This window comes from Pagrus pagrus (assembly GCF_965226575.1).
Source record: "Pagrus pagrus genome assembly, chromosome: 21".
NCBI classification, from domain to species: domain Eukaryota; kingdom Metazoa; phylum Chordata; class Actinopteri; order Spariformes; family Sparidae; genus Pagrus; species Pagrus pagrus.
In genome coordinates, this window is record NC_140208.1 from 17,997,115 (window position 1) to 18,112,209 (window position 115,095).

The 115,095-nt window shown below is 40.6% G+C and overlaps 6 protein-coding genes across 7 annotated transcripts; 1 reads left to right on the forward strand and 5 right to left on the reverse strand.

Annotated features, from left to right (window-relative positions):
- Positions 1-286: 286 nt before the first annotated feature.
- On the reverse strand, positions 287-12,773 carry cbx7b (chromobox homolog 7b). The gene is made up of 6 exons (XM_084341710.1): positions 12,468-12,773; positions 9,888-9,931; positions 9,345-9,410; positions 7,899-7,965; positions 7,314-7,674; positions 287-5,975 (listed from the first exon to the last, which is right to left on the reverse strand). Exons 1-6 carry the CDS (start codon positions 12,534-12,536, stop codon positions 5,773-5,775), a joined length of 810 nt encoding a protein of 269 aa, XP_084197836.1. The 5' UTR covers positions 12,537-12,773; the 3' UTR covers positions 287-5,772.
- Positions 12,774-14,518: 1,745 nt separating this feature from the next.
- josd1 (Josephin domain containing 1) lies at positions 14,519-24,564 on the reverse strand. The gene is made up of 5 exons (XM_084342335.1): positions 24,398-24,564; positions 22,914-23,846; positions 22,689-22,817; positions 19,863-20,057; positions 14,519-17,189 (listed from the first exon to the last, which is right to left on the reverse strand). The coding sequence occupies exons 2-5, from the start codon at positions 23,282-23,284 to the stop codon at positions 17,090-17,092; spliced, it is 795 nt and encodes a 264-aa protein (XP_084198461.1). The 5' UTR covers positions 23,285-23,846; positions 24,398-24,564; the 3' UTR covers positions 14,519-17,089.
- Positions 24,565-27,286: 2,722 nt separating this feature from the next.
- On the reverse strand, positions 27,287-32,424 carry LOC311250374 (uncharacterized protein). The gene is made up of 8 exons (XM_084342015.1): positions 32,336-32,424; positions 31,970-32,105; positions 31,380-31,457; positions 29,874-29,924; positions 29,643-29,693; positions 29,483-29,533; positions 29,204-29,233; positions 27,287-28,569 (listed from the first exon to the last, which is right to left on the reverse strand). Exons 2-8 carry the CDS (start codon positions 32,013-32,015, stop codon positions 27,851-27,853), a joined length of 1,026 nt encoding a protein of 341 aa, XP_084198141.1. The 5' UTR covers positions 32,016-32,105; positions 32,336-32,424; the 3' UTR covers positions 27,287-27,850.
- Positions 32,425-32,684: 260 nt separating this feature from the next.
- Positions 32,685-39,065, reverse strand: xrcc6 (X-ray repair complementing defective repair in Chinese hamster cells 6). Its single transcript, XM_084341563.1, has 13 exons — positions 38,907-39,065; positions 38,444-38,533; positions 38,014-38,129; positions 37,106-37,247; positions 36,557-36,808; positions 36,143-36,329; positions 35,764-35,950; positions 35,293-35,461; positions 34,908-35,069; positions 34,645-34,774; positions 33,825-33,925; positions 33,578-33,694; positions 32,685-33,381 (listed from the first exon to the last, which is right to left on the reverse strand). The coding sequence occupies exons 2-13, from the start codon at positions 38,514-38,516 to the stop codon at positions 33,182-33,184; spliced, it is 1,836 nt and encodes a 611-aa protein (XP_084197689.1). The 5' UTR covers positions 38,517-38,533; positions 38,907-39,065; the 3' UTR covers positions 32,685-33,181.
- A 1,995-nt stretch (positions 39,066-41,060) lies between these two features.
- On the forward strand, positions 41,061-43,866 carry desi1b (desumoylating isopeptidase 1b). 2 transcript variants are annotated; one of them, XM_084341547.1, is made up of 6 exons: positions 41,061-41,481; positions 41,601-41,622; positions 41,753-41,822; positions 41,982-42,091; positions 42,493-42,615; positions 43,459-43,866. In XM_084341547.1, exons 1-6 carry the CDS (start codon positions 41,394-41,396, stop codon positions 43,538-43,540), a joined length of 495 nt encoding a protein of 164 aa, XP_084197673.1. In that variant the 5' UTR covers positions 41,061-41,393; the 3' UTR covers positions 43,541-43,866. The 2 variants fall into 2 exon arrangements, with proteins under 2 accessions (XP_084197673.1, XP_084197674.1); XM_084341548.1 differs by lacking the exon at positions 43,459-43,866 and adding an exon at positions 42,751-42,810.
- A 7,444-nt stretch (positions 43,867-51,310) lies between these two features.
- shisa8b (shisa family member 8b) lies at positions 51,311-86,870 on the reverse strand. Its single transcript, XM_084341606.1, has 5 exons — positions 86,756-86,870; positions 85,492-86,177; positions 70,675-70,799; positions 59,510-59,623; positions 51,311-53,116 (listed from the first exon to the last, which is right to left on the reverse strand). The coding sequence occupies exons 2-5, from the start codon at positions 86,133-86,135 to the stop codon at positions 52,548-52,550; spliced, it is 1,452 nt and encodes a 483-aa protein (XP_084197732.1). The 5' UTR covers positions 86,136-86,177; positions 86,756-86,870; the 3' UTR covers positions 51,311-52,547.
- Between the last annotated feature and the right edge of the window lie 28,225 nt (positions 86,871-115,095).

Consider the following 115,095-nt stretch of genomic DNA (forward strand, 5'->3'; position numbering starts at 1 on the left):
ACACTGGGCGATTCCTGCTCAGGCCCGTGAGAGCTGACCAATCAGAGTAGACGGGGCTTTTTGGGAGGGAGGTCTGACAGAGACGGGCACTAAAAAGGACTGTTCAGACAGAGGGTGAATAGAGGTGCTGAAGCAATATACAGTCAGAGAAAAATGATGTGGTTTTTGAACATTAAAGCATTTTCTGGTAGACACCCAAAATAAAAGTATGAGCCTGAAAATGAGCATAATATGGGACCTTTAAGGTGAGAAGTGCAGAACAAGAACAACAACGGAACAAATTGGATTAAAATGATATTAAACATGAGCAACATTTATTTTAATGTTACCATAGAAATATTCTATACACAATGACACTTCATAGACCGGAGCGGGTAATGTGCAGGTTAACATCACAATAAAGTGCAAGGTTCTTCGCTCAGTGGTGGACGAAAGCAGCACAAGCAACCACATTAGGCGACATCGAATCCAGGTGCTTGTTTTGTCATGTCAGTACATTTAAATATGGCATCAGCTCAGAGGTTATCACAAACTGTATAAAAAACTATTCTGTTCAGTCATCTGCGTGACAAATACACAGGTGTCTTTAAACAATAAATATACATTCAGGTAAATGTAGAAAAATAACGACTTAAAAAATACATGTTTCTCCCTCCATCTTCCTCCCCTTTAAAGTCTGCTCACATTTCAAGTCTTCGTAACATCAGCGGAGGAATCGTGCAGTCAGACACACAGAAGCCAAATAAGCTGAGACAGTATTTGTGTTTACTGTGTGTGTGTGTGTGTGTATGTATGTGTGGGTGTGTGTGTAAAGGATAAAGAGAGGCATTAGCCGTACGGATGAAAATGATGCGACATCAGGCACTTCCATTCCCTGCAGCTTCACGTCACACAGAGACTGTTTTCGGATCACGAGATGCTTACCCATCATCCTCAGTGCGGGACAAACAACTTGAGGACCGACGGGACGCCACTGTGGGAGATTCCACAGACGTGACACATCACATTCAGCTTCTGTGTCCACTGGGCAGGAAGCCAGCAGGGTTAGACAGATATTCTGGATATACTGGGTTCAGGGTTGAGCTTTTATGTTGTAGATCAGTGACTTTTCAGTTTTATCCCTGAACACAGTTACATGAAACAAGTCTGTAAAACTGTTGGGAAACATTTTACTTTAAGTTTATGTGTTCTCAAAATGTGACATGAGTAAAATGATTTTCATATTATTTTTATAATAATTTATATTTCTAATCATCTGATTGATGGAAGTCGTATTAGTTAGTTTTAGCCCATTAACTACAGATTGCATATACTGTATAAACCACTGCCGACCACTTTTTTAAACCATACTGAAGGTTTTTTGATCGACTTCCTACCTTCCAGGCAACAGCAGTTTATTTCTCATGTAGCTTCCACAGTTGTCATGAAGCTGTAGTTTTAGAAATTCCTATTTTTTCAGACTTATCGGGTATTTATTTTAATATCTATATCTATTTAGATTTTTGTTTGCAAAATTACTGAATTCTATTTTATTTTCATTTTATACAGCGTCACAGCCATTCACTTCATCTTTATGCCATAATGACAGGATTAACACTGAGATATTCTCTTCTTGTTGGTGTATTCAAGTGTCTTTAAGAAGTTCACATCCGAGACATAGAGCAGTGGTTCCTGATTTTTTCTGATTGTTACCCACCCCTTAGTGGATAGGCTCACATTTTGTCTAAACTGTCTCATAACAGCAGTCAGGCGCACCTGCGAACACTGAGAGTTTAGCTTGCTGTCGTCATTCCATCCATTCGTGCCGGTCATTAATAATCAGATCCAACGATAGTCGCCTTTTTGTGAATGTTTTCAAGATTTCATCTGAAGCTAGTCTGTGAAGTCTTTTTGTCTGTATCCTTTCAAACACTGTCTGTGGAAACACAAAGAGGGCACAGACTGCTAACGCTTCAGATAAACTTTGAAATGTATTTTTGGGCGATTTTGTCCAACCAGCACTAAAATTGCTTCAGAAAGGGAAGTCTTCATGGTCGGTTTGTACAGGAGGAATTACAGGATTACTGCAAGCAAAAACAGTTTCAATATTCGTATGTGCACCTTACTATTGCTTCAAGACAGACTTGAAAAAATGTGATCCTACCCTTTAATTTAAGGGAATATCTAGTTTAAACCCCTTGGCATAGGTCGCATTTCTTTAAATTACGATAATGAAAGGTTGAAACTACGGTATTTCACAAAATAAAAGCCTAAAACTCTAACCCCAAATGTTATGTATTAGAATCTTGATTTTTCTAACTTCCTACCTGGACAATCATCTAGGGACCTACTACATTCAACCCATATAGGGATGCTGACCACCCTCTGACTGAGGCAAAACTTCTAAATTCACACGATCCTCCGTTTGGTTTCAGTTTTAGTTCAGTTTTTAGCATTATTATGTTACTATTACACAGCCTAATAAATAAATAAAGCCGACACACATCGTTAAATCTAATAAATACGGAAGCCCTGAGAGAAAAGTGAGAAAAATATTCTGATAATGAAGGATCATTTTTCTGTCTGCTTGTTTTTGTAATTTTCATTTCGGCCACAAGAGGCTGCAGTGCACCACTAACCCATGTTGTAAATAGGACTAAGAGCATTAATTTTTTTTCTTCTAGGTGAGTTTTAATTTCTCCATGCACTTGTTACCAAGCTGTATAACATTCCTGTCTTGTGTTTAGAGTGCATGAAGGAATTCAAACTCACTGTGAAAAATGATTCCAAAAACTTTTCTTCCACCTGTTTTTATAGATGAGAAATTGTTTTTTTTAAAAAGGGCTTCCATATATAGGTTATAAGAGGGCACGTTGATTTTCCTGCATTTGTGAAAGGTAACTGGAAGGTATGAAATCAATTAAACTGTTTGGTGTTTTTTATAAAATAGATGTAAACTATTTGATTTACCCTGTTGGTCAAACTCTACAAAGAGGCTCCTGATGGACACACAAACCCTCATGATGTTCAGTAAATACAGTGTAATTCCATGATACATTCTGTCATCAAGTCTCATCTAGTTTTTCCAATATTTTGGTACAATACTCAGTCAGTCATCACTTGTATGGTGTATTGTTATGTTTTGGGATGAAGAGCGGGGCGGACGGAGAAACCTACACTGTGCGTGTTTGCATCGCTATAACTGTACTGGAGGAGAAAGGCATGCAGGCGGATCAAATCAGCTCTCGGAGAAGTTTGAAACGCATACAAGACTAAGCCATGTGTTGTACAGAAGTAACAGTCTATGTGTTCACAGGATACAGGTACATCACTGCATGTTAGTATGGGACTGACAGCAATACCCACCTCACTGTAGTAAGGAGTATGTACAATAGGTATGAGTCCAGTATTGACAGTTAGTTTAGTGTGGAAGAGACAGAAACAGCAGCCATGTTTACATGCACAGAGAACTTGTCTTCTACCTCTGATTTACATTGTATGATATCAGGTCACTAAATGTAAATGTCATAAGTCTGCTACTATGCTACTTTATACTGTTGTACCACTATGTTCATGATGACTGTCATAACTATTTACTTTGCAAATGCAAACTAGAGCTGAACGACCAGTCAATAAATCAATCAAAAGAAAACTGGTTGCCAATTAGAGTTGTAGCGATATACTGTTTTCAAGGTATACTGTGGTATTTGCCTTCCAACAGTATTGCATTATACTGTAGTAGTGTTATCAAAAAGATAATTCAAGTTTATATCAAGTTTCATGTCTGTCAGGATAAAATATGTTTAGGAATAATAATGAAGTGTTTCTTCAACCGAAAAACCTTCTGTTTTAATTCTGTTAAAGGTGCAATATGTACGAATTTAAGTTTAAAACACTTAAAAAAATAACTGAAATTATCAACAGAATATGAAAAATCAAGAGTTTTGACATTATGCTACAAGACTGTACTGTGTCGCAGAGATATCTACTGAATTTAGCATGCTAACCAGTTAGCCACAGCCTGTCCATTCTCATAACCCCACTTTGAGCCCCAAGTCAAGACCACTAGTTGCACGGCTAACTGAGCTAACTAGCTGCAGTTAGCAGTTACTTTGGTGATATGCTGCCCCGTTTGTTTGGACTACAAATCTACGAAGGTGGCCAATTCTTAGATATTGCATCTTTAAGGGTCAACATAACTGCTAATAATAATAATTTTGTAATACTGTATATCATAAAACTGATATTTTCTGAGACCGTAAGAATCCCATACTGTACCATTGCAACCCAACTGCCAACTATTTTCATACTTCTTTAATCGTTTAAGTTATTCAGCAAAAATGTCAAACATTTGCTGATTACAACTTCATAAATGTAGGGTTTGTCTGCTTTTCCTTGTCATGCATCCAACTATAAAGCAAGGAATCTGTCTGTCTGTAGGTCTGTTTGTTATTCAAATGTCTTGAGAACCATTAATCCAATCTACTTCACACTTGGCGGGTGTATTGCTCGGAACCAAGGAGGTGCATTGTCGAGTTTGAAATAGTTTGGATAAGAAATTACAAAGATATCATTAAAAGAAAACTTGTGTTGGATTTAGACCTCTTCAATATGGCGGTTGGGAGTACCTGCTTAAATACTGGCACTGCATTTGTTTACTAGCAGAATCTGACCTCTCGCTAGCCGTTCATCTGACCAAACTTCACACTTGGTGGGTGTATTGCTAAAGAACCAAGGAGGTGCAGCATCAAGTGTGAAGTTGTTTCGAACCACAACCCATTTAATAAACTTTGAATAAACAAGCAAGCTAATCAGTTTGCAGTGCAGCGGGAATGTTTGACATAAACACCTCGGGAAGAACGAGCGCGTGCAGGACTAAAAAAACAGGCAGAGGCAGTAAAACTCACAAAATAGGTTATAACCAGAGCCATGTAGAGAGAGGGTTACTGTTATCTCTCTGTCAACGGTGCTGGTCATCCCTAACGAGGTGTCAGCTAATGTGAGTTTTAACGTTAATGTCTTGATAACCCTACATCAGGTTTGAGGGTGAAGTAGTTTGAATGAGTGGTTCATGAAAAAACTACAAGTAGAGACACCAGAGACAATACAGTCTGCTCATTCTGAAGAGGCATGTTTTGAATGAGCACAGGTCTAGTGATAGTAAATGAAGAGTCTTGGGGTTTTGGACTGTATGTGGTCGGACCAAAGACACAATTTTAAGACCTCATTTCGGTCTCATTCAAACTTTTTGACATTAAATACACTAAACGATTAACCCGTTAATCGTGAAAATAACTGGCAGATTTAGCGATAATGAAAATACTCTTTGGTTGCAGCCCTAATGCAAACTCATTATGTTAAATAAAAGAGTGAACAATTATCGTGCATGAGGCCCATTCTGTTACTGCTTTAAAGGTCCCCTGTGGAGTTTTTGACCACTAGTAGTGCGACGGAACACAGTTATTTGATGTTTTTATGAGTAGGTCTCCAGTTTGTTAACTCTGGTTTCAACCAGTTATAGCTTTTTAATAACCCTTCGATTCAAGTCAACTCAGTCCCCCTGTACCGAATGTGAACAGCTCAACCTAAATATACCATTGACTGGAGTTCAGCTTTTCTCCAGGTGACTCTGTGCATGTAAACGTCCCACTGACTAGGTCGGAAGTAGCTGATGAGAGGAAGAGCAGAGCGAGAGGTAACAGAGAGGGACCATTCACACACCGCGATGACACCATTACCTTTAAACTCCCTCTTGCAGCACCCTCCCCACCAACCTACTCAGACTTATTTATTTCAGACCCCCCGGCGCCAGTCTCTGAAGAAGCCTCTGGCCACTCTCGACTCTCGGAAAGTCACCGTGAGGGCGTTGAGGGTGACATCTGTGATGGTCACCTCCCCTGGAACGATGACGGGTCTCCAGGCCTCATCGTCTGGCTTCTCTGACGCCGTGACCTCGTCTGGTGTGATAGCGGAGCTCCACTCCTCTGTTCTCTGTCCTGAGTGAGACAGGAAAATGGAGAGAGAAAGTTGGAGGGGGGAAAAAGGTAGAGTTGCATTGCATTAAGCATATCACGTGTACTGTTATTGAGTTAACCTCTCTGGACTGGCCTGAATAGATTATCTCTGCTCTGATAGATGTTATAAACTGACAAAGGCAGATAGGAGGCAGGAACAGACAGCTCGGAGTGGTTCTGAGGTGACAGAAGTGCCACAGTCTGCACTCCACATCATCATTTTTTACAGGGAATGTCTCAACTTTAAATCATTCGGAGTGCAAATCCTTTCTTTTATTTGACTTTTGGTCACATCTGGTTTTGTAAAGATCAAGAGATCAGTTTTGGTCATTTACATTTTCAAATTCTTGTTTAAAAAGTTTCAGACATTTTTCAACACCACCTTGACTTTATTACCTGGTGGCTTTTTGCAGGTTAGCGTTTCAATTAAAGCTGCTGTTAGCATTATTTTCTTATCAAAGTAAGTGTAAAATAGCTCTGTATTCCAACAGAAATCACTGTAATAGAGTATTTGATAATAACCCGTGTCTCTCCTCCCCCTGCTCATGCCGTAAAAGACAAAAGGAACTTTCTGGTACCCCTGCACTCTTTATGCAGTCAGGACATAGGACTCCATTAGAGAGGTCCCGTCTGCTCTGGGAACAGGCAGAGAGCAGGATCCTTCTGTCTGGAACAGGGATTCTACCAATTCCAGCATTCCCAGTGATGGCATATACCACCAAACAGGCCAAACGTCAATAAACAGAAAAGACAAAGGCAAAGAGAGCTGCCGGGAAAAAAAGAGAGGAGTTGTGCAAGTGTGGTGACATAGAGAGGAGGGAGGGGGTTGCTAACTGCAAAATAGTTGAGAAAACTGCTGTGTTTTTAAGCACTAAGAAGTGTAAACCTATTCTAGTAGTAACAAAAATTAACAAGAAAATAAAATTATTATTCTGAAAATGAGCATAATATGTCTCCTTTAAATTACTCATTCATCAAAGATTTTTCCTGCTATGCTGTCAAACGTTGAAGCAAAAGGATGTCACATTTTATTATAGACTGTAACTGTAAGTAGATCTTTGTAGAGACTCTACATTAACTGTTGATCTTCATTTATATACGCAAGAGTCTTTAAATACAGAGTCTCTAATGAGTCTATATTTTGAACTCTACATGATTTGCTCTTTAATCAGCTCTAGATGGAGGAAGTTTTTATGTTTTTGGTTGCATGCCCAGTGAATAAAAAGACTGTGTGTGTCTACTAGAAGGTTCAAAAAGAGTCAAGTAAACTGGGTCGTGATGCTGATTAGAGTCTACTGGCTGACTGACTGACACACTTACCATTGAAAATGCCTCCGCTCTTCTCTGTTGTCTCCTTTACAGGCTCCTCTTTCTCTTCCTCCTCCCTGTCCTCCTCATATTCTACATTGTCCTCCTCCTGCTCCTCCTCTTCCTCCTCTCCCCGGCCCTCCCAGTCCTCTTGTGTAGGACTTGGAGGGTTTGAGTCAAGGCACTTGAACTGTGACCTCCTGGGTTTGCTTTCTTGATGTGCCAGTTGCGGTTGTGGGTCCTGCCTGCAGGCACTGTACGGCTGATCCTCGTCCTCGGAGACCAGAGAGCGTGTCAAGGAGAGACGCAGGCGAGACGGAGGCTTCTCTGGAGCCTTGTGAGCGCTGCGTAGGTCCATGGTGTAGACAGTATTCTGAATAAAGATCAAAGAGAGAACACTCGACAAGTAAAACTTGAATTATGTGAAAAATCAATCATTTGACTGACAATCAAACTATGGTTTAGAGCACCGTCACTGCACAGGGGCAAACGAAAATAGTTGTATTAGCAAAACAAAATATAATGTATTAGTTCTACTTATGTATAAGTAGATTAGACAAAACTGTCACTCTTTTTAAATTGAACACAAAACTTTACCTGCAGAAGAAGTCTTTTGGATTTGGATCCTTTTCTCCTGTGACCCAGAGCTCTGTCTCTCTGCTCTCTGAAAAGCCAAGCACACAAGTTAAAAAGAGGCGGATGGCAAAATGTCATCTATACACATGTTCTCTGACCATTTTAGGAGCTGTTATTAGGCTCTGTTTGAATTTTTTTTTTTTGTGTCCACTGGATTACAATTTGACACTGGAAAAACGTATCAACAAACATCTGTCCTCTAAAGGTAACATAGGGAGTGTTTGACCACTAGTAGTACTATGGAGCAGCGTTTCACTACTGGGGCCGTTTTGTTTGTTCTCACCCATATCAACACAAGGATACGCATTTCTGACAATGGTTTTACATTATTACACTGATCCGCAGGAGGAGGTAACAAGACAAAAAACACCAGCAGGGCTGCAAAGAAGAAAACTGATAGCAAGAAAACAAGTAAACAAGAAGGCATTGGGTTTCAAAACCCTCATTGTTTACATCGAAAAAGTGGCTTTGCAAATGTTTTATTATCAATCTTTGTCCTCACAGGACAAATTTGGAAAGCCAAGTGGCATCAGTCATAAAAAACCAAGAAGAAAACAAATAAAGAAGAAAAAACAAAAAGAGATAGAGGAAGAACACACACAGAGCGCCCTATGAAGACTCTGCCAAGCCAAAACTGTCCAGTATGGAAAAAAAGGAAAGAGGTTTTGTGAGTAACACTGAACGTAAATGGAAGCTTTGTTTACAAAAAACTTCACAGGGTACCTTTAAAGAAAATCATACTTGAGTGCATGCCTTCTTTCAAATTAATGGTATTGTTTAATACTCCAGAAAAAACATCTAGTGCCACTAGGCATCAGTCCACCAGAGTATCATTGTCACAACACTTGTGAATGTCTGACTTTGACACAATACTACAATACTAGGACAATATTGATATTCGATACCATTGAGCTATGACAGGGACAAAATAACATAACAATGATGGCAGAAAATTAGTATTGAGACAGTTTCTAAAACTCAAAATCAACACATATTGAAAAATCTACATTTGTGACAATACTACAATACACTAGTACACAATCTGTTTATATTGCATTAACACATTAGAAGTGTACTGTATCCAAACCTCCATTCTAATTATGGCCCTATGTGTGTCTGACCACCTTTGGAATAATTTGGGACGCAACATCCTCCTTACAACTGCAGTGCCTTTAAATATGGCTATGGTGAGTTTTGGGATGTCTAGTTACAATCCAACACACATGCTACTGCCAGCTGCTGAGGTCTTGGATCTGGGCCTTGGGTCTGCTGCTCTTTATGATTAATATAATATAAGACGAAAAGTGTTTTATTCTGCACATTCCTGCTCCACTATGTGTCAAACTCTCTGGGCTTTCCTGGATCCAGGCAAAGGCTTTTCATCAGGCAGGTTGAGTGGGGTCTTACTTCTCTTCATAGGCCTGCACCAAGCGTTGGTCCAGAATGTGTTCCTCGGGTTCCCATGTGCTGTACCTGCAAGACGTACAAAAATACACTGCATGTCACTACCTTCAACTGGGGAATTAAATCAGTCTATTACTACATTGTAGTTTAAAATTTTCAATTTTAAAAAGGATTTTAATTGAAAACAGTTACGATGTGTTGCCTCAGAGTGGATAGTACCTTCTACACACTCAACCAATCATTTACTTTTTAATCACAAAATGTGACAAGACAGGGTGGCGTTTCTGTTGCTGATAAGACCATTAAACTGATAAAAACAACTATTTGGTCAAATATTTTCACAGTTCTTTAAATCAACAGAGTTTAGACACATAATCATGAAGTCATGAAAAACATTTTCCGTACATTTCGGAAATTATTTTGTCAGATGACTTTTCACATTAGCTCATCCAACAGCATTACGTGTTGTATGTCAATGTGAGCATGATGTACATTCACCAGCGATATATAATCCAGCCACCCTTCTGAGTGATTTTACATACTTACTTTGGAGGCCAACCTTTCCACTTCAACAGATACTCCACATTCCCCTGTGGAGACATAAAGTTTCACAGCAGCATCAGCCGAGAGGTCAATATCATAAATTATATCTACTGTAGCTTTTCACTGCCTTTCTACTACTACCTTAACCCGTGTGTGGTGCATCTTTGTCCCATTCACATCTATAAAATGTTTTCTTGCCTGACAACAATGATTGCTTCCTTTAGGTAATATTGACCTCCGTCTTCTTACCTATTTAATCTCTACATTCCCTTATACTCGTGCTGTTCATTTGGAGTTTATGTGTAGGAGGATGTTGCCATGCCATCAGGAAATATCTATAATTAACAGATAATATAAAATGAGCAGTATGTCTTCCATATACAAGCCAAGCCTCTCAGAGTTAGTCATCCTCGGTGACATCATCCCATAATAACTTCCAAGCCCTCAAACGTATTCTCAGAGGGTGAAGTCACCACTTTTCCCGACTTCATTTGACTCACCCAGTTCCCAACACACAGTAAAAAACAAACAAAAATGCACCTACTGTATATTGGGTGAGACTTGGGGCCTCAATTAACAGAATTACATTGCATACCAGCATCTCTCTACACTTTTTACTGCATATTTTGCCATATTGTTGTTGCATACGCCTTGTGAATGCACTTAGCAAATGCAGAATGTCAGTGTTATGCACTTTATGTGTATATTCTGTAAATTAGTGCTGTAATTATCTTTCGCTTAATCAACTGCTTGATTGTCAGCGACTCTGATGATCAATTAAACATTTAACTCATTTATCAAACAAAATGTTTAACATTTGCTATAGATGGAGTTTTAAAAGGTTTTTCTTTTTCTTCATTAGCCACGTTTCTATCCAACTGCATTGCACATTTAGAATGTCTGGAAAATCAGCAACTGAATGAATGCTTCCTTCCATCCATAACTGTCGTACGATTAAAACATCGATATAAGCAGTAGGTGGCGCCAATTCTCCAGTCGGAAAGCGATAACACCAATGCAGAAAAATAGGGCGCAACAAGATGACGGGATTACGAGAAAATCAAGAGAAATATTACATTTCAAATTAGGCCCTGAACTGATGGTGAGACAATTAATTTGAAGAAGTCTAATTGTGATGGGCATTTTAGACTGAACTGCAAATTGATAAAACAAAAAATGGTCAACAGATTAATCAATAATCAGATTATTGATTTATATTGATATTTTATCATCCTCATATGAGATCGCTCTTTATAATTTGTTAAAGTATCAATAGTAATCTCTACGATATTGTTGCAATATTGGTATTGAGGTATTTCAGGAGATTTCAAAATATAGTGATGCACAATATATATCGGACTGATACATTAATGCCCGATAATGGGAATTTTACATCAACTATTTATATGTAACAATGCAATTATAGCTGATAACTAGAGCTGATAATAGGAAGCCAAATTGCCTTCATTGACTTAAAGCTGCTGTAAGTGTTATTTTAGCTAACTTCCTTTACAATTTGCAGTTAGCGGTTCCCTCCCTCCTCTCGACACCAATACATGAACATGATAATGACCAGACAAAGCAGCAAACAGGAGGATCCTGCTCTCTACAAGTTCACAAGCAGACATCTCTTTGTAGAGTTCTCTGTCCTGATTGGATAAAGTGGGCAGGGATACCAAAACATTTCTTTTTTTTTTGACGAATTAGTGAAGGCAGGAGAGACATCCGTTACTGCCCAAACACTCTGAAATATAGAGCTATTAATACTTTTTTTCAATAAAAGTATATCACTTACAGCAGCTTTAACAAGCACAGCATCTACACACTCTGATACAGGAGGTGGCAGTAAGCAACTTTGTAAAGTTGGTTTGTGATCAACGGTATCAGCCATGAGAAGCAGGTAATTGAAAAAAAACCATATCATGCATTCCTACATTTTCAATTAGGGCAGAGCTGTCTCAAACTACTTGGAAAACTCGATGTTCAAGTGCTAATTGGGATTAAATGCTAATATGTGCTCCCTTTGTATCTGTTTTATAACTCAATATACTTCAGAATTTGAGGGACTTTTTATCATAAAGAGTTCAATCAATGTTGAATAGTTCAGAGAGATGCCTGTCATGACACGAGTAACCCTGGTGGGGGAACCAGTAGTAAACACAGGAGTATCAGGGGGGCTGCTGCGCCATGGGGGGGAACCACAATTTCTAGCTGCGCACCTCTTTTGTCAACACCGTATGGTAACTTACACCCAAATCCAATTAGCAAGCAAACAGGCCCAAAATGAACATCACCCCGTGTCCTCCTCCAGCCTATTTAACCAAACACCTGACATGCTAAGCTGCGTTGTAATGACAACACTCTCCACGCTACATTAAAGGGACATCCTCCTCTAACCCGCCCCCTTTTACACAGCCTGCAATTAGATAACCAGATTAGCCGCGCAATTCTGCTCATTTAATCTCTCAAGCTTTCATTAGCATCTAAAGTAGCATCCCCTTCATCCTAAAAAATGTGTCCCCTCCACATGTCCCGCGGCTAAACTGGCTGACTGACACGCTGAGGGAAACGTGCAGCGGTTACCTTTCTAACTCTTTTCTTGACGATTGATTCAACAGCGAACACTTGCTCCCCGATCGCTGACAGCTCCATCTCTGTGCACGCGGCCGTCGCTCGGCTTTTTAACTGTCAAAGTAACGTCTTTCGTTCCCAAACTGAGCTATCGTGAACTGCTGATGACAGCGGTGCTTCGGCTCCTTCCCGCTTCTCCCTCAGCCGCCTTGTTTCCCTGACATGTTAAGGTCCCATTAATCGGGAGCGACTTCCTCGTAGTGGATCTTTCCGAGCGTCCAGTGACTTTACAAAATCTGCGACACATCTGCACACCGCTTCGCGCGCGCCCGTCTGCCGGAGCGCGCCCACTTAAAATGAGTCCGCGCGCGCCATCAGCTGCCTCATCATCCTCATCATTCAACCAGTGTATGGACCCACAGCATCCACAACATCAACCACACGAGTAAAACTACAATGTTAACACTCTGTTAGTGGCACTCTTTTGGTTTTTACTGAACTACTTTTAGTTCAGTAAAACTATGTAGTTTTGGAAGATCTTCATTGAATTAATGTTATGCCTAAACAAACAAACTCTCTCTGTTTTCATTACTGAATAAACAAACTTCTCCAAAATTGTCCTCCTTAAAGGACAACCCAATTTGATCCTGTTTTACTTTGTTCATATGTGGCGGACCCTGCCACCTTTCTGGCTTCAAACAGTGTTCTGGGGACCTTTTTTCCTTTGAGATCAGCTTGTTATTCATTTATGGAAAATATATATACTAATATTGTAATTATTAAAATTCAGAGTTTGAATTTCTTACTACACACTGCCCCTTTAAGTAGGAGTGGGAGACGATACAATTTTTATGTAGGTAACTTGTATCTGTGTTACCTGTTATATAAATACCAAGGGCCACTCTAAACTCATTGGAATTTATTTGAAACAATCTAATATCCATTAAACAATTAATTCCAGTTAAAGTTGCAAAAATGGCTTAAACAGGTTTAGCATTTGAGTCTGACTTTTAGCTGATAAGGCAGTATGAAAAGTTAAGACTGCTTATGATTTGAACTGATTTTGTGAGAATTGAACCTGGCTCTCCAGATTAAGAAGCAAAAGATTTAACCATTGGACTATGCCACAAAATAGATAATAAACTTAGATTATTAAGTCAGTTTTGCAGAGAGGTATCATCACAGACAGCTGAGTTTCCTGGTTCTTTCTGGTTTCTGATTGGTGCAATTTGACATGCTACAATTGCCCCGGTCTCCCCCATCAAAGGTAAAAATACTCACTGTGCAGAATGGCACCAGTGACTGCTATGTTAATAATTATTATCATTATTAGACTGGTAATACTGTTGCATGTGTGAAAAAACACAACTCTAGTTGTTGGTAGAGGAGGCCTTAGCTACTTTAGCACATACAGTTTGTTGTTAAATCCAGTAGTTCCCAAACTAGAGTAGAAAGTATAGCACAAAATGAAAATGCAAATACCTCAAAACTGTACTGAGGTACAGTACCAGAGTAAATGTACTTAAAGAGTAATGCCACCAATTTTACACATGAAGTGTGTTTACAGGTCTTGGGGAGTACTACAGCAAAAGTGAAAAAGTAGTATAAAGCCTTTTGAGGCTTCAGAGAAAGCTGTGTGTAATCTGATGAATTGCCTCCAGTGATGTCACTCTGGCTTAGTTGCATTGTGGGTAATGTCCCAGATATCTCTGGTTCTGCTATATCAGTTTTGATCATTTCTTTTTAAACTGTCCATAATGAGTTATAGGTATGCAATGCTAGAACAGTGGACTGTTTTTCAAACTCCTGTACCTACATTACCCGCAATGCAACTGAGTGACATCACTGGAGGCATTTTTTAGATTACATGCAGCTTTATATGACTTTTTCACATATGCAGTAGTACTCCCCAAGACCCGTAAACACACTTTAAGGTGTGAAATTTGTGGAGTTACCCTTTAATTACTGTCCACTACTAACCAAAACATCCACAACAAAGCGAAGAAGAGGGACAATGACTTTTTCCAAGCAAATAATGACCCATTTAAAACACCCACACTGTGTCTTATACATAAAGTGCCATTATAAGCATTTTATTTCTATGCAAAATAATACAAAAACAAAAAAAATACAGTGACAATCAGTTTAAGGGCTGAAAGATTGTCATGGCAAAAAATCAAATGTTGAATACAACTGTGAGATGCTAGCCACGATGTGATTGGGAATCTCAGCAAATGAATGACAAGCTCTCTGATGTTTGATTCAGGTTCACTTAGATATGACATTAAAGGTCTACGGACTGGGCTGGAATCAAAGAGTATCATCCCAAAATAAGACATGCACCATTGGAAAAACATATGATCTTGTCTTTATAAAATCATACTATTTCAAACAACTGTAAATAAAGCATAAAGCCCTTGGCTGCAATAGTGAAAACATCACATTGGATGAGCTTCAGCCGTTTCTCCTCTAGATTTTTACGATAAATTGGTGCTTTGGAATAAATCTCCTGAAATGGCGTCAAACTGCACAGCCCCTCTTAATCTTTTAGAGCAACAAATATTTTCTTATGTAAACAAGTTAAGGCCAATATTGTCATTAACAGACAATACACGTATAGTATAACAGTTTCGCTTAAGCAAATAGATTTGAAAGCTACAAACTCTCTCATAAGGCTCATTTCACAATAATCAACCAAAACACACATCTGACTAGACGTGTGCTCACTAGTCCTCAACTTTCTCTTTTCTTTTTCTACATTATTCTCTACCCAGGCACACTGCACTCCATCTGACAACTTCCCACGAAACCCCTCCTCAGACTGAAACATCGCACATTAGAGACCACTGCTGACTGTTTATGACGTGGTGGGACAAACTGTGACATCCTCTCAGAGCTGTTTGGCAAGTTTGACAAGAGATGTTGAAGAAGAAGAAGAAGAAGAAGAACCCTGCATCAGCTGAGCTCCTTTGCTACAGAGGGCTGCTGCGGGGGTGACCCTGTGGACCAGAGTGGAGCCAAAGGGGGAAAAAATATAACAATGAATCAAAATTACCGTCCCTTATTTTTTCATCTGTCTGTGTGGTGTCATTTGACCACTGTGCAAGAAATGATTGTGGCTCTAATTAAGCAAGAGTGGCTTCTATTGACAAATAAAAAAAACATTTCTCTCTTATATTGATTATTACGACAATCCAGACTCGAAGATCACTTACTCGCTTGTTCTGGAGCTTTTGACTTCAGCTGCTTAGGGCTGCAACTCAAGGTTATCTTCATAATCTCTTACTCATTTGGTCAGCAAAATTGTAAAAAATGCATCACATTTCAACAAAGCCCAAGTTCATAAATTTAAATTGCTTGATTTTAGTCTGATTATCAGTCCAAAACCCAAAGATATTCAGTTTACTATCATTAATGAATGTGGTTTAAACATTTAAAAGATTACCAAAAATGCAACCAATTCATTTTCTTTGTTTTGCTGATAAGGAATGAGTGATGCGGTCAAAAGCTCCTGAACGAGTTTGTGAGTAGAATGTGAGTTGATATGCTTTTTTTCCCCACAGTCAAAGGTTAACTGCCATGCTGTTATACTTTGCACAAAGTATGGCCAATTTCTGTAATTTTATATTTAGGGAAAGCTTGATTTTATCGATCATTTAAATGTGTTTTCTCACAGCCTAGTTTGATAAACATTAAACCATGATACAGTTAAATTCTACTGAAAGATGATCATCGTTCGAACTGCATTATTTCCTTGATTACAACAACTCTTCATTACAATTGGATGTGAATAATTAAAACAAAATGCAGGAATGAAGCTTTTACTTCTTCCTTGAAAGGAAACTGAGGCAAACCTCCACTAGAGGGAGTGCTTGCCCGGGTGTTGCATTGCTGTGTTGCATATAAAACTGTTGTGTCAGCACAGCCTCTGTACAGTATAGGCTCAGACTGTGCCAGGAGTGTTTGGGAGGTGGATGAAATACAAATTTGGCAACGTGATAAATCACTGATTTTGACATGTGATATGAAAAAAAGGACAGGGAGGAGCAGCAGGAGGAGTTAGATCGAGTGACACTGAGGCAAAGGAAGGGCACGCTTTGGTGAAAGTGAAGGACGGAGGATACGGACAAAGAGAGATTCACGACATGAAGGGAGGGACAGAAACACGGAGACACATCATCGAACATCATGACTGAAGCAGGGGAGGATCACTGAGGGAGACAGGCAGATAAACACAGCATTTTTCATTAAGCCTGATCTCCCATGACTTTGGAAACTTGAACAGTAAAAAGAAAAAAACAATAAACAGATCAAAACTGACATTGAAAAATAGTCAATATATATAAAAACACAGGAATAGCAGAAACAGAAGAGTAACTTTCTATAAGTCTTAACTGTGTTGTGAGTAAAGGACTGTGATTCTTTGATTCTCCCTGTAAGTGTTTGCCTCCTTCATCGCTTTGCGTCTTAATTGAGTCCAGCAATGTTTGTGTAAACAAAACCCAAAAAAGGGAAAAAATACATCTGCAAGTGTGCATCCATGTGATTGGCTGTGCACAAGTCTACGTCCTCTCCTCTTCATTCTGTGATTGGCCCGTTGGCCCTGGTGGAGCTACGGTCGGCTGCTTGAACCCTTAGCCATCAGAACGCCATGTTTGGTGTGCCTCCACTTCCTCTGAGACGACCAATAGGAGTTCACAGTTCTTCCCTCGCAGCTGCTGGCGTAGAAACTTCCTGTGATGAGGTGGCAACCACAGTTATAATGATGAAATGCAAGATGACCAACTTTTTTTTGTCAATTTATATAAAAAAGGCAAACCCGACAATATAAAGGGTAGAACTAATTAAAGCTGCTAATTCAATATCTGGGCATTGAGTGGCAGCAAAGACAAATTAACACAGTATGAGTTTCTAAAGTTGTTATGGTCAACATGTTTACACACCCAGCAGTAGTGGTCACGTTGGCTACCTAATAAATGTAACACTAATATTTAGTCTCCTTTTTGCTCCTGTTTTGGTCTCCACCAACTCCAGATGGGAATATCTTGCTCATTAGCTGTTTAATACACCACTATGTTCACAAGCTAGTTGCTAACTTTGTCTGAATGGCAGGCAGTTTGTATGTAATAGGTTTATAAAAGCTTTACGCCAGAGCCACATTGCCTGTGTAAGCAGCACATGATGTCGGGGGACATGACTCTGATGAGTCACCCCTAATATACCACTGTAAACACAACTAAGTAATGTCAACAAATGAAATAGAACTTTTTCAAGTCTCAAAAGTTTGTGACTCCCACCCTGTGCCTCACAATGGTTGGATCCACTTACCCCCACCGACTGTCCACTGCCCACTGCCCACTCTCAGAATCTGACAGTCAGACAGACAGTTTCTTTACAACTACCACTCATTGCAATTAATCATGTTTACAGTTGTCACCAATCTTCATTTTTGCTGCGTTAAAATACAAGACATACTAGCTGAAATTTGCTAGCTAGCTACAGTAACATCAACTAGTGTTTGCAAGCTGTTTGGATTTGAGCCAGTCAAAGAGGCCAGCAGTGAAACATGATGTTCCTTATCCGACAGGCTGACAAAGTGTTTGTTAGCAGAGTTACAGCACTACATTCAGTGTCCTCCTTCTCTCAAATCTCATGTAACTGTCCCCTCCAAAGTTGACATCAGATTTTCGCCCCTGGTCAACAAAGACACTGTCGCTGCTGCAAAGTGCTGCTACCAGCCACATCCTTCTGCATGGGGTTTACCTTTGATAATGAACTATAATGATAATGACTAATTTTCCTGCTGCTGGAAAAAAGGTACACAAGAGTGGAATTTGAAGGCAAGAAGTCCAAAACAATGAGCTAAAAAAATGCACTCCACTGAGGTGAGCTGTCCAGTCTGGTGATAATTCTCTGTGGGTTTGTCACTATGAGCGAACCGCTTTCACACTATACATAGTCATTTGATATACTGTTTTTATACAAAATATTTTTTTATATAAACAATTATTGCAGCTTTAAAAGGCATAGTTTGACATTTAAGGAAATTCACTCATTCCTTTTGTTGCCAAAAGTTAGATAAGAGAACTGATACCTCTTTCATATCTGTAAACTAAATATGAAGTTACTGCCAGCAGCTGATTAGCTTAGCTTGGCATGTTTTTATATGAAATGTGTATTTCCTCAAATCAGGGCTATTTCTGATTCTGGATTTTCAGAGTTGACTCAGAGCTGGCACTTCAGACAAATGCATTGACTCAGGGGGGGTCCCCCTTTGGCATATGTATTTGTCATGTGTATGTGATTAATTCATTCATATAGATACTTTTATGTTCATGTTTATAAAGAATAAACATTATTACTGATGTATTTTCTGAAATGATGAGATGTAAACCATGAACATGATATCAACTGTTATAACGTATAATGTGATCTGGTCTGTTTGTCTATTTTAGTCACTGTTTATCTGTTTTTATGTTGTTGTTACATGTATTTGGAGAGCCCAAGACAAATTTCCACACACAATAAAGAGTTATTCTATTCTATTCTTTATACCTTACTAACAAATATGAAAAATGCATGATTCACTCCCCTGCTGACTTACTGTCAGTTGAACACACCTCACACCCATCCCACACTCAACTCTCCTGTTTAACTTGTAGGGCCCACGCTTTAATACCTTTGTTCATCATCCGTGATGTGAAAATATCAGATTTCCACAGTCATAGAAGTCACCCCTCTCTACTTCCATCACTGTTAAGTTTTCTGGTGAGGTCTTTTTAAGACCTCATTCTGCCATTCTGTTGCTTCTGCGTCACTCTGTGTACAATGCGGCAGCTAATAAAAAGAAGCGCAGTGATGCAACTGACTAAATGCGAGTTGACTCTGGGCCTTATCAACTGATGACACCTACTCAAAATGTTGAACTATTCCTTAAAATCAACAACGCTGTAAAGGCATTCACCAAGATTTTAGGAAAATTTAACTGTTAGAAATGACAACTATAAAATAACAAATGTGCTGCAGTTTTACTCTACTGCACATCCAACACTTCCTACTGCTGCTTCACAGTAAAAGCCTTGAATTCGTTCACAGCTGAGAGGCATTTTTACAGCTGCAGAAAGTGTTGATTAAGTCAGACAGCTTAGTACCCAACTGAATATCAAGTTTCATAGCAATTTGGCCAATACTATCGTTATAAATAAATCTTACCCTGGTCCAATCTGGACAGACCAATACAATAGATAATAGATCACCATTACCACCCTGCCGCTGAAAAGGGAAAAACGTGGTGTATTTCCACACTGATGAATCCACAATTATTCTAAATCCCATAACAATGGTTAACATAATATTCTGATCATTGCTGTCACAGCAAGAAGACGCGCTTAAACACATCACTCTCACCTGAGCTCATCCGGGTTGCCGATGGGTTGCGGGCTACGCAGCTTGGAGTCCAAGTTGTAATAGACCCCTCCCACCTCTCTGACTCCTATCCAGTGCTGGCGTTTGAGCGGCAGACGGAGAGGCCCCCAGCGCAGGTTGGATGGCACGTTCAGAATGAAGCCGGTCACGTTGGACAGCTCGATGCTGCCTACATCCCTGGAGGAGGGAAGACAACATTTGTGGTTTGTAAACTTGTATTTTGTGTTGGAGCACAGACACAGAGGTTCAGCAGCGAGATAAGGTGTCAGAAAATAATATGGAGGAATGGACGACAAAGCACCTGTATCAACTTGCAATTTACTATAGTTATAAATGGAGTCTACTGGCATTTGTCATGCATCGTGTTTTAATTGACTATACAAATGCTTTTGCAGTTTTTTTTATCCCACTATATACAAATTGTATAATCCCTTACCGTTGACCATTTTCTCTAGCACACTATACGTTTAAAAGGGAATAGTGGTATTTTTTAAACTGAGATTGTTATTCTGTGTCTAACAACATTAGAGACATGATTCCATAGACTTGTTTTTTAAGTGTAAGATCTATTTTGTAACCAGAAGCAAGTGGTGTTGTTCAAGAAGACCAGCAGATTGTCAAAATCAGTTTAATAGTCAGTATATTCTTGCTGGCAGTCCCTAGGTAGACTCCAAACTCCTCTGCAACGTTTGACTCATGTTTCCACTGTTGTCTTCCTGCAACAACTTACTTATCGCAGCATTTCAAAGCAAGACTTCTCCTTAAGCGAGACTTGTGTTTCTGGTTACTAAAGATGGTATTAATAAAAAAATAAATAAAAATAAGCCTATCAACAGAGTAATCATATCCGTAAGGTTACAGACACTTAGAATAATAACCTCACCATATAGGTGGCAAAAATCAAGCCCTCTTAGTGGACCTAACTATGACAGTCCAAGTTTTCCCAAAGGATTACATTGCAGCCATTGAAGCTGGTTCGCAGCTGCCAGCTAAGGCGATCTACTGGACCGATTCCAAGACTTTTGGTAAGTGTGAATAATTTACACACCAAAACATGTAAATATAGGGCCCGGGTTAAAAATACTGGAATTCCCCTTTAAGATTATTTAAATACACTACTGCCAGCCTTTCAATTCCATATTATATGACAATGAACTGAATTGAAACCTGAAATCTTGAAACCAAGATAGTTATCATAAAGGGGAAAGAATCACAGAGTCAGCAGCAATAGGAGCATGGTAGCAAGAGGAACAATTCTGTGACGTACAATATATCAAAAAGCCCTCGACAATACATCATCGCATTAATACAGCTGGAAAATAAAACATACTAAAGTGGGTAAATGATTTTCAAAAAGAAGGAGCTGTCTACACTATACGTATGTACTGAATTATAAGGTGCCCTCTAAGACTAAGATGAAACTGTCTGTACAAAAACAAAAAACAAGGAGCTAAAACAAAGAAAATTGCTAAGTGTCATGTGTCTTTTTTTATTATTTAAGTGTTTATTTAGTAGTTTTTTCAGTTATATCACCTTTGTATTGTTTTCTTTGGTCTGTTTTCCATGAAGTTAACATGTAAAGCTATATGGGGGGATACGGCGATATTGATTTACTAGATGATGAAATGTATTAATTATATGGTACAACATGTACTAAACCTCATAGAGATGAAGGTTCTCAGTCATCCAGGTCACAGTAATTCACACAACTTTGACCAAAAACGTCTGATACTATTGCACAAAACTGGATTTTTATTTGTAAAGGAAGGTTTAAAGATGTAATATGTAACATTTCTGTATTAAAATGTCTGAAAACAACTAAACTTTTGTTATATGTTTTGTTGAGTTGTGTCATAACGTTATCCCAAATGTTTACACCAATGTTCAATGGAGAATGTGACTAAATGTTATGTGACTAAATGTAACGTGACTAAAACTTTACCCCGTCCATGAACATTTCTGCCTGGGGGGTGTTCAACACTGAAGGCAACAATTCCCATGATCCCACGCTACTTCCTACTTTTGTTTTGATCGAGAGTCCCCTCAAGCAGCAGAAATTGCATACTGTGCATTTAAGCGGTAATTGTAATTGTATTTTAAAAACATGACCCTCCTAAATATTTACAATGACAAAAATGTAAGAGCTGTAATCACATGCTGTAGGTTGAACAACCACTGCTGTGTCAATCAGCAACAGAGAGCACTATTGTTGTTTTTGTCACTAAATCAGGGGTCAGCTTTGATTTAGTTCCTGTTCTGGTCAAGACAGAGAAACAGGAATATGGCTTTTCTGATAACATTAACGTTTCACTGATAAAGCAAGTCTGTCGCAGCTTGTGGTCCTCAACAGTCATGCAAGCCTGTTAATTAGAAAAACAGGAATGCTGATAAACTGTCTCGTAGACTTTGTTAACCTATGGAAGTGCTGACTAGTCAAAGAGATCATTCAAGGCGCTGCTGATTATGCGGCTGAGGTGCAGATGAGGACACAGGGAGCCTCTTCACAACATCTCCCTCATGTTTACATTCTATGATTGAAGTGGATTCTGCTATACTGCAGATGTAACAGCTGACAATGGTTGTTTGATTTTTTTGCTGTCATCACGTGTATTCACAGAAAATAAACATCTGTTTGATCCTCGTATTGATCATTTAGGGAAACAGCAACGACAGAATATTAAGATATTCAGCAGCTGTTACGTAATAATTGATCTAAACTAGGGTGAAAAGACGTCTAAAAATAAATCAAAACATTACTGTGCAAAAATAACAAGAGAAATTAAAGTTTGCAGCATCAGCCTTACATACCTTCTTTTATCCCACCAAACTGCCTCAAACCCTCGGGTCTGCAAGGCTGCCATAATGACATTAACATCATAGTTCCCATTTCCCAGCATGCTCTTCTTGTGAGGTGTCACCAGAGTGCTGGGAGAAAGCCTGCAACAAGTTGTGGAGAGACATGAACGGATTATCCACAACATTTCATACACACAAGGTAATTATTGACTTAGATTGATACACCAGCTTCCCCACCTCTGGTATATCTCCTGCAGGGTGTCCCTACTGAAGGCCGTCCCGTCCTGGAAGACGTTATTGAGCGCGTGCAGGGCGCACAGCTCCCTCCGCTGCTTCTCATGATAAATGGCCGGAGGTGTCAGAGAGGCTTGGGGAGGCAATGGGGGGGTGAGGGAGGAAGAGGAGGATGAGAGATCCTGCTGCTGCTGCTGCTGCTGAGAGTCCGTGGGATCCCTGGACCTCCTCTCCTCCACTCCCACCGCCACAACCTCCCCTCCTCCACCGCCACCTTTCTGCTTGCTGACCTTCCAGCGCATGCAGCCCAGCTCTTGCAGGCCGCCTCGCCCCTTCCCCTTCCACTCACCGGCTGGATACGGAGCGCTCCCCATCCCTTCAACACCACCTCCACCGCTGCCGCCGCCGGCACCGCCTCCTCCGGCTCCACCACTACCTCCACAACTACTTCCTTCAGGATGCTACATCGGCATCATGACAACCACTGCCATGGCAACCTCTCAGAGAAGAGAGGAGGCTTGTGGCTCTGGATGCGCGGTCGGGGGAGAGGAGGGGGTTGCAAGGTGAATAAGACCTGTGGCTGTTTAACAAAGCAGCACCTGCTCGCTCTAAAGGAGAGATGTGACGAAAGGTCAGCAGGAGGGCGGGGGTGAAAAAAACGCAACTCAAAATCTTAACAAAGATACTCCAGATGCTCCCAAATGAAAGATCACTCCTCCAACAACACCAGAGCGGTGTCATCAATCAAACTGCCACTGCTGTCTTTGCATTTCCACTTCCTCCATCGTCTGTGAGCGCGTTGACAGCTCTTTCCATCCAGTCACCGAGCCTATAGCTTTGCAGTTCTTTCCATCACCAGGCTGCTGACCATGAAGCGTCACTTCCACTGGAACACACACGAGAGGGGATTTGATGCCGAGCAGTGACTGAAAACACCTAAAAGAAAGAAAGTCTCATTTAAAATTAACAAACATGGTCCCAAATTCCCATCACAAGTTAGCAGAGTCCAAAATGACCTCTAACAACTGCATTTTTTTTTTTTATCTGAACAGCAGGAAGACACCTTAAACAACACTTTATAACAATGCTAATGCTGTTGTTGGTAATGATAGATAGCCGAGATCATATTATAAGCTGCTCCAACCTCCTCTTGGTCAGCAGACTCTAAAATGAGCAGAAGGTAAACATTTCCAGCAGCTTGGATTGGATAGAGGAAGCAGGCTGTTGTAAGTAAGCTAGCAAAATATGACAACAACAGCCCCGTACACAACCACACACACACATTAGAGAGCTTAGAGTCCATTAAGGAGACACAGCCAATGTTACACTCTGAAACCACACACGTACAGATGCATTTAATCCATGATAGTAACAGATATTTGGCGTTAATCTTCTGGCTGCTCTACGTGACTCCTGTCTAACAGCAAACACAAGCACAACGCTTCCTTCACGTCTTATAACTTCGTTTTCTCACACCGAGCACTTACCTGGCCGCTTCCCGACGGTGGTGTCACAGCGGGACTATCACAAACCGGTCTAAAAACTCAGTCTACCCTCCGCTGTTTGCCTAAACACTGTTCAGTCCTTTGTCTTTGCCAGTTTTCCCCTGCTACAGCTCTCTCTTTCTCTCTGTCTATGGTCTGTCTCTCTCTCCGTCCGTGCACACGCGGACATGCGCAGTGGCGTCTCCCTGGCTCCATATTGCTGTCACCGCCTGCGTCAGTAGACAGCGGAGCAGTCCCTCCCCTGAGACTGCGAAACCCTATATGTCCAACCTTATTCTTCATGAACATGTTGAAAATACACAAGTGAATGTATAAAACAATGCTGCTTTGCATCCTGTCTGCAGCAGTGATCTACAAAAAAGTTTTTAACACGATAAAGTTCAGTTTGTTTTTCTGACTACTGAATGCTTAAAGTGTCTGTAACCAATATTTTACAGATCAGCGATGGATCACATGACTGAGAAGTCACAGATTATTATCTTCCCGACTCTGCAGTTTCACTGAGATTCGTGGAGCTTTTCAGCCTCTTTTAGCGAATTGTTTTGGTTTTTAATTGTTTAGCAGCTAAAGAGACTTGTATTCTTCAGATGGTGGGGACTAAAACAGAGCTTAGAGGGCAAATTTGGTCACTTTAAAACTGACCCCCACACTGACATCAAGAAACTAGAGGCCGACTATTACGTTGCCTATTGTCACCTGTGTCTAGGTTGAAAAAGCTGCAGTTGAACACACCGCAAAGACTACATCCGATGACTAACTAGCTTTTTGTTGCTTTCACAGCACTCTCACTAATATAGCGACATCCTATCGAGAATATGTCTGATAACAAGTTGCAAATGGCATTGGCAAAGAGGGAGAGGCAAAACATAAGGAGGAACACCTCTGAATGGGTGAGATCATGGATACTAAAGCAAAAGGCTCGGAGGCTTTCCTTTTGTTTTGTTTTTCCATTTCTCTTCTTGTGCACTGATTCACTTAGCTGAGCAGCTAATCAGAGTGATTTCTCCAACCGACAGGCTTCACCGCATCCACTGTACTGATGTGTGCCATTGGTGCGGGACACAAAACAAAAACTAGGGCCACACACACTCACCGACGGCCCCAACTGGCCAACTGCTGACCATCGGCCTGGTGTGTCATGCCCCCCAGGTTTACACAAGAGTGTAGTTGTTGCAGGAGGACAGCGGTGAAAACTTGAGTAAGAAGTTTGAGAGAGGGCTTTGGAGCTTACTTAAAGGAAATGCAAGGCAAATATTTATTTCTAAAGTCATGGCTGATTAACTGATTTTGACAATCTTGATGAGGCAACAACTGTAACAATTCATCTTGTGAGATTTCAGAGCGAGACTTGTGTTTCTGGTTATACAAAGGGTCTTATTATTAGAAAAAAGGTGTATCTCCATTGGATTCGTCTCTGTAATGTTGTAAGACACTTTGAATAACAACTTCAGCCTGTCAGTGGCAAAAACGAGTACTTTCATTTGATGTAATTCTGAGGGTCACAATGTAAGGAATAAAGTAGGAATATTTATTTATTTATGTATTTGCAGCAAGCTGAATTGCCTCCAAGTCATCTGACCAGATATCAAAATGTACTAATATTCATCTTAAGTTTTTTAGTCTATCAAATCTAATGTTTTGATGGTATCTGTGGCAGATATCTTTTCAGCGATAGCCACTGAATGTATTTGCATTCCTTCATTGCATCTTTATATAGTAGCCTCATTGTGACTGACTCTGCATTTCTTGTGCAGAATTCAAATTGCATACTATGCACAGGGGATCCACAGGAAACAATGGATTCATCTACTGGGGTTGACGTGGAACACAAGAGCTGCTTCCAGGATATACTTAACATAATGATGACATTGTTGATGGTCTTCTCTTGTCTCCCTTATTAAAACAATGTGACACAATGAATCACTTCAGCCCATGGTTTCTTTGGCAACACTGCGAAAACATAAAGGAGTTGTTCCTCTTCTGTCGATCTTTTGACTGTTGCTTAAAAATATGCACTTTTTCAGTGATACATTTGCAATCACCAAATCAACCAGAACTGACTTTAAAGCTGCACTTAGTATTTTTTGACCAATAGGGGGCAAAACAAACACGACTCTGAGCTTAGTAAGTTGTTATGGCCCAAATGTTAGCAAAGAGCAGACACAAGAACATATTGTCATCCCTTTGATGGTGATTGTGTCCATATTACTCAATTTATTTTTAGCTCTACTGTGGTCTGCTAACTCGTCTGAATGTGAGCTAAAAGTGGCTAAAAAGCAGAGTTTGGTGTAAATCCTCATTACGTTTGGCACAATGAGTGACCATTTTGAATTAGAGGAGTCACTTGATTCGGTGGTCAGTAGCCTCAAATTTAATAAGCTTAGAAATGCTGGTATTGTGTGCAGCTTTTGTGCTGAAAGAGAAGGTCGAGTGTTTTTCAATTAAAGAAAAAGTGCTGGACTGAAAGTCCAATATCTTCCAGACATATCCGGTTAAGATCAAACCACTTTTCAACAATTTTGTCTTTTCTCAGGTCAGAGGTCAGCCGTGGAACAAGAACAGCAGACCAGTGGGTGTTATATCATCATGCCCATGAGGAACCTGATTGGTCTGTTGAGGGTGCTATACTGTTATGTTGAATGCTCTCTCTAACCACATGGCCCATGTGCTTTATGAATCTAATTTGTGTTTCAGGTCATAAAAATGTGGGCAACCTCAACTCCACAACAATTAAAGTGGGTTTCCACTGCATTACATTGACAACATATTGTATACTTGTGAAGTAAAGATGCTATTAATATGTCACAATTAAAGCTAGACTGATATATTAAATCACAGATTATTGTACCATATATCAACTTGTCACTGTCATCTGTTGCCAAAATTATGTTTTTAATGTTCACACCAACTTAAATTCAGTCCATAAAACTAGCAATTACATTTCTTTATTTAGGCAATTTCTTGGTCTAAATGCTGTTTCAGAGGCTCCTGGAGACAGCACAGAGTTTGAACTCTAGTCCCAATATGACTTCAGTTTATTTTCCCTGGCCATCTTTAAAGTTTGATAACTCTTATAAATTATGAAAGACAGGGGAGGGCAAAGCACTGGAGCAGAGGAGGAAAACACAGGCATATACAAAAGAATAAACAGGTCATCAAAGAATTACAACACCCCAGGATGGGAAAATTAAATGTGTATGTGAACATCATAAGTAACCAAAAGCATCTGTGGCATGTTGAAAACCAAAAGGCGGCCAGAGGTAGTAAATTCATTGGGACAGTGGTAAACCAGCAGAGTGACCTCAGTCAAAGACTCACCCTTGCACTCTTAAAGCCAAAATTGCACATTTAACACTTGGGTGAATCCTGCCTGCTTATGTTTTCAACACCCCGACAACTGTCACAAAGACCAACGACACAATCTCTCCCTCTCATTTACATGTGTCCCAGTTTTCCAGCCAGTGCAGAGGACATGTCAGCTAGCAGCTCCTCTCTGATGTGGTCCTCCCTCCTCTGCAGCTCGTGGACAAAATGTCCCCTCTGTGTCTTCATCTCCATCGCATGCCCTATCAGCTGTCTGCGCATCGCACTCTGCTCCTCCAGGGGGCACTCTGGCCTGTTGTCCACCAGCTCTGGCCTCTGGACGCATAGAGACAGAGCCTTTTTCAGACTTCCAGTGTCCACATCCAGCAGCTGATCTACAGTGCGCCTTCTACCCAGACGGTCTGCATGGGTGAGCACTGGGATGATGTACCCCGCGACATCGTCTCCAAACAGTTCAAGGGTGGTTTGGATCGCCTGGGCCCCATCCTGATCGATACCAACGCTGGAGGCAGGAGCGCGGATCACCAGCAGGAAGGCATGTGGTCCAGGACTGGTGAGCTGGAGGCTCCTCAGAGCTTCCCTGGCTCTCATGCTGCTCCCCAATGATGGCCCCAAAAGGTCTGGGGTGTCGATCACTGTAACCTCTTCACCATCCATTACTGTACATCTCTTGGTACTCTCCATTAGGGGACCCATGGGTGTTCTTGTCTCATTGTTGCCCAACAAAGTCTGTGCCAGGGAGGTCCGTCCTCCACCGGCAGGCCCCAAAAGGATCAGCCTCAAGTTAGATTTGTTGGAACCGTTGCGGGTCTCTGATTCATTAGATGGCCCTGCAAAAGTCACAAGTGTTTATCAGATAAATAATAAATCACTTTAGAGAAAAGCTGTGATTCTCAGCCCAGAACAAGCAAGAGAAAGCAGAACCCCCGACCCCGCCCCCAAAATATTGCACTATATTCACTCCAAAACACAGTATTCGAAGATTTAATGGTGACAAAATGGCCAATTTTTTTAATTTTTTTATTGCGGATGCGTTTTCATGCTTCTAGCTGTGAAAACACTCTAATTTCACAGCAGATGCAGTAATCCCTGTACACCGGAAAAGGTAGCCATTTGATTGACAGTTCATTTGAGCAGATCTGAGTTTATATGCCCACCATAGATCCTACAACAGCCAATGAGTGATTGTGTAGACAAGTGACCCACTCTCTCTTCTTTCTCCTTACTCCTGAGCCACTTACATGCCAGCCCCTGGATGATTGATGCACCAAGTAGCAAATGAGATTTCAAATCCAGCAATATATAGTTTATATTAGTATAAAGCCCTAAGATAGGAAAACCATGCAAGTTTATATAGTTATATGCGGAAGCTTGGGAAAAAATCAGCTTATAAACTTTAAAAAGGATAATTAGGATAATTTTACATACATTCCCAGGAATGGTAACAGGTTATGGTGAACTGACCTGTGTTTGACTTGAACTTGGAGGAAAATCCTGATGGAGGAGCAGATTGAAAGACAGTTATTATAGGCCTGTAATTATTACCTAGATCTGTCACTAAAATAGTTCCAGTCCCTTGAGATACTAAATTGCTGTCATGTGTCTGCTGAGTTTCTGAGTCACTTCCTCTACCCACTCAAGTTGTAAACTTCTCCTGACCTGTTTACCTTCACTTAAAAAGTCGATTCGAAGCACACAGCGAAGAGTAAACAACATCCCAGAACAGATGCAGGCAGCACTCACCTTCGAAAAACCGCCAAATCCGACGCAGCCATTTAAACAGGCTCTCGATTACTGAGACACAAGACATAGATAGAAAAGTTAGCATCTGACTTTTTTTATTCATAGGTGGTATTTGTGTTTTATTCCTGTGGGTGAGATATGAGGGATGTATATTTTGTACCACGAAGGGTTCCCATGAGGTGGCTCACCCAGCCCCAAAGAGCTGACAGACCTGGGGTAGAAACAACACATGTTCTCGGTCTGGTGATTTTATTTCACATCACACACAAACATGACAGGATAACAGAGGTATTTCATCTATCATATTGATGGCAACCTTAGTTTTGTGTGCTGTCAGCTAAAACCAGGCCGTTACCTCTGGCCTCTGATTGATCACCCAAACTAAACTCACCAGTCAGAGAGCAGAACAGACGAATCGGCCACCGGATCAGAGCTGGTAGTGCTGCAGGGAAAACAGACCACAATCAGTATGATCAGATAAATACTGTAAATTCGAAGACATAATCCGTGACAAAACAGAACCCCGATTTGCTGATGAAAGCATCTAACTGAAGGTGAATCTACAAATCAAAGACATTAAAGTTCAGATCCTGCAAACTGCCCTCACTGTACAGATTTCTCTAATTCAATAAACCAGCAGCAAATTATAATTCAAACAATCAGGAAAAAACTTAATTTTAATATCATCTCGGCACGAAAAAATCTCGAGGGCAAACAGGATACTCTCTAGTGAATTAAAAACCTTTTGTGGTTCCTGGTGTGTATCTATGCATAAATAATTCATAATGCTTTTTAACTTTCTTATCATGTCTGTGGCGCTCAGCCCAAAGGCAATTTGTTCCTGTTAGAGATGTGAATCTTTAAAACAGGTCACAAACTCTGTACGTTGTTTGATTTTGTTTTTTAAAAAACAGGCTCAGTCATTTACTAAAACAGCTAGGCATTGTTGCTTTAAGCAAATGCTAGTTGGAGGAGTTAATGGTGCATTTGTTGAGAACTATTTTTAGCAGCGGACTGGTTCACATTTAGTGCACCAGGTCAGCAGCAGACTGCAGTATGTTTGGTTAAAGCAACAATATGTAACTATTATACCTTAAAATATCAGCGTCAAAATCATTGTAATGTTGCAGTGACTTATAATAGGATGAATGGCGTCTCATTTTCAGCCACCCCTATCGCTTTCTTCTGTGCTGTATAAGTTCAGTGAGCGGGTAGGAGTACGGTGCACAATGTATTGCAGTACACCACACAGCACCATCACTGATTTTGGTAAAACTGAAACATATTTTATAAAATGTCCTCTAGTTTTCCCTCTGATGCTCTGCCTCAATGCTCTGTGATTTACAGAGTTTCCTGAAAACAACCTATAACTGCTGCGTACTGTAGCTACAAGTGATACAGTGGTCCACCCGGAAGAGGAGGAACGGTGGGCAACGGTACCGGGCTTAGCAGCTGTTACGGACATCATGACGGGTGAAGTGAACAAAAATAACGCTGATGCAGGAAGCAAAGAAGAGAGAAAGAGACAGTTGGAGCCGCCAAAACGCACAAAATACAAATTACAACATAATGTTGCTTTAACTGCATTTAAACTAAAGCACCCACGTTCATTATGATGGCGTGGCTCTTTTAAGTATGTTTCATAAGTTTTTGACAACAATGGAGGCACAGAGGAATCCAGCCACACAGAAAAGGCTTGTTAGTAGAATTAATTAATTGTTGGCCTTGGTCTTTTCATTGGATGTGTTTTAGATTTTCTGTGATTTCTAGTTAAGACTTTATCTCTGAGGAGGACAGGTCAATCAATTAGAGAAACAATATGGCTATATGTAAGGGGAATTGTCGGTTTTGTTTTGTTTTAAATGAATGTGAACGTGTGTGTCGGTGAGGGACTGACTCTGTGAGAATCTGTAGAGAAGATACCCCACCACAGTAAAAGCTCCCATCTGGACACTGTTGCTGTTCATCCACCAGCCTGAACAGAGTGGAGGAAAGGGGAGAATAACATTAGTATTGCAACGTTGTACACAACTTATCATGGGGTTTACCTTTCACCCACATGTGAACTCCAGAATGAAATACTCCTTATAAGTATCTTTATAAGTAAAGGCTGACATCACTTATTCAGTTCAGGATTGGATCGATACAGGAAACTTAAGCACAGTTTTTAAATATGGCAGCTCACAGCAGCTGTGTAGAAAACTGTTTCAAATGTAATATTTAATAATCAGCATGAAAATGCTGTTTTGTTCATACTTATCTAGTTATAACTGAAAAATTATTTGCTTATGTTTATTTTGAAAAGTAATAAGTCAAACAGATTTTGCTTGGTTTGGTATTTGCAACCATGATACAATGTTACAACCAATAAGCGAGTAATGAACAATTTATTACAAGTTAAAATATAAATATGTTGTATGATCCCTATAAAGTAATGCAGACATCTTTAATGTCTTTAGGAACTACATTATGTTTGATGAGTCTCACCTGTAACAGCATCCTCAGAGTTCTCCTGTGGACACTGACACTCCATGTCTCTCTGTAGTTGACAGCCCTTCAGGCGGTGTAAAGGTAGCAGGAATATGTGACAGCACTTCTACTCAGAACTTGCAAAATAAAGGCCCTAAAAAGGTGAACATAACACCTGGGTTGACAAATATTTTGCAACGTCGATGTGATTATACAAAAACTCAAATTAAAACTAGTTTCACAACAAGGAAAAGCTCCATAATCAATCAGTTGTATGTAAACACGTAGCAAAGCTTCAGGACAGGGTAAACCTTGCATTAAACACTCGACATATATCAACATAAGTCCCACAGCTATGTTGAAATGTTCTTACAGCGTTATTACCTGGTGTGTTGTCAGAAAATCCTCCCACATGAATACCATCTACCTTCACTCTATCAACCCTGACGCAACTCACACGAGGTCAAAGTTGTATATGCTCCCTTCTTCCTGCTGTTGAGTAGAAACAAGTTGCCTGTGTAGGCCTGCCCCCAACAGGAACACTGCCCTTACTTTATTCTGCTGTGTGGCAACACAATGCAGTGAAAAGGTCTCGGTATGCTGATAATGCTGTCGTCTTATTTTGGAAGGACACACCTTTTTTCCTGCTACAAGAAGAACTGGAAGTGCAGCTTAAGAAGTGCAGTGTACTGACTCATGCAGTTATTAAAATAAAACAAAGCAGATGCAGAGCTGTAAAAGATTTTGTTTTATTAAAGCAAATGCAAGAATATCAACAAGTGTCATAAGTAGTTAAGAGTATTTTGTTGTGTTTACAGTACAGTGTATTCCAATGCACACAAGACTTTTTCAATATGTTGTAACCCACATTAACCAGTTTCAGAGATCTTGGTCACATGAAAATCACTTCTTATTTACATTCAAACATTATTCATGTAATGTGGAACTGACAAAGAAACTGCAGACATGAGCAGTGAGCTGCACTGAACCATGCTGCCTCTTAAAAAAAAGTAAGTTTAATCTTATCAAACACAACAGGAAACCCTTTTGTGAACACTCATCAGTGTCCTGTCTATCCCAAATTCACAGGTCACACAGTGACTTTTAAAACTGTTACCTGCTTTTAAAATGAATCACAAAATGTACCAGCACTTGGTTTGTGCAAAGTGGCTGAACGCACACTGATCTAAACAAGCTTACGAAGGCACAGTGAGGTGTATATCTAACTCCTCAAGAGCCCAACTGGGCTATCAGAGCATCTATCAGCTCCTGCTTCTTGGTCCCAGTGGTCCGAACCCCAAACTGTTTACAGGCTTCCTTCAGCACAGGCACTGTCAGTTTTCCCAGGGTGCCGTTCTGCACGTGGGCCCTCAGCTCGTCTTCTGGCACCTCCACTTTGGGCTTCTTCTCAGCTCCGCCTCCGGCATCAGCTGCGAGAGAAGATATTTAGTCAAAAGGAAAGTCAGATTTTTATTGTACCACAGCACAAAATAACTAAAGCAGTCAGAGAAGTATTTCAAAGTCATAAATACTGATCAATAACTAGATTCAAACCGCTGGAAATATTGCGTTTTGGGGCAGAACAGAGATATTTAGCTTAATTTTTGTTATGACTCCAGCTCTGACCTGTTTTGCGTTTGGCAGCTGGTTTGCTCTCAGGGTTGTAGCCAGCAGGGTAGACCAGATCTTTAAACTCCTGAGCCAAAGGACCCAGCCGGTTGTTAATCTGCTCAACCTTTGGCACTGACACAGAGCAAAGAGAGACAAGACAGTGTGAGAGAGAGACAAGACAGTATAAGAGGGAGACAAGAAGTGATTGAATCAATCACAAGAGGAACCAGGATCTCTGTTCGTTTGTTTGTCTGCATCTTACTGATGAGGTCCTCTGTTTCCTCTGGAGCCATCATATCCAGAGCCAAAGCCTCCAGGTTCCTGTAATGCTGCTGGATGACTGGATTCTCGAAAGCCTCACTCCTGCGATACATTGCAAAGAATAAAACGTTACAGAAAGAAAAACATTGAAATGACCTCGGTCTGAACGGAGATCACACTTGCTCCGTCTGTCATCACAACGTTTTCATATATTCAACAAGAACGTGCTGACAAAATAAATTAGTTACCTTATTTCAATTAAATGTATGAATAATATCCCTTTGAAGTGGCAAAAAAACACTGAAGAGACTTACAGACACGCTTTTGGTTTTTAGGGATACAGAATTTGAAAATCTACAAAATCATTCTAAACCTACACAGGTATTTCTGAAAACAAAGCTATTTCTATGTGTTTTGGCCTTTTCGTACAAACCTAAATGCCGTTCTAGGTCACTGAAAACAGACATTTGAAAAACTCTTGCCAGGGTGATGTTCTTCAGAAACAGTTTGTACTGTGACAAAATGGACGTTATTTTGTTTATATTTAGAAAGACACAATTGGAACGGATACAATTGACAATACAATGACTGAAAAGAGGGACAAAATGGCTGTTTACAATGTTTAACTGACAAAATAACATTAATTAAAAAGAGTCTGTGACGAGCAATCACGTTTCCCTGCCTTGTTCATAGTATTTTCTGTAACTAAGCAACTGACCACAGTTTACAATCCGCTCCCTGTTTATACTGGCACGCGTATGTCCAGTGTATGTGTGGACTAGGCCTAAGACCTCTTTAAAGCAGTGAACATGTGCAGCTACCTGTATTTAAAGCGCAGCTTGGAGACGATCTCCTTCATCTTGTCCACCTGTACTTGTGAGGCAGATGGGCCCTGGGGAGGATCCAGAGTCCGCATGTCGTCAGCGTATGGCAGGTGGATGACGTTAAAACCTGATACAGGCAATAGAGGTGACATCAGCTTTTGAAATTGAAATTGCAAAAGAAGCTGAAGTTTGTTATAATATGCTACACTTTGGATTAATTAAACCCAGTGAAACTGTAGCTGAGTCCAGCGATGTATTACCTGGTGGTGTAATCTGTACTTTCCCCTCGTCCACCTCTTCTTTCTGAGGCACCAGGGCAACAAATCGAGGTGCGTAGTTCCGGCGAGCAACACAGCGACACAGAGCAAAAACGTTCCTCTCGCTGCACTTCCTCAACAAAGCAGAGAACAGACATGCACTGCCTGCATGGAGAACACAGCATACATTAGAGCTCAAACAGACAAGACAGAGGTTCAGTCCCACTGGGCTGCTGTTCACTCATGGTACAACATTTCAAATATTAAATCTAAAAAGCATGCATGTTTAAAAGCAGATAACACTTAAGGGAAAATATCATAAACATATCAACTGATTCTTCCTTTTAGTTCTGAAGTCAATAAGACACAGACAGACAAACAGTGCTACCTTTCACTTCGCCCTCCTCAGGATAGAGGAAGACAGCAGGTCGGATATGGTGGTGAATTTTGAGCTTTTCCATCGGTTTGAACCCGATCAGAAACATTCCAGGATCTTCAAACTTCCTGATGGCGTCGGTCTCGTCCCTCTCCATCACTATCTGCCTCTTACCGTATGTCTACAGCAGATGTGCAGGAGAAAAGAGAAGCACCAACAAAATCACTAAATAAATCAGATAATGATAGTGATGCTGTTCATCACTTGATTTCCGGTAAATCTCGTTGTGGGTGATACATTTTTCTGCTTAGTTGTTTGTCATCATGTCTTCTGGTGGGTAATGGATCATAATTTAAGATGTATTACTCGGTTGTTACTACACAGTTCAACCTAAAATGTCGTGTTAATATAAGTTTAAATCTTTCACAAAACGCACTTTCATGATACCAAACCAAAATGAGCATATAATGAGACTGTTCCTACCTGGGCTTTCTTTATCTCACTGGGCAGCAGCAGGCTGCCTGTCTGGGTGTGGAAGGTTCGGGTTTTGCTACGGACCGGCTCGTTGGTTTCCCTGTAAAGTCTAATGGCTGATGGTTTCCGAGCCTGCACAGCTGTTGAATAAATTCCCACAGCTACGTTTATGCCCTCACCAAGACACAGGTTTAACCTATAGATGGCAGAAAGGGAGGGATGGTGTAGAAATAGCAGAGAGGAGGGGTTGAGTGATTGAAAAGACACAAAGACAAACCACAATGGATGAAGAAAGCAAAAGACTGAGTGATAAATCATCTGCAGGATTCTAGACAGTGTGAATAACTTTTAATTTGTCTGGAAATGCTAACGTGTCACTGATGTCTACCTGGCCTGGGCTCTCTTCTTCTGCTCTTTGGCCCGCACCCTCTTCTGGAGGTCCTCTAGTTTGTCACAAGGCTCCAGCTGCAGCCCCAACTCGCTCTCATCCTCAGGAGGACTTACAATGTCACGAAAAAAGGGTGAGACATCGAAGCCGCCCGGTTTCATCAGATGGAGTAAGTCTATGACAACACCTTGGAGAGAACAAATGAGTCAAGTAAGTCCATGACATACAGGCTTAGCATAATAAAAGCTGCAATGTTAACATTTAATGTAAAACTGCACCTGTATTTTCAGCCTAAATTACAAAATTACACTGCAATACTAAAATTTCACAGCAAAGTTTCTGCAGCCAGATTTGATTTTCAAAACCGTACTACAGGTTTCCCTGAGAGACAAGCAGCCTTCGCTTCAGACATACCGGTCTCTTTGAGGTCACTGGCCTTGGTGCGAGCCTGTCGGTCCTTTGTATTGTCGCCCCCATGTGGTTCATCCCTGCAGGTGAAGATCATGAGCCGCTTGTGAGAGAGGCGTAGCTTGATGTCACTGTAGAGGTTGGCACAGCACCACAGGGCGTCACCTAATGACGTCTCCCCACTGCCCATGGTCTCTGCCGCTAGCTTGGCACCTTTATCCCCCCGGAGAGCGTCCACTTCCTGCACTCGCTTTGCGCCTGTGGAAAACAAGGGAGAGACAGACTAATGTAAGAGGAAAGATGAGGAAAAAAGAATGAATAGGGGCATAAGAGCAATTCTTAACAGGGAAAAAAACACATTCTGATCAGGGAAGGCTCACAATTTTCATCGCAGAACTTTCTTACAATGCTTACATTTTATATGAGTCATGCATTGATGTACAGATTCACTAAAATCATTACATTAGTGTTTTTGACTGTGCTTGTTTTTGTGAAATAACATATCATAACAATAACAAAAAGTGCTGGTTGGTGTTCAAAATTGCAGCATCTTACCAGGTTCATCAAGGTCATGGTACACGTAGACATGCTTGAATGAGTTCCTGGGATTTTTGCTCTGCTCTGTGCCATAGAAAACCAAAGCCACCAGGTCCCTGTGACTACTGATGATCTTACTGGTGTATACAGTGCGCACAACCTACAAAGAGACAACACAGACATTATTATTTCTCATTTTATTTCAGTCAAAAAAAAAAGTCTCCTTTTCTCTGAATTACTTTTGTGAGGATGATTTACACTAAGAAATGCTTTGTCAAACTATTGGACTGGTCTGTCAAGATAGCTCCTTTTTGTTGTATTATCCAAGAAATAATTGCAATAAACATTGTCATTTTTTAACACTGATTTAATAATAATATAATATCAAAATAAAGCAAGTGCATTCTTTAAAGGCAAATTAATGTTTAATTCTTGATATAAGGACATTGGAATTAGTAGATACTGCGCCCAAGTGTTATAAAGGTAGGGGTAACCTTTGTAGTTATTCTGGTATCATGTTGGCTAAAATGTTGGTGACATTTTTATGCAAACTTGCATAAATGTAAAAACAATGGGCAATATTGAGGTCATCAAAAATGGTCAGTGTACAATGATCATATACCTACATTCATAAGTCGATAACATGTGTATGAAGTCAATAATCTAATTATTGTGACAGGCTAATCGACTCAACCTTTACCTAATGTTAATAATAATACTAATAATAATAATACTAATAATAATAATAATAATAATTCCAGCACTTTTCTTGCAACTCCCAACCATGTTAGGATCTGAATAATTACCCAATTCAATTTCCGAACATTTCCAGTTGTTACAGTACAAGGATGGCTGTTACATGAACCACAGAGGCAGAACACAATGGAGACAAAGCAAAAGAGAGTAAAGATAACTGGCCATCTTACCTGCATGGTCATGTCAAAGTTGGAGGGCTGTCCATCTTCTCCTTTGATGAACATTTCCTTGGAGGCATCAACCAAGAAGACCAAACTGTCTCTCCCTGTGATCTTGTAATAATCTCCTGAAAAGACAGCGGCCTGGTTAGTTATTGTGTAACTTTAAGGGGCCAGACTATGTCTTCATTTTTGCTTTTAAATGGTATTTGATAACATCTTTAAACCTGTATGTTAAATTATGTGTTAATAACTGTAGTTCATAACACATGACTGCATGGCATGCAAATGTGATCAAATCAGAGTCAAATAAAGTTCCCTAATTGGTGAAATACAGAGTGTAATTATAATGTGGCATGACAAATCAGAGTTGATTGATGGTAGCTGATCATTCTGACCTATTTGCACTTCACATGAAGTTATGAGGAGGCTTTCATCTCACCTCCAGATTGCTCTCCTTCCTCCTGCTCTTCCTCCTCATCCTCATTCCGGTAGTATGCGTTCCACTCTGCCATCTGTGCTGTTTCTGGTTCTGTCAAAGGATTCAGCAGTTCAATAGGATGCAACAACAGGAAACATGAAGTAGGTTAGCTTGAATAATACCGATACTTAGCTACTTGAACAAATAAAAAGTGCTTTTTTTCGCACTACAACAATAATTTTACATAGGACAGTTTAATAATTATATTTTTAATGTTAATATTGAGGTTTAAACATAACCAGGGCAATGTCTAGGTTAGCAGGCTAGCTTAGCTTGTAATTAGCACTGCTCGTTCCACAGGTATTTTGAGGTAGCTTATTTAAGAAAATATATGCACAATGCACGAAAACTATATGGACTAAACACATTAAAACAACAACATGAACGGATATTTATTCACTGTAGGGGTGTGCAGTCAACTTACGGTGGTCTGCCACTTTCTGCCCACAAGTCCGGACTAGTTTCAATGGCTGGCGCGTTCAGATACGTGAACGAGCACGCTAAAGAACGTACGGAGCGGCACGTCGTCTATTGGACGCTTGTCTACCAATCTGAGATACTGGCCAATCGTAGCGAGGTAGGCGGGGTTTGTTTTACAGAAAGGCTCGATCCCGGAAGAATGGCTGCTCGCTCCCATGGATCTATAATATAACCTGGATATGACGACGCCTCTCAGCAGGCACGCCGATTTTTTCCAGTGGCCACTCGCGGTATTGCAACAAAAAATCCCATGGGGCCCAGAAAGCATTTTTCCCATAAGCCGTAATAGTAAAAGAGAAGCCTGTAAAACTGTTCTCAGGACACCTCCAGCTGTCACCACTGTTAATTGCTAATCTTTGTATTCCATTTTTTTAAGTCATGGACTTTTAAACCGTCAAAAAGTTTTCTAAAGGCCAGAAAAGCCCCCCCAAAGTCTCATTTTCAATGGTGACGTCACAGCTGTGTGCGTGAACTCCCAAGCGCGGTCGTGCTGTGTCTCGGGAGCGAGGATGCCTGTTGGCTTAATGACAGCTCTGAACGGGGCTAAACGTGGTGGGAAAAGTGAATTAAACGACTCCAGGGTGAGTCTTTTTCGAGACAGAGTTGTGATACAAGTTTCATATTTTAATGCCATGTATTTTTAAATGCAATTTTAAAGGTATTTTGGCGTTAAATCACCCGCTTAATGACCACATTTTCACTTACTGCCGTCCACTGCTGTGGAAAAGTCAAAAAGTTATTTACCATGCATGTGATAGTGTCGGTGATGATGACTGTTTAATATCCTTTTCATCCTGTCATAACGACCTTTTATTACGGTTTGAACCGTCTCAGTCTGATGGCCTGGAGTCATGCAGTCTGCAGCAGAGCATACTGATGATGATGCAAGTATAAACGACAACGCAATAAATAATAAAGCTGAATAAAATAGAAAAAAAAGATAAAATGAATTAAGAAATGCACATTTTAGTTACGTAATGTCAAAGCATTCTCTATTTAAAGAAAGTAAAAAACAACAGTCAACATGCAGTCACATGTTATACTCTCACTTGGCTCTTACAAACTATTTTTCTCAGGTTTGCAGACTGTAATCACAAATTAAACAATTTTTACTTGGGACAGATTTGTTTGAGCCTTGGAAATATTTTACAATTATTTTTTTTATACATATATGAACAATCAACTTAATGCACATGAATAATGGCACTTGCACTTCGGTAGATATTTGCACTTTATTGGATTCGCACACAACATTGTTTACACATCACAGCAGCTCCACCTGAAAGGGAGAGTCAGGATCCTGAATAGAGGGAGACTGGACATGCTGTATCACTTTGTTAGTATTTGGTGGAACATGTGCCATCATTACTGTGTCTCACATGTGTAGAATATAGTGCCATAGGTGTGTGCATTTAGTTGAGTCACTGTGTTCAGTATGAAACACTAAACAGACAGTCGCTCTGGCCACAGGCTCAGCTCTCTCGTCTCGGTGAAAAAAAAAAAGCTCCCATCTCTGTGGCACCGTGAGTCCACGACACGTTACGCGCCCCGTAACATGTAATCTGTTGTTTATGACAGATCGGACTACACAAATACACACAACATAACATGTATATGATAATCCATCGATCCACCGATTGACTTCGCTGAAAACAAATGCATACGACCGGGAGGAGGGTTAGGAAAACAGCGGAGAACAACGTTTTATCCTTACTTAAAAAAAATGAAACAACACAAATTTACCATGTATAGTCTATAACCATGACTTTGAGAACATCATCGGTTGATGTGCGCTATAAATCCATCATTTGATTGTGTAGATTTGTCGTTACCAGTCAAACTCATCCACAAGCACTCATGAGCGCGCAGCGCTTGTCCAGAACGCAATTTGCTCGTTCTCATTGCCCCAGGGCATGATGGGAGGCCCCAGAGCATCATGGGGGGTGACTCAACTGCGCATGCTCTATGGGCCCCATAACGCGGAAGTAAACCCGGAAGTCAGAAACTTTTTCGGCGTATGCGCCAGGCGAGCAACTCCGTTGAAATCAACGGCGGCCATTTTCCGGTCCTGTATCCACTAATAATACATCCATGCTCGCTCCTCCATCATGATGTCAGCGCACTTTTTGACAGTCATGTTATTGTTTACAGTGAGACAGTGACACAGCAGCCGGCATCATCGGCCTGTTACTAGTGGATTTATCTTCGCTAACGTTACTTTATTTCTTACTTTTAATTTAAATTGTCTGTAGCCTGTGTTTGTAACAATTCCACGATAAGCTTTTCACTTTGAAAGTTATTTTGAAAGTTTTGTTTGCTAACTACCGGTAAGCTAGCTAACCTACCGGTCAAGTCTTGTTGGATGTGAGTAGGCTGACTTGACACTAGTGTGGCTGCAGTCGTCATTTTGAACAAATCCCTTTTTGTAAAAATGGACCAAACCGACTCTTATCCAGCGCTACTGTACATTTACGACTTGTCCAAAGGCATGGCCCGCCAGCTGAGTCCTGTCATGCTAGGTAAGTTTCTGAATAGCTATCTGTTGGTTGAACTCGTGGAGGCCGGAAACAGTGTGATCAGACCTGTAGCACTTTAATAAGTCATTCTGATTGATTCTATTTTTTTTAAATCATCACAGGGAAACAGCTTGATGGGATTTGGTGAGTGCAGCTTATTACAGGCTTATTTTGTACAAGTCATCTGACTGTTCAGTTATCTGTAGTTAACAGCTTCCAATGGTTTGGCTTTTGTTGTAAATAATAATATATTGTATATAATATTGTCTTATAGGCACACTGCTATTGTGTTCCATGGAAAGGAGTACTTCTATGGAGGAGCGGGTATCAACAACTGTCCACCTGTAAGAATAATTTTCATGCCTTCCTCAAATACAAAGCACATGACATATTATTGGCCCTTTGCCACATGAACTACTGTAAAGTGAAATAAAAGTACTTAGAAAGTATTGGATCAACAAGTGTTTGTCAACGGCATCTAAACAAGGGGTGTTGCATCCTAGGGTGGCACCGCGCTGGGTGAACCGGACTCCATCGTGGACCTTGGCTGCACTGAGGTGACTGCAGAGCTCTTCACGGAGTACCTGAATTCACTGTCAGAGTCCACATACAGGTAAGGGTTAACCACACAGATTTAGTGAAATAAAAATTAAGATATAAAAACATTTGTGTTGCAAAATGTGTTGTTGCTTCGTCAACTTTTTAATAAGATAACCTGCAGCGGTGTAAGATGTTGCCTGGAAATTGCCCCAGATGTCAGTAAGAATTACAGGCCAAAGTGAATTTTAATTTTGGCCCATAACTCTTCTAGAATGAAACAATGCACTTTATCTGCAAGAGACACATTTAAAGTCTCACACTTCTCTGTTCTTCCTGTTATCTCTCACGATGACTCTATCTTGTCTTTTCCTGCTCGCCCGCCCTTCTCCGCCCTGTCGGGCCTCTCTGGCTTTTCTCTGAAATACGTGTATGTCTCATTTCTTTCTCGCTCATGTTTTTTCTCCTGGTGCACAGGCATGACAAGTACAACGTGTTTGAGCACAACTGCAACGCTTTCAGCAACGAGGTGGCTCAGTTCCTCACGGGCAAAAAGATCCCATCGTACATCACAGACCTTCCATCTGAAATTCTGTCCACGTGAGTCCACTCAATTTAATAATCTTCGTTTTTTTCTGTCTGTCTAATCTGAATCTGTAGTTTTAATATCTCTGGCGATGCTGCTGTAGAAATCTTGAATTCATAATATGGTAATTATACTTTTCTTTTGAATAGCTGATCATGTGGAGGTCCGAAACTGCCAAGATAAAAAAATTATAATAAATGACCTTATAAATTAGTATGCCATTAATTAATTTATGAAATGTGGCATAAATTAACATTTGTTTTTTTTTTCTTCTGTATTTATTTACCTTTGTATTTATTCTATTAACTTTACCATTTAAACTTTATTGATTAATTTATTCGTTTTTAAAATGTAAGTTTTATTTCTTTTTGCATTCACCCTAGTTATTTTCCAAAACATATTTATTTATTTTTTGTATTTTCATTTAAAAATAATTAAGATTTCTTTTTGAGTTCATGAGAAGCCCTGTTTCACTTTGAGTTGTTTATTTGACTAATTGAGAGAAATCCATCAAAGAAGAGGGGGGAAAACACTTTTTTTTTAAAAAGAACAGATTGGTTTTCAACAAAAACAAGTGTAAGTATTTTCCCAGATCCCAGATTGATGGTGAGTGAGAAGATGTGATGGTGGATTTCTCCTTCTCCATACTAATTATACCTCCCCATGGAGGTGACACTTAAACAATATTGTATTGCAGTGCATCACAACATTTTTGAAATATTAATATCACAGAAAGTACTCAAGTAATATTGATATTTTAGTTATTGTGACACTGACATCTGCCTCTTATATTTCTTTCCAGTCTTTCCTTGTTTTGCTCAATCAGTCCTTTACTGTCTGCTGTGTTTCCTCTTTAGGCCTTTTGGCCAGGCTCTCCGTCCATTACTGGATTCTGTCGTCATAAGTCCTGGAGGCAACAACATAACTGGACAGCGATAGATGGGGCTATGCTCATTAAAGAGATTACTCTTGTTTAAGGGGTTTGGCGAGAGTGGGAAACTCACCAGCAGCCACCAGTCAGACCCCGATAACACCTGTTGTTGACAGGTTGATCTTTGCTCTAAGTCACTTTTCCAGCTAACCAGCCATCATTTGGACCGTCTTCTCTCTTCAGTTTTTCAGTTATTCAGTTTCTCCACACTCTGCATATCTGAAGTGTGCCAGCCACTGGGGCCAGGGGACTTAACAGTTGATTCCTATTCTGGGTGTGATAAATCAGGTGCAGCTACGAGTTTTTGTGTGTTTTATAAAGTGAGTGTACTTCACCTGGTTCGGCCCAATCATTAATCAGTATATCATCAAGATTTGTATTAAAAATAGTTATTTTAGAGGATGAGTTCATCCTTTTACACAGCTGTGCTCTTGAGAGGCTTTGAAAAATATACCTTTGTCCTTTACTCGGGGACTCAATTGTGACAGTCTATTTGAAAATGGGTTACAATTAAAGGACCTGTCCAGAAATTAATTGGCATGTATAAAATCAGATATGGGAAGGTGACACTTAAATTTTTAGCTGCTTAATATGTAAACGTAAAAATCTTAAAATATGTTGTTTCCTCATTATATATAGAACTTGGTATATAACTAGCTCTTATCTTCATCATACCTCAGCCTTATCATGCAGCCTTGCCTCTCACCCTTTTTGTCACCATATAATGCCTCTTATAAGCTGCTACGTTTCCCCCCCAGCACCACCTTGTGGTCATTCAAACAGGTTTTTGTTTAACGTGCACATATGGGCTTCTGGTTTGAGAGCCTCTCTTCATCACGAGTAATACTATTTATTACAATTTATCACAATTCTCCTGATACCTGTGCAAAGTTATGCTTCATTTGGTGTTTTTAATGTGTGTTTTCAGGTGTTGTGAGGTTTTTTGCACTCCTCTAAATGTGTTACTTTAAAAGCTACATTATTCCATCTGCATCTGGATCTGGATCAAAATACAGATAGCTATAGTCGCTGAACCGTTCTCTTAATCATTCCTCTTTTTAAAGTTGTGTCATTTAGTGCTTAGACTTTTCCCCTGTGATCATTGACATGACAGGACTGCACTTCAAAGGCAAGGCCAGAGTAAGGACAAGTTTAAATGATGAAAACCGTAAAACAGTTCTGCTGGCCTTTCTTTGTACTCAGTGTTTTTAACACAGTGTAACCAGATCTAAAGGGTTATCTTCATTGTACACGTGTGTGACCTCTGAGATGCTTCACTCAGGAACATCTGCATAGTACTGTGTGTGCAATAATACAGGACCAATCATTTGAACATCTTCAGTTGTTTCACTTGCCAAGACTTGATAAAGTTGAAGTTTTGTATAGTTTGTATTTACTGACATGGTAAATATTATATACAGCCACAGCCACTTACCTGTATTACTGCAGAGCCATTAATCCCTCCTTAAAGAAAAACATGTATTGTTGATGCCATCAGTGTCTTTACGCTCAAGTTATTCATGTATCAGGACAGTTAACTTCCTGAATAGTTGTATTGGAATCATTATTTTGTTGAATATACTTAATGTTTAACCGAATCCTGTGCTTACACATACTTGATAAAGTTTAACAGGTGCCTGCAGGTTGTTAAAATGTATTAAATTATCTTAAGATTGTATTTAACATATGGCCTCTAAAGTCACTTATAATTATTTTAATTGGACTGTATAATGATTTTGTTTTATTTCTTGCACTTAAGTGAACTTGTTTGACAAAAGGCCTGTTCTAGATAAACTAAACTCCCTTTTTAATGACCTGTTATACTGAGAAATAAATAGAGAATTTAGACAATATTTATAACAACTTATCACTTGAAAGGGCTCATTACTACTAAATGTAATTTGTAGTGCAAGATGCACTTTGTTAAATGTGTGTGGCATTAAAATATCCTTTATTATTAAAATTGTTGTGCTGTGAAGTGATTTGTGTTGAAGAACGGCATTGATACGTTTTTTTTATACTGTAATGAGCCGTCATTAGAATGAGTACGGATTAGTAAGATTTCAGGAAATCATCCTCACTTGATTTTTGTCCATGCAGTATGAAAAACGGCCACAGGGTGACACTACAGGCTCACTTCAGCGGTGGCAGGTCGTTGCTCCATCAAGGCAATGCATAAATCTCGAATGTGTTTACATTTCTAACATTGACGGGGGAATTAGTGGTTACTGGGACATGTTTGTGATTTGTTGCTGTTTCAAATCCCAGCTGGGGAAATTTTTTTTGCACGTGTTCTGTAACTGCTGTCAGATGGTCCATGAGCGCAGGAGGAGCTGCTGATGACACACACTATTTACAATGGCACACACTATTTACTGTTAACAAAGAGTTGGTAAACTTAAATTATGATGTTTCACTCGTTCACATGTTCCCACACAGAACTTGTCTTAAAGTTTTTGGCTTCAGGAGGTTTTGTTGGTTCAGTGTGTTCAGCATTTAGCCGACCCCCTTAAGGTCCCTGATGCTTGGTACTGTGTTTTATCCAAAAGTATCAAAGATCCAACATTTCTCTGATACAAACACAAGTCAAACCAAAGCCTCAACTGAATTTTACAATCTTTAATATTTCATCTTCAAAAGTGGCATCAGTTACTAAACAATCTCCTGCAAAGAACATTTCTAGAACATGTTGGGTATAAATTAGTTGCTTTGTAATAAGAAGTACAAGTACGTACAGTATATACACATTTTTGCTACATACTGTATATCACACCAATACACTTTGGATTTACTTGGCTGTCCTATTTATATTTATACATTTATCATAGCTCTGTTCTCTTATATACTCTTTAGTTAAAAAGACACTATAAGGTACTTCACAACCTGCAGAGGTTCATAGTGTCAAAGTGCGATGAATTCACTCACTTCTACATTTGGTAACACTTTAACCATCATTAATACATGGTAAATTTATAGTTAATTAAACTTTAGTTAATTGTTACTTTTTAACTTTAAACAAAGAATGAAATTCTTTATAAAACATTTATTAACCAATTGTTCATTGTGAAGTTGCAACTGATGTTTATAATACATTGTAAGCGGTTAATAAATACTGTGTAGTTAATCAAAAGCTTTTTCTGGATGCCCTTTATAAAGTTGCAATTGATTTACAAACCTTTATAACTGGTTAAAGGAGACCTATTGTGCTTTTTCATTGTTTTATATATGTTCTTGTGTGTGTAAAAGATCTTGGAAGTCCACACCAACAGAAGCTCCTCTCTCCCACAGAAAACACTGCTCCTGAAACACCTCCACCCTTTATTTCCTTGCCATTGTGATGTCACACTTTGTCACCATGTCACACATTTGCATAATTTATGCCTAACAGCTAGTTTGGCACATTTTAAGTATTAATTTAATTATTTTGGCACAGCTGCTCTGTTGTTGTTAGTGGTGCTGGCTCAGGTGTGTGTGAGCTGAAAATGAGCATAATAGGTCTCCTTTACAAAATGGTTTATAAATAATTTCATTATTTGTTAAAAAAGTCAAATAAGTCTTCACTAAGGTTTGATTAACTATAAATTCCCCATTTATTAATGGTCATTATGAAGTGTTGCCAACTATTTGTATTGCAGTTCAACAGTGTCAGTCCAGTGTTCTTTTACAGCACTGAATATCACAATCTAACTCTCTGTATGTTTGAAACAAATTGCTGCATTTTCACAAATGTTTCACTGCAAATCAAATTCACACTCAGCACTACTTGTTTTAGCACAATGTTTCTATTGTGTAATCACACAATAGAAACATTATCAATGGTGTGAGACAACCTGTCTGCTTTATAGTCGCTTTGTCTTACACCACAGTTCATTTGTGTCACTGTATTTTGCCACTAATGTGAAAACCCACTGCAGTAACGTGACATACGGTACAGTACAGGTGTGCTTTATCCTCTTCTATTGCACATCAGAAAATTGCACAACTCAGCTAATAAAGATTTCTCTACGCATCATGTTTCATGTTACGAAAATCAACATGAATTAATATATTCCATTAAAATCTGACATCAACAACAGTTCTAATAAATAGTCTTAGAATTAAAATGACTTCGTTCATACAGCCCTTATTTAAACAAAATACATAGGAAATGCCAATAAATAAACATATTTACACATTATTCATAAATAAAGCAGAACACATGATTTCAGATGAAGCTGACACTACATACAACCGAGAGCATGTCATGTGTTCAAAAATATTGAATCATAATTTACGCAAGATGTCAAACATTTATCATTAAAAGATGAAAAAAAAGGGTTTGTTTCATCTACAAAGAACAGAGGGGTACCGTTGTACAGGTAGAGAAGAGAAACACCGGAAGCATTCGTTCACAGCAAAGAACTAAACTTCTATTGCTTATAAAAACTGATTTTGTGCCTCTAAACCAGACTCATGACAACAAGCATCAAGAGGAATTGAAGCCTGCCCAGAATCCTTTGCTGCACTGGTAATCAGAGACAGTCAGTAATCACAGACATGGTGAACTTCTGCAGCAAAGCGAATAAAATAATGAGAAGAGACGTGTTCAGTGAAAAAGAGACAAGATTATAGACACAGCATCAGTCACAGTGCTCTAAATGTCACTTATTAAAGGAACAGGTCACTCCAAAATAAAAATTCAGTCATTATCTACTCCTCCAAGTCTCCAGAAGCCCCGAGCTCCCAAACTGATTTGAAAAGATGTTATTTACACCCCTATTTAAGTCAAAGACTTGTAGTACGCTGAAGAAGGTCTATGGAGCCATTTTATTCTTTAAGTCCCCATCAACTTCAGTTGTTTAGGAGAATAGTGCAACTATATTTTGCTGTAAAGATCCAGAAATGTTTTGTGGACTACTCAACTTCACCCGACTTTCCATCGGCATGAGGGTGAGTAGATAATGACTGAATTTAAATTTTTGGGTGAACTTATCCTTTAATGCGCCAACATATTGTATAGACAGTTGAAATTTGAGAAAGAAAGACATCAACGTTTGTGTTTTTTAGTGCATGTGAAGAAAGGGCTCAGCCTGCAGCGAGATGCTCAGAAAACATCACCTCTTGTGATCTGTCTTTGATGACTGTGTGTGTGTGTGTGTGTGGCTGGGGGTCAATATGGAGTGGCAGTTATGATAGGTATCTCAGTGATCAAACTATCTCTGTGATCATATCCCTGTGGACGGTGAGTGTTTGGGTGCGATCGCTCCTCCCCTTTCAATTCCATTTGTTGCATTTTTGGTATTTCGATTCGCAGTGTGGTAATGGGAGGGGTTTATAGATCCAGTCTTAAACCTCCCGAACTGCTACGATAGATAAATATCAAACATGTCTCGAGCATTTCAAATCATGACGACTACGAATTTCATTACATCAGTATGTCAGTACTTTCACAATAGCCAATGAGAGAGATGTCCCTGAGCAGCTGACGGTGTTGTCAAGCAACTGTGAACAACCCCAGCCCTTCAGGCTAATGTTAACTAGCATATTACTGTTGACAGATAATAAAACTGATGGCTAAAATCTCGCGTCCAGTTCTTGCTGAAGAACAGACAACTCACCTTGATCGCCTCTCCCCCACCATTTTCTCATTCATCCTTGTTTCTTACGCTTTTGTCTATTTATAATACAGCAAAGTATTATCATTACTACAGAGATACAAGATACAAGATGTCACACCCTAAGTCTCCATTTGTTTACATTTTCCTCCCCATGAGATCATGTGAGAGAGATAATGTGAGGATTCTCCTTATGTGTGTGATGCAATCCATTTATATATAGGATTTTAAAACTTCTGTGGTGTGAGCCCGGCTCAACATGTCCTCCATCAGGGAAGACGATGATCTATTATTGTGGCAGGATCACGGCTGCTCACAGATGTCGTGCTTCTTTATGTAAAGCATGATATCAAAGGGTTTTGATATTTCTGCTGTTAGAAGAAAGTTTTTGCATATAGATCACCCTTAAGGTCTTATATATGTTATGTTGATGTGGAGGACTGAGACACCAGAATCTGATTTGGTAAAATATTGGGAATTTATGTGTTGTCAGTGACTGCAGCCCCAGTGAGTTTCATGCTGTTTATATATGCGTGTAGATTAGCTGCAAAGAGACATTTGGTCAGTGCTACAGTATGTGTTGCGCTGTTATGTATGATTTGTCGATCAGTTGCATTTGTTCTTGGCTCCGTCTCACCTCCATTAATCTTGAATCTTAACTGCTACAAAGAACTTAACACCTAACCAAATAAAAAAATTAGCATCGTAAAATCATCTCTGCTCTGTTGGCGCAAATATTACAGAAGTTTAGGAAAGGATTTCCGTACACACGTGCAATCATCATCAACAGTTCACTTCATTGTGCAGTTCCTGAGGGTGTTGCGGCCATAAACTTTCACCAACAAGTGCGATGGAGGCGTTGCATTAACTGTTGCACGTTCATAGCAGCAGTGTCCTTTGCTGTCCAGGCTTCAGAGACAAGATGAGAAATGTTAAACGCTCCAGGTCCAGAAATGCCTCAGCGAATCCCCCTGCAATGGTGCCTGAGGGTTAGGAATTACACAGAAGCATCCACAAATGTCCATACACTCTGAGTTATGACCCAGACGGTTCAGTAGTGAGAGACCCAGATCCACAGTGACTCCTTCCCCCAAGGAAGGAAAACACGCAGCCCCGTACGTTTGTTTTTCTATTTTCCCTCTTCTCTCTCCTCCCATTCTCTGCTTTTCTAAAGAGTCGCAGCCTCTGGCTCTTTCTCTGCCCCTCTCGTTCCTCCTCTCCCTCTCTCTGGTCGGGATGGAGGCTGATGGGAGCTGACATGATGGTGGCATTGTCCTCACCATCGAGTTAATGTGACCCCGGGGATGCTGTCCCTGTATGCTTGGCCTGATGGCACAGAATGCAAAGCGCTTCATTGTGGTGAGAGGGTGGGAGAGGCCGAAAGGGGAGAGAAACAAATGAAGAAAAAACAGCTGTGCATGGAGGTAGACCGAGAGATGCAAAGTAGTTGAGGTGTTTTTACAAGAAGAACAAGGGAATTTCTGAAAGAACTGCACAGAAAGGCATCTACTGGGCCTGGAAATGACCTGAACTGTGTTACCTTGAGATGACTTACGATTATACAGATTACATGGAGTACATTACATGGTTTATTTAATTAAACATTTAAATTTTCTGGATTAAATCTTAATCTGAATGCCTTTTCTGACTTCTGATTGTTCTGTGATCCAGTTAAATAAGGTGGTTGCTATTTCACAGAGATGTAAATTTTGTGTGTGAGGATGTCGTTATACAATTTAACTGTGGTCAAGTACTGGATGATCATCTGTAGTCAGATTTTTATGGTTGCAGATGGAGAATTTAATGGCGTTTTAATGGAATTTTTATGCCGGACAATAAGCAACTGGGGTATCGCTCAAAACCCTTGTGGTCCATTCATGCTTTATAGAGGTTGGATTTTTTACTGCCCCATACAACTAATTGAGCATTGCAATGAACAGCTTAAATAATATGTAGCCTGGCGCTCATATTTTTGGCTTCAAAATCAAACTCTATGATGTCTGAGAGCAAAAGCAAATAATTTAGCAAAGAATTTGATCAAAATACTGTAATGTCAGGGCTCCAGGATGCAACATGCGCCCCAAAATCTGCCAAGTGCAACTTAACTTTTTGCCTGAAAAGTTGGTCGGGATGGAGGCTGATGGCTCGGGTTCTTAATGGCAGATGTTCTAAAGTGGGAAGCACTTTGAACATCTGCACTTCTAAACTTATTTTAATTTCTTGTTGCATGTGCTGTGAAAACTTCAATTTATCTTTATTCATGTTTGCGATCATTTACATGGTTTGTTAGAAAATTAAATTAAAATGTACTAGTGGGTGCAACTCAATTGTGTGCTGATGCATTTAAATGAAAAAGTTAGGCGCACCGGGGAAAACATTAGTCTGAGACCCTGAATCTGAAGTTTATTATATTCTATTATTTATCATGGAGATATATTAATCTGTCCAATGGTAACAAAATCTAAATCTAAATCTGATTAATCAACGCATTTGACTTGTATCTTGTATATCTTGACACAACAAGACTCCAGGGCATTATTTCGTTATGGTTGGTACTGGCATTTTGCCAACCTTATAAGCTAAGCTAACGCGCAGCTGGCGGGTTCTTTGCAAGAAAGTCTTTAGGTGTATTTTAATAAAATGTCAAACTAACTTTCTTTAATTATTAAATTTAAAGGGAGCAGTGAATGGGACGTTTTAGTGCTGTGTTGCAGTTCAGACTGGTTGCCAATAGAGGTAAAAGATTTTCAGTGTACCTTCAAATTTAAGTGAATGGTTCCTGAGGTCTAACTCTTCCCACAGAAATTGATCTTAAAGATCGTAATAAACCGCATATACATCAAATGCAGCAACTGAAAATAGCTGCATGTTTGCACCGATTGTCTCTTTGAATTGACGATGTCAGAGGCTGCCAGTTTGGTCAGCTCCAGGCTCATTGTGGAATGTTTTAACAGGCCTACCTGACCTACTGTACCTAAACTTACTTGGCTAACACAAATTCACCGACAGGAAACCAACATGTAAAACCTTACCCTGGACAAAATCAATCTAAAGCCTGTACAACCCCAATGAAACCACAGTGTTCTCCCAAAGCTGTTGAGAATCTGTCACAGCTGTGTGAGCCTGAGAGTGGTTTTAAGCAACCACGGAAAATTATCTTTCAGGTACAGTCTATATACTTTGTGTGACCCTTGTTGGAGTCCAATAATAATCTTTTCAAGCATTATCTGTCAGAGTGGTTGTTCTGCTACGCTGTCTTTCTCCTGAATCTCAATGTTTCCACCAATCAAAACTTCCCTTTGCATCTGAATGTGTCTCTCGGTTTAATACCCTCATCAGTTGGGCCAACTGTCCCAAACTCTGGCATTTAGCTAACACCAAAGACTTTAAATATGCTAAAACACCTCTGAGGCCTCGGTGCTCAGACGGTCACCTCAGTCGTACTGTGGGTGGAGTAGCTCTTCTGCCTGGTGTGGTGGTAGTAGGGGGGTTGAGATGGGTGCTGCCCCTGTAGATGCTGCCCCTGTAGATGCTGCCCCTGCCCTGCCCCCCCTCCAGCTCCTCCATACATGCCCCCATAGGGCTGGTTAAAGAGATCCGGCATGTTTTCTATGCTCTGCTGCCTGCGGGTAGAGTAGGCATGTCTCCGGGTGGAGCTGTGCATGGAGGAGGAGGTTTGCCCCGGGGCGGAGGCCTGTCTGTGGACATGGCGGCCAGTCGGCTCCCAGGCTTTGAAGGCCGAGCTGGTGAGCAGCGGGTGCGTGGTGGTCTTGGGGATGCGCGAGTGCTCCAGGTGGCTGGAAGGGATGGAGATTGAGAGGGGGGCATGGAGGTCGTGGTGCGCTGATATGGGCTGGTGGTGGTGGATGTACGACTTCTCTTTGGGCGGTAATGGCACCACAGGCTGGAAGGTAGGAGGTGCCACAGGTTGGTACTGGGTGAAGTCCATGAGTGGGAAGCTCTTGTAGTAGCTACGAGACGCACTGTGCGCTGTAACAAAGAAGGGGTGGGTGGAGACAGCGTGTGAGGAACAGTACAGAGGATTCATCAGTTATAAGTTACACAATCTTTTCGGTTGATTAAAACTTGGGTCTAGTTTCAGACATCATTTCTATCCCAGCTAGTTGCAGAAATCTCTTACTATGGCAGCATTGCTAAAAATAAGTCATATAGGGCAAGAAGCATGAGTGGGTTTATCAGTTTAGCCAGGCTTGTCATGTTGCAGTCAGTTATGAGCCATAGATGTATAATAGAACTAGACACCAAACCCCAAAAATGGCTCTTATACAGTCTAATGAGAATTGCCTGCCTGGTGCATTCACCAAAAACATTTCTAGCTTCTGGGTTTACTTCCTGTTTATGTCGCCCACTGAATATGCACAGTAGTGTTTCTCCTGTTTCTCCCGCTGGCCCTGCCTTCACATTGTGATGTCATCACAGATTTTTACATCCCTTTCTTAGCTCAAATATAAATAATAGAAAGAGTCAAAATTGACCTTGTTTGCCAGGTCTTTTATAAAGATGGTGGTTTTTCTTTTTAGCTTGAATACCACAAGTGACCACTGGGCAAAATTGGAAACAAGGCTGAGCGCGTTGCCGTATCAAGGTCTTAATAATACATGCATATAAGTTTCCAAGCCAACTTTACTGTACTTAAAGTAGTTGTTCGCACACAGTTTTCCTGTGAAATGATGGAGACAGACACTGTCGGTAACTGTAGATTGTTTTTACCTCCAAATAAAATGATTTAGATGATATCACAAACACTTGTTATATTTTCAATCTGTCTGACCATCTGACTGCTCCAGTCCTGTCCTGTCATTGTTCATTCTAGCAAGGTTACATGTGCCCAAATCTCAGCAACTACTAGTGAGGTCGATCGCCAAAGATACAAAACTGAAATCGAAGTTGGAATTAACAAGAATGATAGTCCAGTATACTGTATCATGCTCAGTTTATAACCTTTTACAATTATGCCAATAAAGTAAACACATGCTATATTTGGCCTCTTAAAACTTGTTTATACTTTAGAGTCATTTTAAATTTGTCACAGTCTGTTGCAGCTCTGAGTCACATGCAGAAGTAGCCTAAAATGAACTGTCAATGTGCAAAACACAGAGTTTGTCATTGTAGGAGCACTGACGACTGAATCACACTTAATCCATGATGCATTTATGCGAGAACCTCCCGGCTCCAACCTGTCAGCAATGTCATCCTCATTTGCTCCTCAAAGTATTTTAGAAAAACTTTTAAAGGGAGGCCATGGAAGGTTTAAAGAAGAAATTACACATTCTTATTTTCACAAATGAAAACTTGCATTCTTAAAGCTGGGATTGGTCACTTTGTAGAAACCAGCAAAAATAAGCTTGAAAAAATCCAACCGAAAAATCCTACCCGATCCCTCCAGGCCTCAGAAGCCTCTCTTTTGACCTCTCCTTTGACAGACATGTGAATGGCTAGTTCGCTACATTTAACAAGTTCTTTTAGCTTTTTTGGTCTAATAAATACATAAATAAACAACTCTGTCAAATGCCACAATCACATAAACACAAGCAAAATAGCTGTCATAAACGTACCTCGGAGTGAAAATGCTACCCGGCTCAGCAGTTATTGCTCTTTGCTGTGGGTGTGTGCTATGTGCTAACATTAGCCACGAGTCTGTTGCTGCTGCAGTGAGTTGTTGTTCTGTGGCTCAGTGGCTGTGTACCATGGATCTAATAAGGGAAATCTGGATACAGCGTTGGAGGCGGAGCCATGTTTATTCCGATAAAAGCTGCTCAGTGGGGCGTGAAGCCAAAAAAGTTTGACCTCCTCACTTGAATTGGAATAAAACAAATTAATGGTGTGGCTCCTCTAACTTTTTCCAAATGTTATCGAACAGAACGGCTCAAGTTGGGATGGTAAAACAAGTCATTTCACTGGGGTAGTGACACGGATGCTTTTTTCACAATGCAAGCTAACATAATGTTGTAATTACATGGTTCGGCCAATATGTCAAATTGGCTCCAAGGATCAACGCTGTTCCTGAGAGCACAGCGCATCATTGTCATTGCTAACCATATCCAACTACCTCATGTGTCATTCACATGAAAGGAAAAAAAGTACTATAGTGACTGTAAACAACAAACAAGTTCCCACTTTGGCTGCTCTTTTCCATATTTTGCGACTGGCTTGCTAATAGCTTTAGCAATATATCCGCCTAGCTTTCTGGAAGACTCTGGTCATGTGCCATGACTTGGCAAGCAGGCTATCCAATCATTTCACTCGACGGAATCAAACGATTGGATGGGCTTATTACAGGTCTGCGGAAGGCACAAATTACGGACTTTTTTCTTTTTTAATGTAATAACGTAATAACCCTAACGTAAAACACACACTTGCTTAGTTTATTCAGGGGTTTTACCACTTTATCCTCACGTATAGCTAGCTAACTAGCTAGCTACAGTATTAACATATGGTGGCTAATGTTAGCTTAATGCTTAATGATGGTAAGAAACAACAGTAAAACAGTTCACAAAATGATCAATTGTGAACAGAGAGATGATTTTGGACGAAAAACTAGATGCACAGCATGGAGTAAGTACATTTTGAGTCAGAGATAGTATAGAAAACAAGTTGAATAACAAAATAATACAAAAGTGCAAAAGCTGTGCCCAGTAGGAAGGGTCAGTATGGGCCAAAGAAGTAATGCGTTTCTCACATTACAAATAAATGTGACTTTCTTGCTCATGAAATGTGAAATTGGGAAAAAAATAACTTTAAGTGAGTGGAAAGATAACATATAAAGAGAATCTGAAGAAGGCGAAGGACGGTCAGGATGAGAGGGTTTGAAGAAGATCAAAGGGGAAAGCTGGTGATTAAAGTATTTCCAATTGGTGTGCGCCCTAAAGGTAAATACTAGCGGTATTCCTCTAGTGCTGGCAGATGAGAGGGCAGGAGGCACGGAGAGCGATGAGGAGTGCGATGGAGATGATGGATGTAAAGGTATGTGTGTCAGGATGTGGGGACACAGCAGTGACGGTTTATAAATACCCTTGCCCTGAGTCTGGAGTGTGCACGTGGGCGTGCGTGTGTGTCATGGGCTAGCATGAATGTCACAGAGAATTATTTAAATAAACTAAAAACTGAGGTCATCGCCGCTAGCGTCCTGGCTACATGAGCAGTAACCTTGTCTCTGTGTGTGTTTTTACGATGAGTCCACTAACAGTAGCTGTTTTTTTTTTAAAAGCTACTATTATTTTTACTTGTTTTATTCAAAAATAGGTACTAAAACTGCTTCAAATCAAAACTTTGAGAAACAATTATTGATATATCATTATAAATACACTGAGTTAAAAATGGACCCTCCTTAGGGTCAATATAGCACAGACTCGATACTGGGTTAACTTTATCCAGCACCAACTGGGTGTTTGACCCCGTGTCAGCGTTATGGTGTTAATTTTACCCAGTACCCATGGGTTGAAACCACCCAACAGAAGGGCTGTTTTGATCCAAGCCCAGTAATCCAGTAATGTAAAAATAACACTGACACTTGATTACTGGGTGAAGTAAGCCTGGGAACTGGACAAATCTGTGAGATCATGTTCAGACAGATTTCTCTGTGACCTGGTTCGTGATGGCCCAGTCACAACTATTTATCTAAAATGGGGTGTGTTTGATACATTGACTGACCAAAGCGTCACCGGTCCATCTCGTGTGCCCAGATATTTTCGCTTGGATGGCCAAAACTGAAACTTGGACTACGGGCCAAAAGCTACGGAAGCCCTAAAGGGCCATGCATTCATACATTTTATTTCCTCTGTTTTCCCGTGATAACAAGTTAATTTCATTTGTTTTCTTGAAATCTCGAGTTATTATCTCGAAATAACAACTGCCGTTTTCCAGAGATAACGGGATAATTTTCTCGAGATCTCGAGATAATGACTGTGATATGATAGGCCTGAGATTATGGAGACGCCCGGGACCTCGTAGCTGGTCAGCTATGTAGTTAACGACAACATCAGGCTCACTTAGATTGCGCCACTGATATAGCTGAAGCCTTGCTAACCTCTTTTTAGATCACGCACACTAATGTGTATATTATCTGTAATAGCAAGGCATAATGCTATTTCAGCCTGTGTCAGGCCTTGATTGAAAAGATATGTGACGCGGTGATCGATATGCTCCTGCTCCTCTGACATTGTTACACTGAATGATGTTTCCTGCAATGATTTAATATACTACACTACCATTTTGTTTTCTCAAGATCTCAAATTAATTATATCGTTATCTCGGGAAAACAAAGTTTCGTTATCTCGAGATCTCGAGAATATTATCCTGTTATCTCGGAAAAACGGCAGTTGTTATTTCGAGATAATAACTCGAGATCTCGAGAAAACAAATGAAATTAACTCGTTATCACGGGAAAACGGAGGAAATAAAATGCATGAATGCATGGCCCTTTAGGGCTTCCGTAAAAAGCAAGCACCTGTTGAACTGTATTGCTAAGATATAAAATGGTACTATACATAAGCACTGAAAGCAAGTAAGTTTTCTCCTGTGTTCATGACTCAAGAACAGGTGGAAAAATAGGATCCCAAGTTCACTTGATTGACTTCCTGCATAAAATGTGACTCTGCCCACTGTGCTCAGATTATGAAAAATAATTTGTAATTTGGGATCCTTTGTATTTAAAGATAATTTTTTTACCTCACAAAATATAAAACAGCATAAACTATATACTGTTATATATACTCTATTAATGTTTTAGTGCTCATGAGCTAGGAACCTTACCTCAGAAGCTACTGTAAAGCACGTCCGTCTGTCAAGGTGTAAAAAGTGTAAATATATTTTATGTACAGTGTGTAAAGATCGCTGTTGCTTGAAAAATCAACCTTGACGAGTGGTGATTTGCCTTTGGCTCACTGGTAGAGGAATGTTTTGTTCTAATGGGACGCCTGGGGTTGGATGTCGTTCTGTACACTGTAACACCCACTACTACTCAAGGACAACAACATGTGACTGACCTTTGTCGTCTGTACAGTCACCTGGTAAAAACCCTGCAGCCTCTTTTCATGACTGTAGTAGCTTATGTGACAAATCTCTTACAAAACCACGTCTGACGCACCATAAAGGTGCAGTTAAAAACCATACTAATAGTGACCCAAGGTACAATGTTCGAAAAAGTGAAAATTATTACATTTAGGAAGGTTGTGCATAAAGAAAACAATTGGATTGGGTGGATTTGTGTCCATTTGTGATACTGTAAACTAGTAGATTGGGATTAATGCAATCTTGACTGTGTCCATAAGTGTTGCAGTGCTGTATAACATAAATTACATATCTATTAAAAGCAAAACTAAGCATTGAAAAAAACTTTAGCAAAAAGTAAGTAAAAAACACTCCAGTTTATTCTGCTGTGGAAATTCTGAAAGGAAATTACAGTATGTAGTGCACATATTTGGCAATTAAATCCATTCGAGAAGAGTCATTCATTTAAAGAGTTCAAAAATTCAGTGAGATTCTCAACAGAATGTGAAGAAATAGCAGTTTAATGTATTGTGTTGCAGAGATGCCTACTGAAGTTAGCATACTAACCAGCCATCCCTGTCCAAGGCTCCTGTGCAAGCGGTGTAAACACTAACACACCCTTGGTCCCTGAGCTCCCAGTCCAAGCCGCTAACTGCACAGCTATCTGTGCTAACTAGCTAAGGGCAGCTACAGATAGCAGCAGTTTGTAGCAGTTAGTTGTCACTCTAGTCATATGCTGCCCTCCATTTGTTTTGAGTATAAGTGTCATAAGTCTTCGACATCATGACAAACTATGAGCAAAGTGTCCTGAAAATACTCTAAGTTAGGTTAAAGTTTTATTTTGGTGTAGTTAAAATCAAAGTGAGGACACTGGAGGTATGTTCCCCAGTCAGGCAGTTTTCATCATGTTTGCCCCAGTAGTTTTCTTCGTGCCTAAAAGAGCTCCACTGCTGCTCCCATAGGCTGTGTTACATGAAATACATGTATTATAGTGCTCTGTCCTTGGCAATGACCTGAGCTGTCTGCTAAAATATTGTGGCATGTTCTTAGATTTAATAAAATCACAGTGTTGTTCATATTTAAAACAATAAAAACATTTCAGTACCATAACTAAACCTATAGTGTAACTGTTTGGACAGTTCATAAGGCCATGAGGAACTGTAAGAGAAACCCCAGATCACATCAATCTCACTCAGAGTCACTTACACAACAGGAACAGCATGGTCTCCTCTATAAGATCACCTCCTGGTTTGCCAAGAGGCAAAGATTCCCTCATCACTTGACAGCTCCTGTACTGCCATCCTACTGTACTTAAAGGTCACTGTGTCAGCTGGAGTCAGCATCACTTTGTGCGTGTCTTTGTCACCAACTTACCTACAGCTTTGAGGGAGGTATATTTGTTGAGTCCCACTGTGCTGTGGTTGCTGTGCGGGTGTGGAAGCCCTTGTCCAAACGGCCCGTAAGCTGAGTTATTCAGATGGTACTGTTCTGGTAAGAGACAGGCAGAGAGAGAGGCAGAGTCAGTGGTAGTGATTACGTTATCTTTGTGATCTAGTTCAGAATGTGCGTCCTGTCTCATACATACAATTCATATTTGCTTTTTCTGGCCCTCCGTAGTGTACTATAGATGATGTAACCATACTATAGTAGCCATATTTAGATGATAAATAAATAAATCGTGGCTTTGAAGCATAGCTGGATTAACCCCTTAGGTAGCCCTGGAGCAGAAATGAGCTGTGGGACCCGACTGACCAACAGTTCCTTCCACCCTGTGCAATCTGTAAGCACCCTGTCACCTTCAAGTACCCAGTGTGTACAGTACACACTGTGGACTACACATGGCAGCTTCATTATAATTTTCCTACAGCCCCAAATCCAACATTTATTCATGTGCAGCATGTGAGCACAACTTAGGAAGAAGAAGAATAACCTTTATTTGATCACATATCATCCAATGTACAACATAGTGAAACTGGTACTCTGTATTTAAACCCATCCCGAGGGAGCAGTGGGCGAATTTCAGATCTTAGCCAGTGCCTTCTTTTGTTAAAGAAGTATTTTACTGCTAGAAATATGGCTTTTGTATAAAACTGGGCTGTCTATACGTTAGAAAGACAAACATATATTTGAAATTGGTGCTAAGTAACCAGAAAAAGAGCTGTGCTGTTCCCTTTTGCTCTTAAGGTAGAAAACTGTAAAAAAAAAACTAAAAAAAACCAACAACAACCAAGATGCACTGCGCTGCATCGGACCAATAAACACTGTGGATGGGCGTTGACTGCGAGTTAGGCGATGCTTGGTTTTGGCTCAGACTCCGATTTAGAACAGGCGGCCAGCTAGTAACAAATATTATCGTATTACAGCTAAACAGTACACGAAAATATGAATATGAAGAAACAGACAATGAACCGGACCGTGGTTCATATTTGATCAGCACTGCCTTGTTTAAAAGTTTCATCAGAGTTTTTCAGCCATCTTTTTCGCAGTACAGAAACAATATGGCGGTGACTTTCCATTTGGTTTCTTTTTCTTTTGCCTCCACCTTTTTTCCACAAGCAAAATACAACAACTCAACAAGTACAATGCTTCACAGTGCCACTTGCACCTTGTGAGGCACTTTAAACTTTTTATACTATTAGTAAATACGGAGAGAGATGTGATGCCATCTCCCTTTTAACTTCGAGGCTGGTGACTTTGGGTGAGACAGCGGCCCCTACCATGAGAGCCAGCAAGTCCCATGACAACTGAAGTGAGGTTAATAAACAATGGAACAAACTAGCTGAGAGAGTGAAGCCCTGGCTATTAGCATTAATGAAGTCCACTGATGCAGTCAGCGCACTTGATGTCAGCCCTGGGGATGGATGGACACACATGAAGTGCTCACGAATGTCCAAATAACACACACACACACACACACACACACACACACACACACACACACCATGCTTTAGAAAGTCACTTGGATTCGAGCGACAGAATCACTTATTGTTTTAACAGCTTTACCGATAAAACGTACCGACACAATGTTTGTGTGCGTGTCAGTGCCCCTGCTTGTGTTCACTTGATGGATCTTTTGACTGAATGAAACAGTTAAGTGTATTGACATGCTCAGCAATCTGATTCACAGTGTACAAGTTGTGGCGAAGTGTGTGTGTGTGTGTGTGTGTGTGTGTGTGTGTGTGTGTGTGTGTGTATATCAGTGTCTCAGTGGGAGTAGCACAGCATCAGGGACAAAAGATTTCATCACATCTGTGACTGTCAGTGCTAAGAAAGAGGTGTACATGGCACAACGTCTGAATACTAATGACTGCACACACACACACACACACACACAAGGAAGAGTCGTGTGTGGTTCAGATGACGCACAGAGACGGAGAGCTGGTGAAAGAGAGAGAAACATGGAGTATGACAGGGTGCTGGTGGAATAAATTAGAATATGATGCTGAAGCCAGGTGGGTGGAGAAATGTCAGGAGTTAGTCTTTACAGTAACAACATTTACAACTCTGAGCCTCTACCTTAATCACTGTCACACACACACACACATGTGCTGTGCGCTGTAGTTTAAGCTGATTAGCTGTGGAGTGTGTGTGTGTGTATGTGATCAGTGTATCATCCAGTGTAATACAGCGGTGCTGACCTCTCAACATGTGCCAGATTATGAGGAAAACCTCCTTTTCACACTGTCATCATAATCATCACTACCTATCACTACTTTCATCATCATCTTTCACTACCTTTTTGTGATCATCGTCATCATCATCATCATCATCATCATCATCGTGTATTCCTTGTGAGATATACTTGTGAGATTGCTGGTAAACAATAAAATAGGCTCTGAAATAGTCATATAGTCAATAGTTTAAATGTGTTGTCATATTTTTGTTGACCAGCATTTAGTACCATTTTTACACCAAAATGTGTGCGTATGTGCAGGTTTTTTAAGCGTGGTAAACCCGGAAAATATAAGAATTTAAGACTTAGCAAACCTTATCTCCTAAAACTTTTTATTTTTTTATTTTTTTATTTTACTATCTTAAGCCCCACACTCCATGACCAGACTTTCAGTGGTGCGCACACAAACCTAAATCAGATTGCTTATGTTGATGTCCCCATGCCCGTGTGCACACACACTCCCCCACACAGAAACACACAGAACAATACCTATTAATGAGTCTGTCTGCTTGGCCAAACCCTCTTTTAGGTACAAGGTTTCAGTGATTGCGTAATGGAATAAGTATGTAAGTTTGTGCGCGAGCCAACACATAGAACAGGAACTGAGGGAATTAGGAAAGGTTCTGGTTCCAAGGTTGTGGATATTATAACTCGAGCATGGTTGCACATATTAATTTCTCCATTAAGCACCACTAAGTGAACGTCTGGCGTCGAGATCTTTTTAAGCGCAGAACAAGAGGGCAGGAACACTGCTTAATGAGTTATGTAATGTCTTCTCTCTCGGCGGGAATCACTGGCAGCGGATGATTAAGGTGAAGATCGGGCTTCCTTTGTATCATCTGTCTGAATGACTCGGGAGTGTTGAAAGAAGCTGACAGATCGGAGGGACGAAGAGAACGTCTCGGCCCAGAGTGGAGGTGGTCACGTTTTTGAGTTACAGGGGGGTGTACACATGACGAGACTGAGAGAAATACTGAAAAATGAAAAGTATGTTCATTATTTTGTCCTACTATTCCCCCTCCTCCTGAAATGCTCTGTTCATCCTCCTGTTTCTTTAAGACCACCCTCCTGAATACCCAGTCTTCTCTGATTGGTCAGCTCACACACGCCTGAGCCAGCACAGCTAACCACAACAGAGCAGCTGTGCTAAATTAATTCTTACGTGCCAAACTAGCCACTCGGCATAAATAATGCAAATGCGTAACATGGTGACGTAGTGTGATGTCACAAAGTCACAGAATTAAAGGCAGGACTACTGACGAGGCGTTTCAGGAGCAGTGTTTTCTGTGGGAGAGAGGAGTTTCTGTATCTGCAGACTTTGACCTTCTTAACTTCTTCTTCTAAGACATTTTACATGCACAAGAACCTATAAAACACTCAAGCAAAGGAAAAGTGACCTTTTTATTTTTTAGGAAGTAAAGAAAACTAAAGTTGAGTGTCTCCTGATCGTGTCATAATGACAGACTTTTCCTTCACAAGATACTTGTTACAAATACTTAATAATTAATAATAAAGCCATGCAGACATGAAACATTTTCAGATTAGCAGTTGTTTTTTTTTTAGATGAAAAGATTTTTTCTCTCATCATGCAAAATACTGGGTTATCAATAAAATAACAGTCGCAGGCGTCCAGTGTGTCTAATGTTTTGACTCTCTTGCTGGTCTGGAAGCAGTTAACCGACTTTTAGCACAAGCACTAATGATGCACCAGCATGACATTTAGATCGGGATTCATTTCCAGGTCAGCAACTTAAGAGGAGTTTCAGTTTTTTAGGAGGAGCTGAAGGAGTTTTTGATGTAATGGGAATCCTCTCTCTCTCTCACACACACACACAAGAACACACACAACTATACCATCTGCCTCTGTTTCCACTGGCGTGCTATTGTGAGTGCTCATGACCGTGACAAACACTAAGAAAAGCAGCGAGGCCGACACATGTTTCTGTGCGTTTTGTGTATAAACCTGCATGTCTGAGTGTGTGTTTGTGTGTGGAACGATACATAAAAGGAGCCTTAAGTGCCGCGGGGAAAGTGATGAAGGAGAGAGTGCACCGCATGCTGTCTGTCATCGCCGAGATGAAATGTGAACGTCCCCGCGCGTCTGAGCGAGAGAGAGCGACGGCACGGGAATAAAGCGAAAAGCCGAGCGTAGGCCACCAACGTCTGTCATCAGTGAGATCATATAAGTCTGTGTGCACCATCATTTACTGCGGCAGAGTCGGAGCAGACAAACACAACCCTCTCCCACCCACACGCACTTTATAATCCCCGCTCTGTGCGATCTGCTGAGCTGGTCGCACACATGCCTTTTTGTCAGAATAATCAACGTGACACGAGCAGGGGAGCAAAGATTCATCCTGAGATCATTAATTTACAAGAATAAGTAGTTTGCCTCTCATGACCCCAGGGAAGAGTTGAGAGTGCAGGAAAAGATTTTGGAGAAGATGAGCGCTAAGAAAGCGACTCCTCTGACAGCTGGGGCAAAGAAAAAAAAAAAAAGAAGTGAGAGAAGAAAAGGTGAAATTTGTGTAGAAGAGTGATTTGTTACTGGGTCACGCTACTTCTGCAGTCGTCTTTAATAAATAGGTCATCACTTTTTGCTTCAAGCTTTCTCTGCCATGAGTCATGTTGGAGACTTTGAAACTAAATATTTGCCTCCTGTCCTCGGTTAATGTCAGCTGCTGATGGCTCATGTAAATGATGATTTCTGACTTTTTGGCATTTATAACCATTAAAGACGCAGCGAAACAGAAGTTGGAGCATCTTTATCCTCTGTATTGTGACTTCTGAATATAATATGTGGGTGGGCTCACCCAAATCCCTCAGATGTCATTGGATCTCATAATGCTGGGTGTGGCTTAGTGAATGGGACCCACTTGTTTCCACGCACACCTCCCTCACCTGTGTGGTCAGACCAGGAGGACTATAAAGGTGAAATGAACAAATCGACCACATTCTTTGGAAATGCAAATACATGCCATCACATACTGCCATCGGTGATATTGGTGAAGTGAGATAACTGCACAGAGGCCAAGTATACAGTACTTAAAGACAACACCAAGCCCAGTCACAGTGTGTTCACTCTACTGCCATATGGCAAGAGATGCAGAAGTATCTGCTGCTGCACCACCAGACTACAGAGCAGCTTCTTTCTTCAGGCTGGGAGACTTCTCAGTTCATCCTCCAAAGTCTATGAGTGAATAAAATTTGATCAAGATCCTAATAAAAATGTAAGTTTGACTGAATGAAAGGGGACTGTTGGGCCTTGGCGGAGCTATGAGCTCTACTGAGCGCCGTTCTAGTTGCATTTGAATTCAGCTTTTCATTTGTAGGAGGAAGGATTTTGCTGTTTTTCATAAAGTTACATCATCCTGTCTTTAAAGTGAATGTCAGCCACAGAGAGAACAGCCAGCAGACCTTTTAACACTTGCACCCAACAAGTTCAAGTGGTCAATTACTGTGTGTGTAATGAGCATTACTTTTTCCAAACGCCTCTTTCTGCCATCTTGTCTACTATGGAAAAACCAATACTGTGCATCTATTTTCTGCCCAGGAAATCTATGTGCTGTTCCACTTTATCCTGTGACTCAATTAGGGAGCATTTTGCATTACATTTTGTATTTGCATACACACACGTGCCAGCTTACATTCACGTTGTCTTACAAAAAAAGCAAAAGCATTCCTGCAGCTTCTACAGAAGTCAGTCATGAGTCTGTCGGGGTGAACAGAGGATGAGGATCTGGGAAAGAGAGGGGTGATTCATGATGTGAAGCACTGACATGTTGACCCTCAAATGTCAAGATGTGAATTTTCTTAAAACCATGTTATGACCAAAAAGAGTACATGTTTAGACAGCTCCAAGCTGACGTGTTATGAGACAGTCTTACGAACTTCCTCCCAAAAACAGCACCTGTCATTGTGAGTTCTGATGTGATATGATGAGGAGTTTTGCACAAAGCAGCCTGCAGGAATTATTTTTTTTTGTTTCCATCTGTTTTTATTGATCGCAAACAGCCAGTGGACATTTTCCTCCTCTGGGAAAAAGTGGGTGTAATGTGCACAAACATGAAACACATTAGCATCAATTGGTGTCATCATCAGCACCGATTTCTCTGCCAAGTCTGCTGCCTTTCACCACTGTCACTTCACATTAAGAAGTGGACTCGCTCATATCACACACCTGCATTTTTACTCATTGTGTTTTCATTTAGTCAGTTTGCTTCCACATGCTGTCTTCTTTCGCAAGACTGCACCATGTGCTCGAAAAACATCCAGCAGTTGAAGGACGTGTGGCCCTCCTGAAGCAGTTGGATGATCGCGTCAATCCCCAGGCGGTCGGTGGTTCGCAGCAGTGGGGGATTTAAAATTCCTCGGTTACGCTGTCGACAACGAAATACGACTTAAACCTTTTTGAGGGGAGCAACAGGAGGAGCAGCGGGAGTGAGCTCAGGAAAAAATAGAGAAATTAGGAAGAAAGAAAAGTGGTAAGAGTGGCTGGAAAGCCAGGAAAAGAAACTGAGAGAAAATCAGAGAGAGCAGAGGTGACACGGAGTAATAAAACATAAAACACTGACATTATCTCAATACAGTGCTGGGCAGTAAAGTAATACTTTACTAAAAAGTAGTAGTTTTTACTAAAAAAATTTTAATAATGTGATAATTAAAATTTGAAATTCAGTTACTAGTTTAATGCAGGGTTGATATCAGTTTCGCCTCTGCATTTGGGAGTCGGACTTCTCTGCTACACATTAGGTTGGCGCAGGATGCTGAGGTGTGAAGAAGTGGCTCGCCTCTAGCAAAACGAAAAACACTACGCTGTTAACTCCAAAGATGTTGTAGTTTAAAGATTTGTGTTCTTTAGGCCGGTGTATATTCTAAAAGAACTAGTTCTTTAGCTGGATAATTTTAGTCTACACCAAAAAACGGGGACTGCCGTTCACCCTAGCCTGCCTCCAACATGTATACTGCCTGCTTTGTTTCGTTTTGTATTCCTACACCTAAAGATGCAGCATGTAAGAATTGACTTCCTGTGAAATTCCAAACAAGTAAGGGGCAGCATATTGCTAGAGTCACCGCCAACATCTGCTGCTAACTGTACTGTAGCTGTCTTTAGCGAATTAGCTCAGTTACCAGGCTGCTAGCGGCCCCGACTAGGAGCTCGGAGAACTGGGTGAATGTTGGTGTTTACACTGCTCGCACAGAAGCTTTAGACCAGGACGGGTCTGTGCTTGCTGGTTAGCATGCTAACTTCTGTAGATATCTTTGCAACACAATACGTAGATGTGATTTCATAACTGTTTCTTCATATTCTGTTGATAACTTCAATTTTTGGATGTTTTCAGCTATTATTATTACTTATTGCACCTTTTAATGTAGAAAATGTTTTGCAATTTGTTGTTGAGTAATTAGCACAGTAATATATGAAGTGTATGTATATTTAAAGTACGCACTTCCCAGGAATCCAAATCCAAATGGTAATACCTGTATAAACTTTAGTCTCTTGAAAGCATTTGTACGTGGTGTGTGCATTTTATTTTGACCCGTCAGTCAAGCTGCGATGACACACGATTCTGCAGATTTTCTTTTCCAACCGAGCATAACGGGCAGCTTATTTCAACACACTTAGCACACACCAGCCAGGAGAGATCATGTCAGCTACTGAGATCAACTGATATGTGTTCATTAATATGTATGACGTGATAACTGCGGGGCCGTCAAGTTCTGTAGTATCTGAGGATCACTTCTTCTTTTCACTCCATCACAGCTTGATAGATTTCTTGTGCATCGGTGCTTCTCGCTGTTCTGTAGGCTCTCTGGCCACAAGCAACATTTACTAAGCAACTTGGAGATAAAATAATAAGGCTACTGCAGGTGTGGCACATTTGCTCAACAAACATCGGTTTTCCTCTTTTTTAATGTTGCTTCCAGCTTGTGTAGTCGTCATCCTTTTCAAGTGAATATAACCAATGAAACGCTCTGGATTGAAGCGTTCACCTCATACAGTATGTCACATCGTGTCATTAGCAGTGTGTGAAATCTACATAGCAAGAGATGAGAGATATGCACCGCAGGGGGCCTCTCATATCAAACACTCCTCTCCACTCCCTCCCTCTGATACACATATGCCCATGCGCACTCACATGTTCACTTGCAGGCACACAAACATGCAAACTAATCTGCACACATGAGGACACGCATGCATAGTCACAGCCAAATTCAACACAATCAAACCATAAACAAATATCATGACAATGTGATACTGCAGAGTGGCATGCACCTGGTCAGAATCTGTTCCATGCAGGCATCTGTATGTCCATGTATAGAGACTGTGTGGAAATAGGCACATGCTGCCTGTAGGGGTGCAGCCTGCCTACATTAACATACTAATTAAACAGTTAATGTGTGTTAGTGTAGTGCACCAGTGTTGCACGTGCAACAAGCATGTGTTCTAGTTACAGATGAGGATGCTGTATTGTTCAATCTCTCACTCCGTCCTCCCCCCTCAGCGCTGCCTAAAAAAAGTCTCACCAGCCAGTGCTAATAATGTGTAGCATGCATTGTCCTGCTTTGAATCTGCATCACTGGTGCCAGTTTAACTGGATTAGTTGTCTAGTGTCTGAGCATTGAACAGCATGCGTTCCTCATGATGAGGAGTGAGTGAATTCATGTGTGTAGACAGCAAACTTTCTGATGTAGCAGCAGCCAGCAGCACTGAAAACTGTCTATAGGTACATGAGAATTGAATGGTAAAAAAGTTGAAATATTGGAAAAGTTGGTGGATGAGTCGATGTATTGATAAAACGAAAGTGCCACCAAGTGAAATGGAAACAGTGACTTGTGTGCTTTTAGCTCAACCCAATCACCAATAAATGTTGGCCATGTATGTCTCTGCAAACCATAAATATGATGAAACTTTTCACTTCTTTATGTTGCGGATGCTGCAACTTATGATTCTTCAGGTTCAATTTCAATTCCATGCTGTGACCTGTGCTCATGTTCTGGTTGTAGGTTTGGGTTAGGAAAAGAACATATTTTGGCTCAAATTACCTGCTTTGGTCGACACAAACACAGCTTGAGATGTCCAGTTGAGAATATCTGTTTTTTGTCCTCTCAAACCAGCCTGAAAATTGTCCCGAAGTCTCTTCAAAAATGTCCAGTGGTTTCACACTTCCAAATATGGAAACTCGTCTCAAACTGTGGACAATGACTTGACAGCCTTTTTCGCTCGTAAATCCAGAACCACCCCCTGCACCCCTGATGTGAAATTCAGGTGATAAACATGTAATGTGAAAGTGATTTGATACTTATTGCACAAATGTCAATACGGTACATATGACACATACAAATGTGAATGAATCAGTGGCTTGTGGAAACATTAACTGCCATTTTATCCTGACCCCATTAAGCAATGTTATACTGTTGCACCCTCTTTTATAATGGTATAATGGCACCTAACCACTTCTGTGTTGCTGTTTTTTTTTTGTAATACAAGAAATCATATGGCTCAACGCAGGATGATAAAATGACGTTCCACACACATCAGTCTTACAGTACATTGATACAGTTGAAGTTGAGTTTAGACGATGAATAAGTATGTACTAGGGTTGGGCCAATGAACGAGGCCATTGCCCATCGCCAATGGCTGACAGCCATGGACTACTAATCCCTGAGCATGGTAACATTGTGATTTGAAAGGCTCCCCACCAGAAAGCACAATCAAGTGGCGTGTCCCCTGAGAGTTGCCGTAGGGCAAGAGTTGTTGTTGTTTGTGATATGTGGAGAGAGGAAATGAAAAGTAGTATGTTGCTGCTTAGTGCACTAACATTGCATCTCAATGTCCAATGTATTATTTTCTTATTAAACCAGCTCAGTTAGGCAAACCCAAGACACTCGGTTAAATTTGTGGCAGCAGTGTTTCTTTTCCTGAGGGCAGTTTTTGTACCCTGATTTTCTCCAAAAATACACCTGCAATTGCTGCTTCCGAAAATCTTCGAGATTGCCACTTTAACTGTAGGTGCAAAACTCCTCTGTCATGAAAATTGAATGGAGTGAAATTCATTAGTGAGCCTGCACATAATACTGTTCATTATACAAATAGAGAAAGAGAGAAACACACAAAACGAGCTGAACCCAAACTGCTGCATGGAAGCTGTTTGTTGAGCTCCTCTGAAGTTCTGTTTTATGTTTTAGTCATTTGGCATGGGACCTGACTTTACACACACACACACACACACACACACACACACACACACACACACACACACACACACACACACACACACACACACACACGATTTCACTGTATCACTTTGTATTTTTCAAATAGAGATTTGCTACTGCAGGTGCAGCATTAGTACCTCAAGTATATTTAACGGAATCACCAGAATAAATGTCGGCGATGTACATTTCTGTAAACCACGGATATGTTGAAACTCCACTTTTCTTTATGTTGCAACTTTACGCTTCTTGTCAAATTCCTTTTTTATGTTGTGACAATGCTGTGCTTATGTGACAATGATATGTTTTTAAAAACACCTAATTTCGTCGCCACAAACTGCTGGAAATTGTCCCGGGGGTCTCCTTAAAAACATCCACTGGTTTCACACTTGATTGAAACACAGTCTTGAACTGTGGTCAGCGGCTTGGCAGCCTTCTGGCCTTTAACTCCACCACTGTCCCCTTGACCTCCTGATATGACAGTTAGTTCATAATGTGAACAATGTGATATGACATGTTTTGCAGAGATGTCAATATGGTACATTGGCCTATGACACGTACAAATGTGAACGTATCAGCAGTGAAGGGGCTGATGTATGCTGTGTTGTGTGTTTGTATGTGTGTGTGCGCTCTCTCTCTCAGCACTCACCACTCCTGCTGCGCAGCATCCTGGCTGAGACGCCGTTGGCTCTCCCTCCATTGGGCGAACCGGCTGTGGCGTTTTCCACTGAGCTCACCTCACCTCCCTGCTGCTTCAGCAGGTCCGTCAGTGTCCTGCAGAGCAACACATAAACACATTTAACATAAATTAGTGCTCAACTTGTAATTTTGACCGGATTGAATCACGGTGACACATTTGTAACACACTCATTTCTTTTTAAAAAAAATTATTTCTAATATATTTGCATTGTTGTTTGACATCTTGTGGAGGTTTAACCAAAAAAGCAGAGAAAGCAAAAGAAACACTGCTGATTAGCTGCACAGCTTGATTCTAAAACGACTTCAGACTGTCAGTGAATGAGACAACAAACATCATCTGTTATCCAGATGTGCATCGCTGGTCCCCTGTGAGAGCTTTCCTGAACAGCTGGAACACACATGTGCACACATACATGCAGGCAATTCATTTACAGTACAAACTCTCCTCCCGGGGGAGGGTGCCTTCACTGTGTGTGGGAGTTACCTGTGTGTGAATGTGTGTGCAATCTGGGCATTTTTTCATGATTCCTGCCTGCTTGTGTTTGTGTGGTTATATATCAGATGTGAAAAGAAGTGGTGTGTACAGTAATTTTACATCAGTAGGGTGTGTGCTGGGGTGTTGGTTAAACAGAGGTCAACAGAGACGAACAGAAATCACATGGGGAATACAGTCCCGGCAAACTTCACAGCCATTTTGAAATGTTTTTTCTTTCTTTCTTGCCATTTGCCTTAAAATATTGGGCTGATAAGAAAGTCGAGGAAAAACTCATATAGAGAAGGTTAATGTGGTTGAGGGAGCTGTGAAAGCAAACAGAAGAGTTTAATATGACAACATCAGTAGAGTAATACTGACGATTGTCAGGTTATAATGGTTGCAATTTATACCTACTTGAATCTGATTGGACGTTATTAGTCAGCTGATAGCTGCACAGCTGTCAATGAGCCAGTGATTGTGACGCATGACTGAAGCATCTAATGCCAATCAGCTGATGCCAAGCATGACCTTAGTGCCTTGCCTGAACTAATGCTCTGCTATGCTGTGCCAGTTTTTTCTTGCTGATGTTGAACCAATTATCATACGATAAAACATCCTATCAAACAAAACCTGTATTGTACCACTATTTTGTTTTCATTGAGTTTTTATAGGCGCTAACACACTTCACCAGTGAAGTGGTTCAAATCCTGTTGCTGGAAAGCTTTTTTTAAGGAAACTGTGTTTGGCTCTCTTTGCTTGTTTAACACACACTACAGGCCTCAGATGTATTAAAATATCCCACATCCTTCGAACTTGTATACACACATACTGACACACACAAACATTGCTGCCCTGCTCAGTGGCCAAGTGGGTTTAATATAACTGTGTTATAATGATGCAGGGCTGTTTAAGCCGTAATTATACATTTGCCTGCATTGAGTTTTACCACTTTGATGCTTAACAGCTCTCAATTTTAGTCTTTCTACACATAATAATAACTCCACACCTGCAAATTCAACCCAAACCGCCAGAATAACTGTTGGCAATGTACAGTCTGTAAACCACAGATATGCTGAAACTTATATTTCGTTAATGTTACAACTTTACATTTCTTTAGGTCCCATTTTGTATTTTATGATGTGACACCACTGTGCTTATGGTCAGGTTAGGTTTAGGCACAATTACCACTTGGGCAGGGTTAGGAAAAGATCATGTTGTGGCCTAAAAATACCTGTTTTGGTTGCCACAAACACAGCTGGAATGTTGAAACACAGTCTTGAACAGTGGTCACTGGCTTGGCAGCCATCTCCCCTTTAACTCCACCACCATCGCCTCCACTTCATGAACATGTAATGTGAATTTGATGACACGTTTGTAGAGATGTAGGTTTGACACATAGCCATGATGTGAACGCATCATTGGTTTGTAGAAACGTTAACTACCAAATCCATTTTATTTTACAACAATTATAAAAGTGAGCCCAATCATTGGATTTTCATCCTTTCTACTGCATTTTATAGTCAGCATCTTAATTTACAGCTTGCGCCTGTTGAGAAAAAAGTGCCTCATCTCCTTGCTGTTTGTGTGTTTTGTTCTGTGTGTCCTCCACCATAAATTCCACTCAGCTGTATTTGACTGGCGGCCTTTTTTACTGAACGACATACGGGCAAGATTTCCTGCAATATGGTTGTGTTTTGACTCGGGGGCTTGTTGTGTTTGGATGAAAGAAATGCATAGGAATGACACACATAGGCACACACACGCACGCACACACACACACACACACACACACACACATTTTTGTACTTCCTAGCCCTTTCATTTCATTAATTTAGTATCAGCTAAAGACTCACTGCCTGACCACCCGAACCTCCTTCCCACAGCTGATGACACCTCCCTCGTTATCTCACACTAACACAGATACACACACATGCACACAGGCACACTCATCACTTTGAATAAACACATTTCCGCTCCCTGTGCATTTGCTGAATTTACAGTGTTGATGGTATTCACTCCCTTGATCAATAATTCAAACACTGGTGCCTCTGTTTCGCTAACGAAGCTCATGTGTTTAGCCCTTTCTATCATTCACACACACACACACACACACACACACACACACACACACACACACACACACACACACGTACAGGTACACAAAACACACACAACCTAGTGTATGATGGACCTGACAGCGACGGCCAGGGGCAGCTTGTTCACACTCAACCTTTCAAAGAGGAAAGCGAGTCCCTTTGGCCTCTTCTCCGCTCATCAACAAACTGTTTGTGGGTGTGATGATCACAGGGAGTAACGGTGTCACACAAAATGTCTCCTGCAGGGACTCTGGTGGTGGCATGACGTGGCTTCGCTGTCAGATATCATAATCTGATATTTTTTTTTTAGCCACAAGTCTCATGTAAACAAATGGTACATGCGTGTACAGTTTGCATGACTTAGTTACTGTAGTAAAGGAGTAATCCCCCCTAAAACACACTGTGGGTTGTGTATTTCTCGGCCTGTTTTGGGGTTTATTAAATGCACAGCATGTAATTTCTGCCACCAGAGGTTTCTCAGTCAAAGTGGTGACAAAAGATAGAGTTTGATGACATTGTGAAGAAGCACCGGATCATGGGAGTTGTTGTCTTCATTGTTAAACAAACACCATTGCCAGCAAAAATCTTTCTGACTTCATCATTTTACCTCTCTACTTATCCGATAATCTCTTGGATCGTTTCGTTCACCCCGGAAGTTTGCGGAGACAGAACACGTAGCAAACAGCAATGAATAACCGCCCTCGTTCATGAGTGAGCAAAACAAACAGCCAGATATCACGCCAAAGCGTGTAATGGCCCTGCCGGTTCACCCTGTCACTGTCACACTTGGCGTCGCCTACCCGTGAAAACAACACTGGCTCATTTTGTGTTCAATAATAAATATGCAACATCCAGTCACATTTTCAAAATAAAGGCACCAAAAACTACTTATTTAGGAAAAAAAACGATACAACTACTTCCTTCAAACAATCACCGTTGACTATTCACACAGAATTCAAACCCCTGGCCTCATGGCTGAATTCCTGTGACCCACCGGTCCAACCTAACATTCCTATAGATAGACTTTCTAGCTTTTTGGACTATGATTGTCCTTTGCCCCCGTCATTAAAGTCCCCTGCTGGTGCTGCACCTGCAAACACACATCTTCTTTTGTGCCTGGGCGAGGCAAACGGTGACTCTCATATGCTGTCCTCTATACTGGATAGGTGGGTCTGATGGTGCAGTGTCTTGTAATAGATTGAATGGTTTCTGCACTATGTAACGTCAGTGATCACAGCGTTACATCCATGTTTGTAAATGTTTCAATTCCTACATATTCCAACTTTAATGGAATTATTGATAATGTAGCAAATAACTAACTAAAGTAGGCGAGAGAGCTCATATCAAGCCACCAAATAGAAAAATGACAACAAGAAATAAGACCCCAAAAACCACACTTTTATGAGTTATACTATTTCTGGAGCTGTATTTTGTAACAGGATATTAAATTCATTCATTCAAATCAATTCATATCTTAATCATCTTATTGTGAATCCTTTTATATACACAGTGAAAGCGTGCGGGGTTGTGAAAGTCTGTATTAGATTATAAACTGAAATTGTTGCTGTCTAAATATTTGCATCACACAACAAAAAGACTTAAAACGCCTCCTGATGTAAGATGTAAATCACTTTCTCTCTTCTTTTTTCTCCTCTTTTTCAATTCTTTTTCCTTTCAGTCTTCTTATTCTTCCGCTCTCTGCCCCCTCCTCAGCTGAACTCAGCCCTAAATCTGTCTCGTTCTCGTCTTCCCTCTCTTTAAACCATATCATTTGTCTTCCTCTCCTCCAGTCTCTCTCTGCTCTTCATCCCCTCTCTGACTCATTGCCGTGCACTGCCTCGGGCCTCCACACACTCTTCTCTTGGCTCGCCGCTCAAACAACTTGCTGATTTGGACTTTTAATCTGCAACAAAAACTTCACCTGTCTCCAGGCTATGGAGTGTTTATGGGGCGTTGGCTGAGCTTCACGAGAGTCTCGGCGGATACCTTTGAAAGAGCGAAGATGGCCGTGCAGCTGGCGTAAAGATTAAGACTGGCAGGGTGAGGAAAAGGCTTGTGGTGGCTGCCAAAGATGAAGTCTAATTCAGTGATATTATGAATGAAAAGGTGCATGTTTGTTAATGGAGTGCAGCGTGGATCAGTTCTCATACACTGTCGCTACATTTTGTCACCCTGTTGCTGCCTGTTTTGCGCCTTAGAAACCTCTGATTCTTCTTAGTTTCACTCTCAACTACCACAATGAATTCACTTCACGAACTTATTCACATCAGAACAATTGGCTTCTCACTAATGTCACATCCTTCCAACCTGCCAAAAATCAGAAAATGATCTGCAGCTGTCCCATCTAATCACAACTGGGTGATTAATATTGGGAACAGACCGATTATCAGTTGTGATACTCAACATTTTCCAGATTAAAAATATCTATATATTGTTTGTCAGATTGCCTAAATATATATACAGATACTGTATATGTATCAAGTTAGCTTATTTAGCCTTTGAGCTAGTGATATTCTGCCGGGATTGGGAGCAAACTATTTCAAAACTGTTATTTCTTCACATTCTGTTTTTTTCATTTATTTATTTTATTTAACTTCTGAATGTTTTAAACAAAAATTCTTGCATATTGCACCTTTAGTATAGAATTCTACTTAAGTACAGTACTTGAGAGAATTTTAGGCCTATTTAGTTACAGTCCATCATTGGGTATTATAACCATGAAAATACATTTTGGCACCAAGATTTTAATTTTTAAAACAAATGTATATGGTTCCAAATGTCAGTTACCTGTGTCATTGATTACTTGTATTTTTACTTGAAAAAAAAAACCATACTGGTCAATCCCTGATTAATATGTATTACAGCATTAAATACCTTTTTTTCCCCCTTCGTCTTTACATTACTGAAATCAGTCCTCCAGGAATTCCAGTTGCAAGAATGACCACAAATCCAACCATTTGTCATCATGTCATCAAAATGCCTGCAAATATAGACACATTTCCCTTCATTAAACTATCCATCTCAAGCCAACTTATGCGTAAATGCCCTAAATGACTCAACTTTGTTGCCCTGAATTGAGGTTCTCATGCAGAGCTCACTTTGAGAACCATACTTTTTCTTCTGATGTAATTTGAATAATTAAATGAGAAAAAATTCAAACTGAATGCAAAATATGGTAAATTTAGCAAGGAAACCTTTAAAACCCTAAATTTGGGCTGCATTTATTACAAAAACATTCATAGAAGAGGATTCCTGTGTTTCTGTGACAGAGAAACATTACAGACTATGTGAAATGTATATATTCCGTCCACGACTCCTTATTTCTCTCTAACATTATGTAACAGCGAGGTCCTCTCCATGCTCTCCCATCTCATTAAAGCCACACTGAGATGAGACTTAGCTAATGTCCTGTAACAATCAATTAGTCCACACAGATCAGAACACACGCTCAGTGATTTGTTATAACTAATATTAACGAAACCCCTCAAACAGAAAAATACTTCCTCTGTCCCTCTGCAAGCACGACTCCATTGATTATTATAAAATAAATACATTAAAGCCGGGACGTTCAGCATCCTCATGTCATGTTCATGCATTAATGCACACGTTATTGATCCTGTGACTGCACATGGGTGCACCTTTCACAGCACTTTAAAAATTGTCTTTGAGGTTCCAGCAAAATTAATGTCTAAATTACATTTGTGTTGAGTTTTTATGTTTTTGATAACATTTGGGAAATTTGGTTTACAGTTTTTGAAATTATATGACGAAGGAGCTTGTGGAGCTTGAATAATAAACACAATCTGACGTATTAAAAAGTCACTTAAAATACACAAACCCACTTATAAACACACACATGGGGAAAGATGAGTGATGTCCCTCGACTGGACTCATCAACCCATCAGCCTGCGAGAATCTCCCTCCTCTTTTCAAAATGTTCTCTCTCCCTACACTACAGTACTTTCACCATCTATCTGAAACCACTTCCCAATTTCTAGACACCATCCATCCAGAGATTTAACTATAAAAGAAATCTTTTAGATAATCCACTGAAAAGTAAAATGGCTGTCAGACATCAGTGTCACAATCTCTTTATTTCCCCTCCATTGTCAGTGCTCTCTCATCAGTCATCGCTCCCACTTTTCATCAAAGATACAGTTAAGACCGGCTTCCCTGTCACTGGCAATTACAGATAAAGAGTGAGAAGATGACAACTTACGTCTTACACACACCACACACACAAAAGACTGCACACAGAAGTACTTTTGTGTTTTTCAGTGTGTTGATACTAATGTTTTAGATTCCTCTGACATGTCTGCTCATATTGCCTCTGAAATCTCATGTAAATTTTTTTTCATTTAGCATTTTAGGTGAGATTATTTTGTAAAAATATAAAATAATGTTGGTTTATAGGTAGATGCAAGTTTAAGTCAAAGACAAAGTTAATAAAAGTAAATTGATGAAGAAATTCAAACTGCTGCAACATAGCCTACGGTAAAATATATGTAACTTTTATACCATTAAAAGAATAATATATACTCATATAAGACGGATGCTTATATAAAAACTTAGATGATTAGTTTGACGGGACCTTTTCTACTTATATGTGCGCCAAACATGCTTTTCATGTGCTTTTTTTGGTCATAAAACAAACAAACATGGAGGCAATGACGCATTTACATCTAAGCTACTGTATATTTACATCTGACTGCCTGACAGCTTAGTCTTTTTTAGACATGTAGGGAGCTGTAATTATAAATGTGCATGACAAACAGGATTAATGGTGACACATATGGTGATTTTTCAGTTTGCAAGTAGCCTAGCCTACACAGCTAAATGGGTTATTGTTCAGCTGTTAGATTCAGGCAGAATCAGAGTGGTTTTATGCTAATAAAAGCAAATATAGCTTTACCCTTGAGCACACAGATCTTTTCAACAACCTTGAAAATAAAATTCCATGGTGATTTATCCGTTATTCAAAAGTATATTGTTTTCTGGGTTATTATTCAGCTGTTAGGTAACATCTAGGCTGTAGGCTGTAACATCCGTTTGGTTTTGTTTTCATGCTAACAAATTAACTTGTAGGTCTTTCTCTTTCTACCTGTACGTTTTGTATTTTTTTACTTTCCTTTTCGAGCAGCTACTTTTAAAAGGATGACATTCAGTTCCATGTCAATATACTTTATCAGTATCTGGTTATTATTCTGCCATGAACAATAACAAGCTAGCTTTTTTAGCTTTCCCGTTAGCACCGAGGTCGTCATGTGTTTTTTGTTTTTGTTGGCCAACTTAAAGAAAAAGTTCAAACAAAAATGAAAAATCAGTCATTATTTACTCATCTGATGAAGTCAGATAAAGTTTCCTTGTTCTCAAAACATTTCTGGAGCTACGCAGCAAAACAGCGTTGCAGCATTCTCCAAAACAACTGAATTAGATGGGGACTCGTTTTAAAATGCGAAAAAACAACTGAAAAAGAAAATAAAATGGCTCCACAAAGCTTATCTTGTGTAACCCAAGTCTACTGAAGCCTCAAGAACCCAAGCTGATTTGAAAAGCATCATTTACCCCCACTTTTTTTTTGGTGGGTGCACAAGCTTGACCACTCGACCAGCGTGTAAATATGACTTTTAAAGTCATTTTGGGCTTGAGGGCTTCCAGAGATTTGGAAGCCCTCATTTTGGATTATGCCAGACGGAGCCATTTTATGTGTTTTTTGTCAGTTGTTTTTTTTATGTTTTTAAAGCCATTACAATTAGCTTAGTGGCTACAGAAGGGATTTTGGCTTAAAAATTTGGGGTAAATTACATTGTTTTTTTTGTTTTTTTTTATCAACTTGGGTTATTGGGGCTTCCATAGACTCGGATTACACCAGTCAAACTTTGTGGAGCCATTTTATTTTCTTTCTTCAGTTGTTTTAAAACAAATCCCAATCCACTTCAGTTGTCTAGGAGAATGCAGCAACACTGTTTTGTTGTGAGGCTCCAGAAATGTTTGTTTATGTCTATGTATAATGTCTATACATTTTTGGGGGGTATTATTCAGCAGTTTGATGCAGGTATCATCTGAGTGGTTCTGTTTTCATTCTACCTCACGTGTAGGCTAGCCTTTTGTAGTGTGTTTTTTTCTTTCTTCAAACGCCTTCAGTATGGAAGAAATGCAGTTTTGTGCTAAATTAAAAGTTTCCAAGAACCTCACATATTTATCTGGGCTGTTTATAGCTGGTTTCCATGCCTGCTTGAAGCTGCAAACAGATGGCCCATTAGAAGTTTGGAAGAAGGATGAAATGGAGCTTCAGGGGCCGACTCACTGTGTGTCTGCAGGTCGTATGAACTTCACTTTTGAATGATATGAGTTTGACTACGACAGACAAAATGAAATCTTGGCATCGTATATTTTACAGTCTTAAGAATGGGAATGCCACCTTCAAGGAATGACAGATAAAAAGCATCCAATCTTTCAACTTTTCATATGTCAAACATTTTAGCTTCACCCTGATAAACAGACTGACAAACACAAAAACAGCACACAGCCAAACCCTTGAGTCAGTGGGCGCTGACCCACATTTAAGTATGTGTGTGGGCCCAGCGAAGCCTGGCAGGACTGAGGAGGAGCAAGAAGAGGAGGCGAGAGGAAGGTAAAGCAGCTGGAGGGTGAAAATTGTCACATCTGATGCAGCCAGGAAACTGTCAACTTATATGTCCTCTCACTTTTGGGAGGATTTACAGCAAGTGGTGACGCAGGCGCATACGTGTGCACATTTTAACACATTTACTCGCATGCGCACATGCATGGTGACATGCTCGCACACACAGTGGTGACAAGTTGGAGGTGATGGAGAGTGACAGCTCAACCCTGGAGGTAATCAGAAGGCAGGGGAGATGGAGGGGAGATGAGAAAGTAGAGCAGAGGGAGAGGCAACTTTGTGGGAAACTTCTGTCTCTTTCCACATCTTGGTGAAAACGTGTTTTCACACATGGCAGGTATTTTGGGCTCACACTTGTGTGATTTGCTTCCTTTCTCGAGTGTCTTTTTTTGCCCTCTCTCCTAAAACCAGAGGAAGTCACCGTGAAACAAGTGACAACAGAGAGGTGGAGCTAATCACAGAAATAGCACAATCCATGTGCATGCTTGAGTTCGTTGATGCAGACACACAAATCTTTTGGAATAATTTAAAATATGAAATAAAAGTTATATTATAACATTCCTCTAGATTTTAAATAACTCGTTGCATGAAGTTTTCAGTATGTTTCCATGGTCACGTGACGGCTCTAAACTATAGCATTCTTAGTGGAGGCCTATGGAGACCATCATTACTTTGTAGCCACTCTGAGCAAGTGTGACCTCTTTACAAATGTCATTATCGTCATGAAAACTCAACAAAGCTTCAAGACTCACTAACTCAACCTCTGCTCTGCCACTAGAATAGAATAACGTTGTTGTTTCCCAAAAAGCAGGTTTAACATTGATTTGATATCTGTGAATCCACCAGTTCAGTGGTGAGCTGGATGTGCAGTACCTGAAATATACAGTCTAGCAGGGATGAAAAAGTAACTAAATACATTTATTCAAGTCCTGTATTTAAGTACAATTTTGAGGTACTTGAGTATTTCCATTTTCTGCTACTTTATTCTTCCACTCAACTACATTTTGGAGGCAAATACTGTACTTTTTACTCCTCTACATTTATTCGATAACTTTAGTTACAAGTTACTTTGCAGATTACATGCTGCATCAGAGCCAAAGTAGCACATTTTTAAATCAATCTATTTTATCGACATGCTGTAATTGATTATCCGTCGACCCATAGTATACAGTATATACTTGTACTTTTGATACTTAAGTACATTTATTATCAGATACTTTAGGACTTTTACTCAAGTACAATTCATACTGGTGACTTTCACTTTTTACCAAAATATCATTTTAACACAATGTCTTTACTTTTACTCAAGTATGACTTTTGGGTACTTTTTACAACACTGCAATCTTGTACCTTGAAGAAAAACATGCACAGTATTTATCTACATTGATATAAATGCTGTGATGCTGAGAGTACATTTATATGGCTATTACTTTTTAGGTTGCCAAGTTGTGATAAATCCTTCTTGCAAGCGTGTATCATCTTCTAACTGACTTTTTTTTGTCTAACTCTTCAGTCCTCTAGAGAATTAAACTAGCAGGATTTCGGACAGTCCTGACAAAATCCATCCATTATCATCGCAGCCCCCTGCAGATTGCGCTAATGGAAGAACCCTTTTTTATGGTCCGCTTACTTCTGTAACTTCCGATCTGATGTGAAATTCAGTACTGAGAAACTCATGACCCACTATGAATGACTTAATTGCTTTCTAACAAGTCTTCAAGTCTGCAGTTATGAATGTAAGTCATTATTAGGGGCATGAGTTTCTCACTTTCTAATAAGCCATCAAGAGAGATTAGAGAGCGCTCAAAAAGACAAAGTTATACTGGCTGAAGGGATTTCCTACAACCAAAGGTTGCTCTTATTAATGCCTATTACAAATTTATAAGCATTTATTAACTTTTATACAGCCTTATATTAGGAGGTCAAACCAAAGTACACAGCCTGAAGGTGTTATAAATGTTTAAATGATGGTATATGTGGTGCCAAAGTATGATTTGAGCCCAAAAGGCTCAAACTGTCCCAAAAAATTCCATGAGCAGGCAAAAATGAACTTGAAATATGAACCATGATCTCATATCCTGATGTCATTATCATGTGTCTGTCAAAGAAAGAGAGAGAGCGGCTGAAATGGAAAAGTGTTTCCCATTTATTGCGTGTGGTCACGGCCCATATGTTCACCCCCTGCTGTATCGAGTATTGCTTATCTGTCGGCCTTAAATCAGGCCAGAGTGGAACAGCCCTTTAAGTGACGGTGTCCTTCATTACATAACACAATGGCTAAAAAGCCCACTGCAGTGCAAACACACACACACACACACACACACACACACACACACACACACTGGAGATCCACCACAAAATATAGATCTGTATGCATGTTGTGTTGCTGTCGGATGAAAACCTTGTATCACCAGAACTAAATGTTGTTTTCAGCTTAAAGGGGCACTATGTAGTTTTGGCGAAGAAATTCAAACTCAGAATTTTTCATACTGACAATATTAATGAGGTAATAATACAAACTCAGAAATATTTATTGTTTCCATAATTGAATAAACAAGCTGTTCTAGATGGAAAAAAGGTCCCCAGAACACTGTTTGAAGCTAGAAAGGTGGCAGGGTCCGCCAAATATAAACAATGTAGAACAGTATGAAATTGTGTTTGTTTATTGAGTTTATTCAGTCGTGAAAACAAAGAGAGTTTGTTTATTTAGTTTGTTTTGGCATAGAATAAAAATCAGTTTCTTCTGATTAAAACTTCCTCCCCCAAACTACATAGTGCACCTTTAAAGACGAACAACTTTAAATGTTATACACTCTGTTTGAGCAGAATTCATGACTAACATAAGTGAATTTCATCTAATATATTATTATATTCATCTAATGATATTTGGAGACACAAGGTTGTTCTTGTTGACAACATCTGGAGTGCTGGGGCCACACAAACAGAAAGAAGAAAACATATATGCACACACGCACACTCTCTCTTACTCGCATGAATGCACTTACTCTCACTTTTCCCCACATTTGCACACACACACGCCGTTTGAACCATGTGACCTCCGCTGCCACCGTGTTGGTCCTTGGCCTCTCACACTTGTATAAGGTGGACGTTGTATTGCAGTCACCTCCTGGCTATCGTGACCCCTCACTGTGGTGATCTGAACCGTATACTCCTGCAGCCTAAATGCCACCACTATCATTCTTGTTGTTAATTGAACTATAAATCACTGTGTATGTGTGTGTGTGTGTGTGTATGTGTGTGTGTGTGTAACAATCATGAAGGTCATCTTGTGTTTGTTTACTTCCTGGGTGTAAGGCCAGCCTCTCTCCGGTTGAGGCCTTTCATTAGACGTGACATGTATGACCTAAGGCGACGCTCTCCGTTTCCTTTTGTTGGCTGAGGATTAGTGCAGCATGCAAACACACCGAACCTGGAAGAAGAGCGGGGTTCATGTAGCAGAAGATGTGTGTGTGTGTGTGTGTGTGAGGGTAATCTGAGAGGAGGATCACTTTGGATTTTAACTTTCAAAGCTGATTCGGGAGAACTGGTGGGATTTCGTAGTGTTAATCATCGTCTGCTTGCAGGATGTTGCGACGAAGCAAAAAAAGATGGTGGGAGGGGAAGAAGGGGAAAAGGTGCGTGGCAGGGTGCAGAAGTTGCCTTTTGAACCTCATCCCCACATCAGTATCCGAATCTAAAGTGGGTGGGCGTACATCCATATTTATGCATTCCACCTCATGAAGCATGTGCAAGTCCATGAGGTCTTAGCTGCACGTACACTTTTGGACCAGGGATTTATGTCAGCAGGCTAATAACTAAATGAGCGTGCAGGCAGAGCAGTCCAGAAACGGTAAAGCTGTAATCTTGGTGAAATTTGTTTAATCGCGAGGAGGAGCGGTAATCTGTTGAGATGGGCTCACGGCGAGAGGGGAGGGTGTTTATGCAGCCAGAGTGTTTCTATTTCAGTGAGGTGCTACCCTGCAGGAAATATTAATCCTGGCTGTGTGTTATCCGCCGAATGAGTCTTTGCGGCTCAGGTTAATGGGAGACACGCGGGGAGGAGAGTGTCCCCTTGTCCGCGTCCTCAATTAAAATGCAAAAAGAAACAAATAAAAAGAATACGTGAGGGAGGAGAGGAAGGAGTGAATGAAGATGTGAGTGGCCTCAGCTTTTGGAGGAGGAGGGCCAGCTCAGAGGAGATGTGGAGGAAGGCCGCTGAAGAGAACAACATTGTAAATTCTAAGAAAGAGACAGAACAAACGGCAGCGTGTGCAGTGAAGTTTGCGGTGATCAGCAACAAGGACCTCGGAGAGATAAGAAGAATTAGCTGCAGATACAGAAAAGAACAAGGAGAGGCAGCCAGCGAGGGTTAGATAGTTTGGGATGAAAGCGGGGAGATTTGAGCCCATGCTGTGCGTCGTTTGCTGTAATGATCTCCTGAGGCGAACAGATTGAACCCACGGACCACGTATCGAACCCAACTGCAGCGGGAGTGTGTGTTTTAAATGTGTTTGTGCACGCTTGCATGTGAGAAATGTCTTCTCTACACAAGGATGAGGGAAATCATCTGCTAATGATGACATTTTTAATCATCGGTTTTTAAATCCAAAAGCGTAGGACGTGATTTGAGCCATGCTCATTGCAAAACCTTGCACACGTGGGGCAGACTTGCACCTAATGCAACAAAAAGGGTTCGGTCGATTTTTCTTTTTTCAGTTTTTTTGTTTATTTCAAATATAAGTCATGCTTACAAGCGAAGCAAATGGTACACAAGGGGTGAAATACAAAAGCATATGAAAAATAAAAATAAAATGGAAAAAAGAAGGAGAGACAAAGAAACAAGCACAGAGAAATGAAAACAAAGAAAAATGCAAAATTAGAAACATATGAAAAAATATGAGCAAAATCAAAGTGAATGTGGGGGTGTGTAGACACATGGGCATGCATAAAGCTGATCAGTGACTCAGGGAGTGACGGGGCTCATACAGCAACAACTCTACACACTGAAAATACCACGATAAGCTATTCAGTCCTCTCTCTCTCTGACTCTTTACGTACTTGTCGATATGAAAGTTGTCACTCCAGGACAAAGTGACCAACTTCTGCTCTGAAAGGTTTGGAAGGTTGGGATGAGCTGGTCAGACTTTGCTGCGTGTTGTTAGAAAAGATGGTTTCGTACACATGCAAGCAAACACACACACATGCAAACATGTTAGTAGGCCTGCAGGCACACATTAGAAGTTGGAAGTTGTAAATTCCAAGCTGGCAGCTTGAAATGTTAAGATGTCAGCGAAACAGGAAATTGCATCTCAAAAATGTCCCACTAAATTTTCTTTGTCTCTTCTGCTCGGGTGAAATCAGAATTTCCAACTTTCCAACATCCCTTCAACGCATCAGAAAACACACACATGCAAATACGCAAACACACACACACACACGCGCTTCTATCCACCCCAACTTAAATCTTCTCTATGTGAAACAGCTTTGACATGACGTCTACATACACACTCGCACTCACACACACACACTTAGACACACCCTCATGCTCCTCACCTGGAGTTGAGGTCAGCATGCCCCGCCCCCGCTCCGCCTCCTCCGCTCCCTCCACGGCTCTTCTCCAGGCCCAGTTTGGTGAAGATGCCCACCAGCACCATGATGGCCACCACGCCACAGATGATGTAGACAATGAGGTGCGTGCGGTCCCGGTCCTGGTCCTCCTGGCCCTCGGTGATGGTGGCCACAGGTTTGCCGGTGTTGGCCCAGATGGGCGTGTCGTAGTTGGAGCAGATCCTCTGGTCCAGCCGCTGCTGGCGGAACTGGCAGCAGAAGCGGTAGAAGCAGGTACCACAGCAGTACAGAAAGACGCCGGCGTTGCAGTTGAACGGCGGGTCCCATTGGCCCATCACGTCGTAGTAACCCTGGCAACGTGTCCCGCCGGCTGGAGGGACGTCCTCGTCGTCTGCGTCTCCCCCGCTAGTGGGAGTGGACAGCCCTGTCTCCAGAGGAGTGTTCTGAGTGGTCTCCAAGGAGGTGGGGGTCGTCTGGTTGGCCAGAGTGGTGGGGACAATGAATGGGTCACCTTCGGGTACCGCCACAGTGGTGACGGACGGATCCTGGGTGAGGGCAGGTTGAGTGATGAGGAAGGAGAGGTAGAGGAAGAGTAAAAGGTGGCAGGAGGAATGGTTGGCGGCCGCCATGCTGCTGGGAGGGGCCCTTCTGTCCAACGTCCCACCTGCAGGCTTTGGACAGGAAAAGTTCGGAGACAGGTGGAGAAGTGTTAAAGACAAGAAAGAGAATCACGTTTAGATGCCTTTATTTCATTATTCCAAACTCATTAAAACAAAGAAGGAGTTCATTTACAAACAATAAAAGTTGTAGTTGCAGTTTGGAGCAGCTAATGAGAACAATAAAAAACAGATTGTTCCTGTTAAAGTCATTGATCTGAGCTGGACTGATTAAATACATGCTGTATGTATTGATCACACATGCTTATGGAGTCAATAATGAAAGGGGGATAGAGGACGTTTTAAACAGGTCAGTCAGAATCACTATTGGAGACCGTTAACACACAGTGAAATGCGATCATTAACCAATTTTAAGTTGGAAAGAGCAGCTCACTCAAGGCAAATGAAATGAAAAGAATCAGCCGTCCGACTGAGAAATGACTGAAGCAGAATATTTGATTTTTAATCGAGACAGCTGACACAGTCAATCCTGAAAAAGTAAGCCCTTACCTTCCAGATAACAGATTACAATCCCATTTCTTCCACAATACAACAAACAAAACCCGCTGAGGATTCTCTGAAAGCACTCTCACCTTTTTCTCTTCGCAGTGTGCGCACAGTTGACCCTTCCTCTGCGAAGAAAGTTCAAGGGCTAGAAAATTCCCACTAGACACATCCACAAACTTTACTCAGCAGCATTTTCCCCCCGAGTGGCCCCGCAGATCTCTCCTCTCTTCCTCATGTGTTCTCCATTGTCGGCTGGGGGGCTCGATCCGGGGGATTCAACAAACACAAAGCCACTCGCTCCTCTGCTCCTCCTCGCCCTCTTTCCTCCTCCCGTATCACCTCCTCCTCTTCTTTCTGTGTCCTCCTCTGCTCAGTCTGCGCTGGCAGCTGTGAGTCGAGACCGGTCCGGGACTGTTAGGATCTTCTGCTGCCAAGACCCCTGTGCGCTGTGTGAGTGTGAGTGTGTGTGTGCATATACTGAATGTGTGTATGACTGGAATTGAATGTGTGTGAGCGCTGCAACAGTTCAGGAACCAAATGAGATCTCCTCCCCTGTTTACCTCTCCTCAGTGCCAGATAGACAGAGAGAGGGAGAGAGAGAGTGTGCGTGTGCATGTATGTGTGTCTGTGGGGGGGGGGGGTTATATCCAGCTGCATCTCCCATCATCCCCAGAGGAAAAAAGCCTGGGAGGAGGAGAGAGGAGGGGGAAAGAGAAAGAGATGGGAGAGAAAATGAAAACGAGGGGGGAAAAAACTGAAATGTGGACTGTAACTGAGTGATTAGTCACTTTTTTCATCTTTTTTTGTCTTTTTTGTGTCATTCTCTTTCTCTGCGTGTGTGTGTTTGTGTGTTTGATTGTGTGCGTGCGTGTGTGTGTGTGTCACTGTATGTCAAATGTGTTTGCATGGCAGGCGGAGGACAGTCAACATCTGCTGCGGTCACTCCTGCTCATCGTCTACTTATCGCTCTCGTCTTCCCCGTCTGTCTCCCGCTTTTCCTGCACCCCCCCTCACCACACACACACACACACACACACGAGCATCACCACACGACCCTCCCACCCCACCTCCCAATCTCTCATCTCCCACTTCGCTGTCCCTTTCTTCTCCCGTCTCTCGCCGTTTCTTCCCTGCCTTCCCCTCACGCCTCGAGCATAGATAACACACTTGTTTGCAGATTTCTGCGTTGTGTGTGTGCATGTATGTGTGTGTGTGTTGAGCCCGTCTGTTTGCATCAGAAAGATTTAAGGAGTCAGCAGGGTCCAACTCCAGCTTCGCCTCTTCTTTTGTTTAAATCCGCAACCTGCGCCGGAGATGCCAAAACCAGGAGCCGAGACTGGCACACACTCCCAAAGACACACACACACACACACACACACATGCATGCATACACACACACTGGACCCACACAGTCAAAATCAGCACACATGCACATGGGAAAATGTACAAAGTGCAGATAAACACCTGCTCATTTGCACATAAACTGTGTTCTGCCATCCCTCTCTCTCTCTCTCTCTCTCTTTCTCTCTCTCTTACACACACACAGATGCCACTGCTGAGGCCAATTATAAGAGCTTTACTCAAAGTAAACTACCACATGTACAATTTTAATGGAATTATAAGCCAGATTGACAAGGGGCTTTTTGTTTTGCCTCCCCCTAATCGCCTCTCCCAAAATCCCCTCCTTTATGTCTTGTCATTCCGGAGCAAACTCAACGCTTCCTCCACTTTCCTCTGATTTTCACTCTATTGCGTGCTGGATATCAGTGAGAGAGAGAGAGAGACATGGCGAGGGAAAGACTAATAGAGAGAATGAAAAGAAGGGAGTAAATGTAGGGCAGTGGGGAGGAGGGCCGACAAGAAAGGAAAGAAAGGAGGAAAGAAAGGAAGGAGGTGGGGGAGGGAGAGGTGGGACTGCAGGGGGAGGCTGAACGATTGGCTGAGGGCCAAAGATGAGAGAGAAGAGACACATGAAGATGGAGACGATGGGTTTGGAGGAAGAAGACGGAGGGAGAGAGTTTGGGTGTGAGGATGCGAGGAGCAGAGAGGCGACAGCTACCGGATGGAGGAGTGAAGGGAGAGATGGTTGACAAGGAGGCAGGGGTGATGAAGGGAAGAGAAAATGAAAAGACACACCATATTTATTTATTTAATTACTTACAGGATTATTTTTTTCCCCACCATTTTATGCTGGTGAGACTCTTAATGATGTGAACATCAAAGTGTACACGTAGCTTAACTTAGTAGTGATCACAGCGCCAGGTTGATGTCATAGTTTACATGCAGGTGTAGAGCCAATAGCAAAGTTTGTTTACATACAATAACAGTAACTTCCAGGGAGAAACTCCCTCAATCATGATAGCTTGCATACATTTTTTTTTATTTTGTTATTTTAAAGTGTATCCATCACATGTGATGCTTTCATATATTAAAAACACTTTCACTGACGTCTGGTTGGAGACCGGATTTAGTTTGGCCACAGACTCGAGAAAATGACAGCATGGCTTTACCCAAAACGAGCAGTTGGTTAGATTTGGTTTGTTCGGTTCGCAAACAAACATAATGCATCAGATAAGCACTGCAGAAATGTCACATAGGTCGTACCAACTTGGTTAGTGGCCTTAAGCTCCAAACTATGACGCTCTAGCTCCCACTCTAGAGTCATTGTTGCATTTGAAGGGCTCCGTGGTCGAGTGAGCAATAACACGTAATATGCTACACATGTCGACCTTTGGACTGTCATTAACGTGGTTAGGTTTATAAAAAGATCCTATTTCCTATCAAAATAACTATGTTCAGTCTTGTTACGCAAGTGACGTAACTGACTTAACAAGTTGCGTCATTTACTGTATGTACGTTTAAGAGATTATATGTAGAACTCTTGTTATATATTTGGCTGAGTGGTCACCTACATTATCCCAAATGTTTCCAGCAATTGTCAAACCCACAGAACTCCACAAGTGTACTTAAAGTGATGATTTGGGTCTTTTGATGCAGGGTTTTATGAGGTACTTATCCCCAGTCGGTGTATTACCTGCAGTAGATGACTGTCAGCTCTCCCCCTGTGTGGAGAAGTGGCGCGTAGCACCAGCAGTTAAGCAGAGCATCAAACTGTTAAACAGTACCGACAGAAAGATGTTATTAAGCCTCCTAAAAGAAGGCCCACCTAAAAAATATTCTAACAAAGGATAACTTCACCCACATGCGCATTTTCCTGGTCTTTTTCCTGAGTTGCTTAGCCATGACTTTACAAAAACGTGATTGGTCATCTGCAACGATGGTCCTGGGGAAACGTTAATTACGAATCCTGGAAGATCGTAATTAACGCCAACATGGCGATATCAGCTTGTGCTTAGATTTGAGTGTGAGAGACAGACTACAAAAAGAAACCATCGCTGCAGTTCCAAAAACGCTGGATCTTCACTTCCCATGATGCAACTGGATTGTGTCTTCCAAACTGCACAGCTGGCTTTCTGTTATAAGTTAGTAGTCTAGACGATTCTTTTGTCCTCGTGATGAGTAAACTGAACGTTATGTGTGTGCCCCTTCAACAGAGAATAACTAATTTACTTGATTTGATAGTTTCTTATTTTGTCATTCATATTTAAATTAAAGAGAAAGGGGCTTTTTGCACTTTTCTGTTATGTCTCTCTGGATGAAGTCTGTAGTCATTTTGAATTACCTGTCTGGAAAACATTTGGAAGTGTGCATATTTTTATCTAATGCTCTGGTATTCTTGAGTGCTGTGTGTGTGTGTGTTTTATTGTTTTTCTACCACATTATTGTTGTGTGTGTGTGGCCTGTTTCCTGCTCCGACAGGGGTCTGTGTGACCGAAAAATAAATTGAGTGTCTGCAGAAAGGATGAGTGTGCAGATGTTTTGACTTCTTTCCATTTGCTATATGTTTTGCGAACAACACCGTCTTGTTTTGTGGTAGCGTACAATACCTCTGGTAATGTTCACAGCATTCAAATGCACAAATTGCCTTCTCAACCTAAATGGAGAGCGCAAAAAAAGATAAGTTGCTTCCAATGAAAACGTCGCTTTTGCAGTCCTGTTTTCACCAACTTGGCACCTTTAGGAAAATAGAGGTCAGGGTGTCTAAATGAGAAGGCATGGTGTGTTTTTTTGTAGCATTTAATAGGAACAGGAAAATGAAGATGACGTGTGTGTGTGTGTGTGTGTGTGTGTGTGTGTGTGGGTACAGTTTAAATGCAGAGGAGCTGTTGTCACCACATGAATTCTAAATAATCCTGTTGAATTAATGTTCATCTTGAACTAGATTCACAAAGTGCCTGCAGGTCTCTGATTTACCCGAGCAGTGTTGCCCCCTTCATTAGGAGACACTTTGAATATCCCGAATGTGTTGAATATTTCATCCGATGACTTCACAGGGTCTATGAATATTCATATTTTGGCTTTGTGTGCTTCCACTGATACGTGTTAATGGGAAGAACTTAATCCTAAAACATATGTTCACATCAGCCACTGGTACTCTGCAGTTTTTTTGGCCTTTTTGTTAAACTTTTTCTCATTCATTGACAAGCAAGAGACCCAGTTTCATCACAACTTTTCCAGCAGATACGAAAGAGTTTTGACGGCAGAGTAAGTGTTGCTGTCAGTCACTGAAAACAAAGCACTTCTTTATTGACACCAATCATACAGAGAGAAAACCACTGTGGAAGAGGTAATGACGCCTTGCATCTTAATGTATGAGTTAAAGATGAGACACAACTTTAGCCTTCCCAAGCACCATCCGGCTAGTTTGCCAAACAATACAAACACAGCAAAGCAAAAAGGCTAACAACTCAATTTAAGTGTGTAGTCATGCATCATTAGAAGTCTTAGATTCTTGTGATTCTATTCACGCATTATAAGATTTAACCACATCAGCAAGGTGCAATCAAACAAACAAGCTAGCAAACTAGCATGCAGATTGTCTTGCCAACTCACCAATAAATTGTCAAACTCCAACAAAAACTGTCTTCTCGTATGTCCAGACATCCACGACAATGTCCAAAAGACAGCAGATGCCATTAAACCTCTATACTGGAGATCCTGAAATGGCAGCCGTTTGATTGACAGCTCATTTGAGCAGATATGTGCCTCTACTGTATGTCCACCCTAGAGCCTACAACAACCAATGACTGATCATGTAGACCAGTGAACTCGGACCATGTAAGACTATAAAATGTGTAGTGTGTGTGTCAATGTAGACCTTTTTGAAGCTATGCTAAGTACGTATGGTAAGTTATGTTAATTATGTATTAAGTATGATACGTAAGTGACGTACTTATTTTAACCCAAAGCCCCTTTTCCTAAAACTGGCTGCCTTACAGCTTGGAGTCATGATGATGAAAAAAATTGTCCACAGATGTGGCCAGCTTTTATTTTGTATCTTGCCGTCCTGGGTGATTAACAGCAAGTGGTGGGACATGTTTCTATCCATTTTCTTTTCCATGAAAACCTTGTGGGGATTGTCGTGGACGATGTCACGTCCAAATAGTGGGTGTTGGCTCAGCGCTGCGTCACACATTACATTGCTTTGATTGGTTGTAGGTCTACCCAAATGCGTCGGGAGGAATTTTGGTTCTGTGCCGATTGATAACGCCCCTTGAAATCAAAACAAACTGAGTGGTTCCAGATTAATATGCACAGTGGATTGGTCTGGTGATGTCAGGCTAAGTGAGAGAGGATCAGTCCTTAAAAACAATTAGGCTCTTGATCTCTTAAAACCCATAAGCACTATCTCATTCTGGATGATCTGACTACGATCATTTAAATACCTATATGTCTTATTAATTCAGATATGAGGGCTGAGCAGATATTAAACAGAGGTACAGCAGGCAGAGGGAAGATTACGTCTTACTTAAAAAGCAATTTCAGAGGATGTGTCTAACTTTGAATAAAACTTGACGATTCTAAATTGGTGCTTTTGAAAGCAGGGCCGTCTCTATCTACGTGGATGATGGTCCGTGTGTGTGTGTGTGTGTGTGTGTGTGTGTGTGTGTGTGTAGGAGAACGTTTTCAGTGTGTGTGCATGAGCAAGTGAGTACTCCACTCGAAGCTGAAGAGCCGCGCAGGGCTGTGATCAGAGGGAAGCCCCTTAATGAGTTGATCCAGGCGAGGCTTTGATGCTGCTCCCTTCTCAGGGGATCCTGGGAAATAAAAGGGAGGAGGTGGGATGGTGGAGTGACCTTTAAACTTTGCAATCGGTAGACAAACTTACGCTGCAGGGCTACAGTAGAACAAGTCAGAGATTACCTCATGCGATATGCTCCGCAGATCCCATTTTGACGGATTATGCTACAATTACAATTAAAGGGACTGTGGATGTTTTTCTCATGCTAGAATGTGCAAATCATTTGTAAACAAGAAACACACACACACACATTCTGCCAGTTTAAAATGTATTTATTTTTTAGCTACTCTAGTGGTGTGGCTCATGGCATGGCAGTCTTGGTTAGTCAGTCCACCACTTTAGTCCAGACTGAAACATCGTAACAACTATTGGGTAGATGGTCATGAAATTAAATTGACATTAAATTTTATACATTCACCCCCTTCGGATTAAATTGTAATCATTTTTGTGACTTCTTATCTTTTCATTTAGATTTGAATTTGTCCAATACTTTGGTTGATGACAAAATATGACCCTATAGCTTCAGCTGTACTTTGTGCTTAGTGCTACCAAGCAAATGCTAACAAAAACAAACTTAGCTAACTTTCAAAACAAAGAGTTTGAACATGGCCAACATTAAACCTACTAAACATCAGCATGTTAACACTGTCGCTGAGGGCATATTCTGACATTAGCATTAATAGTACATCATCAGAAAGCTGCTAAAATGGCTGTATGACTTGTTTTTAGTTGGCATGTGTCACTTTTTAGAAGTATAAAATATGCCCCAGTAGCTCAGTTGGTAGAGTGTGGGCCCCCTGTGTCCTCGCTGAGGCCAGGGTTTCAGTCCAACATGTGGCCCTTTGCTTTATGTCACTTGTCCTCAATTTAAAAATAGATTTGATACATTTCTGAGCTGGTTTTGAAGGATAACTGATTATTTTATCTCTGATTAATTTAATTGATTTTGAGTTTGTGATCATTTCAGATTGGAGGCTAGCTAAAGGTCTGAAAGAAAAGCCTATAAATCAGCAGAGTTATGAAGAGTTCCAGGGATTGACTGTAGCTCAAAAAGGTCGACGCTATCAGTAAACCTGCCAGTCCTTATATTATAAATTAACTCTATTAATATACTGTTAATACAGTGAGAATATAGTCAGGTAGCCCTCCTGCTAAGGATGACGGCAGTGCGTCACACCAGTCAGTGTTGTACTGTGTCTGCACCAAAGGCTCGCAGGACTTGTGTTTTGTTCTGTGTTCTGTCACAGCTAAGGGTCAGACCAAAGTGTGTGAGTGTCTCTCTGTGACTGTCTCAGGGCAGTCGATGTACCTGGCATTTCTATTTGCACTGCATGACTGATGATTGTGCATCCCGACATTTACAGGTGACCAACACAATCGAGTCTCGGTGTGTGCATGAACGCAGCCTAAAGACCAAAGGTTATTCAGAGAGTTAGCCAGCTTCATGCACCTTAAATTGATCTACATGGGCCAGTAAATTCTATTTTATGTTCCTTCACGGATTCTGTTATCATAAAAGTCATGTTTTCAACAAGTCTGCTGAACTATTGTGAGTGAAAATACATTGGAAAATGTTGCAGAAGTGTAAATATCTATTATGTGTCTATACACCTGTATATACAACAACATTTTAGCAACTTGAAACTGAAAACAAAGGTTTGGCAAAAAAACAAGCAGATTAAGATTATAGAAGCAACATACAGTATACACCCACAGACACACACACTTACAGTTACTGTACATTAGTGTCTCCTGGCAGACAGATGTACTGTGTCTCTCAGCTGGTGTGACAGGGTGCAGGGCTTTGGGTCAGGCGATTATAAGGTCAGCTCCTCCGGGACAAACAAACTGAATGCACACTTCAAACAGGAAGCTGATGGATCACAAACATCAGCCCATCGATCTCCGCTTGTACAGCATAATGTCATGCAACCGCCTCATGAAAGCGGCTCTGTGTGCATGCCTTTGCTTGTGGGATAATGTATTGGGTGACTTTACTAAGAGCTTGTGTGACCGAGCTGGGACATACATTTGCATGTTTTTACTGTATATTGATTGATGGGATTCGATGAAGGAAAATGACTGTAAACAGATGACACCACAGTGGAGGTGATGTACCCTCTGAGGTCAAGTGGTAAAGAGCACATTTTACATGAACCCTGATGAATAATAAGTTTAGAGGAGATTTTTCCTCCAGTCATTCAGTGCTTTTGTTTGCGGTCACCGGAAGCTCAGACAGTGTTGACATGAACAGAAGCCATCACATTTTAAAGCTCTATTATGTTAAAGGAGACATATTATTATGCCGTTTTTCAGGTTCATAATTTTATTTTGGACTACTATTATAATAGGTTAAGGCTTTAATGTTCAACAAACATGTCTGTCTGGAACGATCTGTTTTAGTTCCTGTCTTTTTAAGGCCTCACTCCCAAATATCCAGTGCTCTGCTTGGTCAGCTCATACAAGCCTGAGCCAGCACCAGTCATCTTGTCTCCAGTCGGCTCTTTTCAGCTTTAGATAGTGTTACTTCCAGTATGAATATAGCCATAAATTATGCAAATGTGTGACATGTTGATGTCACAAAGTCAGATAATTAAAGGTGGAACTACTGACGAGGCATTTCAGGAGCAGTGTTTTCTGTGGGAGGGAGGAGCTCCGGTTGGCGCAGACTTTGGGTTCTCTAAAGTGACTAGGAGGAACTTTTAAGTGTTTATGAAACAGTCTCATGATTCCTCTGATGACTATAAATGACCTGTAACAGCAAACGAGACAATCAGCGAAAAGACTGCTATTTTTATATAGTTATCATTAATGTCTGTGGTCGGGTCCAATCACATATAAAATCACATATACAGTAAGTACATGACCTCATCGAGATCCATCCTGCGGTCTCTCTGTCACTCGCTTCCAAAACAAATGCACGCACTGCCAGCATGCACTAGCATGGACCTTTACAGCAGCAGGAGCTGTTGTCGTACCGCTTTTGTCAAAAGGGGCCGCCAGAATCAACAAAACTGAAAGTTCCTTGTAGTCACTTTAACTTTCAAGACGTTTTACAAGAACCTCTATAACACACTGAAGGAAATAGAAAAAAAAACATAATAGGTGCCCTTTAAATATAATTGCTATATGTTGTTATTTTTTGTGAATGTTGTGTGCAATAAGCATGAAGTCAGAGAGCTCATTTCACTTCTCGGTGCAACGCCAATGTTAGTATTCTAATGGACTCCGTCTGATAAAACCTTTGCTCATGCAAGGGCCTTTTAATGAATACCAATTACATATGTTAATTCAGGCAATGCTTTATCTGCATTTATATGGTCGCGAGTGGAGTCTGTGTTGTTCTTAGGGTGTGTGTGTGTGCGTGCTCTCATTGAAACCCAATTCTAATATAAAGAGTTTATACTCCAAGGAGCTGGAAAAGGTAATTACAAATTACCTTGTGAGGCACTGGAAGCGGGGGTTCAGTGTGCGTGTCATTTTCACATGATGTTCGTGCAGCGGTGTGTAGGCTACGTGTGTGCCTGCAATCATGTGCACACACACACATACAGAAACAAGCTTGGTAAGAAGTGAAATACTATGATTTGCACTGTTTTGGCGATGATGCATCATCGTGATGTTTGTGTGTCAAGTGCGGTTTGTGTGTACGAGCTTTATTCTCTTATCTCTCTCATTCCCTTCCATTGGCGTACAGTAAATTCTTGATTTTGAGGCGTCAGCTGTCAATCCTTTGGTCTCTTATCTCACACAGCCTATGTGTGTATGTATATGTGCGTCGAGTAAGCGTGTGTGTGTTCAGCCTGTCAGCGCACGTTGTGAGTTCACAGCACAGAGCTAATGACTGACTGAGCCTGATGTTTGCGATGCTGCAGGACTGAACTCGTTTGACGCCACATCAACAGAACAACGCGGCGAACAATCCGACAGACTGACACAATGTTTAGAGTCAAAGACATTTAGCGCTCCACATGTTTTGACCAGGCTAAATCCTGCTGACTTCACAGCTCTCCTTGGGGTGGTGGGCTTTGATTTGTTGATATGAGATGTGACGTGGGGAAGTGTTTGCCCCGACTCCATTTTGTTTGCCCAGAGAATCATTTAAATCTCTCCCTCTGTAGCTGTCTGCTCCCTCATGCCTTCACACAGCACAGTACATATAAGGTCATACGTCGGCTGCTGCTTTAATAAGGGAACTTGAGGTGAAACATTGCTTCGCGGCCGTTATGCATCGTTGTAAGATGTCTCTGTTCTTGTCTTTACTGTGCATGTACCACACATTGTTAAAGCTAAAAAGAATTCTTTATAACAAAGTGTGACACAAAATTTGCATAAGGTAATGTTTCATGTAAAAGAACACTAGTTTAAATAACAAAGCGCGCCAAAGAAAGACATCACATTCATACTAATTGAGACTTTTTCACCCATGCCTATATGTTCTGTCATTGGTCACTTCTCTGTCCACAGCAGCGATCCAATTATCCAATTAAATGTTGGCAATGTATGTTTCTACAAACCACATACATGTTGAAGATTTCGTTTCTTTAAGTTGCAACTTTACATTTCTTTGGGTTCAGTGACAACACTGTGCTTTTGGTTTGGGTTTGGTTTAGGCACAAAAAACACTTGGCTAGGGTAAGAAAAAGATTGTGTTTTTGTTGCCACAAACACAGCTGGCAAATGTCCCTACATCTCATCAAAAATAACCAGATTTGTCTCCACAATTACAGCTGGAAAATATGTCAAAATGCCTGGTTTGGCTGCACAAGCACAGGTGGAAAACTGACCAGAAATTTGTCTCCACAAACATGGCTGGAAAATGTCTCGATGTCTTATCAAAAATATCAGCTTTATTTGCGACAAACACGTTCAGAAAAAAGTGCAGTCATGGACGTCTGGTTAAAAGTTTCCAGTGGTTTCACAAAGCAGTAACGGCGCTACGTATGAGATGTACATATTAGAACTTATCTGTGGTTTGCAGAAACGTAAACTACCAAAAACAACATTACATCTTTTGATGGTGGGATTATCAAGATGAAAAGTGAATTGAAAAATCAGGAATCTTCGAACATGCAGGACAAAACCAATTAACAGCGATAAACCCGCAGTCAAGATTTTTACATAATTAATCCGCTTCATCATGCTCATCATATAGTTTTATTAGGCTATTATCACTTGCGAGATATGAATTGGTCGGGCATGACCTTTAAGTTGAGGGTTACCCAGCTCCAAATTGATCACTGACTGGCTTGTATGTCCGTCTGTTAATACCAGGCACAGTGAACAGAATGGCTGCACCCATAATCCATAAAACAACAGTGACATTGATCGTTTTTGCTGAGTGCGTTTACCCTGGTATTGAAATAAAGGTTGGTGCATATAAACTGCATCGTTTTTACAAAGATGGGGATGAGCTAATTTCTTTATTTTTAGAAAAGCAGAGTTGGGATATGTGAATGATGCAATACTGCAGTCTGTTGAAACCCAATTCAACTGTTCAGTGGCTCAGGATTTCCACGAGTCTTGATTCACCTATTATTTGAACAAATTTGTCTCAAGAAATTAAAAGGCTCGGTGTGGTCAAAGTCTGGCATCCCGACATGGCCCCTAGGTGTCCCCTATGTTCCCTGAAAGACAGAACAGATAGAAAAAAGTTGTGTGGAACGAGACACAAAGACAGAGAGGGACGACATAGTTATTAGAATCGGTTAGGTGAATGATTAGTAATTTTCCTCTGACTGTTTGGCTGCACTCTGTCAGCCAATTAGAAAAGCAAAGACAAAGAGGGCAGCAGAGCCCAGAGGGCCTGAATTAGAGCTACCACCCACAACATCCCCTGACACACACAAACAGTATGATTCTGTGCTATTTAGATGCTAAAAAGTACAAAGAAATAACTAAAAGAAAGAGTGTCTTATTTTGGAGGATTTAGACACAAGACAGAGAAAGCAAAGAGTATTGTCTCCAATCAGGGGACCATGTGTGTGTGTGGTGTGTTCGGTGTGTGTGTGTGTGTGTCTGTGTGTGTGTGTGTGTGTGTGTGAGTGTGAGTGTGATTTTCCACACGGTCTCCTCTGGGCCTCCCTGTCAGCGGTGACCTTTACCAAATCAAAGGAGATGCAAATATCCAGCTTCATTTGGGCCTATTACAACTGCACACACAGTGACTTATAGAAGTGAATGAGCTCTGTGCAGACACCCAGTGAGAATAGCTGTCACTCTCCGCGGCCGGCTTTGATTAGCAATTTGAAGGGCCTCTCCCCGGCCCCCGAGTCTCCTCAACAGATACAAATCAGCCTTGACGCTGCCTCGTCCATTACTGGCGTCATTTCTAAAAAGATCCTTAATGAATCTCATTTCCCCATGGCCTTTGTGTCTCCATGCTCTGATCCTCTCCTCCCTCACAGCTTTCACACCTATGTCCTGTTTTTGGTTAGAGCGTTTGTTTTGAGCAAAAGCACACCACAAATACCTGAATGGTGATTTTACTGTGAGTGATTCAACTTTAAAGGTGCTAAAAAACATTTTTATTTGAATACATAACCTAAAATTTCGCACAACTTAGTCTGTAATATAACCAGGTTTTGGAAATAAGACTCGCCAAATGTAGATAAAAACTTGATCGTAGTCGGTAATATCGTAACGTGACCTCCCTGTTTTGAGGAGTACTGAGAATAATTCTGTCCTACAAGGCCATAATCACAATCAACAGCACTAGACATAAAAGTGCTACCATAAATTTACATATCAAGTTCTGATAAAACCATAAATTTAAATACATCCCATATCACCATGGATGTGTAAAAAACACCCTGTATCATCGTCTCTAACTAAACACTGTCCATTTTTGGGCTTTTCCACACAAGTTTGAGGTTGGTGTCACATCATCCCAAGGTGTGTACTAGAACATGGATACCGGACCTGAACCCATTGGGACCTAACGGGCTGGGTCAGGTTTGGTCACGTTGACTAAACATTGGTGCTTTTAAATTCCATTAGTGAAAAAACACCTGATAATGCGTCTATGTGGTTGGTCTGTGTGTCTGTAATCAGGTTACATGGGCAAGTCGTAACCAAGCTCAGTGCTTCAGCTTACATTAACTGCAGTCGGGTTCAGATGTAAAAAAACAGAAGGCCTATCGATTTCTGGGTAGGCTCGGTTACCACTCTGTAAGACTTGCTCAGGTTAAGACAGAAAAATGCTAACACTCTAGTATGTTTTACCCAACATAATGCTGCTTGTTCCTGTTGAAATGTCTCTGTTAGCAGTGACGCTAACACCTACACTGTGCTTTTGAACATAAATAAAGATCCCTACATAAAGTCCCTTTATAGTTCACATGCTGAACTACAATTTTTCAGTATTGTTGCTACTTTGACTACTACTGCTACTGGCTGGTTTAAAATTTTTCAATTTTAACCGACCTGTTTCAGCTTGAGTTTAAAATGATCCCTGTCAGGATCCAGTCTGAGTTCAGCAGGTAAGGAATTCAGAATTCCGAATTCCATCCAGTAATGTCATGACTTTTCATACAAAAATATAAATGTAAAAAGTAAAAGAGGAGGAAAACACAAGTATTTTAAAAAAGTTGTTTTCATATTTCAGTCTGTAACAAAGTGGTGGACTCACTGGCTGACCAGCCGGCATGGTGCCATTCCTAGAGCCGTGCTGCTAACAATGTATAAACCCTAGGGGGTGATTTAGTGGTGTTAAAATAACATAACACATGCATCGTGATTCCTTACTGGAGAGATTCAGCACACTGCAGATGCAAATAATCCAGGGATTCAGAGTGCTCGCCAAGTGCAGGCTGCCTGCCAACTAGTTAAACACCGGCTGGCTGATTTACCGCAGAAAGTCACATTTTGGAAGAAGCTGATGAAACCTAACGAGGTTATGCAGTGATGACAATAATGTGAATCAGCCACGACCGTGTTTCTTCTTGATCTTGTTATGTTTTACATAGCTTAATTAACCAATCCTGGGTGGCTTTACTCTATGAACCATGAATAACTTAACATTATACATTAGAAACAGTGTGTGGTACATAGCATTTCTGGTATAGCGCCACTGTGGTTTCTTCATGGTTAAATAATGCAGAGCTGTTCCTATTTGATTCTCGTTGTGAGCAGGTCAGTTGGTAAGTTGATACCACTGATTTGAATGATTTTCAAATCGTTGTGTAGGATTTAGTGGCATCTAAACGTTGTGTTGCAGTGAACAAACAACTGAATCTCCCTTGTGTCACCCTCCCCTATGTTGGCCGCATAAAACACCCCCTGTAGAGCCAATGTTTGGTTTGTCCAATCTTGGTCTACTGTAGAAACATGGCGGTGCAACAAGGCTGACTCTGTGGAAGAGGAACTGCTTTATAGACTTTAATAGAACCTAGATAGGAAAGCACCACTCAGCCTTGCCTCCAGTCTTGCCCAGTGGCTACTCCCGGTATTGCTGCAAAAATGTCCCCTGCAGACCAAAAACAATTTTCCCCATAGACCGCCATTATAAAAAATCGTCGGTAAATCTGTTGTCAATTATGGTTAAGGTCAATTATGACTCTTTCTACCATGAACTTTGATGCATGTCGGTTTTATATTTGCAAAACTTTGCTCAAGCCGAGAAAAGCATTTTAAAAATCCAGTCGGCCACATAACCAGGATGTAAACCCAGAAGCTAAACAACTCTTTTTGGCGTATGCACTAGGCGAGCAATGCTCATTAGTTTGAATGTGCGCCATCTTTGCATCTGGTATCTAGTTCTTCTACATAAATCTCTGACCTGCTCCCTCTGTACATATAAAAGGCTGATCTAAGGTAATGAAACAATGATTCTCAGCTCCAGGTGATTATAAACTACTAAAACCATGATTATTTTCCATTTCTGCCAATAGAAACACACTGGACCATTAAGATGTAAAAAAGCTAAGAATATAGAAAAGTTTTAAAAATAAAAAAGTTTTTAATGGGCTGGGAAGACACATCCACATGTGTGAATGGGGCTAGTGTGACAGTTGGATGTTAACTGTGTGACAGTTGCCTTACTGCAGATAATACATTGTTACAGAGACACATACCATATAGACATCAAGTGATGTTTCTGACCTTGTGGCCTCTGGTATGTTTCCGTGTGTGTGAGAGTAATAAATGGATACATACACTGAGAGATGGATGGATGGATGGATGGATGGACAGATAATGGATGGATCAGCATTGACAAACAGCTGTACTGAATGACCCAGTGTCATCATTGATTGATGGGATAGACAGATCATTAAATGAACAGTTACTGTAAGGGAAGGGAACGCATAATCCTTTTGCTGAAGCTCAACATCTCCAAATCTAGAGACTTCATGTACCTTTGACAGCCTGTTTAAGTTTTGTTATGGTTTACCCTATGAATTCTGTTTTAAATAACTTCCTTTATAATTTCTTTTTGTTTATTTTCCTAAATCAGACACTGCTCGAGTTTCCCCATGTGAATCAACCAAAGTTTAATTTTGAATGTCAACAACTCAACCTTACAACAAGAGACATAAAATCCATTGATGAAGTCAAGCCATCGACTTCTACTCAGCCAGAGACTCTTCTAACCTGCAGCTGTAAAAGGTCACGGTGTCAGCGCTCCCTGTTCCTTCAGCCAATCACGGAGCTTCATCTTGGCAGAGCAGAAAAATGTTGTTTTGTATGAAGGCAGCACAGATTGGGAGGAATGTGTCAGAAATAGTACATTTATTCTGTTTGATGTGTTGCAGCCGAAGCGAAATTGCATCTCGGATTAGAAATTGAACAAGCACTTTACATGTGACAATGTTATTTCAAGAAATACATAAATAATGGGAATATCAGGAAGGAGCTTCATCTAAACTACATTACACTTAGCAAAAATGTCCACCACTGAACAGTCTTTAATTATACCCTGTCCTCAGAAGGATAGAGGTAGAAGGAAGATAAACACACAGGAGCGTCTGAATGCGACTCGTGGGAGGAAGAAAAGAAAAAGGAGAGAAAATATAGCAGAAGAATGAGGGACGGCTTAGTGCAAAGCTTTGATTTCTGTGACGGAGCACACTGTGACGCGGAGTGGAAAAACTGGGGAGGGGAGGAACCTTAAAACCTGCAGAAAGTGCAGATGAGAGATTTGCTGCTTCCATCTGAAACTGAGATATTCTCACACAGTGTGTGGAGCTAATGATGACTGGATGATTGGAGGACATTTAAACCTTCAGGACAATACAATCGCCACTTTACATTTCTTAATGTTCCAACTTGACAACCTGTGCCAGCACTGTGTTTATGGTCTGGTTAGGTTAAGGCACAAAAACCACTTGGTTAGGCTTAGGATAAAATCATGTTTTGGCTTAAAATACCTGTTTTGGTTGCCACAAACACAGCTGGAAGTGTCCTAACTTCTTGTCAAAGTATCCAGTTTTGTCACTACAAACATGGCTGGCCTTCTCTCCTCTACTGTAACTCCACCATCCCCTCCACCTCCTGAAATGAAAGTCAGGTCATAAACATGTAGAGGGAATGTGATATGACACATTTTGTAGAAATGTCAATACGTTACCTGGCATGACATGACACACACAAATGAGAACATATCGGTGGTTTGCAGAAACGTTAACTGCTAACATTTCATCCTGGCGACTGGGCTGTCCAAGAACAGTGAGACTGCATAGGTTTAAATTCATTTTATTTTTGTCTTTTCCTTATGTTTTTATTTTATTACATTTATTTGAGGGGTCATTTACAAAAACATTCATCTCATAAAATAATAAAAGATGCATCGGATTAGGCTACTAGCTGATTTCTATCTGCAGTCCCAAGACAGGTAGACACAAACACTGATACAACTAATGCACATAAATATCAGGTTCTAAATTCAATCACAGAGCCCAACATACTTACAATTTTAATCATTACATCCAACATTGCAATATACTGTATATGTATGGTCGGCGTAATTCAGTAAGTTGTCATGCACTCAAGAAACCAGGTTACTTTAAACTGGTTTACATGCAGCAGGTCAGTAATCAGATTTCTTCTCTGCCCCCAATCTTATTTTGAAAGCATTACTATACCCACTTATTCTAACTGTGGTAGTGATTGAACACGCTGCTGTGTGCGTGTGTTTGTGTGTGTGTGTGTGTGTGTGTGTGTGTGTCTGGGGCTGTGAAAGAACAGACAGAAGAAGCAGTTTATCCCCAAAGAATGAATCTGTTTCAATTTTTCAAAATTGTACCAAATGTTCAACAGTGTATGCAGAGTGATATAAACTTCTGGAGGCGACTTTGTCTCAGCTTTAGTTTCAGTTTGACTTTGCATGCAATTATTCTGAGCAGGGGGATGTTCTAATGAATGTAATGTAATAATGTAATTTCCTTTCATTGCACTCATCTTCTTTTGCGGTGACACTTTTACTAATTTTTACACTATTTTCTGTTGAAAAAATTAGAAAACCAGCTGTGCATACACATGGAGAATAGACTTTCTCCAGGAATCTAAATGGGGAAATCAGGTTTCTAGCATTGCAGTCCCTGAACACTATCATACTCACTATGCACAGTCAATCTAATGTTGTGACGACACCGTGCTTACAGTCTGGTTAGGTTCAGGAACAAAAAACACTTGTCAGGATTTGAAAAAGATCCTGCCACATGGCTGGAGATGCCCAGAGGTCTCATTAAAGAAAACACTGTTTTATTGACACAAACACGGCTGGAAATTGTCCGGAGTTCCCCTTTAAAAATATCCAGTGACGTCCTGCTTACAAATGTTAAAACAAAGTCTTGAACTGTGGTCATTGGCTTGCCAGCCTTCTCACCAAGCTGTAAAGCCACTACCTTTCCCTCCAACTTCATGACAGAAAGTCATTGATAACATTTTTATTTTCTTTCTATCCACCAACTTTTTCATTTGCCTCATGCCTCTATGCCTATTTCCGTTGCCTGCAGTAAAATAATCCCACAGATTTCCCCCAAAGTTCACAATATAAATTCCTGATTAGAGGCCAACAGAGGTTGAACAGATGTGTGTGTTTTGCTACCAATAAGTCAAGATGATTCTAATTTAATATTCTGCACATAACACCTGTAATTCAAAGACAGCACACGTCCACCTTTACATCCACTTTCTCACAGGAACAAGGACAAACTCCTCCTGACTGAGCATCAGGCTTCCTATAGACGCTGTGATGTACCTTGTTGTCGTGTATATTTGCAATGCTAAGCAGCAGCCAGGTGAGTGGCAGTCGCAGTAGTTGATTTTAATAGGGAGCTTCTATTTTGGTAAGTCCTCCAGCAGCCTTCTTTCTCTGGAGTTAATCACAGTGAACAACACACCACGGCGCTGCAGCTCCTCTCTCGTCCTCTCTGGGGTCTCCACTGGCTCTCCCTTTACTTCTGGCTCCGCTCTCGTCTTCTTCCTCCCTCGCGCTCGCTGCTGCAACTTGTCTTTATTTATATCCACATCTGTATCGCCTTCCCCTCGCCTAGTTCACAAGGCTCAGTCCTCCCTGCCTTTTTTCACGTTTCTCAGTTAATCACCCAGAGTCTCTCAGGGATGAATGGGGTTGAGTGTCATTACGTCGGCTGCATTGTAATAATACCCATCATCATTACCAGGCCACCAATCTAGTTTCACCCAGATGAGTGTCCTTTGAAAGAGCCACCTTTCTCCAAAACAACAACTTAAACACACACATCACCAGCCAGTCGGTTGTCCATCACCACTGCTTTTCATCTTTTTCACACAGCGACCACTTTTAACACACAGTGCCGTGAACTTTCACTGAAAGATTCAACAAAATAATTGGGTCTCATTTTTATAATTTTGCCCATTATATCTTATTTATTTTTGGCATTTTGGCCTTTATTTGACATTTGCTGGTGAAGAGGCGGACAAGGAACGAGAGGAGAGAGAGGAGGTGGTGATATGCAACAAAGATCCCTGGCCAGAATAAAAAAAACTATGAACATGGCTTTAACCATGCTGTAACGCTGCTGTAACGCTGCGCTCCATTTAGCCCATCAACTCCGTTTGTTAAAGTATTTTGGTCGCCACGATTCAAGCAACATTTCTATGACGAAGTCCGATGGGACGACATGATCAACAAACCAATAGTTAAATCAAGTTATCTAATCACTGTCAGAAATATCTGAAGTAGTACTTCGTTGCACAGAAAAAATATGGCAATTAAGTTGATCCGCAGTCTGTTTATGAGGGGTCAGTTTGGTAAATAATTTAAATAGGTTTAAGAAATATCGGTTTATGTTACGTTTCTAGATTAATTTTGCCTCCTGTTATTTTTATATCATTTAATGGCCTATAATTAATTTATTGAGGCATGTTCTTATTCCTATATTTATTTTTGATTTTGGCCAGTTTCAGTCCTCTATATGACTAACCTCCGAGTTAGTTAAAAGCGTGTATGATCATCTTATGCTGGTGTTGTCTGCAAAGTCTGCATTTGAAGGAAGATGTTGTGCCTGAATGGGTTAAGTACAGGACTCTTACTCAGGAGACTGGGGTTTTTGTCCTGTTTGGAACAGTTGTTATACTGTTGATTTATTTTTTTTTACACAAAGTTCACATATTTTTCTGTTTTCTGTCACAGTTTGGTCAGGTTAAGGCAACAAAAATACTTTCATAAAGCATTTTTTGTGTCGAAACAGACCCTTTCGCAGTGGTAACCATGTGTTAGATAGGATGACTTCTTCGACATGCATATTTTCCAAAGTCACAAAGCTACAACATTACAAAATGTGATTGGTCAGTTGCAGTATTGGTCCTGGATCAACATTACTTACAATGTTCCAAGAACAACAACAGCACAGCAATATCAGAAAGGGCATAGGAATGATAGCCAAAACTAGGAAAACACGACCCCAACACTCCCAACAACTCTCCTCCAGTACACAATGCCATATTTACCTCACCCAGTGTTTTCAGCAGTGGTGGACTCTGGCTGTCTGAGGGAGGGGGGCCAAAAAAATAAAAAGGGCACCCAAGGGCAGATGTTAGAGCAGCAGAGCTCGGAAAAATTGGATGCATTTTTGGAAAAACAGTTCCAAACCCTGGTTAAGATCAATTAATAGTGATAGTTTATAGTTTGTATTATGCAGTACAAATAAAGTATAACTACTACATCCCTGTACTAAAAACACACAGGAACTGACTAACTATTTAACCATTTAGAGGCATGTCGAAGCCAACTAATTTTCCAGTTTATAGTGCATAATGGAGGGAACCGCATCACTTTTCTCAACCAGAAGAGCATCCTGGATGGCATTTCTTTACATTTTCATACACACCGAGCCACCATTGCCAGAACTTTCCCTCCCCAGCAGTCAATGGACAGAATGTAAGTGAAACATACATACAAAACACAACATTGCAACTTTCTACTCAGATTATTCCTGAGCACATCCAATCTTTACCAGCTCACACTGGTCTTGTTGTGTTTGCGTTGTCAGAGTTAAAAATAGGACCCGAGTTGTCATTAATTATCCTTTGCGTGTAATTAAGCCTTTGTTACTACAATAACACACACACACACACACACACAAAATGTTTTAGTGATGCTGCACGTGAGCTTTGTGGGAACTTTTGTTATTTTCAGCTCTGAGAGCGAAATATTTCTTCCAGGGGACTAATTGGGAGGAAACAGATGGTGGACTGTTTGATGGCATTTTGTTGCAGATAAGATAATGTATGCGTAGAACTGCATGTGTGTGTGTTTTGAACTGAAAATTCAAAGAAGGAAACAACATTTTCCCAATTCCCAACACTATTATACTACTCTTTTCCAAGATACTTTTATAAGACACATAAATATCCCTGGACGACTTTCCCCAATGTTACTATACCCACAGTCCCAGTAATACCACTGTTCTAACTAATGTAACTGATTCTAAGTACAATCGGTCTGATCACGTCTCTGTTCGGCCGCTCTCATCAAGCGCCTGAACTAATGCTTCCTTCCAATTAAACTGAGAGCTCAGGGCTGTTTGGGCTAAACCAGTCAATTCATTGATGCTTCCATTGTGATGAACCTACTTTCATGTTGTGCTCTCATCATGTCCATTCAGTATCATGTGCTGATCCTGAATCAGATCACTTGACACAGATACACTGTTGAACTGAAACATCACCAACCAAAATCTATTCATTATAATGGAGGATCAGAAATAGAGCTTTGGTTTAACATGTTTTATCTACACAGTTATAAACAGTTTCTGTGCTTTTCTGAACAAACTCATCAAACTTCTGTAGAAAACTTGTCTCATATCCATCTTATGACACTAGTTAGCTGCAGTGGGCCCTAGCTACACGTCAAACTGTCTGACGCCGCTTGTATGCTAATGAAGATCCATTGATCTAGAGTGAAACTGATGCCTCGGGCGATTGCGCCTAACTCGACATTCATGCTTCATTGTTCATAGTTAGACATGCTTTGTTCTGCACATAAGCCTCTTCTGCAACTCATGACTTCAGTAGTTTTTAAACAGGTGGACCAACATTTGACTCTCTACTTCATCACTCTCTGTCCCCTCTTACCAGCTCAAAACAAAAGCCTCTAAACCAGGCCAACATGGTGCATTGTATAACTCGCCCTCACACAGTTTAGCTGTACCAAGGTTATGTTCAAAGACCTTGATTACATAACGGCTAGTCGACCGAGGGTGAACCTGCTCCTCCCAAAGGCCAGTATGATCCCACCCAGGTCAACATGCCACGATTTATTTTTCAGGGCGGGAGAAAATTCACTCACATTATATTGAGATTGATCAGTAATTGAAAATCTATTTGAACTTTAAAATGTCACCCACAAACTGGGTTGATAGAAATGACTGTAACAAGCAACAACATATGATAAGTTAAAGGATGAGTTCACCCATAACTGAAAATTCAGACATCATATACTCACCCCCATGCTTATGGAAAGTTAGGTGTCGTTTCATAGTCCACAAAACAGCTTCACAGCAAAACAATGTTGCAGCGTTCTGCAGTAGATGGGGGGCCTGCTTTAAAAAAGAAAGGCCAAAAACCAGCATCAAGCACCCACTTCCTACGGGGTGCGCACTAATGCTATTAAGTTAGTTTAGTAGCTACATTAAGGATCTTGGCTTTTAAAAGGGTGTAACTCTTATTTTTAGGGATCATTTTGGGATCTCTGGGCTTCGGGAGACTTCTTTTTTTTCTTTTTTACTCACCCTCAAGCCAACGGAAATTGCAAATGGAAATATGCTTGAGGGTTGAACTGTTCCTTTCAGTTAACTTAAATCTGAAAACATAATTGATGTTCGCCACTTGGGGGCTGTACAACAAGCAATAAACGCAGCATTTAAATATTAAAACCATATGAACTAAATCTGGCACATGTGTTAGCCCCAGAGGACGAGTTTTTTTTTTTACTTTCAAGATCTATTACATGCACAAGAACATCTATAACACACTGAAGGAAAGGGAAAAAAGGAAAGGCATAATATGTCTCCTTTAACTCTAGTTAGTTCTGAAACTTTCATTTTTGGTTTTATAAAGCCTTTTAGTGTGGATCAGACTTTACATTTAGCTCAAAGTGACTATGTTTTGTCTGCACTGCGTGCACGCCCTCCTCTACAACCGTCTCGCTCTCTCTCTTTTGCCCACGTACCCTCTCGTCTTTCAAACAAACAGGTGTAGAACAAAACACTCCTGCTATTCTTTCAGCGGCCTCATTCCTCTTTGCCTCCCACTTCCCCTCCTGATCCCCCCCTCCATCCTCCCCTGCCCGTGCAAATGTCAGCCTTCACATCCTCTGCTATCAAAGGCTCGTCAGTCGCAGCAGGATCCACCCAAACCTGACTGCTCCTCTCACATCATACAACCTCACACACAAAAAGAAACAGAGGCACGACGAGAAACATTTGCACAAAGCGGTTTGGATGAATGAACAAACTAAAACGTGCATGTTCGGCTTTGGTGGTGTGCAGGATTTTGCCCAATTATGGGTCAAATGATGCACTTAAGCAGAGTTTGATTGGTCCTACAATACACATTAGATACAAAACTGCACATTAGCAGCATAAAAGTCAGCAGACTGTTGTCACAGTCATCACCAACATTATGATACAATCAACAGAGACAGTGAATATGGTGACTATGATGAATGAATGAATGAATAATTTTTACAATTCAGGAATGTGTTTATTACACTATAGAGAGCAAGCCAGGTAAGCTGTTTTGCCCTATTTATGCTAAGCTAAGCTAATCACTTCCTGGGTCTAGCACATACTAGTGAGGTATACCGATCCTTTCCCATCTGACTTTTGGCAAGAGAGAAAATAAGTCTATTTCTACAAATGTCTGACCGCTTGCTAAAGGGAGGTAGACTAGCTAAAAATTAACAAAAATCTGTGTTACACTAAATGCTAAAGCCTGCACCTGTTTCAGACCCACAAAAGCAAAGCTGGCGGAGTGAGCTGGTACAAAATTGATAAGGGACAAAAGTAACAGTGCAGTTTTCTCTGAGCCGTTACAAGTCTGAGATGCCTAACTGTGTCAGCACATACAGTGTACAACACTTACCAGAACTGTGAAAAATCACATGGCTATATCGTACTTTGGCAGATAACTGATAACAGTAAGCTTAATCACTCTAATTTACAGTCAAGCGGTAATGTTTTTTTTTCGGATGACAAGTTGTGATTGTTTAATGTGTCATGATCATGGTAATTTGGCAGATTATTTAGTACTTTAGAACATGTCAGAGTTTTTCAGTATAGAAGCCAGTTGGGAGTCGTTGTTTGGATGATAGTAACAGATGTTTCTGTACTCATATAGTTTCACAGGAAAAAGATGAAGGATGTGTTGTGTGTGGGGAGATGTTTAGTTCACTCTTACCTGGGAAGTGTGGGTGCAGTGTCTGTATCTTTTGTCTGCACTGGTCCCCACGAGGCATGTACTGAGGGTGCAGAGCGCTACATCTGTCACAACTGTGACATAAAGAAAAGGAGAATCTATGTCAGTAATACAGCAAATGAAATGTGCTTTTTACACTGTTAAACTGGTGAATTTCCCTTTAACAGTTACAGTATGCTGTTCATACTGTTATGCTACTACTGCTGTACTGAAAATTGAAATACAATTATATATTAACAAGTACATTGTCAAACATGTTTTAAAGTTTATACTCATGTTACCTTTGTTCTAACTGACGGGGTCAAAAGTAACAATGAGTTACGTCTTCCTCTTAAGTCTTTTCACATTATACAAAATAGCACCTGGTATTGGTATAACCAACACATTCTCACACCTAAACAACTGAATCAGTTGATTGCCAGTGACTCCCAAAATTACATATATTATCATTCCCTAAACAGCATGACTGTTGCAGTGTACCAGCAACAGGCATGCCGGACACTCAGAGAACGCTACCTGGTTAGAGTTAGGTATAAAACTACCTGCTTGGATTTAGGTATAAAACTACCTGGTTAGGTTTAGGTATAAAAATACTTGGTTAGGTTTAGATATAAAACTACTTGGTTGGGTTTGGGTATAAAACTACTTTGTTAGGTTTAGGCAGTAAAACTACTTTGTTAGGTATAGGCAGTAAAACTTCTCGGCTAGGTTTAGGAGAATTTTTTTGATTGCGGTTTACCTTAAAATAACTACATTACGTATATAACTTCAGTTAGGGACGTACCTACATTATGTACAGAACTTTAGTTACTTGACATCACTTAACTTTGTTAGTAAGTTAAAATAACTCACCCCTGACTTTACTTTCACACTGGACACGATTAGTGGTCTTCTGGGTCAAAGTCCTATGTTTGTTTGACCCAACCAGCCCCCCTCAATCTCCTACCTGTGTGGACCACCCACTAGAGGTCGCCACCTAACAAGAAACGTAAATATGGGTCGTAACAAGCTGCTTAACAGTTGATCTATATAGTCATTTTTCTGATGAAGACGAGCCGGATATAACACACGTGTGAGTTGTTCGTCACAATGAAAATGAATTTCTGTCTGTACTTTTAAAATGGCGTTTATCTTTAAAGTGCTACATTCATCCTGGTTCCTCCTCATTTTCTTTAGTTTTCGCACCTTTCACATTTTGGTGATAGAAGGTTTTCAGAGCACGTTTGATTAATAATCACGCGTCTGCTGGCTGCAGGGTGGTGGCCTCCTGTCAGTGGGATGTGGAATACAGAGGAGATCTTTAGCCCTCTTGGCGCTGCGGCCCTTTGGAGCTCACTGTAGTTAATTAGTAGCATGGCCTCTGGACTTTTATCTGCTCTGTGTATGAGAGAGAGAGTGATGGTACTGATGCTGCACTCGAGAGCTGCTGTGACCTGTGTGTGCGTGTGTGTGTGTGTGTGTGTATACGTGCGTGAGTGTGTGAAGTGAATCTATAAGAATGTGCTGAGCTGATTGCATGTTTGCGTGCTGTGCATTGGATATCTGTGTGTGCTGGATTCAGTATGTGTGTGTGTGTGAGAGAGGGAGAGAGGGGGAGAGCTACTGAGGGCTCATCAGGGTCTTTGAGAGATGATGAGGGGCTAGTTGAGTGAAACTTGAAAGGCTGGAAAAAGAAGAGTGTGAGCGAGTCAAACAGGGCATTAGAGCTCGATTCAGTCCGGTGGCACAAAGAAAGGAGCGAGGAGGAGATGATGATGAAGAGGTCACTTCAGCCTCACTGTTCAAAACAAGAGCTCTATAATTACGAACACATTTCCCCCGTTAATTCTGGTCTGTGGGTAGAAATCAGTTTCTTTTCATCGAGGGATTTCTCCCTAAAAGAACTGCGCTGGAGCAAAATGGTGGCTCTAGAAAGACACCCTAGATGTTTGATTCCAACCCTAACATTTAACTGATGTTTTAGATCACTGACACCTGTTATCATTTAACACTATGAAACAATAATATTAACAAGAAAGCGTATGAATGCTAACGTAAGCTCCTGTCTTAACGGAAGCTAATGTGCTATCAAATGTGCTGTTTTACCTTGAAATATGGCCCGATGTCCCTTTGGATTTTCAGTACTCAATGCCCTCTTTTGCTGATCTATCATGAATTTCAAATGATTATAAATGTTATAGATTTTTACGACGATTTTTTAATAGTACGATTTGCAACCTGGAACATAGAAGCATAACATTATTACCTGAGTGGGACATCAGAGGGAAATGGCTGCAGTGTGAATGCGGTCCATGTCTAGTATTTCAAAGCATGTTATTGGGATTTGTTTGAGAAGGTATTATTGTGCTATTTAGGGTTAGGATTTATTAAAAGAGTACTACAACAATTTAGTATTGTGCACCTATTGTTTAACTCATGACAGATAGTAAAACAACAGCTCACAATCAGTGCAGCAGGACCAAGGATATCATCTTTTGTTTTAAATTCTACACATTCTTCTTCCTTGTTAAAACTTGCCATCTAAATTTCCCACAATGCAACTCACCCACCAACATGTTCGGTCAGATTCAGTGCCTCATGCTAGTTGCTCCCCAGGAAAGAGAACTAGTGTTACTTTCCTGGAAGAGCAGCAGGGTCTTTGATTATGTGTTACACCATATTTCTTCTTTGTTTCACATATCATATTTGTGTGATTTATTGTATAAAAAAGAGATGAAATAGATCAGAAGGATGGGTTCACGTGTGGCAGGCTGGTGCGTTTTGCCATATGCAGAGGATATGGGGTGAAGTAAAAATATTGCAGTGCACATGCTCGTCAGCCTGTTCCCCGTTAACTCATTTGTTGACTGTACTGTAATGCAGTATATTTAGCAGCTCTTTAAGGCTGTATTTTCAATTCTTTGTTATGTTTGCTTTAAGTATATTATTTGGAGATAGTGTGGGGGAGGTTAGTCAAGTTTGGTTTTTAAAAAAAATAAAAGCTTCAGCTCCCCTCCACTACTCAATAATTTACATACAGTCCTGAATGAAACAAATAATGTACTCACCATATAGATTTCTCATTTAACATGAACTGATGCATTGTGAATACAGCTTGTCATGTGCAATAGAGAGTGCGAGTGTGTGTGTGTTTAATTTTCTGAGTCAGAGGATAAAAACGCGATGATCAAATAATGCAACACAAGTGCAAAGAGTGAGGGCATCATGTCGGAGTGTAACTGTGTTTGTGTGTTCTCTTCTGAAAAAGCATTATACATATACAAGTACATGACAACACTTATAAAATAGTGCGATACAACTGTGTGTTGAATAAACTAGATGAAGAGGAGTGTACCAATGTTCATGAGTGTATGCAGAGAAACAACAATAAGGAATCTCACAGTGGTGTAACTGGTAAAGTGTACATTTCAGGTACTTGTACTTCACTTGAGAATTATCTTTTGATGCCACTTTATACTTGAAAAGTAAATACTGTACTTTTTACTCCACTATATTTACTTGACAGCTATACTACAGCTATACTACTATACTGTACAACATTGATCATAAAATGTAACATTCTACAATTATAGTTGAACCGATTCTCAATATTTTCTTAAGTTTCACAAATGAATCAATAGATTAATCAATAAAATGATGTGCAACTAATCCAGAATGAAAATAATCATTAGTAGCAGCCTTATATAAAACTGTTGAAAAGAATTCTCCATCTCAACCAACTATGACAGCAACATGCAGCCTTCTTAATGCATAAGTAATAATAATCTAATTAAATAATATATAACAGTATAACGGTCACATGGGAGATTTTCTGTATTACTTTTACTTTTAATATTGTCAGAGCATTTTCCCTGATTATTCAATTTTCAAATTTGTACATTTTTACCTTAAAATAACAGTTACAAAATAATTTTGATGGTACAGTGTCTTGTAATAGGGTGAATGGTGTCTCTGTCACAGCCTATCACTTGTTTCTGCAGTATGTAACTTCAGTGAGAGGGTAGGATCACAGCGTTACATACATGTTTATGTCATGATACAAGTTTTCAACACATAACATTGTCATGACAATGAGTTTTATTGTTGCAGCTACATTATGTCTGAGAAATTGTTACAAACCTGGGATTTGTATTTACGACAGTGGTGTGGCACTCAGAAACTTTGGGGGGCTTTATAAAGTTATCTGATTTATGAACATTTGTTCAGAACAAATGCAAAAACTGAAGGTCCAACCTTTGTAGTTTCTTAACATTTAAAAAGGACAGAAGGATAAACTGCTGGAAAATAATCTAAAAAAAGGGTCAGTGAACTAATGGTGTCAGTTATTTACCTGTGTTTGGTTCTAAACCTCCCTTCAACACCTCCACAATCGACTTAGCAGAC

Bases quoted from the DNA above. Each gene is read 5' to 3' on its own strand.
- cbx7b (XM_084341710.1), bottom strand. From the start codon at position 12,536: ATGGAGCTGTCAGCGATCGGGGAGCAAGTGTTCGCTGTTGAATCAATC. The intron at 9,932-12,467 runs GTAACCGCTGCA...ATGTCTCCACAG, and splicing joins TCAAGAAAAGAGTTAGAAAG to GGGAATGTGGAGTATCTGTT. The intron at 9,411-9,887 runs GTAAGTATGTAA...TACGTCTTGCAG, and splicing joins TGGAAAGGTTGGCCTCCAAA to GTACAGCACATGGGAACCCG.
- josd1 (XM_084342335.1), bottom strand. From the start codon at position 23,284: ATGGGGAGCGCTCCGTATCCAGCCGGTGAGTGGAAGGGGAAGGGGCGA. The intron at 22,818-22,913 runs GTGGGGAAGCTG...AACTTGTTGCAG, and splicing joins CTGCAGGAGATATACCAGAG to GCTTTCTCCCAGCACTCTGG. The intron at 17,190-19,862 runs GTGAGAGTGATG...ACCTCATCACAG, and splicing joins GGCAACCCGGATGAGCTCAG to GAAGTTTCTACGCCAGCAGC.
- LOC311250374 (XM_084342015.1), bottom strand. From the start codon at position 32,015: ATGGAGTGTCAGTGTCCACAGGAGAACTCTGAGGATGCTGTTACAG. The intron at 29,694-29,873 runs GTGAGTTTAGTT...TTTCTACCCCAG, and splicing joins TCTGTTCTGCTCTCTGACTG to GTCTGTCAGCTCTTTGGGGC. The intron at 29,234-29,482 runs GTGAGTGCTGCC...CTCCTCCATCAG, and splicing joins GATTTGGCGGTTTTTCGAAG to GATTTTCCTCCAAGTTCAAG.
- xrcc6 (XM_084341563.1), bottom strand. From the start codon at position 38,516: ATGGCAGAGTGGAACGCATACTACCGGAATGAGGATGAGGAGGAAGAG. The intron at 37,248-38,013 runs GTAAGATGGCCA...GTCTCTTTGTAG, and splicing joins ACTTTGACATGACCATGCAG to GTTGTGCGCACTGTATACAC. The intron at 33,382-33,577 runs GTCAGAGCTGGA...CTTCTCTCGCAG, and splicing joins AGCTGCCAAACGCAAAACAG to CTGATGCCGGAGGCGGAGCT.
- desi1b (XM_084341547.1), top strand. From the start codon at position 41,394: ATGGACCAAACCGACTCTTATCCAGCGCTACTGTACATTTACGACTTG. The intron at 41,482-41,600 runs GTAAGTTTCTGA...AAATCATCACAG, and splicing joins GCTGAGTCCTGTCATGCTAG to GGAAACAGCTTGATGGGATT. The intron at 42,616-43,458 runs GTGAGTCCACTC...TTTCCTCTTTAG, and splicing joins CCATCTGAAATTCTGTCCAC to GCCTTTTGGCCAGGCTCTCC.
- shisa8b (XM_084341606.1), bottom strand. From the start codon at position 86,135: ATGGCGGCCGCCAACCATTCCTCCTGCCACCTTTTACTCTTCCTCTAC. The intron at 70,800-85,491 runs GTGAGGAGCATG...GTTGCTCTGCAG, and splicing joins CATGCTGACCTCAACTCCAG to GACACTGACGGACCTGCTGA. The intron at 53,117-59,509 runs GTAAGTTGGTGA...TCTTTGTTACAG, and splicing joins TACCTCCCTCAAAGCTGTAG to CGCACAGTGCGTCTCGTAGC.